This window comes from Pseudonaja textilis, chromosome 5 (genome assembly GCF_049901715.1).
Source record: "Pseudonaja textilis isolate UNSWEBS1 chromosome 5, rPseTex1.2, whole genome shotgun sequence".
Taxonomy (NCBI): domain Eukaryota; kingdom Metazoa; phylum Chordata; class Lepidosauria; order Squamata; family Elapidae; genus Pseudonaja; species Pseudonaja textilis.
In genome coordinates, this window is record NC_141994.1 from 4,156,371 (window position 1) to 4,300,549 (window position 144,179).

The 144,179-nt window shown below is 37.7% G+C and overlaps 1 pseudogene; it reads left to right on the forward strand.

Moving 5' to 3' along the window:
* Positions 1-6,777: 6,777 nt before the first annotated feature.
* On the forward strand, positions 6,778-120,028 carry LOC148125512 (uncharacterized; annotated as a pseudogene).
* Positions 120,029-144,179: the final 24,151 nt, after the last annotated feature.

The following is a 144,179-nucleotide window of genomic DNA, read 5'->3' on the forward strand; positions in this document are numbered from 1 at the left end:
GGTATCTCAGCCCTCACAGTGCCCCAAACACCCCCTTCCAACCTCACAATTCAACAAAGGAGAGCAGGGGCATCCTTGGGAAGAGACCCAAACATCACCCTCCTGCCAGCTGATAAAGAAAGATGCACAGTCATCCCGAACACTGATGACTACAAGGTCGAGGTGAACCATCTTCTGAGGAAGACTGCTATGTATGACTCTGAAGACAGATCTCACCAGCAGTTGCAAGAAAAAAGTTCATCGATTTCTTGCAACACCTACTGAAGGACAATGCCCTTGACAAGCCACAATATTACTGTCTTTACCCCGGGGAACCCACCCATGCATATATGGATTCCCAAAATCCACAAAGAGGGAACTCCACTCAGAGAGATGTCAGCAGCATCAACTCTATCATCTACAATATTGCAAAACATCTCACCATCTTATTAAGCACTATTTTAAACGAAGGTTTCTACAGACGAAAACACGGCTACGCCATGGGTTCACCTGTGTTCCCCCTTGTGGCTAGTCTCTACATGAATGAGGTCAAAACTAAAGCTTTTGGAAAAGCACCGTTGTGACTTTTGTGACTTTCTGACAAACACAGTAAATGGGGAACCAGATTTATTTAACAACTATATTGTGAACTTAATAACTGGAGTGATTCACTTAGCCATGGCTAGAAGGGTCATAAAATGGGGCAAATTGCATTTAACAACTGTCTTGCTTAGCGGTGGAAATTTTGGGCTCAACTGTAATCATAAGTCAAAATCTACCTGTATAAATGGTTCCGAGTCAACATTTCTAGATTGCTGTCCTGTACAGGAAGCCATATGCAATTCCTCTGACTTTCAAGGACTTCAGCTGTATTGTTTCTGTAATAGACTGTGCCATTCCTTTGTTTAAATTAACTAAGAGTATTCCTTTCTATTTTCCCAATGATTTTTCTTCCTGACTAATTGAGCAAAAATGCTTTTATTTTTAAGCAAATTTTACATCAGGATTCTATATAAGAAAAATACATAAGTATCTCAGTGAAAATTCAAACATACACACACAACACACACACACACACACACACACACACCTATATATATGATGTAAGGTGATCATCACTGGATAATCAGGATAGATAATCAGCATTCTCCCTTCATCACTCTCATGAATCTCATAAACCAAGGGTGTCGAACAGTTGGATCTGGCCTGTGAGGTGGTTAGAGATGGCCCACGGGGCTGTCCTGGAAACAGTGAAGGACTGGCATACAGCACTTCGGCCTGACCTAGACCAACCAGACACTGATCCACAACCTGATGGTGGCTATCCAGGCTGGACTGTGGCCAGCCTTAGATTTGCGGTGCTTCCTCAGGGCTCCGCCCTGGGCATGCACATAGGAAGCGGTAAACGTGCGGGGCCTGGTGTCCCTGAGGACTATATTCTGAGTGCTTTTCTTTCACCCAGGATGCCAGTCCTTGCACACTTGCTGCCTCCTACATTTTGAAATATATCCTTATTAAAGATTGGGGAAATGTTTTATTCTGGGAAAAATAAAACAAGATACAAAAGTGAGATATGAAATCTACAAGTCTATATTTAATTTTTTTTTCTATTGTACCCACGCTATTTTCTCTTATTGCTGTGGTTTCCATATTACTACATTAATTCTTTTTTACTATAACATTATGATTGCTATATTATTATCACTATCACAATATTACACTCTATAGTAATACTATATATAACAATGTTTTCTTACACTGTTCTGCCTTAATTCATCTCTTTGGAATTTCTTCTGCTTTCTTTCTCTCTGGCCAACAAGTAGAGCCCTTGCAACCAGTTTCCATGGTATGCTTTTATAATTGCACCTTGTGTTGGTGTGCTCTGTACTTCTTTTCCTCTGGAATGTTCACTCCTTTTGAAGGAAAAATGCCTACTTTTATTCAGTTGTTTTATTCTGCTTGCTGGTGGCTTCAGAGTTCCAAAACACAGAATACAGCATGGATACCTGAACATTTTCTAAACAGTCTGTTCATCTACACACAGACTCTCTGCTGTGCCACTCATTTAGGGCAACAATTGGTAGTTTCCCCACCAATTGGGGATGAGTGTGGGAGGGAGTAGAATGGCAGGGAACCCATCAATTGTTTCCTAAAATTGTGTGTGGCAATAACAGTACCTTAGCCTTGTTGTTGTGGGAAGCCATCTACACCCCAGAAGAATTAAATATTTTAAGGAATATTAAAAAGGCAGAATATTATATTTCCATAAATGAGAAAAGGAGAAACAATTGGCCTCACAAACTCTGGATGCACTAAACTAAGAGCTAAGGCAGATTCAGGAAGCAACCCTTGGAAATGCCAGCCAGTAATGTTTTATTAAAGTAAATCCATGGCTGTGAAAATTTTTGGAACTTATTCTTGCTTCAAACCTGACTGGAAGATCACATAAAGTGACATCAAACGTCTGAAAATAATTGGCATAGAAAATTGGATACTGTAAATTTTCCCCTGGCTGCTAGACCTTCATGGGTTGTAAGCTCTCCATTTGGGGACCACTGAAGAGATACTTTTCTGATGCCTCTATCAATGCTTTCCCCTTTGTATCTACAGTCTGATCAATTTTAATCTTTTGCCAGAAAAATGTGTGTGTCACTCACACATATTTTGGCTAAAAGGGGAGATTGTGGGAAGCCAACAATCCCTCCCACTAGAGAAGAATGAAATATTTTGAGGAATATTAAAAAGGCAGAATATTATATTTCCCTAAATGAAAAATAAACATGTTTTTTTAGAGGCAGGAAGCAGACTTACCTTCAACCCAACCCAGCGGATATTTTGTGCCCATTAAGAAAGAGTGGGCCAGCCTGTCTACAAAACAAAAGACCTTCAGCCCTAGGATGACAGGATTATCCTTCAGGACATAATAGGATTAACCCACTACCATTTAGCAGAAAACACAGTTTGCACAATCTCCCAAGGGTATTTTCAGTCATTGTATCACCCACAGAAACTTCAACCAAACTTAGCTCAGACAAATACCTAGGATTTGTACTTTGTCTATAGAGCCAGCTATGACCTCTACATAACCCCTACATGGCCCCATGGGAGTCCTACAACAGCCAATAGAATACATGTTCTTGCACAGGAACAGGAAGTTCAAGTGCAAAGCCCAAAAAAGGTACAACCCCCCCCCCGCCTACTCTCAACTCCATGTGGTTGTTTCCAGTGTCTTCCTCCCAGCTTGGAACTGAACCAAATGGATATTTTTTCCAACATTGTTAAGGAAAAGTAAAGGAATCTTGTGGAGCAATCCAATTTTTGTGTATAAAATTTTCTTCTGATTCATGAGAGGAAGCAAGCATTTTAATGTGACCATGAAGACATTCCTGGCACTTTGTGACTGTTTTCCGCTTCCACAAATAATACCACCCAAGTAGCACTATTACAAATGACTACAGTATCTGTCTTGCTGTACCTTCTTACTTCATTATATTTCAAACAATATAGTACTTTAAAAAAATAAATTTATTTATTCAGCATTTCAACATTTAAAAACAATTTCCATTTTTTACAATGATTCTGTAACAGTGTTCAAACTGGTTAATAAAGTCTATATCAATTGCTTCTCCATTCTATTCACTTATACTCTTATTTCTTGATCTAAGTTGTAACACTTATTAAAACACACAGACACATGTATGTGTGTGTGTGTGCGTGTGTGTGTGTTTTCTTAAGTTTTCACAGGTACTTACATGTATGGTATTCAGCTTTGTTCGGGTATTTTCCCATGTCATTATAGTTGTGCTTTATGTGTGTGTGTGTGTGTGTGTGTGTGTGTGTGTGTGTGTGTGTATGTGGGTGTATGTGTATGTATATATATGTGTATGTGTATGTTATGTCTCACCTATACCAACAAGGTGAGAAGTCCAAATTTCCAACTAAACACAAACAAGCAAGCAAGTCCAGTAATTACAGGGTTAAATTCCTTGAGCTGATAAAGTTCTTGGCAGTCTCACACAAGCTGTGTGCCTAGTCTGACAAGAAAGCAGGAACATAAATCACAAGCTGTCACCGCACACAGGATAGTCTGAAGGTTCTCTCACTAAGTAACACGTTGTCCCAAACAAGTTCCCAGAGCGAACACACCGACTTTTATTCCCTGTGGGGCATGTCAGTCCCTCATGTCAGTCTCTGATTCGTCCTTTCATTCTACGTTGCAGCTCACACTTTTGCCTGCGCTGTTGCTTCGCATCAAGCCAGCATTCCTCAGCTTGATCCTCAGTCAGAGGCTCTGATACGCTCTCCTGGTTATATGCCGACACCTGAGGCACAATCAGGGAGGAAGGTCTTGCCGAAGATTAAAGTCCTGGGGAGGAAGACAACTCCAAATCCTCTAACAAAGCAGGCTCAAACCTCAGAGCCAAATCCTCCTCTTCCTCATTGTCCAAATCTTCGTCCTCTAGCAAAGCAAGCTCAAACCTCAAAGCCAAATCCTCCACTTCCTCATTGTCCAAGTCTTTGTCCTCTAACAAAGCAGGCTCAAACCTCTGAGCCACAACATGTATATGTATATGTATATGTATATGTATATGTATATGTATATACACATACATACATACATACATACATACATATCAGAGGTGGTATTTAGCAGGTTCTGACCCAGTTCTGGAGAACCGGTAGCAGAAATTTTGAGTACTTCAGAGAACCAGCAAATACCACCTCTGACTGGAGATTTTACAGTATTCTTCCCCTGCCATGCCCAACAAGCCATGCCCACAGAACCGGTAGTAAAAAAATTTGAATCCCACCACTTATACATATATACAACATTGATTAATACTTTCTCATTTTTGCTATCAATTGGCCCCTTTGTGTCTTCTTTCTGATCACTCATACCAAAGTTGCCATACCTTATGTAGTACTTTTTGTTTTTTAACACGCAGTTCTATTGTTAGCATTTGACTGAGAGGTTAGCTTACCTCTCTTTCTGTGCCAATTGTCCTGGATGGAAATTTCTTGGAGAGACTAAGCAGGATCAAGAATCCTGTCAGATTCCTGCCTCTAGATATGTCCAGCTATTCCCTAGCCACTTGTTATCATAGCGGCAAGCAAAAGCGCTCCTTATTTAACAGAAATAATTCCTAGTTTTATGCTTAGAAAAGAGACATATTAAAAAAAAAATTATTCAGCTTCGGTTCCTAATGCCTTGTTTTATTCTATAGGGCTTCTTAGGACCTTAGACAGAGAAGATGTGATTCGGAGTTGCAAAGAAAGAAATAGGAAGATAAATAAATAGGCATGATATGTAGTGGATGATGCAAAGCAAAATGTCCCTCCCCCCCTAAGATATTTGTTGTTGTTGTTAGTTGTGAAGTTGTGTCCGACGCATCACGGCCCCATGGATAATGTTCCTCCAGGCATTCCTATCCTCTATCATCTCTGTTTTTTAGACAAGGCTACTCCATGGGTAGAGAAGCCAGCACAAGAGGCATTTTGCTTTGCATCATATGCTGCGTAGAGCGTTGTTGTCCCATGAAAAATTCCATATGTGTCTTCAGAGCTGAAAAGTAGTTCTTGTTATAGTTACAAGACCTCTAGATTCTACAGATGAAACAGAAATGTTGAAGGTTGGAAAATATGTCGTATGGAAGCTTGTTGGATCCCATTAGAGAAGTGCTCACATAGTGTGTGGCCACATCTACTCTAATGACTCAAAGCACCTTTCAGAATCTTCTAGAATCACTCAGTTATTGCTATGCCAACAGTAATGAGGGCTTTGCATTGCCTCAGTGATGGCTGAGGGACACTGTAACTTATTACTGGGAAAATGGCCTCACTGGCATGTCAGGTTAGTGACTGAATTTAAGTGTTTAATAATATTAAACAGAGCAGGGGATTTTATTCAGACCAGGTTACATTTCTGCATTTATAATCACTTTTGCTTATTTTTGCTGATGCATAGAGACTGCATTTAGAGAGCCTTAACATCTCAAATCTTAATATAGAAATACATTTTTATTTTTCTGTTTCTTAAACTGTGGTTCAGAAGTCAAGTTATTCTGGAAGTAATAAGGACACTGTAATATGTGCTTTGTTTCTCCCCTTTAATGAGCTGTCTTAAGTACTTTAATAAAATAAATATTGTGACCTCTGTGACTTCACATATATTTTGTTTTTTTGATGGAGAGGGGAGGTCCATGTATACATATGACTTTTCTATTTCACAATACACCAGAGATTCAGTAAATTCAAAAGCAACTACAAGTTTGTGTTGAAGTAGTTAAATATGCTCCTTAGCTATTTTGGTTTTTTTCTCCTCGTGTTAAAAATGTGGGCAGGTTTAGGGTCATTGAAAGAGTCATTCCCTCAACAAGCTGAGCTTTGAGAAAAATCTGTGGAGGATACTGTCTGCGGTAGTATTAATTCAAGATTCACATTCTGTGCAAAGTCACACTATAACAAAGGGATTGCACTGAAGAAATACATGTTCATAAGCTTCTATGATTACCAAAAAAGTTCATGTTATTACTGAAGTGAAGGTGGGAGGGCTGTAAATAGCTGTATGGTTAGATCTACCACAGGGATTAGAGTGGCAGTTTTTGCACCTGTAGCAGTCCTGTATCCATAAGAGGTACTTTGTGTGGAGACAAAGCACACAATTGGCCCTTTCTTCTGTAAGGACACATTTGCTATACTTCATTGAGTGTCTATGGAGAGTAGAGAGGGAAAAGGGATATATCATTATCACATTTCACTTAAGGTTAAGGCTGCAGTTTTGAAATGTTTGAGGTAAACATGCCCAGAAAGAAGTCCCTTGATCACCTGGCACTTTGGCCCATGGGCCATTTTGACCCATATCAGAGGCCCACATTTAAATTACATGAGGTAAGTGATTTGCACAAGATTATTTAGATCGTTAAATATAAGCCAGCGTTTGCCTTTAGGAAGTTCTCTATTCTTTTTCAGACTGTGCAAAGGAGTACTTTTGTTATCTAGATACTTGAAAAGGAAGGTGGGAAAGACATACTGTATAAATTTTAAAGGTAAAATTTAACTTGAATGGTAATATTATTTGTGAAAAGTATGCATGCATTAATATTTATAGCATGAATTATAATGTGAGTCAAGGACAGATCTTTGTGGGTTTGTAAATAATTCCCCTAAATATTTATCGTTTAAAGGCAGGTATATTATAATTTTGTGGCATTAGTTGATCTAAGCCTGGATTTCAGAATGCCCCAAGGTTAAATGTGACATATAAAAGAGCTAAGGAACCTCTAGCTCTGCTGTTGTTGCTGAACTACAATTCCCAGCATCTTATACTATTGGCCATGCCAGCTGTCTCTATTGGGAGTTGTAATTCAGCAATACAGGAAATTCCCATCTCTATTCTACATCTTCTATGAATCTGGAGACATATTTCCAAGCATTTTGGGCTTTGAGCGTAAGATTCAAAAGTGCATGTTCAGAATTTAATAATTGTATTATTATAGGAGTAGGGCAGAAATATAAGCATGATTTCCTGAATAAGGCCTCCAGAGTAGTATATGTATGCCTTATTAGTAACAATAGTGAAATAGTCAAGAACTAGCATTTAAAACAAAGGAGAATATTCTGCCAACTGACTCAAGAACCCCTGATATTTTGTGAAGGCTTACACATGAGTATAACCATTGTAGGAAAAAGAACACATAGGTAGAAAGACCATCTATAGGAGGGCTGTCAAACTCACAGCCCACGGGCCGGATGCATCACATGCTGGCCACGCCCACGTCCGGTTTAATGAAGAGGAAAACAGTCATGATGCATTACATGATGATGCTGTGATGACGCAATTTGACATCCCTGCTCTATAATCTTCCAGATACGACCTTGTTAACTTTATTCCTATGAGTAAGATGTCAGTTACTCATGAAGCATTTGTGCTGATGATAAACAAGGAACATCTGTTTCAAAAAAAAAAAAAAGGTGTTTTGAAAAGCCTCTTTGGAAAGTTCGAGCTTGTCAGGTTAACAAAAATAGTGGAAACTGATGCTGTGTGTGCATGCATGTTGTGTGAAGAAAGTGCATAGAATGTGAAATGTTTATAGTTCAAATGTCTTTTAAAAATTGCAGTCTAACACATGATCCATAATTTGCTTGACCTTTTAAACATGGTCAAATATTAAGTAAAATTAATATAGCAGTAGCTTTATAAACAAAATATTCACTAATGCTTCTTGAATATGAAATGAAAGTTATTTATTGGTTATTTATGTATGTATCAGATGATACACTACATCAAAGGGATAGAATAATAACTTCATTTGTTGGTCTTTTGTACAACATTGGTAGTGCGTTGTAGAGACTGTATGCACCACTTAAGTGAAGTACTATAATCTTTACTGCATATTCTGGCACTGATTCAAAAGCTATTTAGATCAACTTTAAAAAAAATTGCACTGGTTGATGGACCAGGTTGTAACTTCTTGCAAAACCTATTGGTTGTTTTAACTTCCATTGATAATATGGTGGTGATACTGAAGTACTATACATACTGCTAATACAGTGGACTTAACAACAGTTCATTTAGTGACCATTCAAAGTTATAATGGAACTGAAAAACGTGAGTTATGATGTTTTTCCACACAACCATTGAAGCATCTTCCATGGTCACATGATCAAAATTCAGATGCTTGGCAACTGACTCACATTTTATGATGGTTGCAATGACCTGGGGTCATGTGATCCTTTTTTGCGACCTTCTGAGAAGCAGACTCAATGGGGAAGCCAGATTTGCTTAACAGCCGTGTCCCTAACTTTACAGCTGCAATGATTCACTTAACAAAGGTGGCAAGATAGATCGTAAAATGGGGAAAAACTCACTTTAAAAATGTCTCACTTAGCAATGGAAATGTTGGACTCAAATGTAGTCCTAAGTCGAGGACTACCTGTATAATTCAGCATTTACATATAGCATTAACTTGTTTACTTGTTCAAAATCCTGTTGGCCATCTTCCACATTTCTGAATGGTTCCTCCATTGAAATCAGCATGGCTCCTCTTAATTAAGTGTTTCATAGGCTTCAGCCTAAGTAATCAAGGACAAGTCAGCTTACCTTGGTTTCAGAAAGAAGTATATGGTCATGTGCTGCATTTCGTTTACTAGTAGAAAATTGTTCTAGTGGTTATAGGAATAGATGTAAGAGGAAGATATTTAATATATTGAATGACTCCTCTCATCCGGGACATCAGCTCTTTGAACTATTACCATCGAGAAGGAGATTCAGGGTATTAAGAACAAGGATGACTAGATTTAAGAACAGTTTTTATCCAAGTGCAGTTTTGAGTTTGAATGCAGGGTCATAAGATTTTCGTGGAATTTAATGGCTGAGAGTAATGGGGTATTTACATTTTTAAATTGTATAGAGATTATTGTATGGTCTGTTGTGTTTAATTTTATTTTTCTTTCAATGGTGTTGTCCAGTTTTACTTGTGGAAGAGCACCTCATTTCGTTGCACCCGCTTGCGAGTGTAATGACAAATAAATTCTTATGTCTTATGTCTTAGAATGAAATGAAAATTTTATGAACAATTTAGATATAGGAAAATAGATTCTATACAATTAATTACATATATTCTGTTCATCTACAAACAGGGATTTAATATAGGAACTAAGAAAATTAGGGTGATGAGAGCATGGATCCTACAATTTCAGATGCTTTTGCTTTAGAAAGAGGCATGCTTTGCCTTCCAAGCTGGGGAAATGTTTGAGAAATGTTTCATATCTTGAGCTGAATCCTCTTTCATTAAAAGAACATGCTTCTGTGAATATTAATATATCCCCGGCTGATGTGATTTCTAGATCAGTTTCTTTCTAATCCAACAAAATTGCTGCTATTTTTGCTTTAAACAAGATGCTTATGGGCACAATGTGGTTGGATGCATCTCCCTCAGTAAACTATTGGTCTCTTTTTCCCTCATGACTTTGTTCTGTAACTGATTATTTCTTCTCTGGCAGCCATATAGAATGCACCCAAAATACCAAATATGTCTGTTAACCAGAAGTTTGGAGACTCTGAAGTGGAACAGTAAATGAAACATCTGTCAAACTTTCTTGTTTAATTCACAGAAATTAGATTTGTAAGGACACTGTTCTCACTTTAAAGTATGCTATCTAAGAGAAAACTGAAGCAGCTTTTTATTATTTATTTATTCAGTGTATATGGTTGTCCCTCTCACATACACGACTCTGAGCAACTCATATTGTTAAAATAAATCAAATATATACTAATATTAAAATAAATAACACTGGAGCAACTGGAAAATCAAAAAAAAAAGGCCTTACCATAGCCAAGAAACAGGTTCCTTTCTCACTCAAGACCCCAGGCCTGAGCACAGAAACAAAATTTTGATTGTCTTATGGGTGGAAATGGAACAAAATTAAGTAATGCCATGGGAAAATGAGTCGGAAGCCAGTGCCTTAAAATAATACAGGGATTTATTTTTTTGGGCGGGGTGTGTGTGTGTGTGTGTTTCTCTATTCTTTTGAAATGATTGTCCAGAGGGGAAAATAAAAACAGGCACTTACATTATAGTAGTTTTGCAAATATCACATGTGTGTGACTCTCACCAGATGTCTGATGCAAGACACTATTCAGTGTGTTAAAAAGCCAAAGGCACATTAACAGATGCTCAGCATAATGAAGTAAGCAGCATGGTGTAGAAGAAAAAAAACACAAGAATGAATCCCACTGGAAGCTATTTTTTCCTCATATTTTTCCTTCTATTTTTTTAAAAGATGGTGATGGTAGACCCTATCCAAATAGCAGCATGTAGTAAATTTTGCTTTTAATACTAATCTTTTTGTTGTTTATTTTATGGCATGGGTCTCTGGGTAGAAGAACTCTGCTCTATAGGACAAATATTTGCCTAGAAAGGTAAGCATGCATTTAGAAATTCAATGGGTCATATTGCTTGGGTGATTCTGGTAATTATTGTATGACTAAAATCATCGTTTCACTCCAAAATGGCACATTGCAGTGTGGATGTGTGCCTTGAATGTGTATATACTATGACTTTAATGTAGTAAAGTTATGTTTCTCATACATAATTTTAAGACATGTGGAGCTGAACTCTAGATCTTTCTCATGTTGACTGGGGAATTTCAGGAGTTGTACTCCACATGTCTTAATTATTTAAAAATTGCTTTGAGTGCAGAGGAGAGTGCAAAAAAGGAGGCTAGGGCTAAGACAAGTCCGCTGGAAGAAACTAAAATATTTTTCAGCCATGAGATAATGGAAAACAAGTGAAATCTAAGATTTTGGTGGTTGTATCTAATAATTTTGGGAGGAATCAAATCAGTTGGTTTATTTACTTATTATTGAAAGAGTGCAGTGAAATGATTTCTTCTTCAGAACAGTACTCCATTAGCTAGGGATTTTCCTTACCCCAAATACAATGTTAAAAATTCTGTTAGGTAAAAACTGAAAATACAAACAAAAACATTTGTGAAAAAAAAATAGCCATTGTGTTTTTCTGATTCCCACAATGAATTTCCCGATGTCTACTTTTATTGATGTATTCAATTCACATTTTTCTATCTGTTTACTTCTCAAAATAAACAGCAAATTACAAATAATGTACACATTAAAAAAAACAAGAGCAAAAATAAAATAACAATAAATTATAAAAATAAATATAAAATGTTCTTTAAAAAAGGAATGGGGCAAGAAAACAATTATTGAGACACAACGTTTACAATGGAAAGTTCTATGTATGAAAAGATTAGTCTATAACAGACTAAATGCTAGGCCCCAAACCAGAATGACATGTGGCACTTCTTTCAAACTAGGTTCTTTATTCACACCTACAGACAAGATCTTGCCAGACTCTATTCTCTACATCTGCAGTATACTCTGAACTGTTAGAGAAGACCTGTCTTCAATCTTGTTCTCTTACATATATTATCTGCACTGAGTTGTGTTTTTTTTCTCCAGAATGGATCCATCTCCTCGCTACATTCCATCACAAGTGTACAACTCTGAGGGCTCACTCTTCACTGCAATCAAATAAATTGCATAGAGAAGAGATTTAAAAATACTGTAGCACCAGGAATTACTCTGACAATACAATAAAAAAAAATGACCCAGGCAATTTGGCTTAATGCTTAATATACATGAAAACTGTTCCACTTGAAAGCATACTATATGATGAATATGCTTGTCACATGTTGAAATGAAAAATATACCCAAAGCTGTTGAGCCACCCTAAAAAATGTCATTTTAAAATAGCTGCCAGACAGAGAGGTGAAACCAGGGGTGGGATGCACATTTTTAAACTACAGGTTCTATGGGTGTGGCCAGGTGGCCGTGGCCAGTTGGTCATGTGATTGAGTGTGTTATGTCCTGAGGACTCAAGGAGTTCTCACTCAGGTCCACTCACTTTATGTGGGCGTTATTCCAGCTATAAAAGCAGGCTGCGGGGTCCAACCGGTTGCTGATTGCTGCGAGCCAGTTCCAGGCTTGGCAAGCACGGTCAGCCCTTTATTGTAAAATAAAGTATTGTTGCACTCATGCTCTGGTTCAGCCTCTCATTGCTCAAACTTAACACTGGCGACGAGGGTGGGATGGCTACCAGAAGCACCTTGCAACCGCTGAGTCACTAGCCACCGATCCGCAGCCCAGAGAGAGCGATCGGCTGGCGACAAGGGAAACGCTGATCCGCAGCCAGAGAGAGCGGTCAGCCAACAATACGAGCGATCAAAAAGAGCAAACGCTGATCCGCAGCCAGAGAAAGCGGTCTGATTCAAAAGTTAGAAGCGTCTGTAGCCGCTTGTTAGCCCCGCTGCAGGGAAAGTGAAGCGCTGCGAGCCGCAGCCGCTCTGTATTTGGCGCGAAATTCAAACGGGTGTCATTTGAATTTCGAGCCAGTAGAGACACAACACAGCGCTGTAGGAAGTCACTAACGCCCACTTTTTGGCGCGAATCAAGACACCTCCAACGGCTAGCAGCCAACGTGGTAACCCAGAGAGAAAGAGAGGGTAGCAAAAAACCTCTCCAGAGCTGATATCACTAGTAACTCACGAGCGCCGTAGTCCCAGAGAGATTTTTTCCGCAGGTAGCCCAGCCGTTCCAGCACCATGAGTTCCAACCCAGTATTCCCGGCGTTTAAACCAGACGAATAGAAGTGGGAGTCGTATAAGAACCGCTTCAATCATTACATTGATGCGGTTGGCTTGGCGGATGCGGGAGAGCATCGGAAAAAATCCTATTTCCTAATCTACTGCGGAGCCACCGTTTACGATACCGCCGCAGCACTCGTAGCGCCGAGAGAATTGAAAAACGTTCCGTGGTCCGAGTTGCTTGAGATCCTCACTAACCACTACGCTCCCAGGCCTTCACAAATCGCCAGGAGGTTCACGTTCCGTATGAGGAAGCAATCAAGTAAGGAAACCATCAATCAATATATGGCCGCCCTCAGAACAGCAGCCCTGCACTGCGGGTTTGGAACATACCTGGAGGACATGCTCCTCGATCAATTAGTTTGTGGGGTCAAGGATCTCAACCTACAGAGGCGCCTGCTAGCAAAAAGACCTCAACCTCGCGCAAGTGGTCGAGGAGGCCCTAGCAGCCGAGCTAGCAACGAACTCAGCCACCGAAATTCAGGGCCCAAGTGCCAAGCTAGCATCGTTCCCAGTCCATTCCGAAGAGGTGGAAGCGGAGGAAACCCACAACGATGAAAACGACGTCCACCGCCTCGCCAACGACAGACGGTCGCAGGTAGGGGCCAAACAAGAATACACCGGTCCACCCAAGCACATCACATTGTGCCTAGCCTGTGGGGATCGCATCAAAGGGCCACCTGCAAGTTTAAAGGAGCCACTTGCAACAACTGCCATAAGAGGGGGCACATCGCGAGAGTCTGCCAAGCCCCCCAAAGCGCTGCACACAGACCCCCGTTCTCGCACGCGGGACCACAGAGGCAAGTATTAAACTGTCGCACGCACCGCCTTGCCAGGCGTACTTGCCACGCTGTTAGTAAAATTTCTCTCTCCGTTTCCCTAGAAGGTAAACCGTGCCACATGGAGGTTGACACAGGGTCAGCGCTCTCAATAATCTCGTGGAACACCCTCAAGAGACTCCACCCCAGCCTATCTACTACCCGGCTTCAGAGATGCCAGTTCGGTCTGAAGGACTACCAGGGGAAGGCCATTCCCGTGATCGGCAGAGGCAAGTTCTTTGTCAGTTTTAGAGCTTTTAAAGGCCACCTACCTCTAGTGGTAGTTAACGGCAATCTACCCACCTTATTGGGGCTCGATTGGTTTCCCCACCTCGGCCTAGGGTTAACAGGAGTCCATGCTGTCTCAACCTCAGACACTGACTCCTTATTCGCTGACTACGCAGATGTGTTCAGCGAGGAGCTGGGTGTTATAATGGAACCCCCATCTCGTTCACCGTTGACCCCCAGGCAGTCCCAATCAGATTAAAACCACGTAGAGTTCCATTTGCTATTCGACCAAAACTAGACGCTGAATTGGATAAACTACTAAAACAAGGGGTCATTGAGCCAACAGATTTCGCCAAGTGGGAGACGCCCATCGTCACACCCTTAAAAAAGATGGTAGCCTGAGAATTTGCTCGGACTACAAGACAACAATCAATAAATATTTACAAGTTAGCGCCTACCCTGTGCCCGTCATTCAGCACTTATTGCGCACATTCGAGCCGGGCAGTATTTTTGCTAAATTGGACATGTCTCAAGCATATCAGCAGTTCCCTGTTGATAACCAAACAGCGGAACTTCAGACCATCGTCACTCACAGGGGTGCCTTCCGATGCAAGCGTCTCCAATTTGGCGTAAGTGTTGCCCTGGGTATTTTTCAATCCCTCATGGAGCGGATTTTACAGGGCCTCCCTGGTGTAGTACCCTACTTCGACGACATCTTGGTCTCGGCCAGGGACAGACCCCAACTCTTCCAGAGAGTGCGAGCAGTGTTAGAGAGGTTCAGACAGCATGGCCTCAGGTTAAAAAAAAGAAAAATGTGCCATTGCCACTAGACAGGTGGACTTTCTGGGTTATAAAATTGACGCCTCTGGCATTCACCCCCCTGGAGTCCAAGGTTAGAGCAATCCACGAAGCTCCCACACCAACCTCCAAAATGGAGCTACAAGCTTTCTTAGGGCTGCTGAACTTTTATGCATCCTTCTTGCCCCATAAAGCCTCAGTAGCCGAACCCCTACACAGATTACTAGACAAAAAGTCACCGTGGCACTGGGGGCACAAAGAAGACCAGGCGTTTAACGCCGTCAAATCACTACTTACGTCAGAGGCAGTGCTCATCCAATTCGACCCCAACCTTCCTTTAGTACTGGCAGCAGACGCATCCCCTTTTGGAATTGGGGCGGTCCTTAGTCACAGACTCCCCAATGGCGCCGAGGCCCCCATCGCCTTTTTTTTCCAGGACGCTCTCGGCCACGGAGCGAAATTACAGCCAAATAGACAAGGAAGCCCTAGCAGCTGTTGCAGCCGTGAAAAAGTTTCACGAATTCCTTTTGGCCACTTCTTGAACTGGTCACCGACCATAAGCCCCTCCTGGGCCTACTGGCCGGCGACAAACAGACACCTCAAGTCCTTTCCCCTAGAATGACAAGGTGGACACTTTTCCTAGCGGCCTACTCATACAAACTTATTCACCGCCCGGGCAAAACTCTATCCCACGCCGACGCTCTCAGTCGCTGCCCCTTACCCGCTCCGGCTGAAGACCCAGCTCCTGTCAACGCCATTTTCGAAATCACCCAGTTGGACCTGCCCATCACCGCCCTTGACATCGCCGCTAAAACCAAGGCAGACCAAACGCCGCCCAGGTGCTCGACTGGGTGAGGAGGGGGTGGCCGGGAGGCAACGTTGATAACAAATTCGCACCCTTTAAGACTCGCATGCAGGAGCTGTCCAGTTTGCAGGGTTGTCTACTGTGGGGCACTCGAGTGGTCATTCCGACCTCGCTGCGTACCCGAGTCCTGGAGGCGTTGCACGAGGGACACCCCGGCATTGTGAGAATGAAGGCATTAGCACGCAGCTACATGTGGTGGCCGGGTCTAGACGAGGACATTGTCAATTGGGTAAGTTCCTGCAGCATTTGCCAGGAATCCCGTCCTGCTCCCCCCATCGCCACCCCTACCAGATGGAGAGCGCCAACGCCCTTGGTCTAGAATCCATATCGATCTGGCAGGCCCCGTGCATGGAAAGATGTTCCTAGTGGTCGTGGACGCTTATTCCAAATGGATAGACGTGGCACAGCTATCCACGACCACCACACTAGCAATCACCAACGTGTTAACGCGCCTGTTCGTTACACATGGACTACCCGACTCCATTGTCTCCGATAATGGCCCACAGTTCGCATCAGTAGAATTCAGCCGTTTTGCTGCCAACCTGGGCATTCGCCACATTTTAACAGCCCCATTTCACCCTGCCAGTAATGGGTTGGCTGAAAGGGCCGTCAGGACCACCAAAGAGGCCCTCGCTAGGTTTGGCAGGGATGACTGGCACCACAAACTCGCACGGTTCCTGATGAGCCAGCACTCAACCCCCTGTGCAGTCACCAATAAGTCCCCAGCGGAACTTCTGATGGGCCGGCGCCTGAGGACTGTATTGGACAGATTGCACCCACAATACTGCCCTGACTCTCCCCTCGCTTCTACTTCGGGGGTTAGACATTTTTTGTTACAGGAACCGATATTCGCAAGGAATTTTGCTGGGGACCCACTTTGGATTCCAGGTGAGGTCATCGCCATCACCGGGCCGAGATCGTATAGAGTCAGGCTGGAGGATGGTCGCGTCTGGAGGAGACATATAGACCAGCTTAGAAGGCGCCTCAGCACCCTTGCCAACAAGAATCCAGAGTCTCCAGTCGAAGGGGAACCGCCTCATCCGCCGCCCAGCCACATCGTACCCAGTGACCAGTCTGCACCAGCGGTCGTTCCGGTCAGCCCAAACTCGGACAACAGCGCCCAGAGAGTTGACCAGCCTGATCCAACCCACGAGAGCTCGACCCCAGTAACCAACCCGGTGGTTCCCGAGGATGCCCAGTCCAGAGAGAGTGTTGGCGACACTATGCCGGCTCGACCATCACAGACTGGTACCGAACAGACAGACAATGTTCCCGAGTTGCGCCGTTCCGGGCACCAACACAAACCCCCCGTCTACCTCAAGGACTATGCATGTTCGCATCTGGGGGGAAGGGGTGTTATATCCTGAGGACTCAAGGAGTTCTCACTCAGGTCCACTCACTTTATGTGGGCGTTATTCCCCCATTCCCATTGGTTGGCTCTCCCCAGCAGCCAGCTATAAAAGCAGGCTGCGGGGTCCAACCGGTTGCTGATTGCTGCGAGCCAGTTCCAGGCTTGGCAAGCACGGTCAGCCCTTTATTGTAAAATAAAGTATTGTTGCACTCATGCTCTGGTTCAGCCTCTCATTGCTCAAACTTAACAGAGTGGGCACGATTTATTTATTTTTTTGCCTACAGGTCCTCAGGGAAGCCTCCTGGGAGCAAAAGTGGGGCAGGGGGCGCTGCGTGGCCCCCGCACCCCGTTTTTTGCCTCCTGGGCCCCAGGGAAACCTCCTGGGTGAAGCAGTACAACTGCGAGGGTGGGGGGGAATCAGTTGTGCAGTGCCATTTAGATTAGCTAGAAAGCAAGAAATCTGACAATTTCCTGCTTTCTGGCTAATCTAAATCGCGCGACACTGCTAATCTTCAGAAAATGGCTGATTGGTGGGGGGGGAAAAGGGAAATAATCTTAATCTTCAGAGAGAACTGGTTAGCTCCCAGCTGTTCCTTGGAGCTACCTGTTTACCCGAACCAGACCTAATCGGTAGAATCCCACCCCTGGGTGAAACACAGCCAAATTCCTCCTATTAGTTTGTAATATTTTAGAAGATAACATATTGTAGCTTGGGAAGAGGCAACTGAAGGAAATCTTAGTAAGTATAAATCACACCACAGAGCAACAAAAGATTGAATGAATCAACTATTTTTATTTTATTTTTTGCTATAAAAACTACCAAGTTTTTATAGCAGAACAAGAAAATGTGAAGCTTCTGTTTTTATACGGACATATAGCTGAAAATAATGTTCAGCTTTTCACTCTTGTATAAAGCATCACAGATGAGCTAAAGATGTATGAAATTGAAAATGCTGACTTAAGGTAGACACTGAAACATGTATATTTTAGAATATAAAATAATAAGAAGGTATAGAGATTTTCAAAAGGATATTGGTGCAATAAAACTTACAGATACAAAAGCTTTCTCCATCAAAGGGATCTGTAAAAAGTAATTATTAAGTGGAACACGAAATATTAGGCTGTTCTATTAGGATTTTTTTCAATATCCTACTATCTCTTTTCTGTCTCAATATATATATATATATATATATATATATATATATATATATATATATTTCTCTATTGTTCCTGCTTTCACCAGGGAAATACCGGCTTCAAATTTATCCCTGAACTAAAACCTATAAGATGATTGACAAAATATTAAGAAAATGGAAAACTGGGTTAAATATAAACTGTCTTGCTATTAGGGATATAGTCCTTATGCACAGGCAATGACTATTCACATCCTGGGAGGAGAGAATAATTTTAACTCATTTCTTCATTTTTAGAATAAGAAACCTTTGTAGTCTCCATGCAACTATGTATGGAGCCCTTCTTTGCAGCTATATGCAAAATCCCTAAAACTAGTAGGCATTCCTGCTGCCTTATAGCTTTATTTCATTTTTCATGTGGTCTCCTGACAATATGCTCTATGTTCAGACTGAATTAACAGAGCAGCTGGACAATATAATATTTAAAAGTGATGCAGCCCCATTGGTGTAAGTAGTGGTGGGATTCAAGTAATTTAACAACCGGTTCTTCCTAGTGACTGGTTGGGTGGGTGTTGTGGCTCCGGGCTTGGGTTCAGCTCTTGTGATTGATATGAGTTCAAGTGAGGAGGACATGGGAGAAAAATATGAGCCAGCATGGCTCAGTGATTGGACTAGTAACCAGGATGAGGAGATGGACGTGACAAAGGAAGACAGACCTGATGTATTAGAATTGTCAGGACCTTTGACCTCCTCTGGTTCCTTATCTGATCAACAGCCGGGAATGGCTGACAGGGAAGTTTTGAGAGAGTCTTCTAGTGGAGATGAGAACTTGGAAAATTTGTGGTTAAATGTAAGGAACAGAAGACGGTTGAGAAGGCAAACTCAGCTGGAATGAAGGAGGAGGGCGAGTCAGTAAATTAGCATGTTGCCTCAATGAGTATAAAAGGACACAGCTGGGCTGGTAAAATTTGCCAGGAACAAAGTGACATATTGAGTGAGGACGTTACAGCAAGAAACTCTGAGACTTGAAATTTATTGCCAGGACTGGTTTGCCAGACAGAGTGAAGATTTATGCTGTGGATTGAGATTTCTGTCAGCCGTTATTTTGTAAGACTTCTTTCTGTTGGATTTAATTTTGGAACGGCTGCATTCTGTTTTTGAATTTTTGAATTTTGAAGGGGAGTCATAACAGGTGGGCATGGCTGAGGGGATTATGTGACTGAGTGGGGGTGGCCAACTCAATGTCACTCATGGCAAGGTATACCCAGAGTCAGACATATAGATCTCAAGTGCCTATATACAAATGCACAAGGTTTGGGGAACAAACAGGGTGAAATTGAACTATTAATACACGAAGGTAGATAAAATATAGTTGAAATTACAGAAACTTGGTGGGATGAAACCCATGACTGGAACATACTAATAGAATGATACAAATGGTTCACCACTGCACCATATCTTTCAAAAATCCTGGAGCACCAGGGAACTACCAGAGGACTGGAAAAGAGCTGATGTGGTTTCCAACTTCAAAAAAAAGCGGGGGGGGGTGGGAACAGACCCAGGAAACTACAAACCAATCAGCCTAACATCAATACCTGGGAGGATACTAGAAAAGATAATAAAAAAACAGATCTGCCAACATCTAGAAATGAGTAAAGTCAGCATGGGTTTGTTAAAAATCAATCTCATTTCATTTCTCAACATAGTGACTAAATTAATAGATCAGTGAAATACTGTGGACCGCAAGTACACCATAACGTACTTCTTGGTAAGCTAGAAAAAGTGAGATAGATAACATCACCATCAGATAGATTTGTAACTGGTTGGCAAGCCATACTCAACAAGTAGTCCTGAATGGTACTACATCTACATGGAAGGATGTAAGCAGGTTCCATCTTAGGCCCAGTACTCTTCATAAATGACTTAAATGAGGGAATAGAAGGAAACCTTATCAAATTTGCAGATAATACTAAGTTGGCAGGAATAGCCAACGTCCTAGAAGATAAACTCAAAATCCAGATGGATCTCGACAGACTTGAACACTGGGCCCTGTCTAACAAAATGAAATTCATATATAGTGTCAGGGTTCCTGGCTCTGGAATGCTTTACAAGTTGACATATAGACTGTGTGAAACCAGGCTTCATAGCAATAACTGTGAGAGGGATCTTGGAGTGGATAATCAGTTAAATATGAGCCAGCATATGGGATGCAGTGGCTCAGTGGCTAAGATGCTGAGCTTGTCGATCAGAAAGGTCTGCAGTTCAATGGTTTGGCGGTTCAAATCCTTAGCACCGCGTATCGGAGTGAGCTCCCGTTACTTGTCCCAGCTTCTGCCAATCTAGCAGTCTGAAAGCATGTAAAAATGTAAGTAGAAAAATAGGGACCACTTTGGTTGGAAGGTAACAGCGTTCCATGCACCTTCAGCATTTAATTATGCCAGCCACATGACCACGGAGATGTCTTCGGACAGCGCTGGCTCTTCAGCTTTGTAACGGAAATGAGGAGAGCTGGAAATGACTAGCATGTATGTACAAGGAGAACATTTACCTTTTACCTTATGAGCCAGCAGTGTGTGGCAGTAGTCAAAAAAGCCAATGCAATCCTAAATTGCATTAATAGAGGGATACAATCAAGATCAAGTGAGATACTAATACCACTATAGCCTAGGTAAGACCACATATAGAATACTGCATCCAGTTTTGGTCACCACAGAATAAAAAAATTATTGAGACTTTAAAAGAGGGCAAAGAAGAGCAACCAGGATGATTAGGGGACTGGAGACTAAAACATATGAAGATAAGGACCAGGGGAGACATGATAGCAATCTTCCAATATTTGAGGGGCTGCCACAGAGAGGAAGGGGTCAAGCTGTTTTCTAAGACACCCGAAGGCGAAACAATAAATAATGGATGATTCAACCTGGAAATAAGGAGAAACGTTCTGACAGTGAGAGCAATCAACCAATGGAATAGCTTGCCCTTGGAAGTTGTGGGAGCACCATCACTTGAGACTTTCAAGAAAAAACTGGACTGCCATTTGTCAGAAATCGTGTAAGGTCTCTTGCTTCGGTGGGAGATTGGAATGGATGACCAACAAGGTCCCTACTTTTAATCTGTTAAAGTATTATTTAAATAAGTGAAACTATACCTTTTAATTCATTTACAGTGAGAATAGACACGTTTCACTTGTTATTGTTACTAGCAGCAGCACAACCTTATCTCTTAGCATCAGAACTAAGAAATTAACACAATGACATTAAACTGCCCTATTGATCAAGTTAAAAGCCATTTAGTCCAGTGTCCTGGACTGGCAATAGCATTGACCTCTAGAGAGCAATAAGCTGGTTTCTACTGCCAGCCCAGATCCTTCTAAATCTTAAAATCAAAGAAAAGTTTCCCTAATTCAAGGCAGTTTTTCATTGTAGCTTTGAGGAGTTGTTCTAAGCTTCAGCAGTTCTGTATTTGAGTTCTGTATGGCACAGGAAACTTTCACGTATATAATGACCTTTCCAGAGTCAAATGAGAGAGATTCATCAGAGGGAGTTGGTTAGCATATTCCTGTGGTCTCCTCTCATATGAAAAAAGTGAACATTCAGAGAGGACTATGATTTTTGTACTTGTTTCAATATGAAAGGCTAATTATTAGCTATTTTTTCAAGCAGTCCGGGGTTATTTTGGTCTGAATATGTGCAAAATATTTGTGGGAGAAAAAGGACAGAATGTTTGAGAAGTTTATTTGTGAATGAAGAAATGGAGATATGTAGAACCATTAGCTGCATATAGTTACAGTGGTGTTGAGTGGAACTAATTCGTAGGTTATTCTTCAAGTCTAGGAGTGACCAAATTTTCAGTTGATGTATATCACAGTGAATGTGTACATTTGGGTAATGAAGGGTGGAAGCTCTCTAGCCTCATCTCAAGAATTCTACCTAACAATGATATCCACTTTGTTTGGCAAAGCATTTATTGAAATAGAAATTACTATTGTGGATACCCAAAACAGATTGTGCAAAACATTTTTCTGGGATGAGTGCTACATGTCAATAGCATGCCCCCACAGATGACACTGCAAAAACATGAACAAACGAACGAACGAACGAACGAAAGAACGAATGAATGAATGAAATGGGGCAAAGATAAAAACATAATACCATTTGGTTGATTAATTATGTGCCATAAAGTCATTTTCGGCTTCTAGGAACCACATAGATTTTCTCCAAGACAATATATTCCTAAGCCTTTAATACAATTTTTTTAAAAACCCAATACTTGGAATGTTTTTCCACCTTATTGGCACTGCTGACCTTTGGAATGCTTTCCCACTTGAAGTTAGGTCTGCTCTTGGCTACCTTCTAGAAGACTTTGTAGTCTGAATCTTCTAACAGGTGTTTGGGTTATGATGTATCTTTGGTACTGTGTGTTTTTAGTTTTTTTCTGCATTTCCTGTATTTTGCTTTGTTGCATTTGCAAAATGCTGAGAATCTGTTTAGTAGCGGAACATAATATTGCTTAAAAGTCTGTGCCGATCAATTGTCCCCTATCTTCACCCAAATCTTCACTAGAGATGTGCTATGTTCCTTCTTTCTTCAAATGTTCTACCATCATCCCAGTGCTGAAGAAGCCCTCCATCAAGGAACTGAATGACTACTTGCCAGTTGCTCTAACATCTGTAGTTATGAAAACCTTTGAAAGACTAGTGCTGTCCCACCTGAAAACCATCACAGATCCGCTATTAGCCCCCCTCCAATTTGCATACTGAGCAAATAGATTGACAGAGGATGCTGTTAATATGACATTCTGCAACACTTTGAATCTCCAAATACTTATGCAAGGGTTCTCTTTGCAGACTTTAGTTCAGCATTCAATACCATCATTCCAGACATTCTTCTAACTAAACCAGCTAGCGGTATGTGCACCCACTTGTAAGTGGATCATAAACTTCCTAGCAGACAGGAAGCAGCAGGTAAAGCTAGGCAGAATCACACCTGATATCTGTACAATTAGCACAGGAACCCCCCCAAGGCTGTGTGCTTTCTCCACTTCTCTTCCCCCTATATACCAATAACTGCATCTCAAATGATCCATCCATTTAATTACTGAAGTTTGCAGATGATACAACTCTAATTGGTCTCATTTGAGACAATGATGAATCCGCATACAGATGGAAGGTTTTACAACTTGCCTCTTGGTGCGACTGGAATAATCTGGAAATAAACTCACTTAAAACTGTAGAAATGGTGGTAGACTGTAGGAGAAACCCTTCCATACTACCACCTCTTATAATACTAGCCTGTTTCTCCAACAATACAGCCTCCCCCAATAGGAAGTCCCAGCATGTTTTATAGGCATGAAATGAAATTAAGCCCCTCCCCCCAAATTAAGGCCTATATTAAAACATGTGAAATGGGGGGAATGGTGGGGGGGGGCTGGCCGTTAGGAAATACTTTTGTTGCACACCTGGATATGGTGCTGCCTGTGCTGACCCCAATACGAAGTGCCCTACCAATGCCAAGGTCAACATCCAAGCTGTCGCCGCCCACCCGCCCGAAGATGCAAGGGGGGGGAATTAAGTCACCCCCAAAAAGACGGCCTAGCCATTTTTTCAGGGCTCAAAAAAAAAAAAAAAAAGACCTGGCCTTATTATATGAGAAACACGGTAGACAACACAGTATCAACAGTAGGGACCTTCAAATTTCTAGGTTCTATCATATTTCAAAACCTAAAATGGACACCTAACATAAAAAGTGTCATCAAAAAAGCACAATAAAGAACGTTCTTTCTGCGCCAACTCAGAATGCTCAAACAGCCCAAGGAGCTGCTGAAACAATTCTACAGAGGAATTATTGAGTCTGTCACCTGCACCTCTATGGTTTGTTTCTGCAACCCAATAAGACAGACTTCAACGGATAATTAGAACTGCAGAAAAAACAATTGCTACAAACCTGTCTTCAATTGAAGACTTGTATAATGTTCAAGTCAAAAAGAGGGCTGTGAAAATATTTACGGACTCCTCACATCCTGGACATAAACTGTTTCAATTTCTAGCTTCAAAACAATGCTATGGAGAATTGCACACCAACTAGACATAAGAACAGATTTTTCCCGAATGCCATCATTCTGCTAAACAAATAATTCCCTCAACACTGTCAAACTATTTACTAAATCTGCATTACTATTACTATTCATCTCTCATCCTTCCTTTCACCCATCTCCTCTCACTCATGACTGAATGAATGTAACTTTGTTGCTTGTATCCTTATGATTTTTTTCTCTGTTTACTAGTATAATTTGATTTGATTGCTTATTATTATGCTTCCTAGTATGATTAGATTGCATATTTGTACCCTTTGACTACTATTAAGTGTTATACCTATGATTCTTGCTGAATGTATTTTTTTCTTTTTATGAACACTGAGAGCATTTGCACTAAAACAATTTCCTTGTGTGTCCAATCACACTTGGCCAATAAATAATTATATTCTATTCTACTCAAATATAGATGCAATCAAATTGAACCTATTGCCAATATTCAGATGAGATAGAGACACTATGTCTTGTCATGATGATTTCTTCATGGCTTCTCTAAGTTTAGATATGTATATCAATGCTGTAAATAAGGGTGTTGCTTTGAAATGTCTATCACATCTATTTCAGTTTCTCATTCTCTGCATTCACAATTAGTCAAAACAAAAAGAGATCTAAATTGGCAGTGTTTAGATTGTGGTTTTATAATGACACATAGAAGGAATTTAAATTGGCAAATAAGGCACACCTACTAATTCACTGTGAAATGTATCTCCTAACCAGATCCTTGGGTTGATTCTCCATACTTAATTTCCACACAATCAGCTCATTGTGTTAATGGCATAAGTTCACTTTAAACATTGATAATGGCATTATAATTTGACGCAGACCATATAAGTAGACCAAACAATTTAGCCTTGGGCTGTTTTTTAACATATGCCACTGGTCACAGCATAAGGATTGGTGACAGAATGTAATTCAGAATAACATTATTGTGCATAATTTGTAGCCCCCAAATGACGTTCCTGAAATGTCATGTCAGATGCCATTGATTTGAAAGTAGGACTCCCATTGAAATCAATTTGAGGCTTTGCTTAAGAAGTATATGAAAAAAAGGATAATTGTGCATCTTGTACTTGATAATATTTTCCAATTTCTTCAGGAAGCTATATGCTCAAAGCTTCCCTTTCGTTAAATGTTGAAGGTCAAGAAGTGAAGTCCTGATTTTCTTCCCCTCTTTTAGCTTGTTCAGTGTATTAGAGATAAATAGCTTTGTGGCAATATCTATTGTGGCTTTTAATATTTTTTTCCCTTTTCCTTACCTCTACACATTCACAGTTGCATGACAGTTTCCTCTGCCCTAATGAGACCCACAGTTGGACTCGAAACATTATTAGAGAGACCTCTCTCTTTCTTTCTCTGAACTGGTTAGACAGCATATTATGATAAATAAAAAAACTCGTGGTTTTTATTTCTTTCTACATGGTCAGTAAATAAAAGACACTGATCTTCTCAAAGCTTTTTGAAGTGAAAAGATTTCAGTTTATTTCAGATTTATAATCAGCAAATTAATATGAATGATAAACATCAATGCTCTAGCTCTAAATGTTTCACCTACTTAAACATGTGGATTTTCACTTTCTGACTTTTGTTTGAAAGATGTATTGAAAAGTTTTGGTACTGGAAAAATATTATTTTATTCTGCTATAAAAAGATATTCTAGTGCCTCTAAAAATAGTTGCATTTTTCTATAATATAATATAATCCAGTTTCATTAAATAGATAGTAGGAAATGGATCTATTTTTTGCAAATTCTTTATAGAAATAAAGCTATTTTTCTCTGTTCAAGATGTGAATAAACCATTAATGTTTAATTTTTATAAAGTAATTAAATAAATATTTTCCCACAAATTCTTATTAATCCAATTTGTAAAATATCAAATAACCAAGTAACAATAAAAAACCAATTTTATTAAGTAAAAATAAAAAACCAAGACAAATTCCTTTTGTGTCCAATCATACTTGGCCAATAAAGAATTCGATTCTATTAAATCAATATGAATAATTAGAAATTGCTATAAAGAGACATGATACATAAACTTTACCTAATTCCTAGTTTACTCTCTCTCCCCCCAAGCAGATATCTACAACAAATTGCATGAGCACTAAGGCTTTTCGTTCGCAAATATATCCCTTAGCACAGAGACTTTCTGCCTTAAATTTGGAAATAATTAACAGCTATCCTGACTCAAAACAACAGAGCTTTCCTCCATTAATTTATTTAATTTGTTCTTATAGTTGTCAGCCACTATTTCTAACTTATGATAGAAAATTCTGTAATTTACCCCTCCCTTTCTCTCTTTTCTTTTCATTAATTTTGGTTACAATTTTCTACATGTTCTTTGGTTCCATCATACTCTCTTTTGGAGGTGGTGGTGATCACTTATTACACAATATTCCAAGTATGATCATACATAGTTTTGTGTGAAATGGATACAATAATATTAATTCAACACTTTCTTTGTTTGGGATTTTTTAATTCTGTTCTACTAACTTTGCTATCAGCAGTGTCAAATTCCTGTTTTAGTAGATACAGCCTAAAACAGCTTTGAGACTTGTGGACTTCAACTCCCAGACAGTCATGTTGACTCAGGAATTCTGGGAGTTGAAGTCCACAAATCTTAAACTTTCCAAGTTTGAAGACCGTTGACCTAAAACCTTGAAAGATACAGGTTTTTTTCTCCTCAGTACAATAATGAAAGATTACATATTGTATTTGTATTAATATGTGTGTGTGTGTGTGTGTGTGTGTGTGTGTGTGTATCAGTGGGTCTACAGCATTCTGATATTTGGATTTTGAAAAACAATTATTACAAAAAAGTGTTAAAAGTTATTTTAGAGATATTTAAAAATATTGTTATTGGAACATATTAATTGACAGAAATTAGGTGCCATTTTTGCTGATGAAATAAGATTTTATCTCTAAAGTGTACTATATTACTTATTTGTTTCAATTTAGGTTTTTATAACATTTGTCAACATTTTCTTATACTGAATCAAATGGAGTTTATTTCCTTCAAACCTCCATTACACCAGTAAGCTGACAGAAGTTTGCGAGAAAGATAAACCCACAAAAATCTAAAGTTTTACATGGAAACATATTCGCACTAGTGAGAAACAGAATTTTAGAAAATAATTCTGTGCACTATCAACCAGAAAAAACTGCCACAGAACCATAATAATATTCCCAATAAACACAGAACTTTATGGGGCATAAGAACTTAGTGTAGTTTGACATATGGCAAAAAGCAGAATAAAAATAATGAAGGTGGCAGAAATTATGCACTATTTATCTTAAATTGAAATTTTGTTATAATAGGGTCTAGAAATTAAATATAATACAAAAGTGAAGAAAAGGTAGGGTTTTAGGCAGGGGTGGGATGCAATTTTTTTAACAACCAGTTCTGTGGGAATGGCTAGGTGGGTGTGGTCATGTGACTGGGTGGGCGTGGCTACTTTTTTTTTTGCAGCAAACCCTCCCTCCTGTTTTCGGGCTTCCTGGGCCTCAGGGAAGCTTCCTGGGGGGCCTTTTTTTGCTCCCAGAAGACTTCCCTGGGGCCCAGGAAACCCAAAAACAGAGTGCACCCCATTTTGCCTCCTGAGCCTCAGGGAATCATCCTGGCTGAAGCAGTAAGACAGTGAGGGGGATCCCGGCACAGATGATCATCGGAACAGCTGATCGTCAGGAAGAGAAAAATACCTTAAGGAGTGACTGGGTTGGAGAGAACGCATGTCGGGCATGTGCGTGATGTTGTGCATGCATGATAAGGACTGACCTGGTGGGGAGGGGAGGGGAGGGGCAGGCAGAGATGGGCGGGGCCAGCCAGGGGCATGATTTGCTGGTTCTCTGAACTGCACAGAATCATAACAACCAGTTCTATAGAACCGGTCCAAACTGGTAGAGTCCTACCTCTGGTTTTAGGAAGGTCTGAAGAACTATGGAATTGTGGCTTTACAATTAGTCTACACTTACCAATGGTAATTGAGCATGGGAACTCAGTTGCTAAGGGATATGGCGCAAAGTCATATAACCATAACAAATTACAAGGAAATTATAGCAGTCCCAGTTGTCATTATTAGGTGAATCCCGTGCAGGTGCAGTGCTCTGTAGTAACATGGTCACCCTGCTTTACTTCCGGCCAGATCCCCATCGACTTTTCCTGTCGGCAGCCGGCAGCGAAGGTCAGAGATGACAATCATGTGACTGTGGGACATTGCAACATTGTAATTGTGATAAATTGCTGAACACTCAACTTAAGTTCATGTGACCATGGGGACACTTGACAGCAGCAACTATGAGAATCCAACATGAATACCCCTCATTAAGTGCTGATATAACATCAATCACTGAATGAGTGGGTGTTAAACAAGGACTATGTGTATTCTATAAGACAACTATAATGAGATTAAGTGGGGGTGGGGATCAGGAAAGCTTTGATTAGTTGTGGGTACTAGAGCTAAAGAACTGAAACAGATAACCAGCAAGAGTGATTAAAATAAGAGAATACCAAAATTTGCTATTTTTAACAAAATGATATTCAAAAGACATTTATATTTTTATATATATTCGATCACATTGACAGTTTCCTTCATCACATGCTATGTTTTCCATTATAGCAAATAATTTGCTGTCCATTGTCCATCTGGATGGAAATTTGCCTACAAGTAGGAAAGGAGTAAATTATATTTCGAAGTACTTTTATGGACTGTTTTCATTTGGTTGCATTGTGCAAGACAAGCTCATAAATAATGGGGAACAATAAAGACATAGTCATATAATTTTGCACACATGTTGCAAAACTCGGAACAATTACTAGATGCAGCAATAGCACTTAGACTTATATACAGCTTCCTAGTGCTTTATAGCCCTCTGTCAGACCTGCCACACTCTGAACCCTTAGGAAAAGAAAAACCCTCAACTACATTGGGATGAAGTAAAAGTCACTTTCATTAAGAGAGGCTGGTTGCAGTAAAGTCAGGCAGTATCTAAGTTTCCACACAAAAAGACAAAGACTCAGTTCCATCCTTCTCCCCGCATGACCAATCCAAATGCAGCCAATGTGCTGCCACTTGGATGCTTGAGATGTTTTTGGTTGGTAACTTTCCACATTCAGGGCAAATGGCCTTGAAGACTGGTCCCATGGTGCTCTGTTTTTTTTTTTTTTCACCTGTCATTAATCTCCTAAATTCCCACACAAGAATGCATACAGGTTTCTGGCTGCCCATTTGATTCCCTCACCCATATTTTCCACCGCAGTCTTTTGATGGCAGGAGGTCAAACTGGAGATGGTGGATCTGACACACTCTCTAAGTGATTTACAGAGTCAGCATATTGCCTCCAAAAGCCTGGGTCTTCATTTTATTGACCTTGGAAGGATGGAAGGCTGAGTCAACCTTCAGCCAATGAGAATCGAAGTGCTCGCAGTCAGCAGAATTAGCCTGCAACTTTTTGCTGCCCTCGACTAGCCATTCAGAGTTTTGGAACCCACTTATGACATGAACATTTAAAGACTAGAGTCATTAAAATTAATCAATGATTTAAATGGGTATCACCTAGGTGTAGCTAAGTCATACCTACTATCATCCTGCCACTTTATAATGGTTAGTTCCAAGCACAGGAATGCTATTACAAACATGAATGATATGAAACATGGAACAACAGAATGATCAGCAAGCATACTGAGTTATAACCACGAGACAACTTGCATTAGTGTGTCATTTTTATATTTTGCGACAATACAATTTATACACAATTGAAATTACATAATAAAATTCCCTAAAGGTTGTTTGCTTTTTCAAGACACTGCTAAAATAGGGGTAAGATATAGGGTTTACAAATATTGCTATCATTACTATACTATATACTGGATACTATATATACTGTTATGACCCAGGGCGGGACACATAAGCAACACCAGCGATGTGAATGATGGAATTCCCTTTTATGGAACCTATCTTCCCCCAAATCCCCACAGCTCACTGTAAGCCCAAGAGCAAGGCTCTAACACACACCTGAAGCAGTTCCTCGAAGTGAGAAGTGAGACAGAGAGCGCAGCATAGTTCTGAGAAAACAATTCAAGACACTTGGTCATGTGTCTTTGTCACACAGAGAATTCACTGGGATCATAGCACAAATTGGAGTTGAGCTGCAATTACTGCAACCTGCGTACAGTGCAAGACTAGACAAGGCCAAGCAAGGCAAGGCGAACAAGGCAGTGAGTCATTGGTAACAGCAAGGCTCCTTGAATCGTGGCAAGTGGCTGATAAGTACCACACTTGTTCCTGACAAAAGCCCCTACCCCGGCATCTCCTTAAATCCTATTCTCCAGGTGAACCTTGTGAAGAGGGACAGGGCACCCTCGCGAGTAGCCAGGTTGTCCTGCACTGACTGCACCTCCTTTCCATTCTCCATGCTCAGGGATCAGGCGGGGGAGGTAATTGCTCATTTCTGGAACTCCTCTGCTCCACTGCTTGCCCTTTCCATTTCCTTCCTCCTTACTCAGTCATCCTGCACCTTCTCTTCCTCCCTGGCAACCCTTTCGAGGCCCAAGGGATCTAGGACTGCCTCGTCCTGCTTTTTTGGCTGTTCCTCCTGGGCCAGAGAGGCTGCACCCTCTTCCTCCATCGGCCCTCCTCCTTGGAATCAGCTCCAATGGGGCCATGACATACCATATGCCATATACTGTAATATACTATAATTATAGGCATCAAATGCTTCTGAAAGGGGAGAAATTTGCATGTAAGGAAATCTTCACTAAAAGGAAGTAAATCCTATACCTAAATAACATTGATGATGTTAACCTGTCCAAGAAATGGAACAATCTAGCTCAGAGAGTGCTAAGGACTCCACAGTTCAATCCTGAGCTACAGATGTTCTCTTCTATCCGATATTATAATAAAATAACATTTTGGACTGTTTTGATTTTCCCAGATCCGTATGGGTAAACATATTTGATAGGTGGGATATTGGAATGTCTTCCCTGTCTGTGATCATGCTAAGGGCAAAACATTGCCTAGGAAAAAGGCTTTTCTTATCTTGAGAAATGTTAAGTAGAAAGATAGCTGGTTGTTTCCTGCTCGTTATCACTCAGGCCTTGCTTCCCTATATCACACTTTTTCCTTCCATCCTTCCTTCCTCCAATATCATTTGTAGAAGTATATTTGTGACATGATCATACCCTAACTCACATGTCATTAATTTTTGTCATGTGATATTATTGCAACTTAGTGGAAAAATAATCAGCCATTATTAGTAAAATTAAACCTGAGGGGAAAACTGGAGCTTTAATCAATATTTTATTGTTAAGGTATGACTAAGCCTGCTTCTAACTGTCTATGTTCAGTGCCCAATATATTGTGATTACCCTTTAATACGAAAAATGCTTCGATATTCTTAGATTATGCTTCATTTTGAATCATTGAAATTGTTAATTGTCTACAGTGACAAATAGCTGGGGAGTAGGAGATTCTTAGATTTTGCTTGTTGTCTTTTTTAATGGAGAATGAAGTTTCACTGAATAGCTTTCTCTCCTTTCCCCGTACAAGTCTTCCCTTTCAATAGCATAAAATAAAACCTATGTTTGAAAGAAAAACAAACTGCTCGAGATAAAGAGGAAAGTAAATATAATTCCATTTTATTTATTCATTAATGTTACTGTATCTCCTTAATCCTTTTGATTAATTCATACCGCATCTCTTTAGGTTTGGTGATTGCTCAACACAGCTATGGAGTGATGTGTGTGCTGACTTTTGAATATTAACGTACAACCTGGATTTAGGCCTGTGAAAGAACTGCCTGTACATTTCAAATTTAGTCCTAGTGCTCCGTATGCTTATAATTACCACACAGAAATTATAATGTTATCTTTCATATCTGCATCTTATAATAATGAATGAATATAATTACTACAGCAACATAATATTTACTATTCTGGTCACAAATCATTGTCACTCAACCTTTTTTGTCTATGAGCTCCACAGGGTTAAATATATGAAACAAAGAAAAAAATATTTGCATCTTATTTCTTTTTCCTTTTTACCCACCATTCACATTAGCAGGTAGTAGAAAAATAATTTAGTTATTATATTTAAATTCTATTTCTCAGTATTACTTGTACTCTTGGTAGGGTAGCGTAGGGTGGGATCATAAATTACTTGATACTCTCCCAACATTTTGAGTGGTGTGATAGCCAAATCTGGCCCTAATTTCTGCCTTGGTTTATCTTCCCAATAAGCAACTGACTGGAGATCATTTAAAAGCAGCTTATTAAAGTACCCTGATAAAGTGGGATCTCTCTATGAAAAAGGAAAAACGAATCCTGAGCCCCATGTTACATTTCTTTTTATAGTTAACACACAAAAAAAATGCAAGAGGAAACATGTTACATATTTGCATCTCATAATATCACACATGTTCATTAAAACGAGGCCTGATGTCGGAAGAGGCGTAAATTTTAAAGAAAAAGGAAGTTTGGGGCTCACAAAAGAGATAACCCAGACCCCATTTTGTACTAACAAACATTTTCTTATCTTTTTCTTGTCTCCAGCCTGTTTATCACTTTAGGAATGTTAAAAGCTAATAAACCTGAACATCATTTTAAACCAGAGAAAATAAATCAAATTAAAATACAAAGTAACTATGTTAGTAAGTTACAAAATCCATGTCATCGACCCCTCAAATATGTTATCATGATTGTGGCGTTCGGGAGAGACTAAGCCGAAGTCTTCACTCCGGTCCGTGTTTCCAGTGGGAGCATGGACTGCTCCTATTGGCTGATGCCGTTTGACAGTCGGCTATAAAAGGGAGCTGTCAAATGGCATCAGCTGTTGTCCGCCAGCTGGCTGCCTTGTTAGCGCGGCAGCCGTGGCAACCCTTTATTGCTACAATAAAGTAACAGCTGAAGTTCGCTCCAAGTTTGCCTCAGGTTATTCCGCCGCTCTACAACAATGATGATCTTAATTAAATGTTTTGAAATGTATGTATCATTTTATTTTAGCGATTTTGTGGAATTATCTTTACTTCTTATTGTAGAACATAGCGACATATTTCAGTTAGGTTGAATAGTTAAAGGAAGAAGAATAAAGGAGAGCAAATGTTATTTGAAAACTGATTTGGCTGTCTATTATTCTATTTTTTCCAATATGCAACTACCGGATTTTTTTCCCTATCCATTGCATAGGATAAAGTGTTTATGGCATCCTATTAGCTTTATCTACTGTTTTGTAATACCTAACTAACTAATGAGGTAGTTGCTCACTCCAATTTATTTCTTATTATAATGCCCCTTCAATTTGATAAAAGATGAGTATTTCCATCTCTTAAAAATTAAAAGAAATTCAGAAATTCACCATGCAGAACAGATAGCAGGAAAGCTCTTTGAAATTGTTTGACATTTATATTGGAACATCTCATTTGGCTTTCTCTGACAGGGAAGCCAACTATAAAGGTAATTTCTACAGTGAACTTTGGTAATACAAACTCTATAAACTGAGTGCTGAAATCTACCGTGTTTCCCCCCATAATAAGGTCCACCCTGAAAATAAGCCCTAACCTAAAAATAAGCCCGGGGGTGGGCGTGGCCAGAACAAGAAGCAGCAAGGGCACAGGGGCTGACGATGCCTGGCAGCTGCAGCCCACTGGCCCCTTGGTGCAGCAAGATAAGTCCAAGCACAGAGGCAGGAGAAGGAGACGGGCAATCCATATGTGCTGCGCAGCTGTCTGGCTCACAGGAGGCTCACAGGAGGCTTGTGCTGTGGCAAGGCAGCGGGCAGAAGCAGAGACATCAAGGGAGAGAGGCATCCTGTTTGCAAGCCGTGCAAAGCTTCAAGTCTCCATCATTTCTCTGTCCAGGCAAAAAAGTGTTTGAGCGCCTATGGGGAGCTTGGGAACAGAGCAAATCACTCCACACCCAAGTGCACAAAAACACTTTTCATCCAGAGGGAGACAAAACTTCATCTGTTTGGAAATGAGGCCCTTTGAAATGGAACTAATCTCTCCATTTCAAAGCACTCCAATTACAAGCAGGCAAAGCTTCCAGTCTCCATATTTCTGTTCGTGGAGATTAGCATTGTAGGCGGCTTTGTTTTGAAACAAAATGGTTTGTGTTTCCCTTTCTCCTGCCCATCTCACTAATATACAAATATAGACACATACATATGCAATAATTACCACCGCATATCTGTGCTATGACCTAGTTACAAAGCACTGTTTTTGCAATTGTCCTCGTTTTTCAAGAATCCATCTGAAAATCTTCATGGAAGACAGAATGTTGAATCGAGTAGAACTTTTGACTCATCTGATGGTGATTTAACCCTAATCATAATTCCCCCCTTTTGATTTTTAAATATTTTAAAGGTTCATTTTAAATAGGTATGTCTTTAATAACACTTTAAATACATTTTAAAGTGATATATTGAAAAAGAATTAATATTAATGTAGCTAATAAATGCACACTCTCTATAGACCAAAGTTGACAAAGTTTAAAAAAGAATTTTTAAAAAATCTCTGTAGCTATTCTGATCACACCTATTGATGTCTCCTTGTAGTTGGATCTAGTTGGGTACTCTGAGATACAGAAAGTTGAATTAATGTCGGGCGTGGTTTCAGAGGTTCCTTCTTAATTAACTGCCCTTTACATCTGTGTTGATTTTTCAGAGAACATGGACATTCTTGAATATAGTTAATTTGATGACATCATATCACTTGACACATATATTAAATAACAATGATATATTTATTGCAAGATAATTCCATCCTTATTTTATTTTGGCTTTACTGGCCAAAAGCAGATCAAGTTATTCAAGCAAATGGAAACTGGAATGACTTTACATTAATTGGCCTAGTCTTCCAGAGGATATTGCAAAGAACGTTTACGTCTCAAGTTGAGTTACCTATCTTTTAATTGCTTTATTGCTAATAGGAACACAAAACAAAAATGACTTTTGCAATCTAAATTGCTACTTTGTGATGTCTTTCATTTGATGAATTATTATAATATTGAAAAGGCTTATGTGTGAGAGCAGTTTCTTAAGTGAACAAAACACAAGGCGTTTCCTATAACTGAATTTATTCCTGACTCGCCAACAAATAAAGCCATATAGAGTTGCTTTTTCCATTTCATACAATAGTTTGATTTTGTATAGATAAATCTCTAGTGTAAGGTGTAAATTGGAACTTTGTGGAACTGAAGCGGAGATTTGATGGCAGGGTTAAAAAACTTAGTGACTTACTCATGCATCTGAAAAGTTTAATAAACTATGTGCCACAGAAATTGATGAATATTTTTATTTAATTTCAAGAAGTTAATCACTCATTTACTGATCTATTTTGAAAAAGTACGTGCCTTATAATACTAAGCATGATCTCTGAATATATATTTTACTTCAGTTGAATATAACCAAAAATAGAAGCAAGATCATTGTGTGGAATGTATATTCCATTTAATATAATAACCTAATTATATTGTGAAATTTTTGAATTCTACCACATGGAATCGTATACTGTATCTCAGCAAGTAAGATGCAAGTAAGATAATGATCTTTCCTATTGTCCCCTATCAATTATTCAGAAACTGGTTGTCAATCACCTGAAATGTGATCACATGACCATAGGGTTAGTGCTGCAGTTGTAACTTTAAGGACGGATCATAAGTAACTTTTTTTGAGTCTGCTCTAATTTTGAATGGTCATAAGTCAAGGATTTACCTGTAACTGTAATTTGCCTTGGAAACATTTGGTTAATTTTGTAGCCTATCTTTAATTTGCTTGTTAAATACTGATATCAGAATGTTAAAGTGACCTTGGCATACAGACTACCTAAAACACCACTTTAAATTATCTATTCTGCACAAATTGATTTCATAAAAAGGCAACAAGCCTTAAATAATATCTTATTACTTATATTTTAGCCATTCAAAAAGATTTAAATCAACATTAAAGGGGTAATCAAGTGTGGAAAAGACCTTTGATATGCAGTAGTGAACAAATACTGATATCCTTCTAATTATTACTAATTGGATTAAAATGTGGTATTGTAATTCTTCAGCTAGGGTAATTACGGATTACAAATCTGACTGCAACAAAGTGCACTCGATGCCTAACCCTCACAGACCGTGCAGAAGGATTCAAGAGTTGATGGTACCAAAGGCCACTGAATCACACTCCCCTTTCCAGTCCCAATAAACATCACCCACAAGAATACTTGTTTACTCAAAACGTACTACTACTATATTTTGACCCTATTTTTTCTTGTTTCTTTTATTTTTGGTATCTCAACTTTCTTTCTATGTATAAAAGAAAAAATATAATATTAAAAATGCAGAAATCAACCATCTTTGTCCAATAGAGTTCTGATATATGACAGAAATTATTTCATGCAAGAGGATGGAAGCTATACCAAATATGTGCTATGAGAAAGGTAATTTATAATGAACTTAAGCGACAGAAAGAAATCAAAGCTTTCTGAAACTGATGGTGAAATTTATGGTGGTTTTCACCATCAGTGCTTCAGAAAATTGTTTTTTAAAAAATACTTGGGTTTTTTAACATTTCGCCATACTGTTTTCATTGTAATAGTTTGAATACAAACAATACAAGTACATACTTTAATACAGTTTGTTGGTTAGACAAAAAGTAACATAAATAAATAATAATTTGGAAAATTATTACTTGTTTAGGCTCAAGGCATTGTTTGTTTGTTTGTTTGCTCAAGGTACTGTTACATGAATTCATACATTATACCTTAGCTTTAAGTGTGAATCAGGCCATTGTGGCTTGTTCACCAAACCATAATTAAATCTTGTAACAATGTTACATGTGAATGCAATTACAGAATAAGAATAGTAAATCATTCTGAATATGGATGGATACAAAAAATGAAGCTGAGCTAGAGTAGGGCTGTCGAACTCCCAGCCAAAGGGCCAGATGCGTCACACGCTGGCCACGCCCATGCCCAGTTTAGCAAAGGGGAAAAAGTCATGTGACACTGCTGTGACGACATGAGTTCAACACCCCTGAGCTAGAGGCTGCAAATTTCTGACTTTCTATTGCTTTACAAACTCATCTAATGCATGATGAGTTTATTTTTTGCTGTTTACTTTTAAAAACCCCATTTTATTTACATTTTGATGTAAATAAAAGAGTTATGTTTACATTTGCTTCAAGCATGAGTCCCAGGTGCTTTCAGACACAGCAAAATAGAGATGAGGATGAGGATGATAATGTAGCAATTGATAACTTTAAAAAGTGTGAGGAAAAAGCCAAACTACATTATTTTTAGTTCTAACAAGGTTTTTTTTAAAAAAGGTTCTATACATCTCTGCAAAGGGTGTGTAAACTTTAATAATACAACACTGCCACTTTAACAAGGCTACATTTGTCTTTGTCCACATGTTAGTGAAGGATTAATATGAAGAACTTTTGTCTAGCACAAGTGATTTGAAGATGTTTTGCTGCATGCATGTGAACTCAGCAGGTGATTCTTGCCCATCTTTGATGTCAAACAGCACAAAACTTCAGTGAGTAGTAGCTTCAGAAATGCGATAGACATAGCTGAGTCTTCATATGAAGCTGGTGCTTGAACTACATCAGAAGAACTGACATCTATTATGGTGAGCAAAGACAAGTGTTTGAAAAGGGATTCAAACGGAAGTGTCAGAATTTACAGTGCATAGTTTTATATAAGTTGATTTTAACCAAGCATATCTCTGTTAACCTGGCAGGACAGAAAAGAAATTTCAAAAGGAAGAGAAATTGTTGTCATCTAAGGGCATGGGATGTTTTAATAGTTCAAGGAAGAATATTTCTGAAAGGTTATATGGTGATCCATTTACTTTGACATATAGTGATCCATTATTTTGACTGAGTAATAAGGCTCATCAATTTCCTTGTTCTTTTTTCTTCAATATCCCCCTTCTACATTGTTTTAACAGTTTTCTTTATATAGTTTCAAAAGATAAAAGATAGTGACTAGTGAAATCATGTGATCCAGCTACATATAATTAAAGTTGCAATGCAAAACAACTTTAACATGCAATACAATGCAATACAAATAATTTCTATCTACAGTCAATGATATAGGTAGGTGGTAGGTTCTCAGTATCATTTGTGGGATTGAGGTGTTCTCTCAGAATATAGTCAGGTTTTAAAGAATATGTATTGTTGTATCAAGCCCTATCAATGCTGTTTAGCTATTCTCTTCCATTTATTTGCTTTTGTAGTCTGTGCTAAATGTATGCTTCCCTGTGCGAACAGCAATTATTTAAAGCACATAGTTTGTTTGAAGCTTTGTCCTTACTCACAGCAATAGTTTGAAACTGACCCCAATAGTCTAAGGTCACAGTCAAGCCTAATTGTTCCCTTGAAATACTGCTGCTTTTGTTCATCTCTGACTTAAAAAGGATAGAAAATAAATCTGCTTGACTTGAACACAGAAACTCAGTAACCTCGAAGTTTGCTTACTATTTTAGCTAGGAAATCATGAATGCCAACTGAACTTTCATATATATATTTCTAATGAGGTGGATAGGCTAAATCTATTCTTGAAGGTTTAATTGGACTGATTAGCTGGTACTTATTCTATAATTCAGGGGTGTCAAACTCAATTTCATTGAGGGCCACATCAGCATTATGACTGCCCTCAAAAGGTCAGTTGTGTGTAAGATTATGATGACTCACAGCATCCAGGTGGGCATGGCTGGAGAGGCATGGCTGGGTGGTCACAATCAGGTCCCTGCAACTAGGTGGGCATGGCTGGCTGGGTGTGATTAGCTTGACACCCACACTGGGCATGACTGACTCGAGACGGTTGGATCGGGATGGAACAAGTAAACACGGGCTAACTCGACATGGGGACAATCCAGTGCCCTACAAGCTCCTTGCCTCCCCAAACTTCTGGCAACCAAGAGCATGCACGTGTTCACATACACACACACACACACACACCACATTCTAAGTTTGGGGACTTTTATCCAGAGAGGAAGGACAGGGCCTTCTTCCCTAACCCTGGCATGATTGGTAGTTTACAAGCCCAGATGTGGGTAAAGGTCTCCAAGCTTTGATGGCTGTGTGTGTATTTGTGTGCCTGCATGGGCATAGCACAGCAAAGGAGACTATGTAGCCTTTCCAGGACTCAATATACATTGCATGGGCATTAAGAATACACCTGCTTAGAAAACAATTCAAAAGAGACACCTTACTATGCATAGGAGAATGCATAGCAACGTGCATAACAGTTGCATTGGAAAAGTCTGGCAACAATAACAATGCATAAAATAACAACACATTAAAGCAACTATGATTTTAATGTAATTGATTAAAGCAGCTACATTTTTTCAGCTCACAAGAAAGCCTACACACAGACACAGACACACCCACCCACCCACACAAAAAGATGCTGGTATAATGAAAGGGCGCTATCTTTATAATCCTACCTGTTACACAAATCTTCTTCTGAATAATTTTTGAAACATGCAAAATCTGAATAGAGATCTTCTAAAGGAAATGTCTGGATGCTGCAGGTTGCCTTGCATACAAATAAGACAACAAAAGTGGTAGAGTTGGAAGAGGATGTAGCATGTTCATTCCTGCCCATTTCTTGCATATTGCAAGATATTTAGGACGGTCCGAATAGACCTTTTCTAAAAATATGCCTTAGTCAAATACTTTGCCAGATGCAATGTGGTAGGATGGATCAGAATATTGGAGGTAGGTTATCCAGGAGCAGAATTAGATAGTATATATGAAATTTAATTTTTCATAATGTACTCAGGGGTTTTGTGTGCATGTGTGTAAATTACAATTGCAGGCATTTATATCACCAATATACTACTTCACAAAAATTGTTGGGAGCCTCAGGGACTTAATGCCTCTGGCTGGGTCCATATTGCTTATCTATCCTCATTGAAGTTCTGCCTCGGCACAGGGCTGGTGGTGTGATAATATTTCTTGCTGTACTTTACTTCCTCATTCTGAAGGTCCTGACCCCTAAAGCAATACTACTGAATGGAATAAGTAAGATGTATTCAAGCTGCCTGCATTAAAACTGCTACATTGAAATCCATTATTTCATTTACTGGATATATTTAAGATTTCTTCAACTTAGGCAACAAAAGAAACCTTAACTCTGAAACTTAAGATATAAAAATGACATCCCTCAAAAATTATACTGCCTTGTTTTATTGGATCATTTCATTGCTAGTGGACCACTTTCAAGCTTTATTGAAGAGGGTAACATGTTTTAAGTGTCCATTAATGCTTTCTTAATTAAAATGGAAAGCCTATAAAAGTCCTTGTGACTGCCATATGAATAACAAAACAATTATATCAGTATAATTGCAATGAACACTAAATAAATTAATAATGAAGGTATTTGAGCCTGTGTCTTTCATTTCTACTCATTCAAAGGTATTCAGCAAACAAAGCTAAGCTAGGCAGCTTTAATCTCATCAATGGCAAATACATAGGCATCCAGATTAATTGTAAATATATTTATTGCAAAAACAAAGATAATATGAATTTAAAATTACTTGATACATTGTGCCATGATGCAACTGATCAAAACATCACACTTTTAAAGAAATGGATTAAATGTACACTAGTTATGGAAATAGTGATCTGTAGGATGCTTCTGCACAAGTGATCATGTGTAAAGTCAGTGTAAAATTGTACAAACAACTTTATAGGATATAGATATAGTATAAGATATAGTATATATATACTATATCTTTATAAGATATAGTATATATTGTATATGTAATAATATATGTTCTTTTCATATAGGGAATCATGGAGTATGATATCTGATATACATATTGTAAGAAACTGATGGAGATAGTGTTTTTGCAAAGAAAGCAGTTTTTGAAAGATGTGAGTTTAAAAGTTCAGTAGGACATTAGAACGTAAAAGATAAAAAAGTCAAGATAGAAAAAACAAGAAGAGCCTGCTATTTTGGTAAGTGAGTCAGCTTCGGCAAGCAGATTAGTTGACAGTTTTAACCACACAGCCTAGTATATAGCAGAGAAATGATCTGCTTGTTCAATTCATTATGCTTATACTGATAGAATTGTAAGAGAACATGAAATGTAGCTTAAGAAATATTTTAAAAAGAGTCAAAAGGTAGTCTAGAAAAAGACGAGGAAACAGATTAAGCATGGGGAAATTCATGGAGAGGAAACAGGCATTTTGGGAAGATTGTGACCCTGTGGTCTTTGTTAAAGGGGGCTTCAGGGAGGGATTTGTGGTTTGGGTGGAATAAAAAGCTGGAGAAATGTATTCCTCTGTGTGCCTACTTGCTAGCCACCCATTCTTACAAGAATGTATTTTACCTGCAATAAACTGCTTGCTGCGTTAGTTCATGACTCTGTCAAATTTCTGAGTCTATTTCTCACAATTGGAGGCTTTTGCCATGATCCTATGTCATTGTGGGGAGTGGAGCTGTCTGCCCTGGAGCCAGGAATGGTCCTGTGTGCCACTGGTGGTCTTCCAGCTTTTCCAACTGAGTTTAATCCCAGGATACAGTCATAGTGAAGGAAGACAGTTGGGGAAAATAAGTAGGCACTGTGGCAACCAGACAACTCTGCGCACAGACCAAGGTAAGAAAAATTGGACTTAAATATTGCCCTGGTGGTTGAGATATTCTGAGAGACTCTTGAAAGATGTGCCTGTGATGCACAAGTAAGTACGAAGTGAGTGTGGAATCTGGATCTACAGTTCTTTTTCTTCCGCAAGGAAAACAGCCGGGGAAGATGAAGTGTAAGAAAACATAAGAGAGAGTCTTGAGTAAGATGGAATGGGAAATAGGAGCTCTAGGCTTAAGGAAAATAAAGGGGATGTGGAGTCAAACACCCAAGAAAGCATACCTCCTGATAGTCCATTGGGAATGATGCTAAAGTATTGGAAAAGTAATACCTGTATAAGGATAAATGGAAAATGCTTCAATTTTGTTTTTCAGTGGTCATGATTCAAGATTGCAATGAGGAACAGTCCAGGGAATTGTTGACTCTTTGGTAGTTGTGAACTCAGGGGAATCATGGATCTGAAATGATCCAGGTTCAGGTTTAAAGGTTTAATATGGGTAAATCCCAGAGCAAAAGGATGGAAATCTCCCAGGAGAGTCTTCTAGGTTTAATGTTAAATATTAGTCTATGCATAAGAGGACAAGGAGTCTGATTATGATCCAGTATTGTACTGTGGATTGGCCAAAATATAAACTAATGGCAGAAGGCTTTTCCCTTATTATCTCAAGAGAATAGAAAAGGGATGAGTATTTTAGACAGGTGCCTATGGAAAAAGATAATCTGGGGTATGTTGAAGCCCCCCCCCCAACAACTTTTGAAATCAGGCAGTTTAAGAAAAAAAAATGCCTAAACTAATAGGAGAAAACACTAACTAAATGGTTAAACAGGCTAAAGAGTTAGCTAAAAAAAAAAAGGAAAAATTGACCTTGACAATCCAGGAGACCAAATGATTTTGAAATATTAATTTATGGGAGGACATTAGGCATAAATTGTAGAAATTGAATGGGCGAGAGATCAAAACTATGGAGGATCTCCTCAGAGAAGCTCAAAAATATATTCCAAATTAGAAGAGGAGAGAGACAAGAGAAAAGTCAAAATGATACCTCTATTAGGATGGCATCAATGTGGCATCTGTAAAGAAAGAAGGTCCTGGAAAAATAAGTGACCTAAGAGGACGGAGTGGAAAGGGAGATTAAAGCTTAGGGAATTGGAAGACATGTAGTAAAAGCACTGATATGGTCCAGGCTGTAGCAAAAGGATCTGAAATGTGGTGCAACTTCGTATTGAGTTGTAATTTGGCCAAGAGGGACTTAATTAGTAAATTGGGGTTTGCTATTATGGAGAATGAAAGGGAAATAATTGTAAATATTATGGCCTTGAGTGAGAATGTTTAAGGAAAAGGACCCTCTTATATGAGCCCAAGTGGGCAATAGAGGGGGTGTATACATGGATCCTTTAAAGATGAATTTAAAGAACCCTGGTGAAATAATTCACCAGAAACAGTATAACATAATGTTGGATGGAAGAATGGGCTTAAAGCCTGTGGTGAAAGGCTGCTGAAGGACAAAAGTGTGAATGTTCTGATGTTAAATTGTATAAATGCCTGTGTGTTTGATCCTCACCCCTAGACTATGAAAAGAACTAGTTACTTTGATTTCCTTTCTTACAAAGAAACAGTAAGTTGCAGATATTTTTTTATTGTAAAGTAATATTCCACAGGGCATGTAGAGACCGAAAACAGGGCACACAGAGGCTGAAAGTAGGGTGTACAAAGACCAAAAATGGGGCATGTGGAGGTGGTGATAGGCGTTGGGGATCCCTGCAGACTGTAACAGCTGATAGTTGGTATTCCAGGAGGCAGATCCAACCGACAATCAGCTGCTCATGCTAAATCAGGCTGTGCTGAAACTGACCAGGCTGTTTGCTGTTTGCTACAAGAAGGCAAATTGCTGGGAGGCAGAGGCCGAAGGGTGGGGGCCAGATGGTGGGTGGGGCTTTGGCAACATTTGCTGTATAAGATGCACAGACATTTGCACTCACTTTGGGGGCGGAGTGCGTCTTATACACACACCTACCTAGAATCTGCTTAATTTCTGGTGCTCCAGGCTCAGAGATTCTGAAGACTGGGACTGATTCACTTCTTCTTCCAGAAATTCTGGAACGTGTGGTGCATCTGCTTATAAAATCAAGAAAGTTACAAGAAAGATACAAGTTACATATTTAGCCAGTGTATGTTTATTTCTTGCCCATTCTATCCTAATTAATAAATTGGTTTCATTCACGAGGAGGGTTATACCAATTTATCATTTTGGAAATGTAACATTATGCAATTTGAAAGCCTTTATCTTTATCCATACTGCCAGGTCTCAGATACCAACTTCTTTGTGAAATCTTGTATTGTAATCTAAAAAACATGAATGAGCTGAGATGCTGTGCCTTTGAAATTTCTTGCTATCATTCTCATAACACAGTTGCAGCTCATCATCATAGGTTTTTCTAGAAATACATTTTGATAAGTAAATTAGGTCTCTTCAAATCTTCAAACTTACCAAATATTTAATGAAAGAAATATTAATTCTGAACAAGGCTATACAAAATTCTTGGTAATTAGCAAACAAAACCTGAAATATTAAATTGTGTATGGGATCAAAATATTGGATATAAGACATTAAAATCAATCAAATTGGTTTCAAGTAAAAATGTTTGCTCCAAATTTGACATTTTCCTGGCAACATATTAAAAACTGCAAGCAAGGAAATAATAAAAGTTTAAACTCCTACAAAAAGAAAGAAATAAAGAAAAGGATTGTACGGTAGTATGCAGTTGTATTATCAGTTTTACGATGGTATTATGAAGAAGTTACTATTTAATAAGTAGAATGAATCTCTAAAAATTTGTGGCTAATTCTGTCTGGGCTGCCCCAAGAATTAGACTTTTTTAAAAATATAAAGAATTAGTGTCACAATACAACAAATACAATATTTCTCATTATAATTATTCTGCATGCATACAATATTTACTTAAGTTTGATTTTGAAGAAATGGTCACTTAAAAGTCAGCAATCTGTGATAGAATCTATTTTCCAGAAAAACATAGTTTTTCTTTCAACAGATCAAAATAGTATTTTCATTAACTGACACTCTAGTCATACAGATGCTTTTTATGTGTCAAGTTTATATTTAAAAAAAAAATCATGTGCCTGAACCAAGAAAAATCTGGTGTCAGTTTTTAATATGCCCAGTATAATTTTGTATCTGTTTTTTTAAATAGCTTTAAATAGCAAACATTGTACTGATGTTTATGTAAATCTTTGTACACATTTCAGATGACAAAAAAAGATGGTAAGATGGAGACATTTTGATAAAGATTTGAAACTTGAAATTACAGTCCTTCAATTTAAACAATGATCCTTTTTCATTTTCCTTTCACGCTCCTGTTTTAACTTTTGCCACTGAGATAAGGAAGTTAAGTAGCTGAAAGGAAATTTGGCAGATATTGGGTATACGTTCTTATCTAAGTGAAAGATCAGGCACAAAAGTAGTGAATAACAGATAGCTTCCCTTGACAAACTGATGAGCTAAATTAGTCAAATTAGTCTATCAAGTTTTCTCCCCAGTTCCTTTTTTCTACTTGGGATTTTCAGATGGTGGTTTGGAATCCATACTACAAATATTAAGTTAAAACTATATTGACTGTGATTTCTTGAAAGTATAGGGCTATAAGGTTAAAGCCAATATTTTTGAGATTTCATTTTGTATAAAGTTCACAAACTAAATTAGCTAGAAGGGTTCTTAAGGAAGCAAGCTTTTTTTTCTAATTAATCTAAGACAGCAGATCAATTCTTTTGCTATTGTTGCTAACCATTAAGAACATTGTGTTCGTCAAAACATGTTGCTATGCTTGACACACTATCATTTCACTTCTGTACAGTTTACAGTTTACTTCAGTAGCATTTTTGTCTTATTATTACTTATTTACTACATTATTGTTCTTTGCAATGGAAGATACTCGGGAAATATTGAATTTAGCTTTTTTTTCCTTTTTTGCCTAGAAATTTCAGTGTATGAGCAGCTATTGGGAATACCAAAGTCCATCAGAGAAAACAGTTCTTGAAACATGAAGAGATATTTCCACAATAAATAGTGATGCCACTAATCATGGTCAAGAATATATATGATATGGTTGTCACCAAAATTAAGAGAAACGTACAAGAGATAGAAATAGAAACAAATACAAACCAGTAAAAGTTAAATGGAAGGGACGAAAGAAAAAAATGAAATGGATGTTGAATCAATCTATATTAAAGGATAAAGAATTCATACAAATAATGGAAAAAATTGGATTTTTTTAAACAAGGGAATAGAAAAGAAGAGACTTCACTACAAAACGTATGGGACACAGCTAAAGCATATGCTTATAAACAAGGAAGATGGTTAGCATATAAAGGAGAAAGAGAAGAAATTGATACATAGTCTGATACATAGTCTATCAAAATGAAACTAAAAAGAAAATAATTCAGGATTTCTGTGATCAAGAGAAGGTCTCAGAAGAAAAAAATAAAGCAATACTTGGAAAAAGCTGAACTACCTAAAGTGTCTGAAACAGTGGAGACCATATTAAATGAAAAGATAATGATGGTACAATTAAGAGAGGTGATTAAGAAACAAAAGAATAACAACCACCAGGACCAGATGGCAGAACTTTATAAATATTTATAAGACACTTTAGGCTTGCCAATGTTGGAAGTCTACAATGAAGTATTGTTAGAAGCCAAGATACCAAATAGCTGGGTGGGTGCAAATATCACTTTAATATGAAAGAAGATTCAGATTTAACACAGATAAAAAATTATAGGCCAATATCATTATTGAATGTAAACTATAAATTATATGCTTCAATAATAGCAGAGAGACTAAAAAGTTTCTTGAATGAATTTATACATCCAGACCAGAATGGATTTTTACCTAAATAACAAATTAAAAACAATATGAGAATTATCTTGATAGGTTGGAGTATTATAAAGTACTGGTATATTCTGAAAAATAAATGGTGTTGATCTTTTTAGATGCACAGAAAGCATTTGACAATGTAAATTGGCAATTTATGTCACTATAATTAAAATATATGGACATTGGTGAAAAATTTACTATTATGATTAAAATGATTATTTTAAACAAACTGCAAAGGTGATAGTTAATGGGGACATGACAGAGAATTTTAGTATAAGGAAAGACATAAGACAAGCATGTCCTTTGTCCCCTCTACTATTTATATTAACATTGGAAGTATTAAACAGAAACCTTGGACAAAACTCAGAAATAAAAAGCATGGGAATAAAAAACTTACAAGTTACAAGCATTTTCAGATGACTTGGTATTTATTCTAGAAGAACTGCAAGAAACTGGACCCAAATTAATTTGCAAAAGAAGAAGAATATGGTGAATTTGCAGGATTGAAAATAAAGAGAAAACTAAGATACTAGTCAAACATTTTACAGATTAAAAAAAAGAATTGATGAAGAAGACAGATATTCAGATAGTTAAGAAAGTAAAATACTTAGGAATTCAATTAATAACAAGATGTGCAACCATTAAGAAGACAATTAATCTAAGCTATTACAAAAAAGTGAAACTAGACCTGGATGAAATGGGAAAACTTGCAATTATCATTGGTAGGAAGAATAGCTACAATAAAAATGAATTTCTTGCTAAGATCATTATAAGTTAGAAAAAAATATTTTAAGGAGCTAAATAAAATTATGTTAAAATACATTTGGCAAGGGAAAAGAGCAAGAATAAGATTGAAAATGTTACAAGACTCTAAAAACAAAGGGGTTTTGGATTACCAGATTGGGAATTATATTACCAGGCCTCTGTACTTACATGGGTGAAAGAATGGATAAATTTGAGGCATAAAAGATTATTAATTTTGGAGGAACATGATATTTTTTTAATATATTTTTTTTAAGTTAAACCCTAACAGGATGGCAAGTGGCTAGGTTTCCATTTACGGCTAATAGTGGAATAATGGAAACTAATAGTTCTAGGAGCCAAATTTCTAAACGAAGACATGTAAGAATGATCTTATTTTCTTTTATTTCTTGACTTGCTATAAAGGTATTAGGATGTATCAATATGTGTGTGTGTGTAGAATTCCAAATTATGATAAATAGAAATTATAGATCTCTTTGATAGCAGACAAAAAACACATTACAGAAAATCTTTTTAATCAGCCTAGGCATGTAAATGTTTTTATTCCCATGTTTTAATTCCATCAAACTACCATTGTCAATTGATAGAAGTTCAAAGAATGGATTGGTATGTGCAGATTCCTGATTTTGCTCTTTCTCTTTCTGTCCCTCAGACATATATACAATACAAACACAAACATGCACATAAATATATCTAAGTAATGATTTTCAGTTCTTAGCTCTGCAAAGTTAAGTTTTTATTTCCAACATCTCTCCCTGTGTGGAACGCACTAACTTTCACATACAGGTAGACACAGATGATTAGTTTAACTAGGATTTGTACTAGGCAGTATATACATAAAATTATTTAGCAATGAGTTCAGTGTTCATAGCTTTGCTTCATTTTTGACTAAAACACGACATAAAACAGATTAAGCAATCTATCCTGTCTACTTCTAACTTAATTTCTCAAATTTCAGTAAGATATTTAAAAAATTGTGGAAAGGGAAGAACCATAGTTGGAGTTATAAAAATAGCAAGCATTATTTCTCACTGTCATCTATTTTCAGTACAATATCTCTCCTTTACTTAAATGGGAAAATTAAATTGTTACTGGAGGAAACACGACATAAAACAGATTAAGCAATCCATCCTGTCTACTTCTAACTTAATTTCTCAAATTTCAGTAAGATATTTAAAAAAATTGTGGAAAAGGAAGAACCATAGTTGGAGTTATAAAAATAGCAAGCATTGTTTCTCACTGTCATCTATTTTCAATACAATATCTCTCCTTGGGAAATTAATGGGAAAATTAAATTGTTACTGGAGGAAAAAGACTTTCTTGCCCTAACCAAAAGAGTTTAGAGCTTATAGCTGTAAATATACATGTCAAACAGCAGCTTTTGTTGCAATAAGTCTTTCCAACATCCCAGCACATATCAAGTCCTCTCTTCTGCCAATTTTGAGGTGAATCATGCAGAAACATTTTAATTAATGTTGAACTTTTTAAAGTTGAAGCGAAAATAATTAGAGCTCAATTGTACTTTATCTCTTGTTCATCACATTCCTTGCCTCTTCCCTCTCTATTAGAGTGCCTCATTTCACAGTCTCTGAACTATAATAATGTATTTTGTAAAGTTGTATGCATGCATATGTTTATGTATATCTGAAAATAAAAGAGTCAATATGACCTTGTTTTTCTCTCCAACAGTCCAAAAGCTTTAAAAGGACAAGTACTTATCCTTCATTGAATGCTACAACCACAGTGACTTCTAGCATTAACAGCATTCCCTATCTGTGACACACACACACACACACACACACACATGCAAATCCTGTGTGGTAGTTGGAGGTTTGCATCACTTTCTTAACAATTGTTTGTGAAAGAAATTCATAGCACACATCACATGCATGTTAGATCTGTAAATGAATAGATCCACAGTGCTGCTAATTAGATCTAAATTCTTGATTTACTATTTATAAAACAAAATTGATTATTACTTCATCAACAACATTTAAAGCATCATTAAGAGAGGTCTGCTCTAGCAGCCTCAGGTTAATTTTTTTAACAAGCACTTTAGTTGCTAATCTGTGTTATTGCCAACATATGTAAACTTCCTAATGCTAATTGCATTCAGCTGTGAATCAAACAATGTCTAATTCTCCTCAGGATTAATTATGCACATGTGCTGCCTGCATTCCTAAACATGGTTCTCATAAATAATAAGAGATATATCTGGGCAGATGGGGTTTTTCCAACTAAATGATCTGTTTATCATGAATAAAATAATTGACATATAGTAGACTCTAAATATAAAGGTCTCCACAACATTCACATTTTTCCCATAAATAATTACCAAGACAGTTGTTTGTGTGACTAGACATTGAAACTCAGGCTCTAAAAAGCATGTCTGTAATCTCAACTGCTTACCACTTTTTTGGTGTCAAGTGCAGGTACATTATAAAGTAATCTATATTGTATGGTAGACAAAGAAAAATACAGTAGATGGCTTTAAAGCAAGCAGAAATTTGGTAAAGCCAAAAAAGCCAGAGTTAGTGGACTTCAGCTGAGACAATTATATATATATATATATATATATATATATATATATATATATATATATATTATATATATATATATATATTATATAATTATATATATGTTTTTCTTAAGTTTTTGCGGGTACTTACATGTATGGCATTCAGCTTTGTTCGGGTATTTTCCCACTTCATTGTAGTTGTGCTTTTAAAGTTGTAGCAACGTTTTGGCAGAATCTCATCCGCCATCATCAGGCTTCTACAGATTGATTTTAATGTTGATCTTATCTTTGGTGTCTCAATATAGATGTGATATTTTATTTTTTCTAACTTCTATCTGGTTAGAGTGCGTTGTTAATAGTTAATAGAGGCTGTATAACGTCATAAATCTCAAATAATATTCTATTTGCCATTACTGGTTAAACAGTACCATTTTGTCCCTCTGTCAGCCAGAAAAAAGAGGAACAAATCTGAATAACTTAGTACTATGGGCAGAAAAAAGGATGGAATGTTGATGAAAAGTTGAAACTGCTTAGCCTCAACCAGCTAGATCTCAATAGGGTAGAATAAGAATATATAGTTAACAAATCAAGGTACCATATCACAGTTTGAAATAATAAAGCAGATGGTAGAATACTTTACCCTAAAGTGAGGTTATATCCTCCAAAGAATGATACGTGATTCCTTGGTGTGTATCTGCTGAATTTTTTTCCAAATTAAACTTTATTTGTGGAATGTGACACAATTAAGTGAGCTAGATTCCCAGGTGGTATTAATTGTCACAACAGCATTTGTTTTGTAAGATTTTGCTGGTTTCGTTCCTTTGGGTTTATGGCTAAGGTTTTTTTTTTTTTCCTTTCAAGAAAATCATTGCCTGTGGCTAATTTTTGCAAGCAAATGAAACTCTTCTTACTGGGATTCCCTTCTTGTTCCCATTTCATTTTGAAATGGCATCAGACCTAACAACTACGTTGTAATAATCTATTAAGCATATTTGTGAAAAGAGCAATAGTAACAGCACTTAGACTTATATACCACTTCACAGTGCTTTACAGCCTCTCTTTAAAGCAGTTTATAGAATCAACATATTGCACCCAATAATCCGGGTTGTCATTTTGCCAACCTCAGAAGGATGGAAGGCTGAGTCAACCTTGAGCTGGTGAGACTCCAACTGCCGACAGTTGGCAGTCAGCAGAATTAGCTTGCATTCTAACCACTGCACTGCACTGCATGGCTCTTATACAATCTTTCCACCACCTTTTCTGCTTTTTTAGGAAAGAAACCTCTTACTTGAGATAACAAAGAAGTCATTATACTTTTCCTAATTTCCTTAAGTCATCGTCATCATCTTAATGTATGTGCTATGTGAATGTTTTTAATTCCTGTTTCTTGTCTTGTTAGCCTGGACAGTGATCAGGGATAAGGATCACAATCTCAGGTAAACTAAAAATATTTGAAGAGCATAATCCAAGGGCTCAAGCCATCCAAAACCACCAGTTTTATATGTTAAAGGTGGGAGTGAGAATCACCATGTTAGTTCTGCCTCCATCACTGTTCTCGTTGTCAGCATCCTTGGGTTGGGTCCTAAGGTTTGATAATTTTCCAGGGTTTGATATTTAACATCTTGGGAGAATTAAGATGAATGGAGGAAGTTTTCCTTTGAAGACAGATGTTTTCTGCATATAGAAAATACCAAGCACAGAGAGAAAAGAGGCAGAGAATTTAACAGTGAGCCTCCCTTTTTCAAAAATTTCCTAGATTCATTTACCCCTTTGTCATTGGAGAAATGTGACAATCACACATTTTCTTCCAAAGTGCTGATTGGGACACATGCTATAGTTAATCTTTCATGGTAAGTCTTTTCAAAAACATGGGTCTACACTTGGGCAACTGATACAAAATCTATTTTACTTAGAAGCATGCATGAGTTTTAAAAGGTTAATAAAAACCAAGTCAGCTATTTAAAAAAAAAATTAAACTCTTGGTTTTAGCTGACATTCAATCTTTTTTCAGTAAAGATTCCTGCTATTGAAAGGCTACCAATTGTACATAACAGTAGTTTGGGCTGTTTTTACAATGATAAAAAATAAATAGGTAGACCCACTGATATTTTGGAATTTGGTATATATCTATGAAAAAGCCCTATTTGTTTAAAGTTGACCACATTAGGTAAACATATTGGAAAGGAAAACTGACTGAAAATAGGTAACCTCCTTTGGAAATACAGTACATAAGATTGTATTGGGGATTATTTTACATTAGTTGTCTTAGTAAGTAAGTAGTTTATCCTGTGGGAAATATTCAGTCTTATACTATATAATTTATTTGTAAAATTGTAGAAATAAACATTGCCTTTTATCAGTGTGATATAATGCACATATATTACATAGATGAAATAATTTACTGATTATTTTTTTCTGCATAGCAAATTAATTCAAAGCCTGTTAAATGAGGAGCAGGGAATCTTTTTCATAAATTGTGCCTGTATTTTTTTTCCTTTTTTTGGGTGGTAGTGTCAAGTTCCTATTGGAACACTGCCATTGGTGGGGGAGGGGAGGCACCATAGGTGGAATGGTTTGCATGCTTTCACTTTGCCCGTAACTACTTGGGAATTGAGATGGGGGATGGGGCTGTCGGCACTTACCCCCTCTCTGCCGGTACCAGACAGGTATTCAAGGTTGTGGTGTTCCAAGGACGACCTCACCATCCAGCCTTGGAGATTCTCACAACACCTTTGCAGCAGTTTATTGGATACAGATAGACACGGGGTATTGGGGTGTGGGTTGAAAGGAAAATCGACCCTAATGCTTTGAGCCTGAATTCAGACTCTACCTGACTTCTCTGCAATCACTCTCTCTCAAAAGTTCCTCTTGAAATGTAATTGTTTTAAGAATTTTACTTTCTTGGGAAGGTAGCTGGGGCAGGTCCTTACATTAGTTGAACTTTACAAATTGGTCAACCTGGAGAGGCACCTGCCCTACCGTGGGGACCATGCAAATGATGTCAGCCCAAGGCAGTGATCAAGAAGCAGCTGAATCCTGAGGTGAAGCTTCGGTCAAACCTCAGCTGGCATGAATTCTGCTGGATGGACAGAGGAAGCTGCCAATTTGGGATGCTCAGCCCAGCCTAGATGGTTTATAGGCATGGGAAAGAAGGAGGAAGGGAAGACAAAGGAAGTCACTCTCACCTGAGTCAGTCATTGGAAAGGCTGGAGAGAAGAGCTGGAGGAAGAGGAAGGGGATGAACCTGACCTTGCCAACGTTCTCATGAGGCAAGCCATGTGATTCGTGATGGATGTGTTTCAAAGCCTGAAAGCAAGAAAGGCCCTGGCCTGCATATCAGGGGGCAGCAGGCATCGAAACTGGCCAGAGGAAGGAGATGGAAAAACCTCATCCCTGGACACCACAGCAGTGATGGCCACTCCGGCAGGAGCAGCAACAATGGCAGATACTCGGGAAATATTGAATTTAGCTTTTTTTTCCTTTTTTGGCTAGAAATTTCAGTGTATGAGCAGCTGGACATTCATCAATAAAAACCTAGCTCAAGGGTTTATCTAACCAGCCAGACCCTGCATGACTGCTCCAGTTTTATTTAGAGAAAAGTAAGATGGGTCTTTGCATCTCTGCATTGACTGTAGGTCTTTCAATGCCATTTCTGTGGAAAATATGTACCCCTTCCCCCTCATGACGGACATGCTAGCCCATTTGGTGAGGGGGAGGATTTTCAACCAAGCTGGATTTACAAGAGGCCTACTGCTGCATTAGGATCAGAGATGGAGATGAGTGGATAAATGCTTTCAATTTCCCCCTTGGCTGTTTCCAATTTAGAGTACTAGAAATGTGTTCTGGTGTATTTGCACTACATTTTAATTTACTCAGAAACAAAAGGAGAACATGTAAAACTAGTTAGAGCTGTCTTACAGAAGCTCCATGCTGCTAAATTGTATGCCAAACTGTCCAAATGTAAATTTCACCAGAACAAAACTGACTTTTTAGACTACAGAATCTCCCATGAAATGAACCCAGAGAAAACATGGGCTATATTGGAATGGGCACTGCCCCAAACCAGGAAGAAACGGCAGGGTTGAGGTGGCCTACAACAACGCTGTGCACAATAGCACTGATTTCACTCTGTTCCAAGTAGCTATTGGACACGTATTTAAACCCATGCCTGAATTGCCAGTCAAAGATGCTGTGGTTCCTTCATTGAAAGAGTTGATCATTCAGTTGCAAAATACCTGGCGTGTCATATGAAAGGCCCTTGGCAAGGCTAGGGATGCTTACGAAGTCCAGGCAGACAAAAAAAAAGAAAAAGAAAAAAGGATTGAGCCTAAGGAGTTTAAAATAGGGGATCGTGTATATTTGTTCACACGATTCCTCCAATCTTTATGACCTTCTGAAAAATTAGGCCCTAAATTTATAGGTCCGTTTTCTATTAAATCCATTATAAACCCAGTTATAGTGGAACTGGAATTGCCCGAGTCTTTGAAAAGAGTCCACCCAGTTTTTCATGGCAGCTTATTAAAACCTGAGTCAACTTCCCCTTTACGACCAAGTCCCTCTTCTGTCCCAGAACCTTTTAGAATTGAAGGTGAACAACATTTCAAGATTAAGAAGATCCTTGACTCACGCACACAGTGGGAAAATTCAATACTTGCTAGCATGGAAGAATTTCCCTAGCTGACAAAATGAATGGATTGATAAATGTCATGTCAAGACCCCTAAGTTACTCAGATGCTTTCATGATCTATACCCTGATAAATCCAAGTAACTGTTATGTTTTTTTTTCTTTTCCCCTTGTTTTTCCTTTTTTTTCCCTCAGATGTGGATCTCCTCCTTCTAGGGGTACACCATGTTAGGTCCCTATTGGAACGCTGCCATTCTGGACCATGGGTGGAATGGTTTTCATGCTTTCACTTTGTTCTAAGTGCTTGGGAGTTGAGGGGGGGGGGGGAGATATGGCCATCTGCTGATACCAGCCAGGTAGTCAAGGTCGCAGTGTTCCAAAGGTGACCTCTTCTCACCATCCAGCCTTGAAGATTCTCATGACGCCTTGGTGACAGTTTATTGGCTACAGATGGACACAGTAGTAGGGGTGGGGGGGTTGAGGGGGAAAATTGAGCCTAATGTTTTGTGCCTGAATTCAAACTCTGCCTGACTTCTCTGCAATCACTCTCTCTCCGTGAAAGTTCATGTTGAAATGTAAACTGTTTCAAGAGTTTTACTTTCTTGGGAAGGTAGCGGAGGCAGGTCCTTACAGGTAGTGTGGCGATACAGTGGAGACATCGGTGGAGAGAGCAGGGACGGAATTTTCAGCCTCCCCTGCCCCCACTTGAAAACTTCCTATTTAAAAAAATGGCAGTGCAGGTACTCCTTGACTCCTGATTGTTTGATTAATAATGGTTTGAATTAATGGTGGCATCATTATTTATAGCTGTTAGCCTTCAAGATCTTCCTCTTTTCCTTTGCTTCTTTCTGGCTGCCATGAGTAACGGGGGGGTGGAAGGGGGAAAGGTATGGGATGTAAGCTCCAAATGTTGCTAACTAATATTGTATAAACTGGGGAGGGTTTCTCATTTCTGCTTATCTTTCTCTTCTCTGCGCAACTGCAACTCTTTATCTGAGTAAACCAAGGTCAACTAATCATCACCACCTGGAGATGTCCGCATGATGTAGTTCACAACTTTTAATTGGAAGAACCGTTTGAACTGTTGGGGGTGGTGGGAACATTTCACTCCCTTGATATATGTGATGTGTGTGCCTAATTAGCCAGATTCAGAATTTCTTGTTGCTACCACTGACTTCCAGTAAAAGATATCTTTTCTCTAATTACAAGAGTCTAAGTATTTCTTTCCTGGATTTTGAATGGAGCACCAGCTGACGATAGCTTATAAAAGACTTCTGTGCATCTCAAAATGACATCTATATACATGCATGACCAAACCTGTAGTCATGTGATCCTGAACTGGTTGTTTGGGCACCTGTTTGTACAACAGGTTGTCATATGACCTGGAATCATATGATCACCACTGCCAATTTCTCCGCTGGCTTCCCCATTAAATCGATGGGGAAGTTGGGAAAAAAAAGTTGCAAGCTCATGCTACCTGCTAATAGGACTTCCTCTTGTCTCTGGGGCTGGTTGAATGAACTCCCTGACAAAATCCAAGAAAGCATGGAATTGAAATCCTTTGGCAGAAATCTCTGTCAGCCAGTCTCCACAGATGAACAAAATCCAGGCAGGATTTTCAGCCCGAGTGGACAGGCAGTGCAGAAAGGTAAGGAGTGTGGAGTTATTCAGGTGGGGTGGGGAATGCATGAGTGTCTCTCTGCTCAGGGGCTGAAAACTCTGTTTGGATTTTTACCCCAAGACTCTGCATTGTCAACCTTCTGTTTATATTGGTCATGGACACCATCACGCATGACCTGCAGTAGAATGCATCCTGGACTATGCTCTATGTGGAAGTTGTTATGCTTGCTTCCACCACCAGAGGTGAACTACAGCAGCCCGTTCAAACATGGAATGATCACATCAACCATTTTGGACTCTGCCTCAACATCAAGAAAACTGAGTACTTAGAGACTGTTACTGCCCTAGAATGCTTCGAATCAATGGAGAAAATCTAAAGAAGGTGGACATTTTTTAGTATTTGGAATTGGGATCCTATCTCCATGGCGACATCAATGGAGAGATGTGAGCAAAGGTGAATGCAACCTGGATGTGTTGGTGAGAACTCACCAGTGTGTTATGTGACAGACGAATGCCAACCTATCTTAAATCTAAGATTTACAAAACAACCATCTGCCCTGTTGCACTGTATTCTGGGTAGCAACAACAGGAACCAAAAGTGATCTCCATGCCATGGAAATGTGATTGCTCTATTGGATATTTTGGGCATCTCCCTTGTTGACCACATCACAAATGACACCATTCAACAACATTTGGATGTGGCACCAATTATAGAGAAGATGAGAGAAGGCCAACTCTGGTGGTATGGACATGTCAGAGAGCGGCACCTTCCACCACGGCCATGACTGCCTACCAATTAAAAGTCAATGGCCGGAGACCTTGCAGGTGTCCAAAACAGAGATGGCAAAACACCATCAACAAAGATGGTGCTCAAAAAAGTGGACCTTGCACCTGTGGGAATATGCTAGGAAGAAGAAGGAGACGGAGGAGAAGGAGAAGAAGGAGACAGAGAAGGAAGAGGAAGAGGAGGAGGAGGAGGAGGAGGAGGGGGAGCAGGAAAAGAAGAAGAGGAAGATTTTCAGCTCTTGAAAAGAAAGAAACTGTTTCATGGCTTGTGCTGGATCTCCCAGGGTCTCCCTAACCATGTGAGGCATATCCACTCCTTATTTGGGAATCCACCCACTTAGCAACCCATGAGATCATTTGACAACTGCTATTAGGAGTGCCACAAAGGTGGTCATTGAACAAGGCAGTCATGTGACATCTAGCTTACAAATACCTTGCTCAACAACCAAGATTCAAGTCCCAGTTGTGGTTGTAACTTGAGATCTACCTGTAGTTGTTAGATCTAGAGATTCTGTTGCCAGCTCTGTCAGCCACCGGTGGGTCACAACACTTTCATCAAATCTTTAAAAAGACCCTATAGGAGTTCCTCCATAACAGACAACGAAGAGAATCATAAATAAAACAGTGTTGTAATTCCATATGTTGCAGGAATATTGGAAATGCTCTGGAGGATCTTCAGCCAAGACAACATATGTGCATGCTTCACACCCAAGAATATAGTAAGGCAGAAGCTTGTTTATGCCAAGGATAAAACACCCAGACACAAACTGAACAGCATGGTATATGCACTACAAAGCAGTGAACCATGTGCAGATCTCTCTATTGAGGAAACAAACAATCACTTCCTGAATGCATGGCACACAAACTAGATTCAGCATTTAAAAGACAAAGGCTATTTTTCTGAAGACAGCAAACTCCACATTTTGGACAGAGAGGACCATTGGTTTGAAAGAGGGGTCAAAGAGGCCACCTAGGTCAAAACTGAAAGAGCCCTCGCTTGACAGAGGGGGAGGGATATGATATCATCTACACAGTCCTTGCAACAGTTCCAAAAATGCTCTATACCTATTTGCACCATTCAGGTGACCCTGAGGATAAACCCCCAGGTACAGTGGTGGGATTCAAATTATTTTACTACCAATTCCATGGGTGTGGCCTTGGTGGGCGTGGCAGGAGAAGGATACTATAAAATCTCCAGTCAGAGGCGGTATTTGCCAATTTTCTGAACTACTCAAAATTTCCACTACCTGTTCTCCAGAACTGGTCAGAACCTACTGAATACCACCTGTGCCCAGGTGGCCTTAACAATTTGCTAAAAGAATGCAAATTACCAGCTGTCTGAAAGGAGTATAAATCCTTCCATTCATCATCCAATCAGAGCTGAAGAAGCTTCTTGGATGAGAAGTGAAATATTTTCAAAGAAAAACCAGAAAGTCCTGTTGCCTCTTGAAAAAAAAGCGCCTTTGGAAAGCACCTCCTTCTCGTTTTCCTGGAATCTATACATATCAATTCATAGCTCCCCCACCACTACAATTTTAGTTATTCTGTGGTTTCTTTCTGTTCTCCCCATTAAGATAAATTCTCTTTCAGGTGCCAAATTCTTTTCTCTCCCTTTCTCTATTTTATTGCTATTTGAGTTTTTTTTTAATGAGGAAGTCATTCTCTACTGTTTTTAATTCCATTTTCTATTTTCTTAGACCTTGATAACCTACCTTAGAAATGGTATTACAATGTCAGGACAGTCTGTTCTATATTAAGTGTTAGCTATGTCTGATTTGTTTTTGTTTTTAAGTGATTTAATGGGCATCAGGCAGAGTGAATTATCTCTGCTTTGAGTGTTGGCATCCAATGCAAGAAATTGCCAAATAAGAAAATATAAAGACTCGTGTCTGAAAAGGTTCGTTTTTCATTATGATCAACTCCACCTCTGCTAAGTTCATATTATCCCTTGGCATCTATTATCTATTAGCAGCCTAGCTGTCTCTTTAAAACAAACACAACTCTTAGGCAGAAGCAAATTATATCTATGCTTTGTAAGTCAGATGTTTCCAATTTATGTGTTTCAAATTTGGTCTGTATGCTCTTTATAGTTTAACTGAAGAGATAAATTCATTTCAGAACTGTGCTAGTTAAGTAATAATAAAAATGTAAGTATTTGTGCTTAATTTATCCATCCGCCCAACTCAATTAGAATTTGTGGTGAACAAAATGGTTTTTGCTATTTGCAGCATCATTTATTTCTTAAGAATCCCATTGATCCTGAAATTCAGTAAAACATATAATTACAATAATTATTTTAGCTATTTGAAGGATAAACTGGATATTCTTTATTATTGATACTAATCTAAAATACCTTTGTCTTGGCTGTTCTGACACTGTTTATCTTCAGTGGTTGCTTAAAGACGAAGGGATAATAATCAGAGCCCGGCTAGCTAGATCCTGTGCAGCAGCCCTGATGAATAATCTATTGTAACAATTTTATATAATTAATGCATCAAATCTTGTGATACTATCACTCTGTTGTATTTTAATATCTAATAACTACAGGCACTCACAATTTAAGTACTTAATATTACATTATACCGTAAACAGAAATAAAACGGATGATGTCTTGCGAGACCCATGAGTTGACTATGCTTTTGTAAAATAATTGAAATTCATAGAATTTAATGGTGGTAGGTAGACAGCATGAGTGAGCTGGATTAGGAGCAGGGCATACTTCATCCTTAGTTATGGAAGTATGCTGGATAATTTAAGACTCTTCACAGGTTCTCAGCTGAAACTAATTCATGGGATTTCAAAACATAGCAAAAGGAAGTATTATATATGGTGCTTTGAGCTACTGAGTGGAAGGCAGTATATGTGTATCAGTTGATAACATGCATTGTTATAAAAATAAAATCATATATTTTTGTAGTGATGAAATAGTGATAAATACATCTCCAAACCATCCAGGAACTGCTTGTCAAATTGTGTCAAGTTAGGAATATTTTGTACTGCATTTCCTTTGTCTATATTTCTTTCCAATACTTCACATATATGTTCTCTTAAAAGGCATTACTGCTATCTGATATTGCATAAATAAAAAATATATAAATGTATCCAAAATTACTGAAGTTCCTAAAGGTTTAGAATAGCTTTGGAAGAGATATTCGATTTTTTTCCCATCCATTCAACTACCTGCTTGTTAGGAACTTATGCTAAAAAATACATAATTGAATAGAGTGAAACTATATGAAAAAAAAACCCTACAAAGTACATTTCAAAATATATTAGTTTGTGAGTGGTGCTCATTGTTATCTCTATTAATGTCATTTCATTTAGAAAAATATGTTACTTCACCTAAGAAAAAAACATTTTGTAATAAAGTTAGAAATACCACAAATTCAGAAGACTTTGTGGGTAAATTATCATTTAATGAGTAGTTTAATAAAATCAGCTTAGTTCATAAGAATGGGAAGTAATAGCAGAAAGAATGAAGCCCTAATCCCATTTACTCCTTGTCTCAAACCACTCTCAAATTTCATTACGTTGTTAACAGGAAAATCATATAAGAATTAGCATAGTTCAATGCAACTGATTCTTAAAGGAGATTTTTAAAAATGATCTATTCATCTATTCATTATTATTCTCAAAAATATATCTGAAACTAGTATTTGAATGGCTCATGAATCATGGTTAAACCAATTAAAACTAACTTTTAGGAATTATTGTCTTTCAACTTTTTCTATATTGATTTGTTTTTATGACATCCTTAATTTTATAGAGAACACTCAGAGACATCTAATAGAACCTTTGTCACTTGTAATAAACATGATCAACTTTTGTACCTTGTCGTAATCTCTAGTTTATCTGTTTTTCTTTATGTAAATTAATACAAATATATGTTTTAGCAAAAAAATCATTTCTAGATAACAATAGCACTTAAACTTATATACCGTTTTATAGTGCTTTACAGCCTTCTCTAAGCAGTTTACAGAGTCAGCATACTGCCCCCAACAATCTGGATCCTCATTTTACCCACCTCAGGAGGGTGGAAGGCTGAGTCAACCTTAAGCCTGACGACATTTGATCTGCCAAATTGCAGGCAATCGGCAAACAGTAGAAGTATCCTGCAGTACTGCACTCTTACCACTGCAACACCAAGGCTCTTATAGATGATTTAGTATACTCATGTAGAGATACAATGTCATATCAACTGCTGCTAAGATTGGGAAGAAAACCACATCCAACCCAACATCAACGCTAACATCACCAGCAGGACAATAGAGGGCCTGCTGAATCCTGAGAAGGCGAGTCAGGTATCAAATATGAAAATAATTCAAATGGCTTTAACAACAATACAAAAAACAATGGTGAAAAACCATGCAGACTTTAAAACTGAAATGGGGGAAATGAAAGGTAAACTATGGAAACTAGACAAGAAGATAATCCTGAAACAGAAAAACAATAAGACACTGGGACCAGATGGTTTCCCAGGGGAATTGTATAAAATGCTCCAAGAAAAATTAGAAATGCAATTATTAGAACTCTATAATGAGGTACTGACGACAGCAAAATTACCTAAGTCATATACCATTGTTAATAACATTGATCCCAAAAGAAGATTTGGACCATCAATTAATTCAAAATTATAGGCCCATATCCCTTTTAAATGTTGATTATAAAATATTTATGTCCATAATGGCAGAAAGATTGAAAAAAACCCTTAATCAGATCGTTCATAGAGACCAAAACAGACTCGTACCAAATAGACAAATTAAAAATAATTTACCAGAGTGGTATTGAATATAATAGAATATTATGAAGTAAACCTAGGAGAACAATTGGCAATGGTCTTCCTTGATGCGCAAAAGGCATTTGACGATGTTAATTGGCAGTTCATAATACAACAATTAAAAAGCATGCAATTTGGCAATAAATTTATTAAATTGATTTCAACAATTTATACGACACAGCCAGCCAGTTTAATAATGAATGGTGACAGAATGGAAACATTTAAGATCAACAAAGGAGTAAGGCAAGGATGCCCACTGTCACCCCTTCTCTTTAGTCTTACCTTAGAAAACTTATTGGAAAACGTTAGAAAAAATGTAGAAATCAAAGGGGCTTTAATTAAAAAAAGGAGCATTATAAGGCACAGGCATTTGTCGATGATATAGCATTTTTTCTGGAATATCCAGAGGATACGGGAGTAAAATTAATAAAGGAAATAGAGGAATTTGGCAAGGTTGCAGGCCTTAAGATTAATAAAAACAAAACAAAATTATTGACTAAAAATTTAAAAGATAAGCAAAAAAAGAATTAGAAGGAAAATTGGGAATGCAAAGTGTGAAAAAGGTAGAATATTTAGGCATTTGGTTAACAGCAAGATGCTCTTCAGTCAAAAAAGATAACTATGACAAATTAATAATACAAATCAAAAAAGAATTGGAAATGTAGGGGAAATTACAGCTATCACTACTGGGAAATTGTGGCAATTAAAATGTCCACCTGACCAAAAATACTATATCTTTTTCAAACTGTACCAATAAGATGGGATAAAATCTTTTTTAGAGAATTAGATCGAATAATAGGTAAATTGTTTGGGATGGGAAAAAAGCCAGGATAAAAATGAAATTGTTACAGGACAAAAGAGAAAGGGGTGGCTTTGGACTCCCTGACTGGGAAATGTATTATCAGGCTGTGGCTATGGTATGGATTAAAGATTGGATCAACCTGGAAAATAGAAGAGTATTGACGATAGAGGGTTACGACTTGCAGAGAGGGTGGCATAGTTTCCTATGGGATGGGAAATGTAAACAGCATGCATATTTTCAGAGACACATGATTAGAGATTCATTAATTCAGACATGGAACAAGATTAAAAAGAATCATTATACTAAAATACTGAACTGGCTGTCAACTATGGAAGCACAAATCTACCCAAATGCAATGGATCTGGGAAAAAAGAGGAATTACAAAGACCTATTAGACACACAAGGAAGATTAAAAATGAGACAAGAATTACAGCAAAAAAACATAAAGATAGATTGGTGGCCATACATGCAAATTCAGGTGAAATATCGGAAGGACAAAAAACAATTTGGTTTCTGCATGGAAAAGCATCAATTAGATAAAATTCTACAAGAAATGGAAAAGAAAATGATTTCAAGAATATATAACTTTCTATTAGATTTTAAAATGGAAGAGGAGGTGGCCAAGAGACGATGGTGGTATGGGTGAAAAATGTTGGCTACAATATAGACCTGGAAAATTGGGAGAGAATGTGTGGATCAAATTACAAACTAATTACATCCACAGCATACAAGGAAAATCAATAAAAAATGTTCTACAGACGGCACCTTCCTCCCGCTAGATTGGCAAAAAATGTTTAACTCAGACCCACATTGTTGGAAATGTGGAAAAGAAAAAGGCACTTAATTTGATACCTGGTGGACATGCCAGGAAGTGAAAAAATATTGGAATACAATTAGACAATGGATAGAAGAAATCACGAATCAGAAAATTGAATTTAATCCGGAAACTTTTTTATTAGGTATAATAACACAAAAATGCAATAAAACAGAAAGAAGAATTCCTGTCAAACAGACAACAAATGGTCAAAATTGGGAGTGTCCTATCAAATTCTGTACCTGTCAATAGTGGTGTCCCCCAAGGCAGTGTTCTAGGACCAACTCTCTTCATACTCTACATAAATGACCTCTGTGATCCCATTAAGAGCAACTGCCTTCTCTTCGCTGATGATGTAAAGCTGTTCAATACCACAGACAATACTGCTACTCTTGACTATCAGAATGGTCAAACAAATGGCAACTTCAAATCTCAACAAATAAATGCTCTGTCTTACATATTGGTAAAAAAAAATCAGAAAATAAAATACAAGCTGAATAGTCAAGACCTTGTTGATGATCCAAGCTCTATAAAGGACCTTGCAATGCTCATCTCTAATGACCTAAGTGCTAGAGCCCACTGTAACTACATAGCCAAAAAGGCATTAAGAATTGTTAACCTAATCCTACGTAGCTTTTTCTCTGGTAATATCACAGTCCTAACTAGAGCATACAAAACATTTGCTAGACCAATACTTCAATACAACTCATCAGTCTGGAACCCACATTACGTATCTGATATTAGCACAGTTGAGAAAGTCCAGAAATATTTCACAAGAAGAGTTCTCCACTCCTCTACTCGTAGAATACCTTATGCCACCAGACTTGAAATTCTAGACCTAGAAAACCTTGAATTACGCCATCTTCCATCTGATCTAAGTATGGTATATAAAATCATACATTGCAATGACTTACCTGTCAATGAATACTTCAGCTTCAACCATAACAACACAAGAGCAAACAATAGATACAAACTCAAGGTTAACCGCACCAAACTTGATTGCAGGAAATACGACTTCAACAACAGAGTGGTCAATGTCTGGAATGCTCTACCTAACTCTGTGGTTTTTTTCCCCAAACCCCAAAAACTTTAACCTTAGACTGTCTACTATTGACCTCACCCCTTTCCTAAGAGGTCTGTAGGGAGTGTGCACAAGCACACTGACGTACCTACTGTCCCTGTCCTATTGTTTCTTTTATTTTTCTTATATGTACCCATTTCATGTATTCCTAACTATGTATATACTTATACCTATTATCTTGTAAGCGATTGACAAATCAAAATAAATAAATAAAATCAATATATTACATTACATTTATTAACAGCTGCAAGGATTTCGTACGCACAACTCTGGAAGGAAAAAAGGGTTCCACTGGAAGGCATGGTTATAAAAAAAAAAGATTGTATAGAAATGGACAGGCTAACAATGAAAATAAAAGACAGAGAAGATTCAATTTATTATAGGGCCTGGTATGCCTGGGATGAGTGGTTTAGAAATAAAAAGAAAATAAAATGGCAATTAGGAAAAGAATGAGGGAATATGTAAATATGTAAATATACCATGGAGAAGATTGAGATGGAAGGATAAAAGATATTGATTTATAGTAAGAGTAAGATGTAATGGTAAAGAAATAAGTAAATATATATATTTAAAAATGTGAAGAGATGCAAAAGATGTCTTGATGTTGATAACAATGTACAGAGTTTTATTTTATGTTTTTAAAATTTGGAAACTTAATAAAATTTATTACAAAAAAAAAAGAAATAAAGACTATTCTGTTTATACTGCTTTTTGAAAAACTTAAAGAGAAAATAACTTTTGTTCTGGCATTTAATTTGAACAATAACCACTTTCAAATAAGAAAGGTATTAAAAACATGTTTGAAATGTGATAGCTATTATGTCAAGTCTTAATTAGCTATCTAGGGAAAGGATCCTAGACTCTTTTTCAATTATTTCCACATTTGAAAAAAAAGAGGTATGTGTTCTAAAAGGCACAAGAAAAATAAAAAGAGGCAAGTCTCATTAGGATCAGAAACTATAGAATTAGAAAGATAAGTAATATGCCTATGGTGGCAAATATAAAGTGAGGAGATGCAAGCTGTGCTTAGTTGATGAACAAAAGTTTTCTTTATAAAGGATCATTTGAATGAAGCTTTAAGAGAAAATATTTTTCAGGTGGAACTCTTTCCCCATTTCAAATAATAATATTGCTTTTATTCACTATCACAAAATAGAAAAGTAAAGGCCCGTATCCTCTGGAAATGGAGAGATCACAACAGATAGAATTTTATATATATATATATATATATATATATTTTCTGAGGTTCTTGCGGGTATTTGTATGTGGATCTTTGGTTGTTCGGGTTTTCTCCCGCGTAAGATTCAGAAGTATCTGAGCAACGTTTCGATGAAGTCTCATTCATCATCTCCAGGCTTCTGTATTCGGCTCTTGCTTCTCACTCTGAGAAGCAAGAGCCGAGACAGAAGCCTGAAGATGATGAATGAGACTTCATCGAACTGCTTCAGATACTCTCGAATCTTACTGTGAGAAACGAACAACAAAGATCCACATATATATATACATATATACATATATACATACATACATATATATATATATATATATATATATATATATATATATATATATATATATATATATATATATATATGTTTTCTGAGGTTCTCGGTGGTATTTATATGTAGATCTTTGGTTGTTCGGGTTTCTCCCGCGTAAGATTTGAAGTATCTAGGCAGCGTTTGATGAAGTCTCATTCATCATCTTCAGGCTTCTGTCTCCAGCTCTGTGCTTCTCAGAGTACTCAAAGCCACAGGACATGAAATTGATTTTAAAAATACCAGAACTATCGCCAAAACCGAACACTTCAACAGCAGAATAATCAGAGAAGCCATAGAGATAGAAAAACGCCCACACAGCATGAACAAACGAGATGACACCTCCCGCCTTCCAGCCATTTGGAAACCCGCCCTCATGAACAGACGCAGTACCTAACATGAAGAAGGACACTGGACCCACACCCATGAGAGCCACACAAGATGCCACCACCACACTTCCATGTAGAAAACAGACTCCCACCCATTCAGAAAATGAGAAACGACCATGGACCAGAAGCTGCACTGCAGCTGCATCACTACCCACTTCAAACCCCTCTGAGCCATACATGAAGCAAACCAACACCCACTATGAAGATGCAGCAGGACCACGAACTAGAAGCCAAACAGCAAGATCACAACTCTCCAGCTCAAATCCCCAGCAACTAAAACTAACCTGAGCACAACCAAGCCCCCTCCTGAACAGAACACGCCTCCAACCAATCAGAACACGGCTAACCCCCAACCAATCAGAACACAGCCAAACCCCTACCAATGAGAACACACCCCCACCCAATCAGAACACAGCCAAGCCCCACCCAATCAAGTTCCACCCCCACTGGCAGTTAAAAGGAGGAAGCAGCTGCAATCTCCATTACTCTGAGAAGCACAGAGCTGGAGACAGAAGCCTGAAGATGATGAATGAGACTTCATGAAACGTTGCCTAGATACTTCAAATCTTACGCGGGAGAAAACCGAACAACCAAAGATCTACATATAAATACCCGAGAACCTCAGAAAACAAATATATATATATATATATATATATATATAAATAAATTTTATTTGGGTTTTCACAAAACATAATACAAGTAAATTTTCTTTTTTTTTTTTTTTTGAGAATAGCATGGTCCCAGGTTATCACTTCTCCATACAGACACAAATTCAATTTCATATTCATCTTTGTGTTCTATTCCATATCTTATTACTATTTTAATATTTTCTCAATAATTTTCCCTTCCCTTAGTTTTCTCAATCTTACTTTTAATTATCTCATTCCTTTCTAAATTCAATTATATATATTTTTTTCTACATTTCAATATCTTTCTAGTCATCTGATTTGAGCTTCTTCAGCGACAGACGAAATCTGCGATCATGTGCAGTTTCGATCTGTGCTCACTGCTGTAGCACCCCGAGCTGGCTGGTTTTGGGGCTAAGCCACCCCATAGAGGTGGTGAAGAGGGGGGAGATTGCCAGCAGGGCCAAGGAGAGCCGCATCTCTCCTCCCCAGCTGGCCATTACTCCCTTTCCCGAAGGCAGTTGCAGCAGTGGTCAGAAATGGCCACCTCAAAGAAGAACTCGACCAGAAAAGAATGTGCAGATGAAGATAAGAAGAGAAAGTTTTTGGCTGACCGGGTCGAACTGGAAAAACAACAATACAAGGTACCCTGGAATTTGAATTATAAAGAACAATATTGTTCCCAAAGAAGACTTTGAAGCGGCAAATGAGAGAGGGAACGGAAAGGATTTGGTTTTTTTTTCTTTTCTTCCCTATATTGACAACTAAGAGATTTAAGCAAGAAATCGGCAAAAATCCACTTTGACAGTAACAGGTATTTAAGCTGAAAATAAGATCTCAAAGGCATAATAAAGATTTCTGGATTCTCAAAAACTTTTAAAAGAAGGAAAAAAACAAAAGGGTGGGATCTGAAAAAAGGGAGGAGACCACCTGGAAGTAAAAGGAATTAACAGTAAAACTTTAATAAGATTCCTAAATGATACATTTTAATTGAAACTTTGTAACAAGATAAGAATCCCAGGAAGAGAAAGTGGAAAAAAGAAGCAAGAAGAAACAGCTTTGGATTATTTGGATTACTTAGTGATTTTTGGATTTTGGGCTATTGGATCTAAAGGACTAAAATTAATCAGGTGGTTGTTTAAACATTTTTAAAATGGTAGCACTCTTGGAAGAATTGAGAATGGAACTTAAAAAACAGAAAGAAGATGCACAAGAAGGAAGAGGTTCTTTTGCTTCGTATTTCAATTTTTAGAAATGGAGATCCTGAACTATGAGAAACAACAAGAAATGCCTGTAGAACAAGAAGGGTGGGACAAAGAAGAAGCCATCTTCAATGACCAAGTATTTCTATGTGGGGAAAAGAAAGGAAAGGCGGGAAAGAGAGTGAAAAATTTAAGATCCGAAAAAACAACTCCAAAAAAGAATAGTTTGAAAAGTAATTATAACATTAGGAAGAAAGAGAAGAGAGGATTATAGAAGAGAGAATCAGAATTAGTGAGAGAAGGGGTCAAAAAGGGAAGGGAGAAGAAGAGGGTGAAGAGGGAAAGGAAAAGAAATTATAAAGGACAGAACCAGGACATAGAGAACAGGGAAAACGTACAAGACACAGAGATAATGGATGAAAACTTAATTGAAAGGGGGATTCTGCAAGGGTACATAAGATAGTATTGTTATATTAGAAATGAACTTTGAAAATATGAAACAAGTGTGATTAAAATAATAGATAAAATACTCGTAATGTAATGGAATGCTTAATAAATAAATGAAATAAAGAGAATGAGAGAATGAAATTAGGAAAGGAGGGGAACATTTTAATTATTATAAATGTGTTATAAAAAATTAAGTGAAGAGAAATGTGAAAGAAACATGAAAAAATTATGGAAATATTGCAAGTGTTCCTAGAAGTATGATACCCTATTGAAAAGAAATGTTAAAGAAACCAAAGATTATAACTAACATTAATGATAGAGCTGAATTGGAATAGAATAAGTAGTTTATTTATTATTGTTATATATATTTTTTCTCTTGAAGAATTTAGTATGTATTTTAAGAATGTACCAAGCAGAATTCGACTGGAAGCTATGTGTTATATTGAATGTTATAATTGTAAAGGCACAAATTGAAGTTTAAATGAGAGTTGAATGGATAAAAATTAAAAGATACAAAGGTGTCATACTCCAATTAGTAACTACAGGGGAAAATTTTGTTTAATGAGAAAAGAAAATATGAAATTGAAACAGGACAAACAAAAGTATAAATATGATGAACAGCTGTACGACTTCAGCAACAGAGTGGTCAATGTCTGAAATGCTCTACCTAACTCTGGTTTTTTTCCCCAAACCCCAAAATCTTTAACCTTAGACTGTCTACTATTGACCTCACCTCTTTCCTAAGAGGTCTGTACGGGGTGTGCATAAGCGCACCAATGTGCCTACTATCCCTCTCCTATTGTTTCTTTTATTTTTCTCATATGTACCCATTTCATGTATTCCTAACTATGTATATACTTATACCTATTATCTTGTAAGCGATTGACAAATCAAAATAAATAAAAAATAAAATAAAATGGTGGGACAGAGTGAGCAGGTGGTTGTGGGAAGCTTGTCTTAATCTCTCTCAGTTCACCTGTGCCCTTATAGTACATCCAGATCACCTGCCTCCCCCCAACTCTGCCTTCCTCCTGCAGTTTAGATAGGTAATCAACTCATACGTGCTGCACAGGATGTTGCTGCTGCTGGACATTGCTGGCCCCTGTACCCTCGCTGCTTCTGGTGCTGGCCACGTCCCCCTTGGGCTGATGATCTTCATTAGGGCTTATTTTTTGTGTAGGCCTTATTTTTGGGAAAACATGGTATTGCATGTGATTAGACAACTGAGTGTCTGAAAATGTTGCCAATATATTCCTAATCAAGTATGATGCATTGTTTTAAGCAATACATTTTGTGGGGAGAAGCTGTTGGATGTCCCATCTGCATCTTCAGGTACAGAATATGCCTGCCTGTCAGGTCATGCCAATAAATAATATCAATGTTAGTAATAATTATAAATGGCAGCTGTTTCTAAATTCTATATATAACTTCAAAGATACTTTGAAAAGTCAAACGTATTTTTTTCTCTGTCTACTAAATTAAATCAGTTTTATTACTACTTTGCTACATAAAATTAATTGGGGCTTCCCCTCTAATAAACCATTGTCTTTAATTATTTCAGACGACATCCGGAAAAATGCAAATCTGTCACATAAAAATCAATAATATGTATTACAGTTTATGGCCTAGGAAATGTTATTACAGTACTTTATGATACAGCTGTTTTGCACAGCATGATTTCAGTAACACAATATAACCACCATAAATATATTAACACAACAGTATACAATCAAAAGTCAATTACAGTATAGCAGAGAACAAGTTATTGGCTGTAAAAACTAAGTACCCAGCTGTCATAAACACAATGTTTATATACTTTGAGTCAAAATGTATGTATTCTATTTTTTTACTTATGGTTATTGACAAAATTCTCAAGGAGGTATTTTCATAGAGTTGTACAAGCTTTTAACTGCATGACTTCTATTTAAGTCAATAAGCAGTATGTACTTAGAATCCACATGTAACATTTTGAAAAATTATTACCTAGCAATTTGTTGTTGCTTACACAAAATCATTTTATTCCCTACTAGAGTTTGTATATTATACACTGGTTATGAGAGTTGATAGAAGTCTCTTTAAAAAATATAACTGGCCTCCAAACATGGCAGACTAAGAGAGCAATTCATGTAGGTTTCAAATGGTAATGAAACAATTTGCACTTCTATAGCTTCTTTCATCAGGAATTTCACAATGCATTAGCATTAGTTAATTATGCCTCATAGCATTCCCTTCAATAGGTAAGTGTTTAATAGATGCAGTAAAGAAGAGGCAGGTTAGATGACTTGCCCACAGACACATATTAAGTAAAATAAAGAAGTAGAACTGAAAGATCTAGTGTCATGGTTGCTACCAACTATGCTACCAAGATGGTATTCCAAATCCCAAAAAACCTTGAGGAGTTGGAGATGCATAAAGGAAATTATAATAGTTGTCAAAGTGGTGTCACAATGTCCTTACAGAGATAAACATGATGCCAATGAAAGCCCACTGTCATATCAGTCAACCAGTGTGATATGTTGGTTAAACTGCTACACTAAGAACAAGTAGACTGTTTCTAGACACTTTAAGCATGGGAATACTCACTAGGAGAATGGGATAGTCTGTAAGGATAGATAATTTAACAAATTTAACAAATTAGCAAGATTTATTCCCATTGTGTTTTGTATCTAAATGTACAATTCACTCTGGCTGTCTGGATGATCATAAGTTCTGGATTTCCTGAACATCAGTAGCCCATTAGGCATTGATGCATATAAAGTGACTACAAAGCAGTTGATGGCAAAATTTAGTTGGTCCTACTGTTGAGAGGATAAAATTAATATCTTGTATCTCTCTATAAAATTGTTTCTACCACTTAGTTTGTGGCAACACAAGGTCCTTGGAATTTAGCAAGAAACATGGAATCTGGCAGAAATGTGACTTTATGAAGTCCTGTCAAGCAGCTCCCCTTTAACAGCTTGATGTAACCTAAATTTGGGAACTAAATTTTACTAAATGTGTAAAAATAGTTTCCTCAGTGCTTCCAGCTAATCAACATCATTTAGTCTGCCTTGATAATAGATTGTTTACAGTTTTTATTAGTTTATAAATAACAGATGTAAGCAGAGCAAGGTATAAAATAGATTTCCCTTTATAACATATTTCTAAAAAAGCTTTCAAAAGTGAAACTGTACTTCAGTCAGCCATATAGTATTTGACTCCAATATTATATCCAAGGCATAATCATATAATAGCTGAATTATACCCAAGATCAAAAGACACAAAAGAGTTGCTAGGATGTATGAAGCATCTATAGAGTGTTCTTTTAGAACAATGTACTGATGAATGAAGTTTCCCTTACGATAAAAGTACTGAAAATGCACTTTTTTGCACCTTTTTAAAATCCTATTCACCTCCAGGGGCATGAGTAGTAGAAAGGGCAAAGAAAGAGACAAGAGATTCCCTCTGTTATTTGTCTCTTTGCCTCTCAGATTGGAAGAATTATATATTTCTTCAATCCACTTTCTAACTGAACAGCCCTCCTTCTTTCCTTTTCTTTTTTTTCAGGTGTGAACAATTTTATTTGTCTTTTTAGATCAGGGATATCTTCTATGAATAGATGAAAATGGAAAGATATCCTTTTTGGATGACCAACCAACCACCCAACTAGCCATGGGTTGCTTCTACAGATACATTTATATCCTGTTAAAAATGAATCATAATGAATTAATTGGAGGATTTCAACCAGCGGTAGGGTTCAGCTGGTTCAATTTACATCGGGTTCACTGAACTGATAGTTGAACTAACCGCCTGGCCCTGCCCACCCCTCCCAGAAGTCTCCACATGGCTCATTTTGGATACAGGTAAATGGAAGGTCTGCGCAGAAGGCTCTGGGAGGGCGAAAAACAGCCCTCCTGGAAGTTCCAGAAGTCTGGAAATGGGCCTGTTTCCTGCTTCCAGAGGGCCTCCAGAGTCCAGAGGATGCTGTCTTCACCCTTCCAGAAGTTCAAGGGAAGCCTCCGGACTCTGGGGAAGGTGAAAAATGCCCCTCCTGGAAGTTTTGGAAGTCTGGAAACTGGCTTGTTTCTGGCTTCCGGAGGACCTCCAAAGCCCGGGGGAGACCATTTTTGCCCTCCCAAAGGCCCGAGGGAAGCCTCTGGACTCTGGGGAAAGCGAAAAACAGCCCTCCCAGAAGTTCTGGTAGGCCATGCCTACCATGGCCATACCCAGCCAGCAACCAGGCAGAGAACTGGTTCTTGGGATTTTTGAATCCCACCCAATTCCAACCTAAATCAATTCAAAAATGATCCTGGCAATGGGACATCATTTAATCCCTTGGCCAACCATAGCAACGTTCTAATTTTATATTACTTTGCTTTCTGTTCATGGTCAAATGAAAATATACTTTATTTATATCTAGTTGTACTGTAGGATCCAATCTGGGTTGGTCACGGGGACCAGAGGTTTAGTCTTCTGAGCTTTCAGATTTGCACTGGAGCCCATCCTCAGGGAATTTCTCATTATAAATTTAACATAATTTTGGAAAGCAACATTATAGTTAAGGATTTCACACAATTTTTATGAAGTTGAATTATCTTCCTAAAACATGGAATTTCATGAATAGCTTTAGGTGTGATGTTCTTTTAATGTTAGACATTTTGCTAGAGAGAGAAGATCCCTGAGGATGGGCTCCAGCATGAGTTTGAAAGCTCAGAAGACTAAACATGGTGCCGGTGGCGGACACAGATTGGATCCTGCAATATTTTCCTGAGATAGGTCTATTTGTCTTCATTCATAATTTGTGCTCTATTTACACCAAGGGTCTCCAAACTTGGCAAGTTTAAAACTTGTGGACTTCGACTCCCAGAATTCCTGAGCTAACATGACTGGAGAAGAATTCTGGGAATTGAAGTCCACAAGTTGTCAAGTTTGAAGACCCCTGATTTACAGTGTCAGGACAGAACTTCCAGGTTCCCTTTTTCTTTGCTGCTTGTTCATCTTCCTTAAGTTGTTAAAAAGATGTAATTGAAAGAGAGCTGATCTTACATATATTTTGCACAAACTTCTTTGAAAATGGGTGGAACTGCTTTCATTAAATCAAACTAAAGGATAGAATGCATATATATTTCTATGCTTTAGAAGTGCTAGATAATACATTGTCAGCTAAATAACAATGAGGATTGTGACTGATTTTTGTCAATTATTGAATTAATCATTATAAAATTAACATAATTTTGGAAAGCAACATTATAGTTAAGGATTTCACACAATTTTTATGAAGTTGAATTATCTTCCTAAAACATGGAATTTCATGAATAGGTTTAGGTGTATTGAATATGGGGCAAAAGATGATAAGAAGATAATTTTACATGATTGGGAAGAAACTTACTATGTTACAAAAATACTAAGATGATACAATAAGTTGCTATGTGGTCTAAATTTAATGATATGCTTAAATTGAATTAATTTTAAATAGTTAATTAGAGCTATTATATGGATTCCTTTTTGCTAATTGGGGTTTTTGTCACATTTATTTTAATCACTATTTTTTTCAAGATAGTATGACGACTACTGCCTTTTTTTATCTGTTGGTAATATATATTTTATTTCAACATTTAAAGAATAAAATTTAAATGTTATTTTAAAAAATGAGGACAAACAGTTGTAATAGGAATTATTCTTTGCTTTAAGACAAAGCATGGATATCACCTATAAATGTTTCTTCCAAATTATCACTTCCCATGCAGCTGTCATTGCTTGTATTAAAAATAATTGAAATGTTTAGAAATGATATAACTCAATTCATCAGAAGACAATGTTCAGGAGACCTGAATGTCTTTAACCAATTATTGCAGCAATTGAATTGGTTGAATCAGCTATTCTCAACTTGATACCCTATCACTTATCACCATTTTTATTGTCACCCCATCACCACCCCAGAAACTGGGACCTACTGGAAGACTTCGTGCTGGGCAAGGTTAAATGGTACAGCTTTACTTAGAAATAGTGGCATGACTTTTATTTCTCCTTTCTGGGGTTCTTTTCTTTACTATTTAGATCTCTTCACAGGTGTCCTCAGAAGAACTTCCCACTGTATTTTTGATTACAGGATTGCCCTGAAAAAGAACACCACTTTTGTGTCATTTTAACAGCACTGCCCTTCTCAGGGGCCCACGAGTTGCTGCCTCAGCTAAGTGGCAGGTAGGAGCAAGCCATTAAAGCTGAAATTTTACTAGTAGATTATCCCCTTGCATTTCCACCACTTGTGCTTTTTTCTTTGTGCTCTGCCTTCATTGCCTGTTGTTAAATGATTGATAAAAATTGTTAAATAGTGCAAACTCTCTATATGCCTTGGTGTAATGAGGCCTGTCAAACATGAGACACAGTTCTCATCATGATATTAAAATTAACTGCAGCATTTAAAAAATTTCTGACATAAATAAAGAAGTTATTTATCTGGACCAATGCCTTTTCTATAAACTCAGTGTTCTGTGTAAGTCACTGTCATTGTGCATATTTTATTTTGTGACACTCTGGTAATTTTTCTTCTTTCGGTATGCCAAACTTGCTGCCATCAATCCAAACATTGTCAATAAAGTTTAAGATGGTTTTGTCTTTCTCTTCCACATTCCCTTCTTTCCTTGTTCTGTTCATGGTTATTTCAGCTTCTTTGAGCGTAACTATAAAGACAGATTCCTATAGGCTTCTTTATTCATCTTCAACACCCGTTTGGATTTGGAGATAACATCTACAAACATTCTAAGCAGCTAGTTGCTATAACTGGTTTACACAACATACTAAAACTAAACTAAAATGGGAATGGATAATTTTATAATACTTCAATGTGTGGTGCAAACCCCAGCTTTTGTCTTAGCATGTTATGTGAATTCAGATCTTCCGTTATTAAAACTGGATGTAACTTCCCCTGATCTAGATACATTGATCTACAAGAGAGTTGTTTCGGTTGAGCAGGTGGCCTACTCTAATTTTCAGTGTCAATTGCAGAACAAGAGATGTAACCACAAGCAAGCTACCTCCTTCAAACTTGTCCTAGAGTATTAGTACTTACACTGTATACAGAGATATATTAAGGGCCAATAAAACATAGTAGAGTTGACTCTATCACTTTTAATTTATATGTATGGGTGACAGCCTAAGACAGGACCAAAACTCATGGTCTCCCGGTTCTAGTCAGGTGCCACAACCATTGCATCAAAGTGGTTCTCTTGCAGCAGGTGTCTTCAACCATAAACATAACTTAACTTTCATTTTTATAAAATGTTTATTTGAAATAGCCATTTTTTGTTTACATCTTAGGAAGCAAAGCATCATTCTATCTTTAGAACCTTACACTTTTTTATCACTGATATTTCTCCTTCTTTTATGGCTTTTAAATTAAAAGAAACTATAATGAAAATATTTAAGTGGATACATTAAGTAATTAAATTAATTAATTTTCAAGTATGCAATCTTCTGGAAATGTATGAAGTCCATAGATGGTTAACTACTTTTGGGTCACTGAAAGCAGCAGGGGTTGGGTGTCTCTCTAATGACAAACATGAAATACACATTTATGCAAGATCAGCTTATTATATTAAGTTTAATTTTTTTTTCATGGACTGTTTCATGCTTAATTAATAAACTTGAATGTATCAATATTTGTTGCAATATATAAAGAACAGTCTAAAGAACCATAACAGCTGCAAACTTGGTTCTGAATTCAATTTGATATGAATGTGTGTTTTACATTTTTTTAAAAAGCCAAGCTAACTGTATAAAATCATATGACTACAGTATTAATAGCATTCCAATTACATTGGCCCATCCTGCTTAATCAGATAGGGAAGGTATGTTGCAGATTCCTTCAATTAAAGAATTTCAACTGGAGAGGTCTCTGCAATTGTTCCTGCCCTATGGAATATCTTCCCCTGGAAGGTAAATGTCGTATTGCCAATACGGACAAAAGACGCGAGGCAGTGACTTGGTTCAGTTCATTTATTAGTCGGAAACACAAGTGGGGTCAGTGGGGAAAAGCCGCGGCTTAAATGGATCTGGCGCCGGGCGCTGCGGCCAATGACAACCGTTCGAATTGCCCGCGATCGGCTCAGCCAATCGTGGTCAATTCCGAACAGCCAATCAGTGCCGCACGCTCGACCAATCCGGTGGCTGCGTGCTTTGGCCAATCCGGGCTGCCGGATTTCGAGAATGGAAATGTCCGTACAGAACAGTAAAGCAGACCTCTATTCTCCTGGTCTTCCAGAAAGGGATTGAAACATGGCTCTGAAGTCTTGCATGGCGAGTTCAGAGAAGCACACAGCCATGGGGCTAGCTGGTGCCTGAGAGTCCTCCCTTTATTTTTAAAACTAAATTTTAATCGTTCTTCCCTCTTTTTAAATTCTAAATTTTAATCTTCTATATGCTGTTTTATAGGGAGGTAGATAGGTAGTTAAAAATGTGGAAAAATAAATAAATAAAAACAGCTTTGATGGTATTGACAAACCTGTGAAACGCATGACACAATTAACCCAGTCAAATGATGAGTTCAGAAAGAAAGGTAGAATGATTAAAAAAGAAACAGCTGGCCAGAGGCAGAACGTGTTAAATGTTGGACTTGCCCAAATCTATAAACACATTTTATTGAAAGTTTGATCTGCTAAAGAGTTTGAGTAAAAGAATTCAAAACAGAAAAAAAATAGATAGACATTGGAAATAGAAATGGAAAAAATCAAATAATAAATGAGAACTTTTGCATGTCCAATGAAACAAGAATTGCTGATATAAAATGAAAAAAGATTTTATTTACTTAAAATAATGAATAGTCTTGACAAAAAAATGTAAGCCTCATTACCTAGACAAAGATGGCTGAAACATTATTTAAGTAATGAGAAAGAAGGTAGCATTCAGATGCTTCCCCGATTCATGGGAGCATGAGAAGCTAGAGTCTGTTATTTTAGTCAGCCTCCATAAAGTGTAGTTCTGATCTACCTATGGATTTAATCTCCTGGTGTAGTCTAAACCAGGGCTCTCCAACCTTGGCAACTTTAAGACTTGTGGACTTCAACTCCCAGAATTCCTCAGCCAGCGAGCAGGGGTGTCCAACCTTGGCCACTTTAAGACTTGTGGACTTCAACTCCCAGAATTCCTCAGCCAGCGAGCAGGGGTGTCCAACCTTGGCCACTTTAAGACTTGTGGACTTCAACTCCCAGAATTCCTCAGCCAGCGAGCAGGGGTGTCAACCTTGGCCACTTTAAGACTTGTGGACTTCAACTCCCAGAATTCCTCAGCCAGCGAACAGGGGTGGCCTGGCTGAGGAATTCTGGGAGTTGAAGTCCACAAGTCTTAAAGTTGCCAAAGTTGGAGAGCCCTGGTCTAAACAATAGGGTTGACATTTGTGGGGCTTAATATCCAGCTGCAACCATAAATACATCTCACTGCTATACTGCATGTGGTATTTGAGATATATAATGTTCAGATCAGAAGTATAAAATGCCAGACAAAATGTTGTGCTGCTGAATCCCAGGGCTATTTCAAATTGCATTCTCTAAATCCTTAGGGTTCTGTGAGAACTTGCTAAAACATATCTCACTTTTTTAATTTACCAAATTGCACTGTTTCTATTAAAAAGGGAGGAAAAATAAGGAAAGCTGTCAAAAATCTTCCATAAAACACTCATATTTTTTTTAAAAAAAATGTTTTTCTTCTATCACAAGAGGTTTGCCTCTTGATTAGGGATTCCCAGATTGTTTTTTTTAAGAGAGTTTCCATGACCTGAAAAAGTTTGAAAAACCCTGGTCTATTCAACATAAGTGTATTGAAATAAATGCTTTATGTTAAAAGATACTGACAAATATCTGTGGCTTTGAAATAAAATCCAGTAGGCTTTCTGTTTCAATTGATTTACTGAGAATTGTTTGCCTCAGAAAGCCTCAGGTTAGACTAAGTTTAAGCATTTGTCTTTATATTCAGTAGTTTATATACTTTAAGAACATGATAAATGGTTGTACTGAAAAAACTCATTATAGAAACTATTACAAGAAAATGCTAGAAATTCTGTGAAAGAGAACAGTATTTATAGAGCTGTCTTAGCTTTAAACTAGACCTGTAATTAGAAGAATCTATAAACATTTATCATATTAAGCAAAGCTAATTTAATAAGTTTAAACAAAAACTATGGAGTTACTTAAATGTCCTGATTTGAGATGGTGTTAGTAACTTTTACCCTTCTGTATCTTGTCTTTGGTGTTGGATAATTCCTGGTGGAGTGTGGCTGTGGGTTTGTGGGACATTGTTATTCCTAGAAGCTGGAAAATCCCAGCTGTCATTTCTGTCACCCCTTTTCTGAATGGTAGGGTTACTTTTGCTTTGTGGTACACTGTAGTTTGGGTGTTGTGTGCCAGAATACAAAGTTTTTGGGATAGCCATTGTGAAGAAAGATGTCAAGTAGTTGTTCCTCTTCTGCTTTTCTTAGCCATGCTCACAAGTTTATTATTAATTTCATCAACTTACAAACAATTTCATCAACTTACACATTAACTACAACCAGCCTACAAACCCTCAGAAGACCCTTCACAAGACCTTCACCTGACTTTCATCTTACACCCACTATTTGCTACTATTGCAAATTTACATCAGCATGCAATGCTCAAACTTGCCAGCCAGTGGGAGACTTTCCAGAACAATTTCTCTAGCTCATTAAACACACCAGGATCAACAAGGAAGAAATCATGATCTTGTTCAATGTTACTGCATCTTACCTCAATTGACATTGACCTGGCAAAACAGGCCAAACACCACCTACTCACTAAACAACATACCCACAAAGATGACTCCACCACCAAACACTGCATGTCCTCAGAATCCATCATGAAACTTCTGAATCTAGGCCTCAACATCGTACTTCAAGTTCAATGGAAACTCTACAAGCAAGTACAAGGCACCTCAATGGGACAACCCATATTAGTCTAATAGCAGAAGCAGTCATGCAACTAATACATAACCCTACCATCCAACCCACATTTTGGACACCATCAAACACTCCCAAATTGAAAAAACACACCACCTACTCAATAATATATTCCCTGGAATTTAATTTACATGTGAAAAGGAAATGAATAACAGACACCCATTCCTCTACATCAACATAAGAAGACTAGACAACGTGGAAACTCGCATCTACCATAAATCCATGCACATGGACCAGATCATCAGCTTCACAAGTAGCCACCCTACTGCACACAAAAGAAGTTGTGACCAGACCCTTTTCAGAACGGGCAGGACACACTGCAGCACCACAACACTAAAAAAAGCAGAAGGGAAACAGCTGCTTGATGTCTTTCTTCACAATGGCTATCCAAAAAACTTTGTATTCCAACACACAACATCCAATCCACAATGCACCACACAGTCAACCACATGTAAAAACTAACCCTGCCATACATAAAAAAGGGTATCAGATATATTAGCCAGAATTCTCCAACTTCTTGGAATAATAGTAACCCATCAACCCACAGCCACACTCCACCAGAAATAATCCAGAACCAGAGACAAGATACAGATAGATGAAAGAAACAATGTAATTTACAACATCAACTGGAACAATTGCAACCCATTCTATGTGGCACAAATATCATTTCAATGGTATCCACGATTCAATGGTATCCAGGATCCACGAACACCAGCTAGCAGTCAAACACAATGATCCCAAATCCCTAATCTCTACCCACACTGACACTGAACAGCACCAATTTGATTGGCAAAATATAAGAAATATCGGCCACAGTACCACGTGCCATGCTCACAATTTTATTGAAACCTGGCACTCCAAAAGAATTCCATCAACGGACACATCAGCCTACAACCAGCCTATGAACGCTGAGAATTCAAATCACAACCAATCAGCGACAGCACCAATCTTCAGCCAGCCCCCAACTCCCAACCAGCATTTTACCTCTCAATGACCCTCACCTGATGTGACCTATACGTGACCCCTCACAAGACCCCTCACAAGATTTTCACCTGACATGACCCACAACTGATCCTTCATAAGACCCATCAACCTCATAAGTCCCATCACCTAATGTGACCCTTCTATCACAAGACCTACTGACCACATGAAGCTTGCCCTTATAAGCAGAAGGACACCAACACTGACATTTCCTAAATTCCACTGAAGATGTTGCATAGCTTGGTAATGAAACTTTTGGAAACCAACCCACAAACTTGGATAATGAACCTTCACTCTCATTCTCTGTAATAGTTTTGGGAATTACTTTGGGAGGCAGAAGGAAGAGCCCCAGCCTTTCTGATAAATGAAATTTGAGCCTGAAAAAGAAGAGGTGGAGAAAATATCTCATAGAGGACCCTCCTAGTTTTTGAAAGAATAAAGATAAGGGATGGGAAGGTATTTTCAGATTTGCAAGACTCTATTAATGTAACATTATGGTAAATATAAAGATAGTATTCATTGTTGTGCTTGGTGTCTGGACCACCATTGTTTTCTTAATTTTGAATATGGAAAAAATGAAAAATGAAGTTACCTTGATCTGCCTTTCCAGAGCAAACCAGAAAAATGCATGACATCACTACCTAAAAAACTGAGCAAATTCCAAATCAATTTTACTTATGTGAAAAATGTTAAACACATTTGGTTTGTATTGGATAGCAAATCATAAGAATCCCCAGAGTTATAAGCCAGACTGGGATGTTGAAAAATATTTTTGAAGAGGGCAGTCTCAAAACACTTTGGTATTGTAGCAAAAAACAAAAACAAAACCTAACAAACATTTTAAGAAGATAATCAAAATCAATTTGAGTTTTTTTTAAAAAATCTAAAGATTGCAATAAGTCTTTTGATTTGTGGAAGCAGAGGAAGGCTGAAGAAATGAGTCTTATGAACTGGAAGTCTAGCTGCTGAATGAACAACAACACAAAAAACCTCAGCTGGTAGAAATGCCAAAAATATGGAATTATATCATTTTAATATGGAAACCAACAGAGGGGCCATTTTATTTCCACTACTAAACTTAAATTATTCAGAGAGAGAAAAACATCAATTGCAAATTCTCATCACGTTCCTCAATATAAGAGTAGGGATAATCCTAACCTGCATTTTAAAATTATTTAATTTAATTTGTCCTTATTAGGGTCATTGTTAGCACACCATAGTTGATTCTGGATGCTTGAGATGATCAAATACGTGCAATATAGAGTCTTTTGAAACAAAAATCATGATTTTGAACAGTATGACCCCTTGTGTTGAGGCAATTCCCCGTTAGGAGAATGAGCGCATACAGGGAGATGTATTGAGAGTAGTGTTTGAATAACACACACACAGAACACAGATACACTGTACAGTAAATGTAGGTTTTTACTTCCAGAAACGTTTAAGCAAAGTTCAAACACAGTCCAAAGTCATTCACAGGTAAAATCAGTCAGTTTTCAGTCCAGGGATAATCCAATAACAAAGTCCAGTGTCAAAAACAGTTCAGTATCAGACTTACATTAAATCCAGTAATAGCAGTCAATTAGGAGGAACGGCAATACTCTCCAACAGAAGGAAAAACAGAGACTCACTGAGACACACTCTCTTCTGAGACTAAGACTAAGACAATCCAGGTTCTGACTCCATCTTATGGCTGTTTGAGAAACCACACCCAATTACAATTTTTTGCATTTTCTTAAAGATACAGTATTAAAATGTCTATCCTGGTTTATATATTTCCAGCCCAAATAACTGTTAGGTGACTTACATTTCTAACACCTTGCCACCTTTATATATTTGTGAGAAATATTTATCTTTTGCACATTTATCTAGGTTAAAACCTTGGCCTTTGTAGCTACACTAAGTTTTCATTAGTCTTGGCTATAATAGAACCACTGCCCACTATATTTCTGTTTGTCTCCTTTCCAAAGAGCAGAGTAATTGGAAGAGGTGCCAAGCAAACAGCAGGACTTTTTGAAACTTGTTAGGAGAAGCTGTCCATGTTTTACCAATAAAATTATTAGTCTTTCTTATGAGATAGTAGAGTCTCAGAATAAATGACAGTTATTAATGATCAAGGAAATGATCACAGACATAAGTATGTGTGTACCTACTTATACCTACTTTTTAACAAGTAACATTTATATACAAATGTGATGGATTCTCGCCATGCAGATCAGAGCCAATTCTGTTTCACTCCATTTTAAGACGATGAATAGCCTGTAAATGTATACTGTATAAATAAATAAAAAAATATTCACCTTGGCAGCTATGCTTCTTTATGTAAACTATTTTAATTCAATTATTTTTCTAAGGAAGGTGTTGAGGCTGCTGAAAAAAATAAATGTTATCTGGCAATAGCAGAAGAAATATGCAATGCTTTTACCACTGTATCTTACATTGATGAACTAAACAAACAATGTAGTGTGTAAAGCAAGCCAGGCTCCTGAGCCAACAATTAATCATATTGTTTAAGATAGTATGGCACTCATTACTTTCCACAGCTGGGTTCTAACAGTATGAAGAAAATCTAAAAGTTTGAAATTTGCCATATCATTGTCATTTCTATTTGCAATTAATTCTCAATGCATTTCAAACTTAATCTGTGATTGCCATACTCAGAAGTATGCAGTTGATAAAATGATCCTTTAGTAAGTAATTTGTAGTGCATGTATTGGTCATTTTGCTTCCATTATACATTAGTCTGGGGCTTTCAAAAATCAATATTCCAGTGGGTATCATCTTGATGCTGTGATGATTTGAAATAAACAAATGTTTTCATTTATATAGGTAGATTACTTACCTGGACATACGAAATCCACATTTTAGACGGTATTTTATATTGGACAGTTTCACAATTAGACCCAGAAGGCCTTGTAGAGATTAATATACTGATAGATGGAAATTATTACATTTACTATTAATGTATCCAAGATGAACCAAAGTGAAAATAACATGAGTGTATTGAAGAGTTAGAATTAGATCTGCTGGAATAATTTGCAAAAATTAGAGAAACAGTGAAATTGACACATATATCAAAGGGAGAAAGCGCTTGAAGTGTCATTTAATGAGGATTAAGTGGCTATCAGGCATCATGAAATGTGGAGTATTGCCTGGAAAATAAAAACTGAATCATGGCATTAGTGGAAAGATTTTTATTATTTAAGATTTAATCTTCAATTCGATTCACAGTTTGAGACTGGTAAAAACTGGCCTAGCACTGGTAAAAACTTCAAGTCCTAATCAAGTACCTGATAAAGGCTGAGTGTATAGGTAGTTCTGAGTAAGGTGTTGTTGTTTTTTAGCAAAGTCAGAATATTCAGGTCTGATAAGTTCAACATTTCCATATGTTGGAACCCTAGGTAGATTACTTACCTGGACATACGAAATCCACATTTTAGACAGTATTTTATATTGGCAGTTTCACAATTAGACCCAGAAGGCCTTGTAGAGATTAATATATTGATAGATGGAAATTATTACATTTACTATTAATGTATCCAAGGCAACCCTTTGGATATTGCTCCAAGGGCTCCTATTGGTACAACCATTGATTTCTTTCTCCATAATCGCTCAACATCCATTTGCAGATTGTGGTATTTCACTATTTTTTCTAGTTTTGTTTCTCTTCAATTTGTATATCGCCAGGTATTACAATATCAACGAACCAGGCTTTTTTCTTTTCCACAATAAAGATGTCATGTGTGTTGGGGGCCAGATGTCTGTCTGTTTGGATTCAAAAGTCCCACAAGATCTTGAGCTGTTCATTTTCAAGAACTTTGTCAATTTGATGTTCCCAGTAATTTTTGCTGCATTCGAACCCAAACTTTTGGCAAAGCTTTCAATGTATGTTTTTGGCAACCTGATCATGACATTATAGGCAGGGGGTGGGACTCAAATTTTTTAACAACCTGTTCTGTGGGCATGGCTTAGTTGGTGGGCATGGCTTGGTGGTCATGTGACTGGCTGGGCATGGCCAACTCAATATCATTCACATCGAGGCACACATCTCCTCGCCTGGCCTCTCATGACTATGGGGATGCTGCAACAGTCGTAAGTGTGAAAAATGGTCATAAGTCACTTTTTTCAGTGCCGTTGTAACTTTGAATGGTCACTCCACACAAGCAAAGTACCAGCAAAGGAGGAAAAAATCTCCAGAGAAGTTCCTGAAACAGGAAGTCTAGTCCTGCCAAGAATGTAATAAGGCTTAATCGAGAGGCAGTTTCTGTAAGCAACACCAGAATGTTTCCTTCCTCCCTTCCTTACAGAATTAGGCCAGTAATTTCTTCTAACAACTGGTTCTCTGAACTGCTTAGAATGTTAACAACTGGTTCTACCAAATAGGTGCAAACCTGTAAAATCCCACCCCTGATTGTAGGTAATTAGTTTGTGAGATTTTTCTGTAGGCAGTGATACGGTAATCCACTGTTTCATCTTTCTTGTTGCATAAGTGACATTTGCTGTTACTGAATTTTTTCTTTCATGGAGTTGGTCTGCAGGGATTGTTCTTGAACAGCCAAAATGAAGCCTTCCATTTTTTTCCTTCAGCACCCCTGATCTCAAACATATGCATGTTAGCTTTGTAGCTTTCATTCAACATCCTTCAGGTACTGACTGTGCATAGGCTTCTTTTTCTAGTTAGAAATTCGATGCTCAGTTGTTTCCTTTAGATATTCTTCTTTCAATCTCACTGTTTTCAAAAGGTTTCCTTTGTTTGCCACCTTTAGTAGAAGCTCTTTTGCATTTTTATGTAGTCATTTAAGCCACGTTTTTCCTCTCCCACAGTTTGTTTCACCTGTAAGAGTCCTCTGTCACCCTGAGATCTGGGCAAATATATTCAATCAATACCATTTTTTGGGGTGCAGAGCATAGTGCATTGTCATTAGTTTTCTTGTCTTTCGATCCAAGTTATCAAGTTCTAGCTGAATCCAGTCAATGTTTCCAACTGAGTATCATATTACAGGCACTGCTCATGTGTTAATTGCCTTTATGATATTTTCTCCAAAAAAGGCAATTAACACCTGGGCAGTTGTTGTTGTTGTTGTTAAACCTTATGACTAAGCAAGTAGCTGACAATTTCCAAGAAAGACCATATCTAAAGAGGGAGATATGGTTGTAATACCCAACATAACCATTCCTTATTATTCTAATTAATTTTGCAAAAGTACATCATTTCATGCTACATGTTAAGAATAACACATACTGTAGGTTGATTCTAAGTTGCTTAAATAATATTTCAATTGCAAAAGTTATGATAAATACTGTATTGGTCTCTGTCCCTTCTGTTTCACTGATTAGGATTTTACCTTAATTTATTTTTTATTTATTTTGTCAAGCGATTATAAGAATATAAGATAATAATTATAAGGTATAAGTATAAACATAGTTATGAATACATGAAATGGATACATATAAGAAAAATAAAAAGAAACAAGAGGACAGGGACGGTAGGCACATTGGTGCGCTTATGCACGCCCCCTACAGACCTCTTAGGAAAGGGGTGAGGTCAATAGTAGACAGTCTAAGGTTAAAGTTTTGGGGGTTTGTGGAAGAAACCACAGAATCAGGTAGAGTATTCCAGACATTGACCACTCTGTTGCTGAAGTCGTATTTCCTACAATCAAGTTTGGTGCGGTTTACCTTGAGTTTGTATCTATTGTGTGCTCTTGTGTTGTTATGGTTGAAGCTGAAGTATTCATTGACAGCTAGGACATTGCAATGTATAATTTTATATATATTTAGATCAGACCAAAGGTGGGGTAGCTTGCAGGCTGCCCTCTCTGGTGGAAGCGACGGAGGCACGCCAGAAGGCCCAAAAGCAAAAACCTCCCAAGGCACGCAATGGAAGGGGTGGGTGGTCGGCATTAGGGCCCCCTTCACCAGAGTTGAACAAGGGAACACACAGCGCCTGCCCAGCCTCCGCCTTTCCAACCGACTGGGCTTGCGCGTAGGATGTGGGTAGAACCTAGCCTCCTCTTCCAAGTTCAGCCCAGTTCTTCCAACTGAACCTAGCCTCCGCTTCCAAGCTTGCTTCTTGCTGAGCCCTGCGCTTGCTTGCTTGCTTTCCAAGTGATTGCTCGCTCTGCCTCCCCTCTGCCGGTCTGGGCTGCTTCCGCACACCTTCCTCCTCCCGGGCAGAGTGTAAAGATGGGCGGAGCGCTTACCTGAAGATGGAAGTCTCTGAGCGTGTGCAGAGCACCTCCCCTTGCTTGGCCCAATGGAAGTGGACCTTGGGTCGCAGCAAAGAGGGTGAAGTTGGCCGCATCGCTGCCCCGGGGAGGTTGGCATTGCAAAATTGGATGCCAAAGAAAGAACTGGGGCAGGGGACTGGACAAGGGGCAGAGGGGCAGCTGCATTAAGGAGCAGAAAGATCTTAGCCATGGTTTATTGACTAAGCCAGAATCAAACAGCATGCTAAACTCTAACCAGAATGGCTGGGTTGATATATTCGGCCCGTGTTTCTCAACCTTGGCAATTTGTGTGGACTTCGGTTCCCACTCTGGCTTTGCTCTACTTTCCCAAAGTGCCGTCGCTGTCACATTCTTTCTGTCTGTCTATCTATCTATACATACATACATACAAAAGCTCTGCCTATCTTCCTGCCTGCCCACCTACCAACCTGCCTGCCTGCCTGCCTTCTTTCTGTCTACCTGCCTGCCTGCCTGCCTACCTACCGACCTACCAATATAGATCTATCTGTCTGTCTGTCTGTCTGTCTGTCTGTCTGTCTCTCTCTATCTATCTATCCATCCATCCATCCATCCATCCATCCATGTTTGAAGCACCAGCCCCACAGGCACATCAGGAAAGTAGAGCCAAGCCAGTCTGGGAGGGAGGGATGGAGGGAGAGAGAGAGAGAGAGAGAGAGACCTGATGCATCAGATTGAAATGAGGCCTAGTTTAGACTGAGGCCCTTTTCCACATTGAAACCTCTTTGGCTTCTAGTAAAGGTTTTGTGGGCGAAACATGGTCAAGACTATCAGGAATCTCTCACATTTTGTTGAGGCTTTAAACAGGATCCATTGGACCAGATCTCCACCCTAAAAATTACTTTTCCCCAATGTAGTACAGTGCCAATTCTGTAGAAAGCAAAACCAAAATGTACTGGTAAATTACAAGGAGAACACACACACACACACACACACACACACACACACACACACTTCTAACCCTGCTGGAGCAGGTGATTGGACTAGAATAGATATCTCATTGTCTTTCTCCTCCCTCTCTCCCTCCTTCCTTATTTCTTTTTCTTTCTGTCCCTTCCTTCCATCCCCACTCTTTCTTTGTCCTTTTTTCTTCCTTTCCCTTTCTCTTTCTTTTCTTCCTTCTCTCTCTCTCTCTCTCTCTCTCTCTCTCCCTCTCTCTCTCTCTTCTTTCGCTCTCTTTCCTCTCTCAGGCTCACCCCATTGACTTGCCAGATCCCTCTGGTGCAGTGGGCTCAATGGGGTGGACCTGCGGGGCCAGCACCTAGAATGTGGCAGTGTCGGCACATTTGAAAAGTAGAGCAAAGCCAGAGGTCGGTAATTTTTGCTGCAAAGAATCACAAAAGCTTCTGGGTTGTGCACAAGAAGGGACACACATGTCAATGCAATTCAGCAACATAAAATAAAGAGATACAAATAAAACAAATCAACAAGAATTGGCAAAGCATATCTGATTAGATTTTATTCACTGCTAGAATCTAATCAGAGATGCTTTGCTGATTCAAGTCCAATGACCTGCTCCAGCAGAGTTAGAAGGGCTAGAAAGGTTAGAAGGGAGTGTGTGTGTATGTGTGTGCATGGCTGTCAAAACTCCAAAAACAGGTCAAGTATCTCTGGGGAGGCCAGTCATAAATTAGAACACTTTCTAAACAACCGGCCATTAAAGTGAGGACCACTTGTTTGCCACTCACCTGGCCACACCCACCCAGTCACATGACCACCAAACCACACCTACCCGGTCATGTGACCAGCAAGCCATGCCCAGCCAGCAAGCCATGCCAGCCAGTCACATGACCAGAAAGCCATGCCCACCCAGTCACATGACCAGCAAGCCACGGCCACCCAGTCACATGATCAGCAAGCTACACCCTCAAATTAGGCCATGCCCACAGAAATTTGAATCCCACCCCTGGGTGGGGGGCACTGAGGATAAGTTTGTACACCAAGGGGGCGGTGGACTGAAAAAGTTTGGGAACCACTGCTCTAGTTAATAGTGTGATATTACCAGAGAAAAAGCTACGTAGGATTAGGTTAACAACTCTTAAGGTCTTTTTGGCTATGTAGTTACAGTGGGCTCTATCACTTAGATCATTAGAGATGAGTACTTTAAGGTCCTTGACAGAGTTTGACTCATCAACAAGGTCTTGACTATTCAGCTTGTATTTTATTTTCTGATTTTTTTTGCCAATATGTAAGACAGAGCATTTATTTGTTGAGATTTGAAGTTGCCATTTGTTTGACCATTCTGATACATAGTCAACATCTTTTTCAAGGGTAGCAGTATTGTCAGTGGTGTTAAATAGCTTTACATCATCAGTGAAGAGAACACAGTTGCTCTTAATATGATCGCAGAAATCATTTATGTAGAGTATAAAGAGAGTTGGTCCTAGAACATTGCCTTGGGGGACACCACTATTGACAGGTACAGAATTTGAAAGGACACTCCCAATTTTGACCATTTGTTTTCTGTATGACAAGAATGCTTCTATCCAGTTATGCAGTTGTCCAGAGATACCATAGGATTTTAGTTTTAGGAGTAGTTTGTTGTGTACCACTGAATCAAAGGCTTTACAGAAGTCTATGCAGATTGCGTCTATTGCTTTGCCCTGATCAAGTTGTGTAGTCCATATGTTTTTGCAGTGTAAGAGTTGCAGATTACAGGATATTTTTTTTCTGAAACCAAATTGTTTATTAGAGAGTAGGTTGTAGGAGGATAATTGATTGGTTAACAATTGATTCCATGACTTTACAGGTGACGCAGCATGAGATTGGTCTGTAATTTTCAACTAGGCTGCAGTCTCCCTTTTTGAAGATGGGGATGACCATGGCTTGTGACCATAGTTTTGGCAAGAAGCTGGTCCTGAAAGATTTTTCAAAGATTATGCTTAAAGGTTCGGCTATGGCAATGGATAGCTTTTGTAAGAAGTAGGCACATATTCCGTCTGGTCCAATAGATAGAGATAGTTTTAGATTGCATAATGCTTTTTCAACATTGTCTTCTGTAAAATCAATATGTATTAGAACATTGTAGTTGTCTGTGGTTTGACTAGGAAATACTGGGGTTGATCCATTGCTGTTTACAAATACTGAGCCAAAGAATGTGTTAAAGAGGTTGGCTTTAATGGTGTCGTCATTGCAGTCTTAACTATTAGGTCCTTTCAGGGTTGGGATGGACCTTGAGTCTTTTAGTTTGTTGTTTACAAAATTGTAGAAAGAGCAGGTGGAATTGGTGTGTAGAAGTTTTCCTTTTGTTTAATGTGATAATTGGTGCATTCAGTCTTTATCTGGAGGCATAATTTTTTGTAATGGCTTTTGAAGTTGGCAAGTGACCAGATTTGTTTTTCTGCCAAAGTGATTTCTTTTTGGATTAAAGCTTCCTTATTGTTCTGGATAATTTGTTTTTTTCTGGTTTTGGGAGTTGTTATTGGTACATATAGTTTGATGACTCTTTTGACTTCAAATAAAAATATGTTGTAATGGTCTTCAACAGTATTGCATCCAGTGAATAGAAATTGCCAATCTAGGGATGAGAGATCATTGTCTATAAGATCATAGTTCGCTTTTTCAAGTTATAATTGAAGATTCCATTGTTATGATGATTTTTGTGTGGATGTATGTTGAGACAAAAGTCAATCATGTTGTGGTCACTGTTGGAAAAGGGTTCTTTTATTTCTATTCAGTAAATTGAATTCAAATTATTGCAGAAGATGAGATTGAGGACATAGACAAGGGAATGTATCTGATGCTTTTAGGAGATCAGCTGTGCTTTTGTTTAAGTTGAAGCAGGCAAGGTGGGCTTGATTGTCACATAGGTGGCATTTGATATTATTTTCATTTTCATTGATGGTTTCAAGCCATGTGCAGGAGTCTGGGAGGTCATTGGTAGAGATATCATTCTTTTGTTGTTGTTTGGTAGTGGAGGATTTTGAGTTTTTGGCTGGCATGGTCAATGACAATAGTACACTAAACAATTACAATAGCTAATTAATGTGATAGGAAGACAGTTACTTAATGAATGTTGGTAATTAATAAAGGTTAATTGATACATTGGAGAACCAATCAAAAGTGAGCTTTCTTATTACTAAAAATCAATTGATCAATCGACTAGATAATCAATGATACAGTATTAAATCTCTATCAATTCAATGACTCAGTAAATTAGTGGTCATTTAACAATTAATTACTATACTATTAGATGATAAATCAATTATTTTAGACAAAGCATTATCTCTCAATATTTGGTTTGAGGTACTGAAATAGTGGAGGTAGTTTTATCTATCAGGATTGTTACTTAATTTTTTCCCCTGTTCTTTTCTCTTTGTGCTTTTTTTGTTTCTTCCTATACACTAACTTTCCCTCATGCCAAATCAAACAAAATGGTACAATCTTATCAGATCTAGGCATTTTTTCTTTTGGAAATCCTTTGGCCTATTTCATAAGCCATCCAAATTAGTTATTTTTCCTATTACAAATTCCAGGAAACATGCTGGAATGTGCCAGTGGCCTGTAGGAAATATCTCCTGGCATTCAGATAATGACTAAAGCACCTGTTATATATCACTCCTGGAACTGCAGCAGATAAGTTCCCCACACACACACCATTTGTTTAATAAGATGTAATATTTTTTTAAAAAAATGACAGTGACTCAAATATCTTTCTCAAGCAAGTTATAGTTAGGCTCTACCCATTTTCAAAAGGAGGAAATGACCTACCACTATGTAGAAGACAGATTATTGAGGCAGGTAATGCGCAAACCATTGTTCCATCACAGTATAATCAAAATGGACATGATGCTGGTGCTATAGGCAAATACAGTAATGCAAATGATTTTTAAAAGCAGGAGGTTATTATTGATATTGACAATATAATCTGTATCATCCTATCTTCTGTAAAGCGATGTTTCAAGAGGGATAGAAAGCTATTGGCTAAAGTTAAGCACATTGTGCTATGTTACACTGTGTGACATGCCCTAGAGCAATGTCATCTTGTGTTACTCTAGTAAAGAGATACTGCTCTTTTATCACTTGGGATAAAATTTTGTGCCATCTTAGCTAAAAACAGTGGGCAATAAACACTTTATAGCACTTAAACCCTTTTTATATCAAGGTTATTTTTTAAAAAAATAATAATATATCCTTAATTGTATATAAGTGCTAAAACAGAGCCTTTTATTTAGAGAGATAAGAGATATATTTGAGGAAATAATAAAAAAGAGAAGGCTTGAGGAGAAACTGGGTCATAGGAGTTTAGAATGTATTTACAACCAGCTGCATAGTTTTTATATCTATTTTACTGCGAACACATGCATGCACACACAATTACCATTAGGTGCAAAAATATTCAAAAAAAGTATAGTATATGGAGTGTGAAGAGACAATAGCACTTATTTGGTTTATGAAAATTAGACATATAGCAGAAAGGATCTTTGGTAATCTTCTTAGGTGGAAATGCTTAGTGGTAGAAGCCTAACTATGCATTTTCAGGCATAGAATGGTCATTATCACTCTTCTGTGATTTTTATAAGCTTCTTGCTTAAATAGTACATTATGAAAATGAGCTACTACCATTGGAAGGTAGAATAAAATTATGGCTCTGTTCTGACCTTTAGTGTGATTCTTTTGGGGTAGCGATACTCGATAAGAAACAGTCTTGAATTATTTCATTATGTGATGTTATAAAAAGAACATTTTGTATCCAGCCATTCTGTCTAATGATTATTAATATTATTTCCTATTGATACGTTCATCAATGAATTTTATTAAAAAAAGAAAAATGTGCCCAATGAAAATAGCACTGCGTAGATATAACTATCTCCTGATTTTAGAGAAAAATTACTGTGCATGGTATGGAATGTAACCTTTGGTTATATTCTGCAGTAAAAAGAATGGCGTAGAGAGATTTTTATGTAAATTAGTAATGCTCAGTGTTGGAAGCTTAATTGTACTTTTTATTGTTAGACAAGTCAATACTGCTTTAATACACATTTTATCAGCTCCTTGCTAAAGTTGTATATGAAAGGGATTAGTTCCCATAGATGAAAGGCATAATCTTAACAATGAGGCCACATAAGAAGAATGGTTGAAGTACTGATAAAGGATTTGTTGGCTCCAACACAGAATAAGTCTTATTAGTCACCACTGTTTGACCCACCGCTGCTTATTGTATGGGCTACTTATAGAAGCCTGAGCAATGCCATAGAGATTGTCTATGCTGAGTTATAATTATGGTGGTAAACAAATATAATGCCATATAGAAAATAATTTAAATAATGATTATAATGCAAATGCTTGTTTGCTTTGAGATTCTTCCAAGTGAACAAAGGGAAGAGGTAAACTAATATAGTAGCAAGAGAAACATTAGTTTCTAGTACATTCATTATCACAACTGGGAGGGAGGGCTCAGATAATGCCCCTTTGCCCCACAGAATTCTTCTGATTATATTTTTTTTTCAGCTAAATTTACCTTCCTGTATGTTTTGCTAGTCATTTCTTCCTTCACAATTACACTCCTGATTACTGATTTTCTCTTGAGGTGACATGAGACAAAGGAAAGTTAGATTTTAACAGAAGAACTATAATAGGAGGGCTGGTAATCCTATAAAGCACAAAAAATATAGTGAAATAGAAAAATAGCTCATAAGAATTCCTGGTTGTTTTCTCAGCTGAGAGATTCAGATCAAGACAAAAGCTGATTGAATGGCAGCGGATGTAATAATGGCCTTGGCATGAAAATTCATTTCGGTAAGTGCAGCCCATAAACTGTGAATGTATTCAAAGCATTGCTGAATGGTTAAGTCTTTATGTTGTTCTTCTGCCCTGCTGTGCTGCTATAGCATAACCATTTGCCAACAGACAAGAGTGTAGGACTGTCAGGTCTAGCTGCAAAATTCTGGATAAGAGCTAAATGGCAGCAAATCGATACAGAAAACTCTGAGCATTCTTGCAGCTGAGATCTAGGAGCCTTTTAGATATATAACACCATTTTGACATTTTTAGCTCATTTTCATGTACCTATAATTGTAACACAATTATAATCTATTTTAAATAAAGCAGGTTCATCATGGCCGCACAGTGCGCAAAAGTCAGTGGTGGGATCTGTTAAGTATGGTCGGTGGGTCCCATTGAGACACGAGGCTCGAGTAGTGAACAACAGCTCTTTATTAAGGAGGCAGATTCTGAGACGAACAAGCCTAGCCGTGGCAGCCCTTTATATAGAGTTGGCTGCGGCTAGGCAGCCTATGACAGTCTTTTAAGCTTGCCGCGCTTGGTTTCTTATATATATTTCTTAAGTTTTCACGGGTACTTAACATGTATGGCATTCGGCTTTGTTTGGGTATTTTCTCACGTCATTGTAGTTGTGCTTTTAAAGTTGTAGCAACGTTTCGGCAGAATCTCATCTGCCATCATCAGGTTTCTGTATAGTGTTCATCTGCCTGATGATGGCAGATGAGATTCTGCTGAAACGTTGCTACAACTTTAAAAGCACAACTACAATGACGTGGGAAAATACCCAAACAAAGCCGAATGCCATATATATATATGTGTGTGTGTGTGTTTTCTGAGGTTCTCGTGGGTATTTGTATGTGGATCTTTGGTTATTCAGGTTTTCTCCCACATAAGATTGGCAAAGAAGCAGAGAAGCTCTGAGAAGCACAGAGTCGAAGACACAAGCCTGAAGATGATCAATGAGACTTCATCGAAACGTTGCCTAGATACTGCCAATCTTACGCGGGAGAAAACCCAAATAACCAAAGATATATATATACCTGAGCACAACCAAGCCCCCACCTGAACAGAACATGCCTCCAGCCAATCAGAACACGGCCAACCCCCCAACCAATCACAACACAGCCAAACCCCCTACCAATGAGAACACACACACACCCAATCAGAACACAGCCAAGCCCCCACCCAATCAAGTCACACTCCCACTAGCAGTTAAAAAGAAGAAGCAGCTGCAAGCTCACATCACTCTGAGAAGCACAGAGCGCAAGACAGAAGCCTGAAGATACTTCGAATCTTACGCGGGAGAAAACCTGAACAACCAAAGATCCTATATATATATATATATATATATATATATATATATATATATATATATATATATATATATATATATATATATATATATACATATATATATATATATATATATATATATATATATATATATATATATATATATATATATATATATAAATATATAAATATATAAATATATAAATATATAAATATATATATTCATAGATTTTCATGGGTACGGGTATGTAGGTCTAAGTGTGTTTGGGTCTTTTCCCATGTAAGATTAAGAGTATCTTGGTGACGCTTTCGGTGAGGTCCCACTTACCATCCTCAGGCTGGTGCTTTCGGCTTTGTACCAGTGCAAATGTATACATATACGTATACATATATGTGTGTGTGTGTGTGTGTGTGTGTGTGTGTGTGTGTGTGTGTGGTCTTGTTATTGCCCCAGCTCCTGTCAACCTAGCAGTTTGAAAGCATTTCCCCAACTGCACAGGGGAAACCATTACACACAGACAGACAGACACACTGTCTATATATACTATGTGTGTGAGAGAGTATATATAATATATAGTTAGTTTATTTGTGTGTTGGGGGAAACCCCAGCCAGCATCATTATATCAGGTTGCTTTGAGAGATCTCAGTAGATATAAATAACCAGAAGAGTGAGTTGTAAAATCTACAGACTTAAATGTATGATAGACTGATTCTGTGTTCACCCTCCTGAAACAAGTTCTTAATTGGTTGGTTGATTAAGACAAAAAAAATTGTGCCAAATGTTATTAGGATTTTAAAAAAAAACATTTTGGTTCTTAGATGCAAGATGTTTAGTCAATGTTTTTAATCTGAAACCTATTCTTCCTTACGTGTAGATTTTGTAAAATGAGAATGCTGCATACTTCTGATCTAGATCCACAGACACAGCCGGGACTTGAAGAGCTGACAAATTGATAGATTTTGTTTTTGTTTTTCTGGCTGATATTGCTTGATCACCTTTATCAAGGAAAGTTTAGCAAGATTTTTAGTGCTATGGATATGTGATAACAGTTGTAATGGCAAAGTACCACCTCTTCTATACCTGTGCAACAAATAACGTTGATTACTTATCATCCAACTAGAACAAAGTGAAGCTCCTTGTCTATAACTTATCAGGGCTAAATGTGTCAAACATTTTAAGCCTAAGTTTCCAAGTTCAAATACTGACAATTCTGATTTTTGAAACAGAATTAAGGAGTTGTTAATAGGAATATCTGAAACACTGGAAAACCCTATTCCATGAAATTATGCTTTAAAAGTGAACAAATTTATTTGACCTAGCATAAAACATATATGGCAGAAATATTTCCATTCTAATGAGATAGAACATTTCTGGTGATCGGAGGTTTGGTTTTAGATATTTATTTAACATATTTATATAATGCATCCTACAGTTTACAGCACTGAAACGATTTATAGCCATTTAATTGTATTAATTAATTCAATTTATTACAGTTGTTAAGGATGCCCACTCCATAAAATTCAGGGTGACTAAAGAATACATGGTTTCTTGAGAATGATCCATAGAAGTGAAGTCTTGGAGAATTCTTTTTCTAACCAGTGACATGACACTATTTTTAACTAGGCAAAAGCTTCTTAGGGATATACTGCCCTCACATGGAGCTCTAACTTCTATTTTCCAACTCTGTGTATCAGAAGATAAACCATTAGATTCTACAGCAGTCATTCTGCATCTGTGGGTTATTTCATTTGCACATCTTATCCTTCCTTAGAGTTTTTCTCCTTCTGAAATGCTGCTTCAACTTGTTTCAGGAAAACAATTTGTGCCTTTTTGTAAGTATTCATCCTTATAGCTGCCCTGAGTAATTGTGTAGGGGAAATTGGCAGTATCAAACTTTATTAAATTTAAAATAAAGTGGTCCGAGTGGCTGTCCTCCTTCTTTGTTGCTTTGGTTATATGTAGCCCAGAAAGAATCATGCCCCTCTTAAAACAATTCCTTACAAACTTCTTTTTGAGAAAGGACTTGCCAGGGAGAGTGGGGCATCCTAAGCCCAGGCAACATGGCTGGGAGAATATATTCAATGCCACAAAGTAATGACTCTCTTTTCATGTGTATATCACTGAAAGCTCAAGTCCTTCATGTCTCACTTTAACAGAGCATCTTGGAATGTTTTCATTAGAATGTCACTACTATTATGTTACTACTACGTTTTGTTTTGCATTTTTTTTTCATTGATGTCTATTTTACCTTCTAAGGTAAACCCTTGAGGATACTTTGACCTATTCTGACCATGTACTGTTAGAGTGGCAACACATGTTAGTGTAAGATTGTTTTTGCCTGTAATGCACAACTATTCCAGTGGTTGGTGCTCAGCTGTTAGTGGCTCAGTGATTGCCACAATTACCTTTGACCAGTATAACTGAAAACTGAATAAGATAAGAAATCAAATATGTTTTTAAAAGGGTTCTTTCTTCCTTGTTTGTTTTAAAGGGATTTCTCCCTACATCCACCATAATTCCATTTTCTTTGTTTCTGCATGCTCCAAAAGCTGCATTACTGTATCATTATTTTTAAATCCATTCAGCAGAAAAGGAAATGTCTAAGATTCTGTGTACATAAAAAAATTCTTCTGTCTTTCCAGGGCATCCTACATTTAAAAATGTAGTTCTCAAGTCTTATTTGCAGCTAGGTATAATTATGACTTTATGCACTAAGGTTAGTGTGTCATCTTAATTTGAATACTGCATTAAATATGTTAAGCGGTTGTAATTTGTTTTAACGTGCTTATACAAGAACTTGCTTTCAACTCTATTGATTTATTCCTCTATAAACTGGATAGTTACAGAATAACGGGCAATGGTTCTTTAGCTCACAACATACGTTGAACGGAAAGATTAGGGCAGACTGCACTCCAATGATTAAATAAAAATTCTCCCAGAAAAATGGCACATAGAAATGAACATCCCATAAATGTGGAAGTCTTTCTATAACGTTGGTCACTAGAGACACGTCAATAGACTGAACCATATTGGTTGTGGCAGTCTTTCTAGTGGGACAAAATTTGCCTTCAAGTACAATCTTTTCTCTTTTTTTTTCAGCGTCAGCCTGAAGGCCCTAAGACAACATGTGTTCACTTCATGTCATAGAGATATTGCTTTTGGTACTGCAAATACATTACCATATTGAACTTTTTTGTAAAACAGATGGCACGTATTAAGGTCTCTGTTCCTTAGATGATTTCTGCAACAATTGCACTGCATTCCTCACATTGACAAAAACATCATCGGCACCACACAGTGCAGCACTAGATGATATCAGAGTAGAAAATGAAGACCCACAGGAGAAAGATCTATAGAGGTGAGTGTTCCCCTTTAGGAAACAGAAAGGCGTATTAATCAATTACAGAAGATGCTTTCTTGCACATTAATACAGTAGTCTTGAAAAACAATCTATTTAACTAGTACATGCCAAACAGTAAAGTTATATTGATTTGGTAGGAAAGAAGTAAATGTTTAAAGTCATCTAGTCCAATTTCAGAATATGATGCTCACAGTCTATTAATATATGCATTCCATATTTTAGTGTGTGGATATAATCTGAGTCAACTCATTATCTAAAATTGTATGCTATTATAACTACATATAGATCAATGAAAACATTCAATGCTAACATTATACAGTGTACCTCATAATTGAAAAGAGGGTGATTCCAACTCTCTCGGTCTCAGATTTGGATCTTGCTGCATAACTGTTTAGAATTACAATCTGTTTGAGTTTTATGTTATAAAAATCATATTATCATTGTGAACCACATTGACTCCGATTTCTACTCTTACATTTTATACACTCTTTTTGATGAGGCAGGTAACTAGGGAAACACGTGTATTCAAATGATATGTGTCATGATTTTTGAGTTAAATGTACACTCTTTTAGCATGCCACCGTTATGAGACTGATAACAATACTTCAATTGTATTTACTGAAAGTAACACTAGTAGTGAGAAATATTGTCAGTTGGCTAATACAAAAACATTGCTACATACAAAAAGAATACCTGATAGGTATTGTGATGACCCAGAGTGGATCAAAAATATAACAAAAACCAAAACATAAATAAAGGTCCTTTAATGCCTTCAACTTGGCTTCACTGTTTAATTGTTCACAGTTGTAGATTAAACTATTTTCAAAATAACATTCCAAAGGAAAGAAACACAGTTCAAATTCAAAGAGCAGATAATGAAGCAAAAACCAAAACCAAATGGCACTGAATAAAGTTCCATGACAGACCAGGATAAATAATTACAAACATCAGGGAGATAACCAGGGACAGTCCATTGGAAGAATGCCAACCAAGATAAACCTCATCTAGGAATAAAACACTAACTTGTCTCCAGCATTTGTTAGCACTCAGGCCCAACCTCTTATGCAGATCTTACACCTGCAACCCATGAAGAGGATCATAGCCCTCTTCTCCCGAGTAGACCATGTTTTTCCCTGATCCGGTCCTTCAGAGTCAGTCTCCACCAGGGGCGTGATAGGTATCAGCTTTGACTATTGAGTTTGTGGCTTTTACCCACCAGATCAAATAATAAAACAGCATTGATTCAACAAGATATACTTCCCCAAATGTTCCTGGACTTAGATGGTTGCAGCACAGTCATCAGAATGTGAGGACTGCAGACTAGAAACTATATTACATTTTTAGTCATCTCAATCCTGGTTACACTAATAATACACTAAAACAAGAATGCTTTAATAATCTACTGTTTAGTAGAATAGAGTAGAGTAGAGTAGAGTAGAGTAGAGTAGAGTAGAGTAGAGTAGAGTAGAGTAGAATAGAATAGAATAGAATAGAATAGAATAGAATAGAATAGAATAGAATAGAATAGAATAGAATAGAATAGAATAGAATACTTTATTGGCCAAGAGTGATTGGACACACAAGGAATTTGTCTTGGTGTAAATACTCACAGTATACATAAAGAAAGGATACATTTGTTAAGAATCAAGAATCATAATGTACAACACTTAATGATAGTCATAGGGTATAATCAACAAACAAATCATACTAGGAAACAGTCAATATAAATTGTAAGGATACAAGTTGTCATAATTACAGTCCTACAATCACAAGTGGGAGGGGATGGGTGATAAGGAGTGATGAGAAGATTAACAGTAATAGTAGTGCACACTTTGTAAATAGTTCAACAGTGTTGAGGGAATTATTTGTTTAGCAGAGTGATGGCTTTCGGAAAAAAATTGTTCTTGTGTCTAGTTGTTCTGGTGTGTAGTGCTCTATAGCGTCGTTTTGAGGGAAGGAGTTGAAACAGTTTATGTCTGGGATGTGAGGGGTCCGTAAATATTATCACAGCCCTCTTTTTGACTTGAACATTACACAAGTCTTCAATTGAAGGCAGGTGGGTAGTAATTGTTTTTTCTGCAGTCCTAATTATCCTCTGAAGTCTGTGTCTGTCCTGTTGGGTTGCAGAACCAAACCAGACAGTCATAGAGGTGCAGATGATATACTCAATAATTCCTCTGTAGAACTGGATTCCCAGCTCCTTGGGCAGTTTGAGCTTTCTGAGTTGGCACAGAAAGAACATTCTTTGTTGTGCTTTTTTGATGATGTTTTTGATGTTAGGTGTCCATTTTAGGTCATGTGATATAGTAGAACCTAGAAATTTGAAGGTCTCTACTACTGATACTGTGTTACTAGTATTGTAAGAGGTGGTAGTACGGGAGGGTTTCTTCTAAAGTCTACCACTATTTCTACGGTTTTGAGTGTGTTCAGTTCCAGATTGTTCCAGTTACATCATGAGGCAAGTTGTATAACCTCCTGTTCTGTATGCAGATTCATGATTGTCTCGAATGAGACCAATCACTGTTGTGTCATCAACAAACTTCAGTATTTGAACAGATGGATCATTTGAGATGCAGTCATTGGTATATATGAAATGAAGCTTGCCATGCCGCTAGAGCTAAAATCTATTTCATATCTCTGTATATTTTTGCCTGATTATGGCTTCAAAAATGGCTTTTAAAGGTTCTAGATAATCTGGATAACTTTTGAAGTACACTGGCATGCATCCTCAGCAAAATTTTCAATGTTATGTGTCCTTATGGACCTTTATAAAAACCCAGTTCCATCATGGAAGCATGTAAGAAGACCGTCAGCTGCCACCTCACTCTCACTTGTGCTTTGATACCATGCGGTGACAGTCTGCAATGAACTATGGGAAGAGGGGATGAAAGGGGGAGATAACTGGGGGAAAGTGAAAGTAACTGCTGCTTGTGGAAAGTGAGAACAATTACTTTATGTCTCCCCACCAAAAAAACATTGCCTGCTGTATCTCCATGGAACATGTTTCAAGGTCAGCTGGCTGGGACAACGCAGCTGCATATCAACCTACACTTGAAATGTCCATTCTGAAAACATCTTTCTTGAAAACCTGATTGGTCAAGGGAAGGGGGCTAATGATAGGAGACAGCTAAGGGAGGGTAAAGTTGAACTTGGGTATTTTGGCATGCAATTCTGGCTATGCACTACTGCAGTGCACTTGATTTTTAATAAAACTACCTTTCTCAACAAATGGAGTGAAGGATCATTTCTATTTAGCAGTAGCAATAACACTTAGATTTATATACCACTTCACAGTGCTTTTACAGCCCTCTCTAAGCAGTTTACAGAGTCAGCATATTGCCACAAACAATTTTGGTCCTCATTTTGTTACCCTCATAAGGATGGAAAGCTGAGTCAACCTTGAGCCTGGTGAAACCTGAACTGCCAAACTGCTGGCAGCCAGTGATCAGCAGAAGTAGCCTGCAGTACTACATTCTAACCACTGCGCCACCACGGCTCTTTAATTGTGTGCACGCTTGCACACTTGCGCTCACATGCCAGCACCCAGAAGGCAATGTGTGCCCCCCTCACGTCCCCTACGCATTCACGTGCAATCCCACCCACCCACCCATTCCACCCCTGCCACCCCCTTACCTGCACTGCACTTCAGCTGATTTCTGGCTGGTTTGGGGCCTTTTCCGGCCTCCCAAAGGCTTGAGGAAGGCTTCTGCAGGCTTCTACAAGCTTTGTAGGCCGAAATCTAGCCCCGTTCAATCACTTCCTGTTTTTCCCAAAATACTGGAAGCGATGAAACGGGGCTAGATTTCGGCCTACAAAGCATGTAGAAGTCTACAGAAGCGTTCCTCAAGCCTTTGGGAGGCTGAAAGTCAGCTGTGAGGCACACACATGTGCACTGAGGTGAGTTTGCCTGCAGCTTGCGTACCGGCACAAATGGCTCTGCGTGCCACCTGTGGCACATGTGCCATAGGTTTGCCATCACAGATCTAGAGGCAACTTTAGCCAAACTCCAAACTAACCAAGAAATCTATAATCCAATCAAACTAGATAAAGAACAGCTAACTCCCAGAGGATTTGACTCTGTGGATAAACCCTTGGAGGAAAACAAATGGAGGCATATCACACATAGAAGGAAACCCAATAACCAAAGAAAGAAGCCACATACATCTAACAAACCACTACTGCCCAATCTATCCCAGCCAGAAGGAGCCCCATTAAAACTGAGCAATCGATTTCTCCTCCTAGATGAAAATACACAGACCTGTCAAAGAATACCTGCAAGACACCTAGAAAAGAGACAACATCAATTATCCCTTAAAAAGTCACATCATCAAACACACCTGAGATAAACAGATAAGCACCTCAGATCGCATCCTCAAAAAAGGAAGGTGAGTGTTGGTAATGAGATATTCTATTCTCAGAGGAACAGAACCAGCCATCTGCAGACCAGACATACAATCTAAGGAGGTATGTTGTCTCCCTGGAGCAAAAATCAAGGATGTGGCTGAGAACCTAACCAAAATAATTAAACCCACAGGTTACTACCCTTTTCTCCTCCTTCACATAGGGACAAATGATGTAACAAAGAACCTGAGTACAATATTGAGAGTTTACAGGCAATAAAGTTAAGGAGCTAGGAGCACAAATAGTGTTCTCATCAGTACTCCCAATGAAATGTCAATACTCATTGAGGGAAAAAGAATTCTAAAAATAAACCACCGTCTAAAGGGTTGATATTGCCAAGAAAACTTTGGTTTCCTGGAACATGGACTTCATTACCTACATGAAAGGTTCTTGGCAAGGGCAGGCTGAACCTTAAAACCAGGGAAAAATGAACACAGAAAAAGACTAACCCAACTCAATTAAACTAGAAATTGAGGGGTGGGGGAGGGTGACCAATCTTTAGAAGCTCTAGAACACAAAAACCAAATCATAAATCCCAAGAAAACAAATCAAACAATGAGGTAGGGAGTGATGAGGAAAAAAGAAAAACTCATACAAGTAGGAGATACAGGAAACAAACTGGCGGACAATCATAAAAGTCTTAAATGCTTATATAAAAATGCTCAAAGCTTGGGGAACAAACAGGGTGAACTTGAAGCAATAGTAGATGAGGTAAACTATGACAACGTTGCCATTACAGAAACCTAATGGGACAAAACCCATGACTGGAATGTACTGATGGATAGATACAAATTGTTCAAAAGAAACAGATCAACAAAACGAGGTGGAGTTGCACTATCTATCTATCTATCTATCTATCTATCTATCTATCTATCTATCTATCTATAGAAATGCACATGATCAAAGATAAAACCGTACCAGAATATATATGGGTCAATGTAAAAGGGAGAAAAGAGTGACATTGCCATAAGTGTATATTACAGGCCACCCAACCACTCAGAAGAAATAAACAAACTCTTTGGCAACCAGTTAAAAATGTATGTAGAAAGAATACCACAGTAGTAATGGGAGACTTCAACTATAAAAAGTCGGGTTTCAGAGTCAAGAAAAAGGTGAAATATTTAGGTGTTATGTTGACAAACACAAATATAAAACTGTTCGAAAATAACTATGTACCTCTTTGGAAGGGTATTAAACAGAATTTACAAAGATGGGAGAAATTGCATTTATCATTACTGGGAAGAATGTCTGTAATCAAGATGAATATTTTACCAAAGTTGCTTTTTTAAATTTCAGATGTTACCAATACTCACAACTGTCAACCCATTTCAACAATGGCAGAAGAATATCTCTAAGTTCATATGGCAAGGGGAAAAAACCAAGAATTAAATACAAGCTATTGCAAGATGCCAAGGAAAGAGGGGGGTGTTGGGCCTACCTGATATGAAATTGTATTTTGATGCATGTTTCTTGACCTCAAATTAGAGGGCCATGAATTAAGATTTGGATAGAATAAAAGTAAAGTTAATGTTGATTTTAATAACCATTTTGTTAGACGTGAAATACTAAGAGTTTGGAATAAATATAAAACAAGGCTCTCCACAAAGCTGCCCCTTTGAGTGTCACCACAGGAAGCTTTTTTAAAGAAAAGAAATGGTGGCAAAGCCAAATTGGCTGAAGTACTGTAAAATTTTATCTTCTAATTCTGGTGACCCAATATGAAAGCCGAGGGAAGAACTTGAATCAGAAGGTTATGCTTGCCATTGATTTACTTCTCAGCAACTGAAAGAAAGATTCAGATTGGATAAAAAGTGCTATTGATTTGACTTAGTTAAATGTGGCAATGATGAACGTATTATTGCTATGATTTATAAAAAGTTATTGAAATTGAAGTTGAAAAATTAATATGTAAAACATTGTATGATTCAGTGGGCAAGGAATTTTGGATATAATGCGATGCTTGAACAATGGGAAAATATGTGGGCGAAGGGTTTAAAATTTATATTAAATTATAATCTAAAAGAGAATTTCTATAAGATGGGTATTTGGTATTTAATACCAGATAAGTTATCTAAATGTATAAAGGCATGTCAAATGAATGTTGGAAGTGTAAAAATAAAGAAGGGACTTTTCAATCATCTATGGAGGACATGTGATAAAGCAAAAAAATATTTGGAGTATGGTTTATATTTTAATACAGAAAATTCTGAAAATGGAGATAAAAATGAAAGCAGAACTTTTCCTTTTGGGTCTAATGGAAAGCGAACTGGAGAAAAAATTGGAACTTTGTTATTATACATGTTGACAACAGCAAGACTATTATATGTACAAAAATGGAAGTACGCTTCAATTCCTACCATGGACAAATGGTTGCAGAAGTTGATGGAATTGGCTGAAATGGCAAAACTGATTACTTTGATTAAAGAAAAGAATATAAGTTCTTTTGTTTCCACATGGAAACCGCTTCTGAACTTTGTGCTTGAAGTGGAAAAGAATGGAACTCTTGACTTTGTGTTTTATAGATTAGATTGATAGATCTTCATAGAAATGACTTGTTCATACTATTATGGAGTTATTAAGTTGTGATTTGATGTTAATGCATTATTTTACTGATCAGAGAGAGTCAATTATCCTTTTATCCCACCCATCTTTCCTCACTTCTCTTCTCCCTTTCCCCTCCCCCTCACAGCTCTTCTATTTATTTTTGTATTTTATAATGCTCTAGAACTTAATAAAAAGGTTTTTTTTAAGGTTATGAGCAATTTCATACGCTTATTCAATTATTAACGTCAAGATGCAAGATGTAAACATTAATACACCTCTTGCCTCCAGCAGATAACAGATAATCAGAGTTGGAAGGGATCTTGTAGGTCATCTAGTCCAACCCCCCCGCCCAAGCAGGAGACCCTGCACCATTTTTGACAAATGGCAGTCCAATCTCTTCTTGAAGGTCTCAAGTGATGGCGCTCCCACATCTTCTGAGGGCAAGGCGTTCCATTGGCTGATTGTTTTCACTGTCAGAAAATTTCTTCTTATTTCCAGGTTAAATCTCTTCTTGTTTAGTTTTCATCCATTATTCCTTGTCTGGCCTACAGGTGCTTTGGAAAATAGCCTGACCCTTTCCTCTCTGTGGCAGCCCCTCAAATATTGGAAGACTGCTATCATGTCTCCCCTGGTCCTTCTCTTCACTAGACTAGCCAAGCCAAGTTCCTGTAACCGTTCTTCATATGTTTTAGTCTCCAGTCCCCTAATTATCCTGGTTGCTCCTCTCTGTACTTTTTCTAGAGTCTCAACATCTTTTTTATAATGTGGTGACCAAAACTGGATGCAGGACTCTAGGTGTGGTCTTATTAAGGCTTTATAGAGTGATATTAGTACCTCCCTTGATCTTGATTGTATCCCTCTGTTAATGCAACTTAGGATTGCATTTGCTTTTTTGCACCAGCATTTTATTTTAGTTGGGCTCATCCTTAGAAAATGGAGTATCTCAGGAATGTTTCAAGATATAAATCAGAAATCTTGATTCTTCTGGATATTTAACCATGTGCAGATTATCGGTGTTTAGGAAGCTTAACAGGTTGTCATTGAATACAAAGGGGAAAAAATGCAATGGAAGAATGGGGCCTGCGGGGCCTGTGCATGTTTTGTTTTCTTCCAACCTTCTTTTAATCCTTATTTATTCTGGCAATGCCTAAATGGAACTATGATTCCACCCACATTTTGATTTTGATTTAGGATACAGTAAAACATTGATGTATTTCAACGACATAACTGATAAAAATGTCAATTTATTTGAATGGGACATATACACAATGGTGTCTGATAACTGCCTATGTTAAGTATGCTCTTTAAGATTTATTTTAAAACTTTTGGCTTATTTTACAGTTTCTTATCACTTATCTTACCTCAACTTTGTCTTCATTACATTGTTATAGCAATGAGAAATGTGTAGGGTAGAAAATAATGTAGCATAGTCTTATTTTATATGCATCAGTATAAGGAGGGCTGAAGATTAAATGGGTAGGACTGCCATAGAAATGTGATCAACTGTTACATCTGTACAAGAGCGGTCTTCGGAAAATAGCATGACATTTTGCAGTATTAATCAATTTCTTGCCAGTATTCTGGGAGATTTGGATTTGAAAACACTCAAATTATCAGCCTAGTAAATCAAAATAGCTTTAGTGTACAGTTGGTAATATAAACAGAGCTATTTTGCATGATATTCAGATTGCATTGGCTTAACTTGTTCAGCATATTATATCAAAATACATACTATTTTAGGGCTGCCTAAGTGTTAGAGTACTATCCTATATTTCACAGGGCAACAATCCCTCTGCCACAAATCATTTTGAGTGAAAACAGAAAAGCCAGCTGGTTAGAATGTAACTTATTTTTATTGTTAAAATCAGTTCCAAAGTGGATAATTCATATGTAAAATTACACAGTCCAGAGTTAAAGTTGTCTACTTGCATCACCAGTTACAGTGAATCACCAAAACCACACCTAATTCCAGTATAATTCAGGGTAGATTTTTGTATTTTAACAAAGCAATAATTATATAATAATGCAAAAGCAATAATTTTGAAGGTGTGCCTTGTTATACGCATCTTATATCCATGCTTTGTGCATTGGGTCCCAAATTGTTTCCAGTTGCATCTCAATGTGATGGTTATTACCTATAAAGTTCTAAATGGTATGACACTGAAATCATGAGGTGTGCTATAAACCTGTGTGTTTTCCCTAAATATTTTTCCTTTGAACTCCCAATGACTGGTAAGTACTATTAAGACAGGACTTAAATTCTGGCATATTCTTTATTTGAAAATTAGCTATGCTCTCTAGAAGTTATATAGAAGTATTTATCTAAAAGTATTCTGTGATGTGTCTATTGCCTTGTACATTCCTTTTGCATTTGGAAAGTTGTCTTCCTATGCTTATTTAATACTGGGTTTTAATTAGCAAGTGAAAAATTATATAAATTAAACAGTGTACTGATTTTCATTTTCATGAAACCAATAATACTAAAATGTAACTATAGAAAAAACACATTTTTTATGGGAAAATAAAATATATAGCAAGAAATAAGTTCCCATTTTAGAGAAAACCACAAGATGCAGACATTACAGTGGCTAATTCTGGTCAGACATATACATGTGAGCATTATTTTGGTGTAAGTTATGATGCATCCGTACTCATATGATATTGTCAGAATACAATTATGCAGAATACAATTTTCATTCATTTTCTTTGAACATTTCCTTATTTAAATCTGTCCTAATTATTTAATAAGTCAGAAGAAGACATAACTTATTTTGGACAAGAATATGGGTCATTTTGTTATTCAATAAAAAGTCAATTCAAATAATACATTATCCACATTGGGATCATTATTTTTTTAAATAAAAATTATTAAGAAAATATAAGATAAGCGCATGGGCAAAAATATCTCTTTCATGTCATTACTTTCAATCTATTCACTTCAGTTATGGTAACTTAACTATATTTTGTTAATCTAGAATTATTTTCTTCTACCATTTTTTTTAGCATTTCAGTTGGTTGAAATTTTAATAGATGGGGGTTAAGATGCAGTATTTAGCTATATAGGCCAAATTGATTTAATAATCTGTAAACTGTGACAAGAAATGTAATTGTCCTATACTACAAGGATAGTTCTTCAACTACACAGTTTATTCATATGTATAATCTAAATAATTGAGTACCTATTCATATAACAGAACATTTTCTCAAATGCAAACATAATTTAATAGATGGTTATATCCATACAGATGGATAAAAAGAATGCCATAATATAATTGGTTTGCTTTTGATTATATTATAAATTCAAATTTACTTAAACAATAAATGTGGATAAGGTAGAAATTTTATAATGTTCTGATTCTCAGCGAAAAATTGGGCTTGTGAGACACATATTTTCAAGTTATTAATTACAGTTGCAGAGGTACATCTGTTAATAATGTATTTTGGAAGTATATTATGTGGATGTTTGTGTGGTATGAATGCGTACAGAGTAACTTAAATAAGATATGCAATTTTTAAACAACAATTGGGTTATATCCTTCAAACGTGAATTGTTTTTGTCTACTGACATATGTTTAAAGCTTATTCTGTTATTATTATTAGGAAAAAGAGCCAGTTTGGTGATATCAATAAATGGGAGTCATTAAACCTCACTCTGGGGGAAAGGTGAACACTCTCAAAATGAGTATTATTTTGAGATTAATTTATATTCTGAGAGAAATTCCTGTTCTTATATCTGGAAAATATTTTCAGAAAATAAATTCTTTGTTTAGAAAATGTTAATAGAGATCTTCAATTCTTAGAATATGCGTTAATATTCAGAAAATGCAATTGGCAATTTTTGAGGGAAGGTTTGGTGTTCCAAATTTAGAGCTACTGGTATATCATCAATATTTTCCTATGCCTATTGTCAAGTATTAAATACTGGAGGCTAAGAATTAGTGTTAATTTTCCAATTTTGGCATCTATGGAATGTATGTATGTGGGTGTGTGTGTGTGTATGTATATGTATATGTATGTATGTGTGTGTGTATATATATATATATATATATATATATATATATATATATATATATATATCTCACCTTTGTCAGGGGTGGGATTCGAATTTCTTAACAATTGGTTCTGTGGGTGTGGCCTAATTTGTGGGTGTGGCTTGGTGGTCATGTGACTGGGTGAGCATGGCTTGTATCTAAATATTATAAATATTTATGTATTGAATTTTTTTATAAAAAAGAGCAACTTTTACCCAAAAGCAAGCAAAGCAGGAAGGCAGATTGAGTTGCTCACAGAATCACAGATTCACTTAGAGATCTATCTATCTGCAATCGGCTACCTGAGTCTGCACTGAAAAGCTTCAGTCCTAAGGAAGGTTCGGCTCTGCTTTTAGATTAGTTATAAAGCATGAAATCCAAGGAGCTAATCTAAAACTCTCGGCAGAGCAGAAAAGCTGATGGTTGGGGGAAAAAAAGGAAAAATAGTAACTTACCAAACCAGGCAAGTTGGATGGCTCACATGCCAGGTAAGGAGTGAGTAGGCGGGGAGGGGAGGGGCCAGCCAGTTTAGCGATTTTCTGGTTCTCCGAACTGGGGACAATCGTGTGTGCAGCCTTTGCAAGAAATCATCAGCTGTGCCACCTGGACAGCTGACAAGCGCTGCACTCAGGTGCACAGCGTTTGAAAATCCTCTTGTTTCCTGCTTTTTCAACCTCAGCTGTGCCGTGCAAAGCCGCTGACGAGGGAAAAACAGGGAATAAAGGACAGCCAAGAGCCCAGGCAGGTGAGTGGGCCAAACACCGAACCGGTTTAGTGTCAGCTGCTCTTTGCAGCTACAGGTTCTATAGAATTGGGCTGAACTGGTAGCATCCCATCCCTGACCCTTCTTTGGGTGGACAGTATTAGGATCAAATACATTAGAACTCTAGTATTTCTGGAAATAATTACCAGTATGTAAATGAGAAAGTTATAAAAAATATATAGTGTCTAATAAAAAAAGATTTAATCCCTTTTCCAATGCTAAATTAACTTTACAGGGACATCCAACTTTAAAAGTTGGGGAAAAGATGGTGATAATAAAAAGTTGGATAGAAGCAGGAATATTGACTTTGAACCAACTGACAGACAATGAAGACAAATTTAACTGCCAAGTCACAGAGCTGTTATTTTAAGTACATTTCCATCCAGGATAGACCAAAACCATCATTAAAAATTGAATAATTAAATAACAATGTTCTACCTTTCCTGTAAACCAATTCCAGGTGTTATTGAGCATGTAATTGTTGGTTGTTGTATTTATCAGGCAGCAAATTTTAATAAGCCATCTTTTACAGCACAGAATTGTGCTGTAAAATTGTTTTAGTCTTGGTTGATTGACTTAAAAGCCTTATAAATTCACACTTGTAAAGAAAGGAATGGCAAACGAAAGTGCCCTTGTTAGCAGGGGAAAAGAATTTAGGCCTTAATATTATTTATTATATTGTTTACAGATATTGGTCCTTAAGCATTCTTTCAAGCACGATCATCTTAAAAGGAGGCTGTAATTCTGATTGCATGACAGTTCTGACATAAGAATTTTACTTTCTGAAATTTCTTCTTCCTCTTAAGTATTCACAAAGAAGATGTCCTGGGTTAATTTTTTTTCTTAATTTGGCCTTAAGCTTAATTTTTTGAAAACTGACATAAAATGATGGGCACCAGAACATTCAGGAATAAATCTCATCCATTTCATTATATCTTTTTTGTCCCCCAGATGAATACAAAAATATATCTCATAGATTATTTGGAATACTTTTAAGTATTACTGTAGTTGTGGTTGTAGTGAAGTAGGCAGTTAATGACTGATATTATTAATCAGTAACAAAAACTCTCAGGAAATCTATTTGAAGATCTTTGATTGACAGATTGGTCTTTAACATAGTTACTATATGCTAATTGAAGCATTTTTTTGGAAAAGTGAAACATGCCTTTACCTGTAATGGTATCTGCTGAAATAGTGACATGTGTTTTGTTCGCCTCCTAATTAATCACATTGTATTAAGCATATATCTACTTGGTTGCCGAAGTTACTTATGTACAGGTGTATTTTTTCCCGAAGCTATTTCAGGGATTTTTTTATTACCATTAATCTTTTCAGAGGGTGTATATAATTTATCTCACCAGCCATCACAATTCCCAGAGGGTAAATTACTCTAGAGTCTTGGTGCCCTCATACTGTATCAAATTGACCTACTCCTTGTTTGCCATTTTTGTGTACTACATTGCTTATTTAACAAGAAACAGAATGATTGTGATTCTGAGAAGGTCCTTTGATAGTAGTTTTGACACTTGCCTGAATAATGACCCTCATTATGGAGACCATGGCAGGCTCTAAAACTCCTGATTTATGAATATATCACAGAATCTGCATCACAGCTTCTCCTACTCCCTTCCTCTTGATACTTGAATAAGCTCTTTGAAATGAGTGGAAATGAGATAATTGTATGGTTATGATAATTAATATAACCTCATTTTTTGGTCTTTACAAAAGTACGTCATTTAATTTTATTGGGTTTTTTTTCCAGATTATTAGGAATATTTGACAAACTGATATAAAAACCCTGTTTCATATACAATAAGCAATTTAGTCTTATCATAGAAGAAAAGAAGTTGGCAACACTTCTTTTGTTGTTAGATCTCTAGTTGTCCTCCTACCTTTTAAAGATTTGCACTTGTGGGCAATATTCAGTCCAGAATGCCATTTTTTAAATCTATGACAGCATATCAGATATTCTACTCAGGTAGTAATTTTGAAGTCTAGTATTGGGAACTTGTATGTTCTTCAGATGCTGTAGAACTCCCAACAGTCTTTGCAATCATGGCCTGTATTCACGGCAGAAGCCCCTGCAAAGCTTACTGAAGGGTGCTTCTGGGTTGAAAGGAGAGAAGCTTTAGTTGCAGTTCAATAGTATCTGAAGAGCACAGGTTCCCCATTGTTGCTGTATTCCACTCAATCTATAGTTTTTGAGTGTATGATTTTACTTTCTATATCTCATACTCTGCTCAGCATATTCTAAAAGAAGACAAAGCTTATCTTTCAAAATCAGATGACGGTATGCTGCTTACAAAGTAGAATTTTACTCCATAAAATCTAGCATGAATCTATAATGTTGCTATTATATGAAATAGCTACTTAATTAAAAATGGTTTGTGTGTGAATTTGAGCATATCGCTTGAAAAAATGCTCCTTTGTCCCATACCTTGAGGTGGGTTGCCACCTTTCTGTATTAGAATGTTCTCACTCTCTGTCTCTTACCATTCTTCCTCTCTTCATTTATTTACAAAACTTATACAGCTGCCTTTCTTGTACAAGATAAACCTAGATAGCTCAATCAGCCAGTAAAAACATAACATAACATATAAATAATATAAAAAAAATAACTCACAATCATGCACCTTATAGAAAAAAAGATGGTGATTTAACGGAGGCATCTTTACAGTATATTTTATTGTGAGGAACTGTGGGGGCACCAAGCTCATCACAGTATAAAGCTGCGTAAAGATACCTTGATACAGCAGAGAAATATGAATGTTGATTTTTCTCTCTCCAAACCATCCTTGAGTTAGAGCAAACCCAGCACGCCAATGATAACATTCCCACTCTGTTCCATTCCTCTTTGTCTGGATCGTCCTCCATTTTCTTTAAGTGACTCTGGGGATTTAAATTGCTTTCAAGATACCTCCTTGAGTTAATTGTAAATTATATCTTGGAATGATAAGGGTCATCCATGTCACCGGCAGCACAGGCAATTATAGTATATTAAGATGGTTTTGAAATTTATAATCAAAATGCTACCATCTCGTTTATGTTTAGATTTTATGAAGTTAGCTGATCAAAAGCATGACCTTTTCAAAAATAGCCTTCATCTATCTGAGTTAGAGAGTTTTTTTATGTTCATTTATAGACTTTGGCAAACCTAATTTAGACTAGAACAAAACAAAAAAGCCAGCTCACTACCTTCGTAGCAGAAGTATATGGAGGAAGACCTACATGTGAAATATTAAAAGCAGAGAGGCAGAAACTTACTATATCCCTTCCATAAAGACAGTATCCACACACAATACTGTTTGCTTTGTTGCTGTCATGCCTGACACCAGAACAATACTGCAGTTCTGTATTTTTATTTTATTTTTTGTAAGTAAGGGTTTAACAAAACCTGCTAGGCTTTAATAACTATACATGACAGATCTGTCCTCTCGGGCAAGGTTAACTGTTTCTCCCAAGGAGTTAAGTGGCATATAAACTATTGTTCACACCATTTGTGCTAACAGCCTAGCATGACCTCAAATGCTGTAGTGGTCATAGAAGGTATCCAGTACAATACATTTATCAACAAAGGAAAAAAGGACCACCGGGACAGAGCTGACTTAAAGTGTATTAGGGATCTATAAGGATAAATGCCCAACTCTCTCCACAGCAAAAAGTAATTACTGAACCATTGTTTCTATAGTGTTACTATTTTTTTTCATGGTTCTTTAGAAATACAAGCTATTTAGTCCCCGGGATGACATTTGTACTGCATTATATTTCATACAATGCATCTTCTAGACTAAAGTATATAGCAATCTAACAGCTGTGAGAATATTAGGCATTTATATGAAAGTATTGATACAAATAACGGGGGAAGAATCAGATCTGATCAGTACTTGTTATTAAGGTAATGACATAATTTAATTAACACTGCTTGAATAGTCACATTATAGGCATTTGTTTAAAAATTATGCATTCTATTTATATTTTGGATAATCTTGACATATATTAATCTTTCACAAACTACAATAATAATATACGAATTTGTTAGTTGCCATATAATAACAGTTCTCATAGTGAAAAACAGTAAAAATTCAGTTAAAACCAGTAAAAATTCAGTTACAGTTATATACAAAATATAATAAAGTGATTTGTTAAACTATCATTTAAGTAAGCTGTTAAAATGGCAGAAAGTAAAACATCAGAGATAAAATTAGTTAAGATAGTATTTCTGCATATATATCAAATATTAAAATTAAAGTGTGTCAGTCTTAAAAGCTCTCTGCCAGGGTCCAAAGGGATGAATAAATAGGTATTAGGCATGTCTTCTTTGGAAGCTGCTGCAAAACTGGGGATATAGTGTACAGAAAGTCTATTACTGCATTCAACGTAAAAGGACATTGAGGTCAAAGCTTTTCAATGTGATGCTACACTTTAGTTATAATATATGGAAGCATTATTACTCAACATACAATGGTCCTTGATGATGAATTATTATCTCTTGAAAGGACTAATAAGGACTTAATCCATTCAATATTTTGTTGCCATATTTGTACCATTTGAAGCTTCCAGATTGTTGTCAAATCCAGTTCTGTGCAAACTGCATTGCAGTCATCTGAATGAAAGTTTACTAGAATGTGTGCTAGTGAAGACACAATATCTTGCTTGTTCCAGGAAAAATGATAGATGATTCCATAACTGAAGATGATAAAAGTTGCTTCATGCCACAGAGGACAGTTGTGTCTCTATTGACTAATACTGAGCTACAGGCTTTTCTAAATAAATTTGATTTTTCAGCATTATTTATTTGTTGTGTGTTTTTTTTAAAGATGCTTTGCCTCTCTTCCAAAAATAACACTCAATCAATTTTTATAGAAGTCATACAGTTAAAACATGTTTCTGCCAATTGTTAGGTGAAATTGATGGATAGAATAACAAGATTTAGTTGTTTTTTCATAATATTTTGATAAACTTTGCATTCTGAAAAGGCCTTGGTTTAATTAGTAAAATGCTGCACAAGAAAAAGCTGGCTAAATATCTGTTCTGTTTCTCCATCTCTCCCAATATTCATTCTATGAAATTACATATATTTTGCAGAAGCATATTGTAGGAGTAATGAGGGTGCCTACGAAGGAAGAGAGAAAAGAAGATTCACTTTACTGATGTTCAGAAGCGACTTCAGCAATCAGTTCTGGGACAGCTGACCAGTTAGTTTCAGTGGTGGGATTCAAATAATTTAACAACCGGTTTTCTGCCCTAATGACTGCTGGGTAGGCGTAGCTGGGTAGTCATGTGACCGAGTGAGTGTGGCTAACTCAGTATCACTCCATCGAGAGGCATCTTGCCTTCCCTCCCAGCCATTCCTTGCCTTGTCTTTCATGTTACAGTGAAGGAGGAAGTTTTTTCAAAGTCATCTTCCCCTTGATACTCTCCAATAAGATGAGATTTTGCTATCAGAAGACCTGATGTACATTTCCAAGTATGGTTTGTCACCATTGTCTTGGTAAGACTGAATGGAAAGTGTCGTGACTAGAAGGATTGACCCTGCTGGGAGTTTTGACTCTGATACCTCTGAAGATGGAAGGTTTGAGCCTGCTGTGAATGTGGAGTCTGGATTATCAGAGGAGGATGAGAGATGGTCGGAGAGACAATCCTCTCCAGAACCTTCGACTTCGTTCATGCAAACAGCTGATCCACAAAATGAGCCAGAGGTTTCTAGCGAGGAGGACACTGACGGATGTTGGCTTGATGCTAGAACTAAGAGAAGATTGAAACGTCAATCACAATCTGAAAGGAGGCGTCAAGCCAGACATTGATTAGAGAGATTGACACGCCCATCCAGGGGATTTAAGGAGGCGTGTTGACTCTCAATCTTTGCTTGGACAAAGTGCTTTGTGGATTTGAAAGAATACGTTTGAAGCGGCCGTTGTGATTTATGAACAATTCTGAATTGCCAGACAGATTCCGGAAAGACTGCCAAGGACTGGGAAAACAGTGCAGTTAACTATTTTGGGTCTGGTTTTTTTCTTGTTTGAATATTTTGTACTCTGGAACTTTGTATTCTCACCTGTGGATACAGGTGAGACATAACAGGAAAATATAAAGAATAACACAGTTGGAAGGAACCTTGGAGGTTTTCTAGTCCAACCCCTGCTCAAGCTTGAGACTCTATACTATTATAGACAATTTTTTAAAAAAAAAAACCTCCAGTGATGGTATATGTTGAGGTAATTCCCCATTAGGAGAATGAGTGCATACAGGGAAATGTAGTGAGAGTGATGTTGAATAACATCAGTCTGGCTGGGCAGAGCAGGGGAGAGGTAGAGCAAGGGAGAAGGAATTCAGAGGAAGACCCAGGCCCACCCCCTCTTCATCCTAGGGCACGCAGGGAGGAACAGAGAAGGGAGCAATGTCAGTTGCATGGCTTACAGGGAGGAAAGGGCCCTGATTCCCTTCATTAGCTGCAGCTGGGAACACAGTGTATGAAAAAGGAAGCTGCGCGCAGCAAGCTGTTGGGAACAAACATGACTTTATCTTGTATCGTCATGCCTTGTCTGTGTTCCTGGCATCTACCCAACTGTGTGAGTTTTGCCATGCTTTCATATCTAAAATTCCTTCAACAGCCATCTCAAGCTAATTACTTCAGCTTGGTTTCTTTGGATTTTTAGTTACAGTTTGTATGTGCCTTGTTTTGGACTGAATTTTCTACAGTTAAAGGCTGTTCCTGGGGGTGTTTTTCTCCAGTCGAAGGCAACCTGGACCTTGGGGGCAAAGTTGGAGATAATAAAGGGACTCTCATCACTTATTTGACTGTGTTGCCTTTGTGCCATGCCCTGAGTCATCACACTTACTTTCATGGGTAGCTGCAGTGAGCAGAATGATGCCCCATGGGCTGGAAGGTAAGGCTGACAGCTGGAAAGGGAGATCCACTCTGAGCTTGCAGGGGGCACAGTGAGGCTCAACCGCCTTTCGGGCCCTGCTCTGTGCTGCCACCTGCTCACCCTCCCCTCTGCCTCAGGTCCCGCATCCATGACAGGGACATGCCACTTCCAGGCCAGTCTGGCTGGAAGGTGGGTGAGCAGACAGCCCTCAGGGGAGACATATTCTCTCAGACCTCCCACCCGGAGGCCACTGCTCTGCTCAATGCGGCTGCCCACAAAGTTAAGGCCCATGTTCAGCCGAAGCATGTGGACCAGTGGGTGGGTGAGGAAGGACCAGCTAGGAAGAAGTCGCCACACTGAACCCAAAGATGAGCTACTTGGCACCAAAGATGGGAGCAGGTCACTACCGAGGCCAATCCTGGATGGGCAGGTCTCTCTCCCCACTGGCACTTTCCCGAATTTTGTGATGTGCTCCATGACCTTCTGCAAGTCCCTCTGGCACCGCGAGGTATGTGTGTGTTTTCTCTGTATGTTTAAGGCCGAGAAGGAGGAGATGAGTTGGCCAAACTTTCCCACTTCTCTTCACAGCCAAAGCTGCTTGGAAGGCAGACGCCGTGGCCTGTCCCTTTATGGTACTTTGATGCTGCCCACCATCCAGCCCTGTGCAAAGGCAGCCAAGTGGGCCCTTTGCCGCCAAAGTAAAAGGGCTCAACTGTCCCGGTCCCAGTTGCTCCACAAGCTGAAGCTGGGTGGTGGGAGGGGAGGGAGGGACAAAGAAAGAGGCAGTCATGGGGGAAGAATCAGAGAGAGTGAGTGAGGGCCCTCTGAAGGAGGGGAAGTTGAGAAGAGGTAAGTGAGCCAACCCAATGAAAGTGAGATCATGGTGGAAACATGTGGGAGCAAGCGGGGCAGTGGGGACAGGTGTCCCTTTAGAAAGGCAGGAGGTGGCACATCCCCCCCGAGGGCAAGCGGGTGGCATATGGGCAGAAGATGGTGAGAACCAGGCCTGCAAGTCAGCTGAGCTTTGCCATGTACAACCCAAAGCATCCCTTCAGTCGAGCGCTTTACCTTCGCAGGCAGCTGCGGTGAGCAGAGCGGGTGAGGCATGGAAATCATCTGGGCCATGTGGCCAGTGTGGTAGGTCACGGTGAAGGCAGGCAAGCGGGCAAAGGGCAGAGATCAGCTGGGTTGTGGGATCTGGGAAAGTGAGCTAGCGAAGGACGAAAGAGCAACTGGACCATGGGCGTGAGTCTAGGCACCAGCCAAGGCAGGCAAGGTGAGATAAGGAGTGGCCAGGAGGGGTAGGGCAGGATAGGGTGGGGTCAGCTAGTTGTGGGATCAGCCGGTTCTCTGAACTGTACAAAAAGTTAACAACTGGTTCACTCAAGCCTGCCCGAACCAGATGAACCTCTGGTTAGTTTAATAAGTTGATGGTTTTTTATACATTTTTGGTTTTTTGCCGTTTTGGGGCTGGGATTTGTGTGTCTTTTATTATTTAACTAATGTTCTTTTGTTGCCTACTCAAGATGGTAACTAGCCCTCAGGGTGGGGGAAATGCTAATCCCAAGTGTTCGTTTCCTTCCTATCAATCACATCTGATCAGTTTCAGCTTGCTTCCCTTGTATTGCCTCTTCGAGATCGCTGCTGCTTTGCTTTCCCTAGTAAATGAGGGAGGTCTGGTTTTATGAATGAAACATTATTTCTATTCATGAAACTTAGTCTCATTCAGGCTGTTTGCTTGAGGCTGTTTCTGAGGGCAGAAGCGGAAATCACTCTCCTTCTGTAAGTTCTTTTTCTTCAGGCTATTTCTGAGGGAAGGAGGGGTGAGGGAGTTTTGGTGTCGGGAGTTTGATTTTTCTGGAATACTGACACAGTGGCTGTGTAATCAAGGATGATTGTTACCCCAGTATCACCAAACACTCGTAGTCCTCCCCTCCCCGTTGTAAAAGTTAGGAGGGGCTCACCTTCCGGGCTGCTCCTTAGCGGCATGGCAAGGCCGATGAGGGTGGCATGGACTAGAATAGAAATAACATAGTTGGAAGGGACCTTGGAGGTCTTCTAGTCCAACCCCCTGCTTAGGCAGGAAACCCAATACTATTTCAGGCAAATGGTTGTCCAATTTCTTCTTAAATACTTCCAGAGTTGGAGCATTTACAACTTCTGGAGGCAAATTGTTCCACTGATTAATTGTTCTCACCGTCTGGAAATTTCTCCTTAGTTCTAAGTTGCTTCTCTCCTTGATTAGTTTTCACCCACTGATCCTTGTCCTACCCTCAGGGATTTGGAAAATAGCTTGACTCCCCTCTTCTTTGGGGCAGACCCTGAGATATTGAAATACTGCTATCGTTTCTCCCCTATTCCTCCTTTTCATTAAACTAGCCATGCCCAGTTCCTGCAACCATTCTTCATATGTTTTAGCCTTCAATCCCCTAATCATCTTTGTTGCTCTTCAACGAAGTCTCAACATCTTTTTTACATTGTGGTGACCAAAACTGGATGCAGTATTCCAAGTGTGGCTTTACCAAGGCATTATCAAGTGGTATTAACACTACATATAATCTTGATTCTACCCCTCTATTTATGCAGCCTAGAATTGTGTTGGCTTTTTTGGCAGCTGCAGCACACTGCTGGCTTATATTTAAATGACTGTCCACTAGGACTCCAAGATCCCTCTCACAGTTACTACTATTGAGCGAGGTATCACATATACTGTACCTGTGCATTTGGTTTTTCTTGCTTAAATATAGAACCTTACTTTTTTCACCGTTGGATTTCATTTTTTTAGTTAGTGCCCAATGTTCAAGTCTGTCAAGATCCTTCTGTAGCTTAAGCCTATCTTCTGGAGTGTTGACTATTCCTGCTAACTTGGGGTTGTCTATAAATTTGATGAGTTCTCTATCTATCCCTTTGTCCAAATCATTAATGAAGATGTTGAAGAGTACCGGGCCTAAAACAGAGCCTACTTCCTTCCATGTAAATGCAGTTCCATTGAGGACTACATGTTGAGTGCGGTTAGTCAGCCAGCTATGAATCATCTGGTGCTGATGCTGTCTAACCACATTTTTCTATCTTATCAAGTAGTAGGTTATGGTCTACTTCATCAAACGCTTTACTGAAGTTCAAGTAAATTTCATCTACAGCATTCCTCTGGTCCACTCATTTTGTCACTTTGTCAAAAAATGCAATAAGATATGTCTGGCATGATTTGTTTTTGACAAACCCATGTTGGCTCTTGGTTATTACTTCCTTTGCTTCTAGGTGTTGACTGTGTCAGCGTTCTAACCAAACTCTCCACCTCAAATTCAGCACCCAGAAACGAAGTCCATCCAAGTAAGAATTTATTAGATAACTCATATTGGCACATCTGGGGAAAACCCGAATCTGAATTCCTGCATTTTTCCCTGCTACACTAAAGCTCACACCCAGCCCCTATTGATGATCCTCAAGTCACACTCTCCAATCCAGCTCAATTCTGAACTCCCACCAAGTCCAGTTACTCCTCTCCAAACTCTAGCGACTCGGCCTTGAGCTCTGGCTGGTTTCTTTTGAGAGCTGTTATTTTTCTTCTTTATAGGTATTGTGCTAGACTGGGCTTTTATAATCTCACTTTTCAAAATTTTCCCAAGCTTCTTGAGTTGTTTTCACCTTGAGGATTCTCATCCATGGAGTCCTTCCCAAGTTTTCCCTAAGTTTATTGAAATTAGATCACTTAAAGTCCAAGACACTAGTTTGACTTTGTTCTATTGCTTGTGCTTCTATAATGTTGAATTCCAATATTCCATGACCATTCCCATCCAAGGTTCCTGTAGCTTCAATATTTCATCTTTTTTAGCGAGAATTAAGTCCAATATGACTAATCCCCTTGTTCCCTTCTCTACTTTTAGGGAAACAAAGTATCTGCTAGGTTTGTCAGGAACCTGTTTGATCTTCCACTTGGTGCAGAACTTGTCTCAGTTGATGTCAGGGTAGTTGAAATCCCCATTACTATTATGATATGCTTCCAACATACTTTAGTTAACTGACAGCAAAAGTTCATCTATTTCCTCTGTTTGGCTAGGTATAGGTAGGTATACACCTATGGCAATATTATTTTCCCCCTTTTATATTGACCCAAATGCATTCAAGACCTTTTTCATCATTTTTGTGCTCTATTTATGTACAGATGTAGTTATTTCTTCTATGTAGCGCAACTCCAACTTTTCTTTTATTTGGTCTTAAATTATTTTAAATAATTTAAATCCCTCCAGCTGTATGTTCCATTTGTGGGTTTCATCCCACCAAAAGTGTTCAGTTACTTCACTGTTTAGTCATAACTTGTCAGGATTTTCTTGGAACTGTACATGCCAAGGCTGTTTGGGAGCCTCGTGATCCTAGTAAGGGGCAGGAGGGTCCTCTAGGGAATGGGGCTTTCAGTGGGGGTTGATGGTTCCCATGAAAAGCCTTCTCTACATCACCTTCAAAAATGTCGCTCCCATCCACATCTAAAGCAATGTCGGCATCTTGCCCCATATATTCCCTCTTCCTCACACCCTATTGCTTGTAATGCTAGGAAATGAATCTTCTATAATGTAGAAGAGAACCCATAGTGTTTTATGATGTAATTTAATTCCCACTGGACCATTTTATTACTAATGGTAATAGTCTATTGCTATTACTGTCCTTTGCTATTCAAGTAGTCCAGAGAGAAACATACACAGCCCTACCTTTGCTTTTCAGCACGCACATATACACCAACACACAGCTGAAGCAGATAATGAGAGCAGAAACACAGACACACTCAGACAAACAACTTCTTACTGTGTTACGGCTACTGCCCGTAAAGGAGTTGGAAAGTATTCTGGAAATTGTCTCTGCGTGTTTTCCCTATCTTATTAATTTTTCATTTGCAAATTTCAAACACAACCAAGAGTCCCTTAATATTATTCCTGCTAATATTAACATGAACTAAAGTGAAGGGAATTGTAACCACCGCATCATCTCAACCTTTCTGTGTAACTGTATGTTGTAAGCCCACACTGTTCAATATTCTTGTAATTCATCTTGACCTTTTCTTATCCGCTTTTCACATTTGGAATGAACTCATTCCTCCACCCCCGCCCCCCCCAAAGGAAGGTTGTTGGCAAGTGAAAGATGCATATGCTAAATTCTAGAAAATATTTTTGACTTATTTTTCTTAACTGGCCTTCCCTTTGCCCTTTCTGCTTGCATTTCGTTTTAACTTTACTGATGGCAGTGGAACTGGCCCTGGGGCTGCTGCAGGGGTCAGACATACTGGTCTGCCTTTTGTCCCAATTTGTCATTGATGGAGGATGTTGTTCTTTCCTTAAAAAGGTGCCATTAAAAACCAAAGGCTCAACTGTCTAAATTCTCCTATTACACCTCTGGAATTGTCATATGGATGTGACAGCATGGATTCCACAGCATTCACTGAATGAGCAAGGCAAATTCTTTTAGGAATAACAAACGTGTTTTTTTTTCCCTGCCATAATATAGAAATATTCTCAAAGGTTGCCACACAAGTTGTCTAATCGAGGCTTCCCCTCTCCTACCCTCACTCTCCCAAACATTCAACACTTTTGAATATGAGCCATTTTTTATTTGTAGGTTTATTAATTTTGTTGTTGTTTGTATTTCTAATTTCTTCACATTTTCTACGTAGAACTATTTATTATTTCTCACACAGTATTATTTATTATTTCTCACAACAAGCAATAATATTTGCAATAATTGCTGCAGAGGGCAATTTATGTGAATATTTCAAACTTATTACTTATTATCCTTACCCTTCATTTAACAAGAAGTATCCTAACACATTTTAATTTAAATATCTAGATATTATCTTACATGTAATCCTATCAAAGACTCTCATTCATCCAATAATTTCAGAGTAATATCACTGAGCCCATTAGTGAATGGACTCTATATTTTATTAATACTGTACTGTAGTAAGAAATGGATAAAAATAAAAAAGAAGCTGAATATCAGAACTTGTAATAACAGTAGAGAAAACAGCAGGAAAGATCATGAATTGGTCAGTATCAATGTGAACATGAACTGTATGATTTTTTGTTGTTGTTGTTGAAACATCTACGCCTACCAATTTAATAACATTTTGCAAGGTGATGAAACCGAAGATTGATTAAAACTTGGCAAGAACGTACCTGATAATAAGAGAGCCAACAAAAGGGAAAGCACCAGGCAACTACAAGTCAATTACCTGCATACCAACAATTTTCAAATTGCTAATCGGTGTGGTAGGTGATACACTCCAATAGCGTCGATTTCAAAATAAGCTCTTTCCAGCTGAACAGAAAGCAAACCACCCAAACAACAGAAGAACAAAAAAGATCATTTCCTAATTGACAAGATAATTCTGGAAAACTGTTAAAGGAAGACCAAATTCAATGTAACATGAATTGTTTACAAGAAGGCATTAGACTCCCTAATATATCGTGGGATAATCAAGTACCTAGAATGGTACATGGTACATGGGAAGTACATTTTTAAAAAATAACCAGCAAAGCAGATAATAACAATCTCTGGCAATGAAAAGGTTGAGAAGGTGGTCGCGCAGTAGCTCCAAAGATTTCTAGATGAAATGGATTATCTCAACCCCTACCAGTCAGGATTCGGGCCTGGATTTGGGACAGAAACAGCATTGGTTGCACTTTTGGATGATCTCTGGCAGGAGTGCTGTACTTGGCCTCTCTGTGGCTTTTGATACCATTGACCATGGGGTTCTCCTGGGGCAGCTTCAGGGGATGGGAGGGGGAGGCCTTGTGCTGTCCTGGTTCACTTCCTTCTCTGTGACTGTTCTCAGTCAGTAGTGATAGGAGGGGAGAGATCCAGCTCTCGCCCACTTCTTTACAGGTTTACGCAGGGCTCAGTACTCTCTCCACTCCTGTTCAACATTTATATGAAGCTACTGAGTGAGATAATCTGTCACCATGGACTGAAGTATCACCAATATGCTGATGATACTCAGCTATATGTTTCAGCCCATGATAAGTTAAATGTTGCTGTTTCCTCCCTCTCGCAGTGCCTGGAGGCTGTTAGGGGCTGGATGGGGAGCAACGGGTTGAAACTAAACCCTTGCAAGACCTAGGGGCTCTGGGTTTGGGGTTCATTGGCTCAGGGAGAATTGCTACCTTTGATCATGTGGCACTACCCCAAACAGACCCTGTGTGTAATCTAGGGGTTTTCTTGGACTCACGAATCCTGCATGAAGAGGAGGTGATTTGCAAGGTGACAGCCAGGAGGGCCTTTGCACAACTGCAGGTTGTGTACCAGTTACGCCCTTTGCTGGACCAGTGGTCCCTACTGACAGTCACTCATGCCCATGTCACTTATCATCTTGATTATTGCAACGCGCTCTACATGGGGCTGCCCTAGAAGAACACCCGGAAGCTCTAGTTGGTGCAAAATGCGGTCGCCCGCATGGTTTTGTGCAGACCCCATGTGCACATGTTTTACCTCTCTTGCAGGAGCTGCATTGGTTGCCAATTTGCTTCTAGGTGCAATTCAAGGTAATGATTGTCACCTTTAAAGCCTTTCATGGCTTGGGACCAGGTTATTTGAGGGAATGTCTCTTGCCGGTCATCTACCCAACCCGTTAGAGCGGGGAGGCAGGGAATGCTGCGGGTCCCATCCCTGAGGGAGATACACCTGGTGGGTCCCAGAAGAAGGGCCTTCTCTATAATGGCTCCCTCTCTCTGGAACATCATTCCCTCACAGATTAGAATGGCTTTCTCTTGAATAGTCTTCCAGAAGGCACTGAAGAAGGCCTGGTTCTGCCAGTGGGCCTGGGGAACCCAGAGCAGGATGCAGCCTAACAAATGGCTTGTGTGATCTGATATCGTCGGGTTGGGGGGTGGGTGGGAGTTGGGGGAGGTTATTTATTTTTTTCCCAGATTTTGTTCTATTGTACTTTATTAATTTATTTGATTCTTTTTGTTAGTTTTTATTTTTTTTTTATTTTAAATATGGTTTTACATTCTGTAAGCTGCCTCGAGTTGCCATGAGTGAATAGGCAGCAATATAAATGCAATAAATAAATAGATGATAGATAGATAGATAGATAGATAGATAGATAGATAGATAGATAGATAAATAAATAAATGTCTAAGAGCAGGAAAGAGTACCAAGGCCCTAATTCTGGCTGCACAAGACCAAGCCGTAAGAACAAATGCATACAAGTCCAGAACTGAGAAGATAGCAAGAGACAGTAAGTGCCACCTATGCAAAGAAGCTGAAGAAACAGTGGACCACTTACTTACCTGCTGCAAGATTGCACAGACTAGCTACAAAGAACAGTACAACAAAGTACCCTGTTTCTCCAACAATATGGCCTCCCCCAATAGGAAGTCCCAGCATGTTTTATAGTCATGAAATGAAATTAAGCCCCTCCCCCCAAATTAAGGCCTATATTAAAACATGAGAAATGGGGTAGAATGGTGTGTGGGGGGGGAGGGGCTTGCCATTAGGAAGTACTTTTGTTGCACACCCGAATATGGTGCTGCTTGCGTTTACCCTGATACGAAGTGCCCCACCAATGCTGAGGTCAACATCCAAGCCATCGCTGCCTGCCTGAAGATGCAAGGGGGAAAATTAAGTTACCCCCAAAAAGATGGCCAAGCCATTTTTGGGGGGCTCAAAAAAAATATAAGACCCAGCCTTATTATATGAGAAACATGGTAGGAACAATGGCGTATTGGAAAGTCTGCAAGAAATACCATTTGCCTGCGAGCAAGTACCGGCGGGACCATAAAACAGATAAAGGAATAGAAAATAATGAAGTTTAAATGTTCTGGGATTTTAGAATTCAAATAGACAGGCATGTGCCACACAACACCTTAACAGTTGTCGATAAGAAAAAACAAAAAAGTCTGGATAGTGGATGTGGCAGTGCCTGGAGACAGCAGAAGAGAAGAGAAAGAACTGGAGAAGATAACAAAATACAAAGACCTACAAATAAAAATAGAACAATTATGGCAAAGGCAAACAAGGGTAGTAGCAATAGTAATAGGTGCCTTGGGTGCAATCCCAAAACAACTGGAGCACCACTTGAACACCATAGGCATTGACAAATTTGCTATCAGTCAATTGCAGAAGGCAGCTTTACTTGGAACAGCTTTCATCCTGAGAAGATATCTGCAATACCATCAAGCATCTGGATTTGCCTATCCCAGGTAAGGACTTGATAGGTAGACAAAAATGCCAAACCCAGACTGAACATCTGGCTGACTGTGCGATGATTACTAATACTAATAATAACAGTTGAAACTGCTTCACATTTAATATGTGAGTGCTGCAAAATCGCACAAACTGATTACAAAGCTAGACTTGACTGAATTGCTAAATTAATCCACTAGTCATTATGTAAAAAATATGACTTACCTGTATCCAAAAAGTCATGGGAACATAAAGTGGAAAAAGTTGTCGAAAATGAGAAGGTGAAGCTCTTGTGGGACTTTCAAATAAAGACAGATCATCATTTGGAACACAACACACCAGATATCACAGTTGTTGAAAACAAAAGCGTACAATTCATTGATATCGCTGTACCAGGAGATGCCAGAGTCAAAGAAAAAGAACTGGGAAAAAAATCATGAAATATCACGATGCCACTGAAACTACATGATTATGGATGAAACATGTAACAGTGATACCCATTGTCATTGGGGCACTTGGTACCATGTCCAAGAATTTTATAAAATACATGAAGAAATTGCAGCTTCCTACAATAACACCAGTGGAACTACAAAAAAACTGCGCTACTTGGAACATTGTACATCTTAAGAAAATACTTGGTTGATACCTTGGATGCTGGCAACAACCCGTATCAACCATTAGCACCAGTCAATTATATTTGTGATACATTTTTAAATGTTCAGCTGACTGAGTTTCATGTTTAATGAAAAAAAGAGATAATAAATTCCAAAACATCTGGAGCACCAACAAAATTACCATCAATCAATTATAAAAGTGAAAGCTGGAACAGCTGATGGGAAGTCATTGACATGAATATAACTGAGCATAGAATTACAGTTGTAAGTTGAGGCATCCACATGGTTAGAAAATTACTTTTTTGCAGCGCACATTAGACAAATCCATTTCTTTGGGTGTCTTTCATGAGGACATGGCAAAAAATGCCAGAAACTGGCACAAAACCTTGTACAAATGTGAAACACTGCAACCAGTTGGGCAGTCATATGGCAGTGTGTGTGTGTGTGTGTGTGTGTGTGTGTGTGTGTGAAAACATGACCATTTATGGTGATCAAGGGTGCTTTATAGGCTGTAAAGCATTCTGTGGCTATCATATCTTCAGTCATAAAATGATCAGTTGTTAAACAAGGACTACCAATATATCCTGCAACACTTTAAGACACTAAGTATACTGTCAAATCTTTCTTTCTCTAGCCACCCAAATTTTTAACAAATAAGGGGCTGAAGACTTACTTGTTTTGCTTTAGTTTTGTGGTGATATGATTTTTTTATGGCTAATGTCCAGGTTAGTTTTGAAATATTGTTCATGAAATAAGAATACATTGTAGCTATTAATTCTACTTTTTCAAATATTCAAGTTTGTAATAAACTTTGCTAGGGTATATGCCAGGATATATGCAGAGTCTAACAATCAATTGCACTTTATTTTTGTTTTTGATAAAATGATTGCTCATTACTATTGCTTGCCTAGTTTTATATGTTTCATTAGGAGTTGAACATTTCTGTTGACTTGTAGCATATACACCAGACAAATCTCAGGCCATTGCATAATCTCTCAGTTATATTAAAACATAATGACAGTACAGAATTAGAGACCAATATTAAAATGTCTTTCAACTGTTATATCTATAGAAAATGTAAATAACCCTATGTTTTTTTTCCCAGAGAATATTAAATATACATGTAGCACTCTGTATCTAGATTAATAGTTTATGGATGATGATTGTTATGGAAACATAAATCCTATGATACATTTAAAGCAGTCACTGATTCTTGCATAAACAAAATATACCCCATTGACTAGTTTATACAAGTAGGCCTCATTAATTTTTATACTGAATCTATTTAAGTTTCCTTGTGTAGATTTTAAAGGAAATAAATTATTTATAATCAATGAGAAATGGATGCTCAGATGTAAAGTTGCATATCCTAAAATGTCCTAGTATAATTGTTCCTATTCATTTGTGTAATGCCTGAATTAAGACTCTGGACATGCATTATTTGCAGACTTATAACAGCTGGAATACAGTCAGGTACAGTCAGTTCTGTTTTTATTACTTTGTAAGTGACCTTAAAAGTGATTCAAGGAAGTGAACACACTTTCTTCCTTCTATTTTCCCAACAGCAACAATCGTATGAGGTGCGCTGGCTTACCTGCCTAAGGCAGGTGGTTTCCAGCCTGATACCTTAACCTCTACACTATATTAGCTGTTTTATTATTTTATTAACAAGAAAATATATTTCATCCTTTCTTTCCACAAAAGTTGTCTTGGCGGCCAATAGTGCAATTTAGAAACCTATGCTTTTTTGTACAGAAATAAAACAATCATTTCAAAGATTAAAATAACATTTAGCTGAATTCTAAAATAGCCTCCCCTTCTCCCCATACCTAGTACAAATACAAGAGTTACACAACCACTAGGATGTCTTTTCTACAAATTACTGGTCTTCTTGTATGTTGAGTATGGAAAACTGTGGTTCTACTATAATGAAACCACATTTTTGTTTATAAAGTTCAAATTAAACAGAGGAAGAAAAAGAGAAAATGAAACAAAATTAACAAGCCAAAATATGTTATTTGTTCTAGAAACTTCTCCTAATATTCCGGCTCAGATAAGTTTGAAAAATGCTGTGAGTTCATGTTGTTACTGACTATTCACTGATCATTGTCTAGTTTATGTCTCACCATATTTGCTATATTCTTCTTTTGTGTTTCTAATGGATAGACTGTTCTGGAAACTATTTCCCATGGATTATCCAGACAATGTTTACAAAATATGTCATTTTCACAAATGTTTAGAATTGCTTGTCGTCTTTTGAAAGTTAGAAATAGCAGCAATAGCTGTAAGGCAAAGCACTGTGAGATCTGTCAGAGATTAAAATACCATAATTATGTCTTCGAGTGTTCTAATCTATTCATTATTTTCTGGGTATGAAGCCAGACAAGGAAAGTAAATTCTGCATGTAGTCTATGGTATTTACATTTCTGTCGTCCATATCAATGCATGCAGGCGATAACTCTGAAGTCTTGTCCTACTTGTAGACAGGTTTCTGCTACCCTAAATCTGATGACACTGTGAGGTTGTTTATTCTGACAAATAAAATGAAGGCAAGATTATTGGAAACTTTATGGATAAGTCATATTTAATCCATCATCAAATAACTATTTCTATTAGAAAATTTTATTTAATGAGTTATTTAATGAATGAGAATCTTGGTTTGTACAGTCTGTTTATCTCTCTTTGTAAAGTTTGTAAAGTATCCAGGAAGGATTCTCTGGACTAGGGATTATAATTAAGTATGAGAACAAATCTGTTACCAGAGATGGCATTCAACAAGTTCTGTCCAATTCTGGAAGCGGAAATTTTGAGTAGTTCGGAGAACCAGCAAATACCACCTCTGACTAGCCCCGCCCCATCTATTCTGGAGATTTTACAGTATCCTTCCCCTGCCACGCCCAACAAACCACACCCACCAACCGGTAATAAAAAAAACTTGAATCCCACCACTGGTTGTTACATACTTCGCCATAATACGAGATTAACATGCCATACAAAGCTCTTCAAGTGCCAGATTCGTATGGTTCCAGTCATGAAAAGAATGAAATGGAAGTAAATCAAATTGGTTGGGAGTAGATAGCATGGATTGGCAGCATTACACCTTCCTTGCCAATCTAAAGACCGAGTTGAAATATACAACATCTCCAAGGCGTGTCTTTAGCACATAAATTTAGGAGACTCCATTAGTTCTCTTGGGTGAAGATATGGTAAAAGTTTTCTTTTACTTTACTAAGTTTTATTATACCATTAAAAATAAATAAAACCATACATCTGCACTTACAATTGCTGCAGTTAGCCTGTATTGAGGCTGGCTTGGCTTTAAAGTGGCATAGGAAATCTTCTCTGGGCTGAGACCCTTTGACAGTAACTTGCAAGTTATTCAGTCTCTGCATATATGTCCTCCTGTCTTTGTGTTGCAAGAAAACTATGGCCAGGAACTTTCCTTCTTCTAGATGGGTCTTTAGTTATTATGCCCACTCGTATTATACCCACAACTGAAAGCTGTGAAGAACCCTCCTGCCCAAGTAACCTCTTTAGTGTCCTGGACCTATATTCATTTATGTGATTGTTTGCCTCTGTGTGTATCTATATATATTTACACATACACCCGGGGTCAAATTTATATTTGTAAGCATCAAGATGCATATACATTAAGACATAAATGGCTTAAACATTAATTTTAAGTATTCTTCTTTCTAGCTTTCAGTTGAATAAGTTCTATATCTCCATTTACCAGCATAGGTAGTACTCAAGTTACAACAGTTTGTTTAGTGACAATTCAAAGTTACAGTGGCATTGAAAAAAGTGACTGATGACCATTTTTCCCATTTACAACCATTGCAGCATCATCTTGGTCACGTGATCAAAATTCAGCTTCTTGGCAACTGACTCATATTTATGATGGTTGCAGTGTTCCTGGGTCATGTGATCGTCTTTTGCGACCTTTTGACAAGCAAAGTCAATGGTGAAGCCAGATTCACTGAACAAACTTTTACTATTTTTTTAATTTGTCAATCGCTTACAAGATACAAGTATAAGAATAAATATAGTTTGAATACATGAAATAGATACTTATAAGAAAAATAAAAAACCCCAATAGGACAGGGACAGTAGACACGATTGGTGTGCGTATACATGCCCCTTACAGACCTCTTAGGAAAGGGGTGAGGTCAATAGTAGACAGTCTAAGGTTAAAGTTTTTGGGGTTTGGGGAAGAAACCACAGAGTCAGGTAGAGTATTCCAAACATTGACCACCCTGTTGCTGAAGTCGTATTTTTTGCAGTCAAGTTTGGTGCGGTTAACCTTGAGTTTGTATCTATTGTGTGCTCTTGTATTGTTGTGATTAAAGCTGAAGTATTCATTTGCAGGTAGGACATTGCAATGTATGATTTTATATACTATATTTAGATCAGACCAGAGGCGGCATAGTTCTAGGTTTTCTAGGTCTAGAGTTTCAAGTCTGGTGGCATAAGGTATTCTGCAATGAGTAGAGGAGTGGAGAATTCTTCTTGTGAAATATTTCTGGACTTTTGCAATTGTGTTAATATCAGATACATGATATGGGGTTCCAGACTGATGAGCTGTAGTCAAGTATGGGTTTAGCAAATGTTTTTTTTTTAATAAAAGTTTTATTTAAGTTTTCACAAAACATACAAACACAAATAAAATATCTTTTTTTTGAGAACAGCATTGCCCCGGGTTATCACTTCTCCATACAGACATAAACTCAATACATATTTATCTTATACATTCTAATCCATATCTTATAACTATTTTCACAATTTTTTCAATAGCTTTTCCCTTTCTTTACTTTCTGTGGCCTTATTTTAAATTATCTCATTCCTTTCTTAATTCAATTACATATCTTTTTCTAATTTTTAAAATCTTTCTAATCAATGTTTTTATACTTTTGTCTGTCCTGTTTACAATTTCATATTACCTTTTCTCATAAAACAAATTTCCCTTGTAATTACTAGACCTTTGCATCTTTTTTAAAAATCTTATTTAAAAATTTAAGTTACATCTTTACAGTTGTAACATTCATTTTCTAACCTTTATTTTATAACACATACCTATTTTCAATTGAATTCTGCTTGGTACATTCCCTTAAAATACACACTAAATTCTTAAAAGAAAAAAGTATATATGTATATATATATCTGTTTCGTAGATTTTCATGTAGGTCTAGGTGTGTTCGGGTCTTTTCCCGTGTAAGATTAAGAGTATCTTGGTGATATTTTGGCGAGGATGGCGAGTGGGACCTTGCTGAAACATCACCAAGATACTCTTAATCTTACATGGGAAAAGACCCGAACACACCGAGACCTACGTATATATATCTGTGTATATATGTATAACAATTGTAAATGGAATAATTATTCTATTCAAGTACAGCTCTGCCATTAATATTAATAACAATCTTTTATGTTTCTGTTTCTTTTAACAAACATTACCTAGTAATATCAGTTGTCTTTCACTTTAATCATCTATATTTCATATTTTACTTATTACTGTCTTTAAATAAAAAACCAAACAATAGCTATTAACAGTAGTCAATAAAGTTATTATTCTTATTCAAGTTCATCTTATCAACCGATAAAAATCTTCAATGTTTCAGTTTTTTTAAAACGTTCTTTTTAAATCACTGAGAGCCTTATTCTCTTTACAAACAAATATTCCACTACAGATCAATAGAAATTTTTTCTATCACTTTAATCATCTAACATATTATATAACAATGCTATCCCATGCACTCTTGCAGAATCCTCTCAAGTTAAATTTTAACCATTGTCTCTGTGTCTTTTAAATAGGTTTATACCTTTAATTCTTATACATTTTTCCTGTACCTCTATATCTTGTTTCTGTCTTTTGTAGCTTCTTTTCCTTTCCCTCTTCCCTCTCTTCTTCTCCCTCCTCTTTTTATTCCCTTTTCTATCTGTTCTCCCTTCTGTGATCCTCCCTTCTGCTTCTTCCTGATATTATGATTACTTTTCAAATTGCTCTTTTTTTTGGTTGTTGCTTCAGTGCTTAAATTTTTAACTCCCCTTCCCCCCTTTTCCTTTTCTACCCTGCTTAAAATTGCTTGGTCATTATAGATGGCTTCTTCGTTGTCCCGCCCTTCTTGTTCTGCCAGCGTTTCTTGTTGTTTTTCATAGTTCAAGATCTCCATTTCTAAAAATTGAAATACGAAGCTAAAAGATCCTCTTCCATCTTGTGCTTCTTCCTTTTGTTCTTTAAGTCTCATTTTTAACTCTTCAAGGACTGATGCCATTTTAAAAAATTTTAAACAAGCCCCAATTGATTTTATTTTATTTTATTAGGATCCTCCATCCAAAGTTCCAGAAATCATTTAATAATCCAAAAGTGTTTCTTGTTTCTTTTCTCACTTTCTCTTTCCAGGGGCTTTGTTCTCTTGTAACAAAGTTTCAGCTACAATGTATCTTTTTCAAGCCTTGTTAAAATTCCACTATCAATTTTTTTTTTAAGTTCCAGGTGGTCTCTTCCATTTTTCCAGATTCCACCCTCTTTTTTCCTTTTTCCCTCCGCTGCTTTCTTTCTTTCTTTTTTAAATAAACTTTTTAACTTATCCAAGAATCTTTATCCCTTTGACACTTTATTTTCAGCTAGAAATAGCTTATTACTATCAAAGTGGATTAGTATCAATTTCTTATTTGAATCTCTTCTTCTTAATGTTCCAAGTCAGTAAAACTGTCAATGTTAGAGGAAAAAAAGCCAATTCCGTTTCCTTTCCCTTTCTCTTTCACAGCTTAAACTCTTTTTTAGGAATAGTATTAGTCTTTAAAATTCAGGTTCCAAATACCTTATATAGATGTTCTCCATTCAACCTGCTCAGTCAAACTTTCTCTTTTAAACTTCCTCCTGCACAATCTTGTCCAGTTGGGTTCTTCTTCTGATCACCGCTGCAACCGCCTTTGGGAAAGGGAGTAATGGCTAGCCGAGGAGGAGAGATACAGCTCTCCTCAACCTCACTGATGGCTCCCCCTTCTTCACCACCTCTACGGGGTGGCTTCAGCCCTGAATCTGGGCAGCTCGGGGTACTCCAGCAGCAAGCATGGATCAAAAATGCGGATGATCGTGATTTCGGTCCGTCACCGAAGAAGCCCAAACCGGAAGTCCCCCATGTCCAGCAAATGTTTTTTATGCTCTAGTTAGTAGTGTGATATTACCAGAGATGAAGCTATGTAGGATTAGATGAACAACTCTTAATGCCTTTTTGACTATGTCTAGCACTTAGATCATTTGAGATGAGTACTCCAAGGTCCTTGACAGAGTTTGGATCCTCAACAAGGTCGGGACTATTTAGCTTGTATTTTATTTTCTGATTTTTTTCTGCCAATATGTAAGACAGAGCATTTATTTGTTGAGATTTGAAGTTGTCATTTGTATGACCATTCTAATACATAGTCAAGGTCTTTTTGGAGGGTAGTAGTATTGTCTGTGGTGTTGAATAGCTTTACATCATCAGCGAAGAGAATGCAGTTGCTCTTAATATGATCGCAGAGGTCATTTATATAGAGTATGAAGAGAGTTGGTCCTAGAACACTGCCTTGGGGGACACCACTGTTGATAGGTGCAGAATTTGATAGGACGCTCCCAATTTTGACCATTTGTTGTCTGTTTGACAGGAATGCTTCTATCCAGTTATGTAAGTGTCCAGAGATACCATAAGATTTTAGTTTTAGTAGTAGTTTGTCGTGTACCACTGAATCCAAGGCTTTTCAGAAGTCTATGACTTGTTATTAACTTAATAACTGCAGTGATTCTCTCAACACCTATGTCAAGAAAAGTTGTAAAATGAAGCAGAATTCACTTAACAAATGTCTCAGCAACAAAAAATATTCAGTTGTGGTTGTAAGTCAAGTACTACCCGTGTTAAGGACTGGTATAGTGGTTGAAATGTTTTCTTGACAAGTGGTTAAAATGCTTTCTTGTTTACTGCTGACTGAGACCTAACAGTAACATATATGTATAAAAACTTTCTGGAATGGGAAGAGTTCTTCCTACTTCCGCTCACTTCTTCTCCATATTACTGTTTTACTCTTTTCCTCTTATTATCTCAGGAAGAAGGCTTTCGCCGCCAAGTCCCAGATAGCCCACAGATCTACTTGGCGACATTGGAGAGACAGTGTAGCATGAGTGGGGGAAAAAGTTTTAAAACTAAAAAAAAACACACAATCCCCCCATCAATAACTGTAAAAACAAAAATGACATGAATAGTTAAAATATTATTTTTTTAAAAAATTGTTTACTTCAGAAACTTCTGTTATATTTTATTCCCATTAATTCCAAGATAAACATAATCAGGACAACAGTTTATGCATACAGTATATACAGTAGAGGTCTTTTGTTTTCATTTTAAATTGTTAGTTGTTTAAAGTATTGGTCTTCATATCTGAGGCTGCAACTCTTTCAATATTCAGCCATGCAGGAATGTTTATTTCTTCGGAAAGCTAAGCTGAGAAATTAATATTTTCATCACCACATTCAATTAAAGATTAAAGGAACCCTTGATTAAATATAATAATTCCTACTTTCTCTAGATACATGTCTTTTGAAGATAACTGAACAATTCTGTAGAGAGCATTTGGTACCCTTCCTGCACTCAATTCCTACCTTGATGGCAGCATTGTGCATCAGACCTCTTTAACATAATTTTAATATATCTGTAAGAAAAAAAAACTTATTCTGGGTTGTCTGGTTATATTTGTTTTGGGTTAAATCTCTGCTTGTACATCCCTAAGGAACATAATTGAAGTCATGGAAGCTGATGGAATGAGTTTGGTGGTTGATAAGTAGGAAATGCTTAGATTTGGGGGCATATGTAGCCTTTCATGTGCCAAGTTCTCATTTTCAGATACCCCAGGCTACTGGCTTTCCTGATTTGCAATTAATTAGGATTCTGATTTGGGCTGAAAATTCCAATACCTATATGTCCTTTTATACATATTTCAGATCATGCTGGCTGAAGCAAATAATTGTAACTGTAGTCAATAAATCAGTAACTACTTATAGTCTCAGACTCAGTCAAATTCAAATATATACTTCAATAAAACATATTCTGAGGACAGTTTATGAACATATCTACCATATCTCTTGAAATAATAATAATAATAATAATAATAATAATAATAATAATAATAATAATAATAATAATAATAATAATAATAATAATAATCTTTTGTCTATTTTGGGGGCATATCGCTTTTTTTTATCCCTGCAGACTAACTTTACATCTTGATTGTAGTGTAAAAGCTAAAAGTGCTTGAAAAACAAAATAGAGATATTTTTAAAATATAAGTTTCAAAGTTTTAAAGCATGGCCCTCACATGACTTCTGCAAGGTTTGGAATGCAAAAAAAATATATATCAATGCAGCATAGTGACGTTTTATAAATTATTGTGGTAATAAGGAAGAAAAGCCAACCCCAGCTGCTGGGTTTAAAGAAGACATTGTTTTATGAAAGGGTGATAATAATGGTACATTAGCATATAAGAGCAGCATGCCCTGTGTTGTTTATTAGTGTGCCCAGAAAGATTGACATGACTAACCCACTAAGATGTCCTCTAAAGCAATTCAGAAACTACAGGTGAGTGTGTACAAGCATGCTTCAAGCCCCCCCTTTTTATTCCTGGTGACTCTCTGGACTAGTCCCTGTTGTTTTTATGGCAAGATTTTCAGATGTGGTTTGCTATTGCCTCCTTTCTATGGGGTGGAGGGGAGAGACTGGGGAGAGGGAGAGGGAGAGAGACTGGCCCAAGGTTACTCACCTGGGACTAGAATTCATCCTCCAGGTTTCTAGCCTGATGCCTTAATCATTACACCAAACTGCGTCTCGGTTCAAGAACTAGCTATGCCATATTGTTGTGATCTCACTTGTCCTTTTGCTATACTACTCACCATTCAAATTGTGGGTCACCCAGATTCATAAATTGTACCATTGTACTATATCTTCAAAAAATCCTGGAGTACCAGAGAATTGCAAAAGAACTGATATAAGTCCCCATCTTCAAAAAAAGGAAGCATGGCGGGGAAGCAGACCCAGGAAACTACAGATCAATCAGTCTAACATCGATACCTGATAGTGACTTATGACCATTTTTTACACTTATGACCATTGCAGCATCCCCACTGTCATGAGAGGCCAGGCGAGGAGAAGCGCCCCTTGACATGAGTGATGTTAAATGGGCCACGCCCATCCAGTCACATGACCACCAAGCCACACCCACCAACTAAGCACGCCCACAGAACTGGTTGTTAAAAAAATTGAATCCCACTCCTGATCTGATCTATAAGAAATATGAATCTAGAAGCATTGGTAGTCGTTTACTAATACCAGTGGCCTTCCAGAGTTTCAGATGGCATCTTTGTTAATCCTGCCTAATGATGTAAAAGTTGGGAACTTATTTAAACTTAAGAATGAGATGTTACATATCAATTAATGCAAATTAATGTGTAACTCAATAGAGAAAAAAAAACAGTTGTAGTGAAACAATATTCCAGGGAGGCCAGTCATATATTAGTCAGAATACCCATGTTCCAGATAGACTAAATAATAATGGGAGATGACAAAATTGAAATGCAGTGTCAACTATGCAATATAAGCTTTTTAAAAAATTACCACTAATCTGAGGACATCCAGAAAGAGAGATGAGGGGGAAACACACTGAAGTCAGTGATATGCTAGCAACCTATTGGAAGCCTCTTATCTTTTTTACATTCATGACTAAGATAGAGAAAGAGAGAGGGAGAGAGAGAGAGGGAGAGAGAGAGAGGGAGAGAGGGAGACTTGTGATGTGATACTGCTTTTCTTGTTCTTATGAAAATAGAAAGCTCTTATGGATTCTGCTAAGTCTGAAAAAGGAGATGCCCATTATTTAACTTTGATTTTCTTCAGGTGCGCTTTCATTTAAATGTTCTTCCTCTAATCAAGGAACGATTAAACATCGTTTCAATGATACTTTGTTGCTTTCATAACAATGTTTCATAGAAGGGTTTCTAAAGATATGGAAAACAACAGCAATATGAGAAATCTAGACATGAAATTTTACCTGAAACGGGAAAGATTAGAATAGGCATGTCCAACTTGCAGGCCATGGGTTACATGCGGCCCTGAACAACTAGGAATGTGGCCCCCACAAGAACTTAAACTTTTAACATTATTACATGATTTATGTGCATTAAGTATATTGTATATTTCATATATGGCCTTTGGCAATTCTTCCTCACTAAATGCGACCAGAGAAGCCAAAAGGTTGGGCACCATGGGTTAGTACATTTATCAATCAGCCAATCAGAATACAGCTGGAAGGCACCTTGGGGGCCTTCTAGTCCAGGAGTCACCAACCTTTCGGACTCAGGGACCACTAAATTCATAATTTTAAATACCGTGGACTACTAATATGATTTGCCTAATGACCGGCTGGGTGGCGTGGCCAGCTCAATGTCACTCACATTGAGGGGTGCCTCACTGGCCTCGACTTGCCTTTCCCCTCCCCTCCTAGCCACTCCTCGCCTGCTGATAAATAATTTTTCTGCAAACCACTAAAATTTTCTCATGGACCACCAGTTGGTGACCACTGTTCTAGTCCAATCCCAAGCAGGACACCCTAAACCATTTCAGATAGGTGGCTGCCCATTCTTTTCTTAAAAACCTCTGCTGATGAAACACTTACAACTTCTGAAGGCAAACTGTTCCACTGGTTAATTGTCGTCACCGTTCAGATTACTTCTCTCCTTGATTAGGTTCCTTCCATTGTTTTTTTGTGTTGCCTTCTGCTACTTTGGAAAATATGTTGACCTGTCTTCTTTGTGGCAGCCCCTCAAATACTGGAATACTACTATCCTGTCACCCCTAGTCCTTCTTTTCTCTTCAGATTTTCATATCTTCTTTTCTCTTTCAGATTGGCCATACCCAATTCTGACAACCATTTTTTAAATATGTTTTTGTGTCTAGGCCCTTAATCATCTTAGTTGTCCTTCACTGCACTTTTTCCAAAGTCTCAGCCTCTTTTTTGTAATGTGGTATCCAAATCTGGATGCATTATTCCAGGTGTAGTCTTTATAAAGTGGTACAAATACTTCATGTAGTTTTGATTCTATGTCTCTGTTTATACAACCAAGGATTGTATTAGCTTTTTTGGCTGCGGCTGCATGCTACTCAGGGGTGGGATTCAATTTTTTAACAACCGATTCTGTGGGCATGGCTTAGTTGGTGGGTGTGGCTTGGTGGTCATGTGACTGGGTGGTCATGGCCAACTCAACATCAAAACTCAGAAAAAGTATGTAAACTCATGTTTGAATGTCAATCTTTCTAGCTAGCCACGAAGCCTTGCTGAATGTCACTCATCTTGGTTCCCTGTCACTAAAAGTTTTGCTTCATTATTCAATTGTTTTTTTAAAGTGCTGATTGTCCAGGGAAGTATTTCTTCCCAACAGCAGTGTAAAAATCTTAAAACAACCCTTCCCCTTTAAGAAAGCCAAGCCCTAAAAGCTCCAGAGACAGAAAGTCTAGGCTGTCTGCCAAGAATGTAATAAGAGTGGAAAAAACAAATGGAGATTGCTTCTAACTACCAAACTGCTTAGAAAGTTAACAAGGGGTTCTATAGAACCAGATAGAATCGGTAGAATCCCACCCCTCGATCAGATCAGAATCATATCATTCCTTCATTAGTAACAGTAAGAATGCATTACCAACAGGACAACTATGTGCAATGTCCAGGATATAAAGTATGCTATGACCCCCCCCACCTTGAGGAGCAACAAAATGCTCTAGTCTAGGCACAATTTTAGGAATGTTTATATTACAATATTATAATTCAATTTGGCTAATCCATCCTATCAGAATTCAACACAAAAGGAAAAGGGATATAACGGAATAGCCATTTGCCCAGGAATGTCGCAGGTATGTCTGCGGTTGAGAATCTATCCAAGGATAACTCAAAAACAGTAACATGCACTGTATATAGTTAAGTTATAGACTTACTATATGTGAATATAGAAAGATCTAACAGGTGGACATAGTAGTATTTTTAATCAGGCTACAAATGGTCAAAATCTGAGTTTACTGAACATCAAATAAAAATAATACATATGTTTTGAATCTATAATTATGATGGTTCATTACATACTCAACCTGATGATGTTCAGACTGGACTTGGCATTTTTGTCTGCCTATCAAGTCCTTCCCAGGGGATTGGGGTAGATAGCTGTGGATTTATTATTTATTTATTTTTCACATTTTTGAATCTCTCTCATAGCCTGGCAAAGAGTGAATTAAAGCTGTAACATGTTTATATGTAGTTGCACAAGAGAAGACTGGATGCTACGTCTTCTGCCATTGATATGCCAATAGTTTTCTTTGTGAGTTTCAGTTTTCAGGAGCTCGGGGCAACCTCTCTTTAGTACCATTCCCTTTGGTTTAAAATCATAATATAGGAATTTGCTTTAGCAGGAAAATAATGCTCTTTTATGCTACACATTCTGATTTCACTTGCAAACAAGTTGATGCTCCTTTTGATAAAAGAGGGGGGAGCTTGGAGAAGAAGTATTTCAGTCTCACCCTCTTGTCTGAAAACTCCAGGGTCTTGCCTGCCTTTTGACTCAATTGCTCCCTTGGCATGGCTACATACTTGAGCAAATAGGAAATATAATGAGAAACTGACTTCCTTCTGGTATTTCTAGTTGGAAATAAAAGAAGGAATATATTTTATTGTACAACTCCCAAATGGAAGTCTACTGAGAAAACTTGTTTCTCATAACACTTTATATTTGCTTAAAAAAAGATATATTACAAGAAGTCTTCTCAATATATATTGCTACTATGGCTGAATAACTCAGACAACTAGCCCTGGAAGCCTGCTTGGAGACAATGTTAAATAAACACTTAGTTAACTTAAAACTAACCAAAGACCAGGTAGAACAGTTATTGCCTTTTCTTCTTAAGGACAGATAGATTCATATGCATATCCAGGTTAGATACTAGCATCAACAAAAAGAGCTTTGGCTTTAGTTAAGTCCCAGTTGATATAGATACAAACAATCTAGATGAATGGCCTAGACTTGAAAATGGTTGTCCAAAGCCGTATGATTAGGAAATTTGTACCCTACCTCGTGCTTGTTTAGTAGATTGGTAGACACAATAAATCTTAGTAGTTTTTCAAACTTTGCCCAAAGATTTTATCTATACAAGCTCCTGGAAAACGTGGGCATTCAAAACAATTCTTGAGTTAAATGAACCATCCACTGTGATGTGTAAGTATTGGTCCTAGTATTGATCATATGCAGTTCCACCCATTCAACCAAGAAAACGTGGCCTTGATTTTTTAGTGATACAACTTCATCTTAAACTTCTCAGTTCCATCCCTTATCCATCCAAAACTGCAGTAATTTGGATATAATAGATCCACCAATATTATACACACCGAATAAATGTGATTGTTCTGCATAATAATGTGAATATCTTCAATTTCAGCTAAAACATTAAGAGTCCATTTTTTTCAAATTTCACATTATAGATGTGTTATTTTATTCAGTTTGAAATGTTTTGTATTCTGGATATACAGTATGTGTAGTATAGTGATGAAAGGAACAGTGTTTTTTTTCTCCATTTTCACCAATCGAGTATATTTCATGATTAATATTAGGCAGTATGAATGCCTTACTGCAGCTACTTGGGTATTGTCATTGACAAATTAACAAAATTAACTTGCTGAAATCAGACTGCCTACGCCATCCATAATTAAAACACCAGCAATAATGAAATAGCCTATAATTAATCCTTTTAAATTTCTAATGAAAATGGTGATTGTTTATATGAAATGATACATTTCTCAGAAGTTATGATATCCGTATTATAGAGGATTGATGAATGGAAATGGTGATATACATATACATACATCTGTATAGAATTTTTTGAAACCACAGTTGCAGGTGAATTTAAATGCTGTTCAGTCATTTAAGAATCAGCAGTCAAGGTTAGAGTTGAGCAGTCAATTTATCATATATCCAGATGTACCTTTTAATGAGAAAATTGTATGATTGGTAGAAGCAGCTGCAATTGGTCAATGTTGCTGTAAGTTCTTCCTTCAAATGCATATCCAACCCATGAAGCTTCCAAGCACTAGGAAAAAGCTATTAGTTGAAATATGTATTAAAAGTTCAAACTATTTGCAACTTTATTGCACACCCACCCACCACATACAAACCCGAGAAAGCAATTATTAACTTACGAAATGGAAAAAGCACCTTTTCTGCTATTGTCTCCTCATGGGCATTGTAAGCACAGAATAATGCATTAAAAAACGAGGGTGCTTTTTCCCTACTAAATTTTCCCCTGGATTCTGCTGCTGAGCTTGGAAGTTGTACTACTCTAAACAATGTAGGAAGATGATTTAAAGTTACAAGATACGGGGAGAAAATTGACACATGTTGCTCGAAATTTGCAGTTTCAAAGTTCATGAAGAACTGTGCTCAGGCTGAATCAAAATAATAATAAAAAGGACATCATGGATTGAGTTGCAGCAACGTAGGAGAGTGCATGCTTGAAAAACATTTCGATTACTGAATTTCATCCCTTCCTAGTTATCATTAGAAAGAACTGAACTACCTATACATACCCACACCTGGGCAGAGAAGCTTGGAGCAGCTTCAGAAATAACCATGCAATGTTAAAGAGGATCTCTGCATGCTTGGAAACACTTCTTCAGAAGCAGTTGCAGAGTATTTACCAGTTTCACCTTAGGACAAAGGTGAAACAATCTTTTGGAGGCAGTGAATGTATTTTTAATTTGGATTTTCATGTTATGGGGTGTTCTCACAAAGTGCCTATTATATGGGGGAGAGCTTGTCTATTCACAAGATGACTGCCCTGATAGTTGTGATTATCCAGCGGAAGGAGGGAGTGCTGAGATTACCTTAAGCCAGCTTCTCTAGTGCTAGGAGTCTCTGAAACTCCAATTTAAATTTCACTTTTTTTCTGAGGAGATGGGTGGTGCACATTAGCTTTATTTCTCAAGAATACTGATTAGGATATCCAAAAACATTTCCTGGAAATAAAGCTGATGTTGGAGACTCGTGCTTTGTCTTGCGTTATGCCAACTTTCATATAAAAATTATATATATATATATATATATATTTATATGTATATGTATATGTATGTATGTATATATATATGTATGTATGTATGTATGTATGTATGTATGTATATGTATATGTATATATGTATATGTATATATGTATATATGTATATATATATATATATATATTCTTAAGTTTTGGCAGGTACTTACATGTAGTAGCTAGTAGCTACCTTATTCAGAAATAATTAAAAGTGGAACACATGCAGCCAGTGAAGATACATGCACATCTGACTTCATGACTCAAAATAAAAAATAGGTTCATTCTATGGTTCCTGTTAGTAAAAGGGCGGGAATGAATTTCCGGAGCCATGTTTCCTCTAGCTCTTTCTTTCCAACTCAAAAGAATATTGCAAAAGAACGTAAACTGGGATTGGGACCCTGTCCATCAGCAAAAATATCTCCAACAACTGAACAAGTTCACAGAGTGTAGGAATAGAGGAAAGATGAGGTTGAAAATGAGCAAGATTGGCCAGATGCTAATATAAAAAAGGCCCATCCTCTGTCACCCTCTACCCACAAAACATCATCCAGTGCATCCCTGTAGGAAAAATACTTTGGCAGTGGCTCAGACTACTGCTAACTGCTCTTTCAAAACAAAACAAAAATGGTTTAAGAAATAAGTATTGCTTAGTTTGAAAAACAGCCTATGTGACATATGTGTTTGTTTATTTTGTGTCTTTATATTACAAACACTGCCCATTGTGGCTAATGATAATCAAAATAGGTATTTAAAGCAGTATGCTAATATCCAACACAATAAAAAGCAATTTCAGTAAATAATCTAGCCTAAATGAGCATACCTACCTGAACACTAACTCTCTGCCTGCTAATGGAAACCCATCATGTAGAGAAAAATATGTAATGTAGTTGGAAAATTAAGTGTTTTCAAAGTTGTTCAGGTGATCTTAATTCATAATAAATCAGTTATTTGTCAAAAAGAATGAAATGGAATTCTGATATTTTCCCCATTATTGCTTTATGTAAATTACATTCAATTTGGTGGTGAGTTGCATCTGGAGTTTTATATTGTAATTATTAAGTTCACATATAATGAAATTGGCAGGTGTAATAAATTGGTACTGTATATTTGTGTAAGGGGTTGTTAAAAACAGGAAAAAATTGAAGAATGAAATATGAAAATTAGATAAAAGAATCACAAGGCAGCTATTATTAACCCATTGTTTTGCTCTATGAGTATACTTAGTACAGTACA